Source organism: Gopherus flavomarginatus, chromosome 12 (genome assembly GCF_025201925.1).
Source record: "Gopherus flavomarginatus isolate rGopFla2 chromosome 12, rGopFla2.mat.asm, whole genome shotgun sequence".
Classification (NCBI taxonomy): domain Eukaryota; kingdom Metazoa; phylum Chordata; order Testudines; family Testudinidae; genus Gopherus; species Gopherus flavomarginatus.
This window is the reverse complement of record NC_066628.1, coordinates 2,801,247-2,932,507: the sequence shown is the minus strand read 5'-3', so window position 1 is coordinate 2,932,507 and position 131,261 is coordinate 2,801,247. Positions and strand designations below refer to the sequence as shown.

Genomic DNA, 131,261 nt, shown 5'->3' with positions numbered 1-131,261 from the left:
ACCACACCTGACAGTCTTTCCTCACCACTGGCTGTGGTGCGGCCCCTACTGGCCACATCTGGAGGTGCAGGGAGGAGGCCCAAGGTCCTGGCAGGTCAATAACAAACCTGTCCTGTCGCAGCGGAGCGGGAGCTGCGGGAGGTAACGCGGAGCCTGCAGGGAGCACTGGAGCAGAAGGAGGAGGCGGAGCGGGAGCGGCGGCAGCAGCAGGGGCAGCTGGAGGGGACGCAGCAGGAGCTGCGGGAGAGCCTGGAGGAGGCCGAGGGGCTGAGACGGGAACTGGCTGGGCTGCGGCATGAATATGAGAGAGGTACGGGGTGGGGAGGGCTGGGGGGGGTGCTTCAGGCAGCGGGATGGGGGTCAGCTCGAGGTGCTATGCTGAGGGGAGAGGATCAGCGGGGGGTGCCATGCTAGGAGAAGCGGGGCAGAGGTGGAGGGGTGCCATATGCAGGGTGGGGGGCTCCATGCTGCGGGAAGTGGGGCAAAGGTCGGAGGGGTGCCATACTGCAGGGCGGGGGTGCCATGCTGTGGGCAGTGGGGCAGGGGTCAGCGTGGGGGCCATGCTGCAGGGGTGTGAGGGGCATGAGGCTGCAGGGAGCGGAGCAGGGGCTTGGAGGGAGGCTGCAGGGAGCGGAGCAGGGGCTTGGAGGGAGGCTGCAGGGCGGGGGCTCAGTGGGGGGCTGAAGGCATTAGAGTGGGGGCTCAGTGGGAGGCACCAGGGAGCAGGGCGGGGGCTTGGCAGGGGGTGCCGAGCTGCAGCGAGTGGGGCGGAGAGCAGCAGGGGATGCTATGCAGAGCGGGGCGGGGGCTCGGTGGGGGGCTGCAGGGATTGGAGTGGGGGTTCGGTGAGGGGTGCCGGGGAGCAGGACAGGGACTTTGCAGGGGGTGCTGAGCTGCAGCGAGTGGGGCGGAGAGCAGCAGGGGATGCTATGCGGAGCGGGGCGGGGGCTCGGTGGGGGGTTGCAGGGATTGGAGTGGGGGCTCAATGGGGGGCACCAGGGAGCAAGGCGGGGGCTTGGCAGGGAGTGCCGAGCTGCAGAGAGTGGGGCGGAGAGCAGCAGGGGATGCTGTGCGGAGCGGGGCGGGGGCTCGGTGGGGGCACCAGGGAGCGGGCTGGGGGCTCTGCAGGAGGTGCTGGGCTGCAGGGAGCAGCAGGGGATGCCATGCGGAGTGGGGCAGGGGCTTGGTTGGGGGCACTGGGCTGTGGGGAGCTGGCTGGGGGGGTGAGCAGCAGGGGGTATCGGGGAGCAGGGCTGGGGGTGGCGAGGGTCAGCGGGGGCACCAGGGGCTTGGTGGGGGACACTGGGCTGTGGGGAGCCGGCCTGGGGGCACCAGGGATCGGGGCGCAGCAGGGGGCGCTCTCCCCTGGCAGTCAGTGCTAACCCCCCTCTGCCCCCCAGCCCTCCAGGAGAAGGTGACGGAGGTGGAGACGCAGCTGCGTCGGGATCTCTCGGCGCTGGAGCAGAGGCTCAGCGAGGCCCGAAGGGAGCACACGAAGGCCGGTGAGAGATGCCTCCCCCAGCCCTCCCAGCTAGCCGAGCCCCAGGCCCCCCCGCCCTGCAGCCCCTTCACCCGCCGTCTCCCCGCAGTGGTGGCCCTGCGCCAGGCCGAGCGCCAGGCGGCCCGGGACAGAGCCAGGAGCCAGGAGCTGGCGCTGCTGCAGGAGGAAGCCAAGCGGGAGGAGACGGGCCGGCTGGGGGCGCGGCTCCAGGCGCTGGAGAGAGACAAGAACCTGCTGATGGTAGGTGCTGGGTTGGGGGGTGCTGCTGCCGGAGTCCCCCAGTGCCTGTCCGCAGCCCCTGTGTCCCAGGCCTGGGCTCCCGCGGGAGCCGCATGCACCCCCCTTCCTGACCCCACCTCTCCCCCCAGGCCACACTGCGGCAGGAGGGGCTCCTGGCCCAGTACAAGCGGAACCGGCTGGCGGCCCGGCGGGACCCAGGGGAGCCAGTAGGGCCTGGCCAGCAGCCACCGCTGGGGAAAGGGGGAGCCCGGCCTCCCTCCAAAGGTACTGACCTGCTTCCAGCCCCCTCCGGGATCCCACCCAGAGGCACCCCACCCAAGTCCCTCCAGCCTGGGCTGTGGCCCACCCAGAGTTTCCCGGCTAGGATCCCCCTGCCTCCCCTGGGCTGTGGCCCCCCTGCCTCCCCTCTGCTCGGATCCCACCCAGATCACACTCCTCCTCCAGGCCATGGCCCACCCAGAGGGCCCCCACCCGAGTCCCTCCAGCCTGGGCTGTGGCCCTCCTGCCTTCCCCTCCCCCCTTCCAGGATCCCCACCCAGGCGGGGCTATGGCCCCCCGACCCTCACCTGCTACGATCTCCCCCATGCTGGTCTCCCCGCAGAGACCCTGGCCGCGGTGCTGGACGACCTGCAGAGCCTCAGCACGGCCCTCCTGCGAGAGGAGGAGGAGGAGGAGACGCCGCCAGGGGAGGAAGGCAGCGCCAAGGATGAGGAGGGGCCGTCCTGATGGAGGGCTGGGGGAGCTGCTCCCCGTCTGGTGGCTGGTTTTCATGGATGTGGAATAAAGATCATTTGAATTAAACACGAACACGTTCCTGTAGCTGTCTTCTGGCTCCTTTCCACCCCCGCTCTAACCATTAGACCCCAGTCCCCTCCTAGAGCTGGGGAGAGAACCCCAGAGGCCTGGCTCCTGTCCTCCCTGCTCTAACCACTAGACTCCACTTCCCTCCTAGATCCACATACCTTGTTTGCGGCAAGGTGTATGTGGGGAAATCCTGTGGATTTTGTGTGCGCACACACACACACGCGCACCCCCATTAGCAGGTGCTGTTAATTACCCACGTTTCTTAATGATTGGCCCCCTGCTGTTGCCTTGACCCCTTGCGCCCCCCAGCGGTTGGGACACACCCCAGCTCCTGCCCCCACCCATGCTGCTCAGCAGGGGCAGGGCCGATGTTAGGCCAGGTCCCCCCACATGTCACAGGCTGGTCTCACCATGAAGAAAGGTGGGGCTGCCCCACCCCCCAAGTTAGTCACTGGGGCTGCAGGGGGGGGTGCGGGAGAGACCTGAGCTAAGAGCTCCCTGCAGGCCGGGCCTGGGTGCTGGATCGGTGCCACGGGGCCACCGCTGCTCCCCCAGCCCAGCTGCTCCCCAATGCCCCCCCCCATTTCCTTTGCTGAGGGTCGGGTTCCTTCCCTCCCCGTTTCCTGTAACACCTTCCTCCCCCTGCAAAAAACAGGGCCTGAGCCCTGCCCCTCCCTATGCCTGAGCCCTGCCCCTCACCTGGACCCTTCCCCTCCCTGAGCCCCGCCCCTCGAGCCCCTCACTTCACCTGGACCCTGCCCTTCCCTGAGCCCGGCCCCTCCCTGAGCCCCGCCCCTCACCTGGACCCTGCCCCTCCCTGAGCCCCTCACTTCACCTGGACCCTGCCCTTCCCTGAGCCCGGCCCCTGCCTGAGCCCCGCCCCTCCTTGAGCCCCTCCCCTCACCTGGACCCTGCCCTTCCCTGAGCCCGGCCCCTCCCTGAGCCTGAGCCCTGCCCTCACCTGGACCCTTCCCCTCCCTGAGCCCCGCCCCTCGAGCCCCTCCCCTCACCTGGACCCTGCCCTTCTCTGAGCCCGGCCCCTCCCTGAGCCCCGCCCCTCCCTTTGCCTGAGCCCCGCCCCTCCTTGAGCCCCTCCCCTCACCTGGACCCTGCCCTTCTCTGAGCCCGGCCCTCACCTGGACCTCTCCCCTCCCTGTGCCTGAACCCCGCCCCTCCTTGAGCCCCTCACCTCATCTAGACCCTGCCCCTCCCTGAGCCTCGCCCCTCCCTTTGTCTGAGCCCCGCCCCTCACCTGGACCCGCCCCGCCTCTCTCTGAGCCCCGCCCCCACCTAGACCCCGCCCCTCTGTTTGCCTGAGCCCCGCCCCTCACCTGGACCCGCCCCGCCCCTCTCTGAGCCCCGCCCCCACCTAGACCCCGCCCCTCTGTTTGCCTGAGCCCCGCCCCTCACCTGGACCCCGCCCCTCCCTGAGCCCCTCACTCGACCCCTTCCCTCCCGGCTCCTCCCCTGAGCTCCGCCCCTTCTCTCCTGGCTCCTTACCCACCTGGCTCCTGCCCCGTTGCGCATGCGCGCGCGCCCCTCCCTTCTCGCCACAGTTTGAAGCGCTCGCTCTCCGGCCCCGCCCCTCTCCTGTCAACTTCGGCCAATCAGCAGTCGCCCGCCGGCCCACTCCCCACGTGATTCCGCGGCTCCGACCAATCAGGGAGCTGCCGCTCAGGTCAGAGCCAATGGGGAGCAGCGACCGCGCCCACCCGTCCCGGCTCGGCCAATCAGCGAGCGACTCCCCAGGCAGCGCGCGCCGCACGGGAGCCTGGGCAGCGGCTGTGGCTGGCGGACGCTCAGCCCCGGGCCGAGACAAGGGGAGGGGGAGACCGGGGTCCCGGAGCTACGTCACTGGTGGCACCTCATTACCAAGGAGACTGGGGGCCCGCAGCTACGTCACCAGAGGAACCCCGTTACCAAGGAGACCGGGGGCCCGCAGCTACGTCACCAGGGGGACCCTGTTACCAAGAAGACTGGGGGCCAGCAGCTACGTCACCAGAGGGACCCCGTTACCAAGGAGACCGGGGGCCCGCAGCTACGTCACCAGGGGGACCCCGTTACCAAGGAGACTGGGGGCCCGCAGCTACGTCACCAGAGGGACCTCGTTACCAAGGAGACCGGGGGCTCGCAGCTACGTCACCAGAGGGACCCCGTTACCAAGGAGACTGGGGGCTTGCAGCTACGTCACCAGGGGGACCCTGTTACCAAGGAGACCGGGGTCCTGGAGCTACGTCACCGGGGGACCTGGTTACCAGCAAGGCCTGGGTTCTAGAGCTGTGTTGCCAAGGAGGCTGAAGTTCTAGATCCTTGTTGCCAAGGCGACCAGGGATCATGCCCACCAGCCTCGCTGCCCTGGAGGCCGGGGGGCTGTAGCGCTGCGTTGCTAGGAGACCGGGGTTCTAGAGTGCCAGCACCGAGAGGAGGGGTCAGACAAGGGCTCCAGCTGCTCAGGAGCCTGGGCGCCATGCTGACCAGGGTGTGAGTTCTAGAGCAGCGTTGCCAAGAGACACGATGTTCAGGAGCCATCTCCCGTGGGGGGGCAGCTTTTCTAGAATGGCGATCGTGAGAGGTTCTTGATCCTGAGGGCAGAGGGAACAGCGAGAGACAAGTGCAGAACGAGGGTATTTCCGGAGCTCTGTCAGGAAGAGGGGGTTCTAGAGCCATAGAGCAGGGGGTCTAGAGCTGGGAAAGGACTTTGCCAGGCTCCAGAACTGCATTGCACAGGAGGGCAAAGGGGATCCAGAGCTGGGGAAGGGGGAGGGGTCCAACCCGTCCCTCTCCCTCCATCTCAGCCTCCAAGACCCCCATGCTTTGGCTCCCCTGAGCCCCCGGAGGGCGGTAGCAGGGTCCCCAGTGCACTTTAGCAGCAGCCAGGGTGAGGAGACGATGCCATGAGTTACTGTGTTGTCAGCTAGATAATGAGGGAGGTTATGGGAGGGAATTAATTCCCCCCCCCAACACACGCACAGGGCAGAAGAGGCTGGGGCAGGAGCTGGATAAATTTCCAGCCACTGCTACCATGAGTTGCTCCGGTCTCAGCCAGTAAACTGTTCAGAGAAGAATAGAACCCAGGCGTCCTGGCTCTCAGCCCTGCCCCCACCCACCCTGCTCTAACCCACTAGACTCCACTCCCTTCCCAGCGCTGGGATAGAACCCAGGAGTCCTGACTCCCAGCACCCCCTCCCCAATGCTGGGGAGAGGGAGCCGGCCATGCCGTCTGAGGCTCTGCCCTGCTTCCAGCTGCTGCGGATGGGCCCAGCCTGCCCGGGGGATGACCCGAACCGGGACCTGCACACTTTCCGGCCAGCCGGGCCACACTGCACCTACCGGCTGGGGCGCCGGGCCGAGGTCTGCGATGTCCCCCTAGTGTCGGAGTGCAACCCGGGGCTGGTGTCCCGCGTCCATGCTGAGATCCATGCTGAGAGGGACCCGCACAGCACCGCCGGGGAGTGGCGGGTCTGCCTGGTGGATTGCAGCACCCACGGTGAGGGCTCGGGGGTGCTGTGTTGGGGGGAGTGGGGCGGGAGCTCAGCAGTGAGGGCTGTGCCCTGGCAGTCAGCACTGGTTCCAATGTCTCAACACCGTTGTTCTGGATCCCCACTCAGTTAATTCCTTCTTTTGCACTTCGCATCGGAGATGATTTCCTTTTCACTTCCTGTTTAAAGACTCTCCCGGGTCGGTAGCCTCCGAGCCACACCCCAGAGGCAGCTGCATTTCAGCCCAGGCCAGTCAGCCCAGTGCAGGGTCCTTGGGTGTCCACTAAACACGCCCCACCCCAGAGGTGGCTGTGTGTCAGTGGCGACTGACAAGATCCCAGAGGATAAGTTATCTCACACACAGCCAATCCGCTCTCCCTCTCAGAGTTCTCCTGTACACACCCCGCTGTCTAAGACAGCAGTTCTGGGCTCACAGGCTACATGTGGCCCAGTTAGCACACAGCCGTGTGTGAATGGCTACCGGGCCGTGCTGGGTCCTGGCTGTCCGGCGTGGTGCATTGGGGTCACCAGCTGGCTCTGTGGGGTCTGGGGCTGCCGCGCAGCCCTACAGAGTCTGGGGTCAGTGTTGGGGCTGCCGCCCGGCCCCACACAGCAGCATCTGGGGTCTCTGCCGCTCGTCCTTGCTCTCAGGGCTCCACTCCCAGCCGCACGCTGTGGAGCAGTGTCTGGGCAGGAGGCACTGGGCATAGGGTGTGGCGGGGGGATGTTGTGGTTCTCAGCCTGTGGCCCAGGTAAAACACATTGTGGGCTGCATACGTGGACCACAATGATAAATAGATTGAGAACCACTGGTTTGAGGCATCCGTCCGTCTGTCCCTCACCCCTCATACTCCTCTGTTGGTCTGTCTATCTATCTATCCCTCCCATACACATCTACCTGTCTCTCTCCATCCGTGTACACGTCTGTCTGTTCGTCTGTCCCCATACACGTCTGTCTATCCATCCCCATACACACCTGTCCGTCTGTCTGTCCCCATACATGTCTGTCTATCCATCCCCACACACACCTTCCGTCCGTCTGTCCCCATACACATCTGTCTGTCTGTCCATCCCCATACACGTCTGTCTGTCCATCCCCACACACGTCTGTCCATCCGTCCGTCCCCACACACGTCTGTCCATCCGTCCGTCCCCAAACACATCTGTCCGTCCGTCCCCAAACACATCTGTCCGTCCGTCTGTCCCCATACACATCTGTCTGTCTGTCCATCCCCACACACGTCTGTCCATCCGTCTGTCCCCATACACATCTGTCTGTCTGTCCCCAAACACATCTGTCCGTCCGTCCCCAAACACATCTGTCCGTCTGTCCATCCCCGTACACGTCCGTCTGTCCCTGTACACGTCTGTCTGTCCGTCTGTCCCCTTACACGTCTGTCTGTCTGTCTATCCATCCCCATATACCCCCATCTCTCTAATCTTTCTCCCCCAATATCTATCATCTCTCCATCCATTTCTACCTCTATTTATTTAATTAAAATAACCCCCCCTGGGAATTCCCTGACCCAAAGCTCTGTGCATGTCCCCTCCGTGAACTCGGTGGTTCCCATGAGCAGGACTCACTCCCCCATGGCCACTAGCCCACACCCACCTGTGCCGGGTACCTCTGGCCTTCCCCTTCACCCCGCTCTCTCCTTCCCATCTCTGCCAGGCACCTACGTCAATGCAGTGCGGGTGCCCCGGGGCCAGCGCCTGGAGCTGAGCGACGGAGACCTGGTCACCTTCGGCCACCCGGACCCTGTGCCCGAGGGCTGCGCCCTGGCGCCCCCGCCTGGCGACTCGGAGTTCTGCTTCCTCTTCCAGAAGGTGCAGGTGCAGCCCCAGGATTTCGCCGCCATCACGGCCCCCAAGGCCCCCTGGCCACTCCCCTGCGGCTTCAAACCCGTGCTGCCCGGCGGCAACCATCGCATCCGGCCGCTAGCCCGGCCGGTGGGGCCCTCCTGCCCTTCCCGCCCAAAGGCCACCCTGATCCTCAGCTCCATCGGCAGCATCAGCAAGCTCAAACCGGAGCCACTGACTTTCACCCTGAGCCGGGGCCCAAGGTCAGAGCCGACCGCCCGGCCCGGGGCCTCCAGGAACCGTCGGAAGTCGGCCCACACGCTGCTCCCTGAGCTGGAGGATGAGGTGACCCGGCTGGACGAGGAGCAGTGGCCTTGTGAGCCGGACGGATACAGCTGCCAGAGCCCGCTGCGGAGGGCGCCGAAGGGGGCGGGGAGCGGCAGGGCGCAGCCGGACGAGCGACTGAAGGTCCAGGTCACGCCAAGCGGGTGAGTAGAGTCCGTTTCCCAGCATGCTCTGTGGAGGGGGCAGGATCATAGCACCTACATCTCCCCCGAAAGGGCCGGAGATTGCCCTGCTACCCTCAGCAGTCATCATCCGGCCAGTGTTACAAGTGACACTGCCTGCAGTGCTCCACCCCAGAGCTGGGCGCACGAAAGGCCCCAAACTTATAGTACAGTGTGGGGGCTCCAGCCTGGCATTGGGACCTCTGAGAGGCCAGCCTGGGTGAAGGGGGAGCCGTCGGGTTTACACTGAGGCAGCAGTTGGCTTGTAGGATCCTGTGATGACATTAGGGGCTAGTGAAGCCAGCCAGTGCCCCCTAGAGGGGCAGGCCCTGGGCCCCATTCCCTGCCACCCTGAGCTAGCCAGTCCCCTGCCTTGGGGCCGGATGGGAGCCGATGCCCCTAAAGCAGGAGGCCTGGCATCGCTCACCTCTCCCATCCCGTTGCAGGAAGCGGCGGGGGCGGCCGCGGAAGCACCCACTGCGTGACACCTGCCAGGTGTTCTCGCAGACGCTGCTGGCAGCAGAGCCCTGCGCAGCCCCGCGCTGCCGCCTGCCCCAGGACGAGACGGTGCAGTGGGTGCAGTGCGACGGCTGCGACGCCTGGTTCCATGTGGCCTGCGTGGGCTGCAGCTACAGTGCCGTCCAGGAGGCCGACTTCCGCTGCGGGGGCTGCTGCACGTAGCTGAAGGGCAGGAAGACACGGAGCACGGGGTGGCCCAGAGACTGTGCAAAATAGGCAGCGACTGGTGAAACCGTGCTAGGTGATTGTGAGCGCACAGACAGCAACTGGTGAAACCGTGCCAGGCGATTGTGAGCGCACAGACAGCGACTGGTGAAACTGTGCCAGGCAGTTCTGCATGCAGACTGACTGGTGAAACTGTGTCAGGCAATTGTGCACACACAGACAGTGACTGGTCAAACTATGCCAGGCGATTGTGCATGCAGACAGTGACTGGTGAAACCGTGCCAGGTGATTGTGCGTGCAGTGACTGGTCAAACCGTGCCAGGCGGTTGTGCGCACACAGACAGCCACTAGTGAAACCGTGCCTGACGATTGTGCACGCACAGACAGTGACTGGTCAAACTATGCCAGACGATTGTGCGTGCAGACAGTTACTGGTGCAACCATGCCAGGCGATTGTGTGCACACAGGCAGTGATTGGTGAAACCATGCCAGGCGATTTTGCACTTACAAGCAGCGACAGGTGAAACATGACACCTTAGAAGGGACTGGTGGAATTGTGGGAGACAAGCAATGACTGGTGAAATTGTGCCAGGCGATTGTGCACGCACAAACAGTGGCGGGTGAAAACATGCACACCCTCACAGCGGCTAGTGACGCCATGCCAGCCAAGTGAAGACTGGGTGAAAACAGCTGAGGAGAGGGAAGCAAGAAACGTAAGCCGGGCACATGGCTGGCAATGGAAACAAAAGATGCCCGGCTTGTGACTTGTGCAAAAGTGCAAAGACAATTGTGCAAACCAGGGAGCTGAGCACGTCCTCCCTGGGCTGGGATTTTTGTCTCCCTGCAGGGGAGCAGGGAATGGAACACGGGGCCTTTCCCCTCTGTGGGGCACTGGCTCCACAATCCAGCCTCAGCACACGTGAACTATGGGTTGTGAAAATGTGCCCAGCGGGTGAGTGCCAATAGAGCGCTGATGCGTGAGCCACGCTTCACGCTGACCGTGCTGGGATATCACTCCCAACTGGGCTGGACATTTGCCCGGTGCCTCATCAGAGCATTCAGCAGTCGTGTGCAGCACGAACATTGAAGCAGACAATTCGCAGAGATTACACGCGGCCCTCGTGACAAAACAAGACAGCTGTGCAGCCTTGCATGAGGAGATGACCTGGCTGTTTCCACACCCACGGGGACTCCAGGAGGGCATCCAAGACACACACACCCCGTGCAATTGAATCGTCTGCCAGTCTTTACACTCCATTCCCTTCCTTCTTTCCGTAGCAGCTGCTTCTCCATGCGCCTGGATTTCCCCGTGCGAATAATCCCAATCAGCATGGCCTCCCATGGAGCCGCTTTCCCGCTCCCTTCTTCCTTCCAGGGGAGGGGAGACGGAAAAGAAGGGAGTGAAAAGGCACCGGAAAGGCCAGAAGCACTGGAGTTTTCAGCCTGTTCCTAAAACGGGGTTCTTCTTCCTACTCCTAAACCGGACCTTTCCCGCCCACGACGCTGGTGAATGCCCCCCCGGCCCAGCCACGGGCAGAGACACGGATCCACCTCTCCCCTGGGTTATTTTTTCCTTCTTTCGCTCTGGTACCAAAAAAAGGGGTTTCTAACCAATCACCTGTTCATTTTTCTCCACCCTTCCACTCTACCTGCGCCCATTGCAGTCTAACCTGCACCGCTGGACCAACCCCCGGCGAATGGTTTGTGTGTAACTGCCGCCCACTCTGAATTTGCTGCAGCACAGGGTGTGCCTAGCTCCCGCCTCAGCTACTGCGCGCCTGCTGGCGGGAGGCTGGTATTGCAAGCCTGGGAATTGACTCCCGGGGGCAGGAGACGCTGAGGGACACCCCCAGGGGGGAACTGTGGCTCAGGGGGCAGGGAGTTGGGAGACCAAGACCCCCTCACAGGATTTATTCTGTCATCTGTAGTTCGGTCCCATTCCCTGCTGGCCACAGCGGTCGCTTCCCCAGATCGGGTCCTACACAACCAAACCGAAGCTGTAGGCAGCTCTCTGCCCGGCCCAGGTTCAGGTGGGGAGGGGAGTGGTGCCTAGTGGTTAGAGCAAGGGGGCTGGGAGCCAGGACTCCTGGGTTCTATCCCAGCTCAGGGAGGGGAGTGGGTCCTAGTGGTTATAGCAAGGGGGCTGGGAGCCAGGACTCCTGGGTTCTATCCCAGCTCAGGGAGGGGAGTGGGGCCTAGTGGTTAGAGCAAGGCGGCTGGGAGCCAGGACTCCTGGGTTCTCTCTCTTGCTGCCCCCATGACCTGAGCGTCAGTCTTTTCCTGTTACACCTGCCCCAGTGAGAAGAGGCAGTGTCAGGGCTGCAGCGCTGGCCCAGGGCAGGGGGTTTCCTGGCTGGGAAGAGATGGAGAGGTAGCCGTGGCCTGGGCGGGGGGTGTTAAATCCTGCCCAGCCAGGCCCCTCCTTGAGCCAGCAACCGGAGTCCTGAGTCATGTCTTAGCTTCCCTGCTGGAGCTTGGAGCCGCACACTGCCTCTCACTCCATGCAGCAAGGTGTGGTGCAGTCACACTGCGAGCTCTGCCTCAGAAACTAGAGGGGGCGCTGTCCCTGGCTCCGAGTGCTGGACCTGTGCGCATCTGGGCTGCAAGGATCGGGGCGGGGACTCAGCAGGGGACGCTGGGCTGCAGGGAACGGGACTGGAGGGGGCACTGGGCTGCAGGGAGCAGGGTGGGGACCCAGTAGGGGGTGTTGTGCTGCAGGGAATGCCAGGACGGGGTGCTGGGCTGCAGGGTGGGGGGCTCAGCAGAGGGCACTGGGCTGCAGGGAGCGGGGTGGGGGCCCAGAACGGGGTGCAGTGCTGCAGGAAACAGTGCGGGGGGGCTCATCAGGGGCTGCTGGGCTGCAGGGAGCAGGGCAGGAGAGGGCACTGGGCTGCAGGGAGCGGGGTGGGGGCCAGTAGGGGGTGCTGTGCTGCAGGAAACAGTGCGGGGGGCTCAACTGGGGGGAACTGGGCTGCAGGGAATGGGGTGGGGGGGTGCTGGGCTGCAGGGAACGGGACAGGAGAGGATGCTGGGCTGCACGGAGCAGGCTGGGGACCCAGTAGCGGACACTGGGCTGCAGGGAACCGGGCAGGAGGGGGCGCTGGGCTGCGGGGTGGGGGGCTCAGCAGCGGGTACTGGGCTGCAGGAAGGACGGGAAGGGGGTGCTGTTCCCCATGTTACAAAGCCAGACATGGACACCACACGCCGTTTGGGTAACGAGTCATTTAATAAGGCACCAAGAGGCAGGCTCGAGCGCACAGCAGCTTCCCGGCAAGACATGGCCCAGGATTCTCGCTCCCCCCAGTGAAACCCAAATCACTTTCCCCACATCAGATTCAGCAGCAAAAAAAAGAGAGAGAGAAAAGCTCGGAGGGGAAGCAGGTGGCAGGGATGCAGCCAGAGGAGTCAGGACCCTCTCGCCTCCTGCTGGAGAAAAAGAGTCTTACACTATTTACACCATTCCCTAAAAGAGAGCTACAAAGTCTAGAGGAATGTGGCTGATCTAGAATCCACCCCTGAGGTTCCTGGGACGGGAGATGGGGGGCTGTGGGGTCCCAGGGGGTTTGTTGTGGAGCAGCTGGACCCTGAGGATCCTGGAGGGGGTTGTGTGGTTCTGGAATCACGGTGGTTCTAAACTCCTCCTGTCCTGGGTCTGGAGTCACTGCGGGTCTAGACGTGACACGTGTTGGTTCTGGAACCACCATGGTTTGGTACCATGACGTCTTTGGCAAAGGGAGCAAGGTTCTAGACTTACCATACTTGTTCTAGAGTCAAAGAGCTGCTGTGGCTCTGGACCGTCCCCCCTGCAACCCGAGGTTCCTGAAGGGGAGATAAGGTTTGGACACCCCTGCTCTAGACTTTCCATGGGTGGAGGCCTCTGAAGTGGGTGACTGGGCTTTGGAGCCAGAGCGGTTAGTCTAGATCAGCAGTTCTCAAACTGTGGATTGGGTTCAGGCTTTGGCTCCCCCACCCGGGCACTGGGAATCAGGTGGACTCAGGCTTCGGTTCCCCCCTCTTGGGGTCATGTAGTAATTTTTATTGTCAGAAAGGGGTCACCGTGCAATGAAGTTTGAGAAGCCCTGGTCTAGATCGCATATACATAGGTTCACAGGAGATCACCAGGGTGGAGTCCTAGTTTCACCAGGATGTTCTAGAGCCCCACCACACTGAAGGGCTACACTGGAGGTTCTAGATCAACACCCACAACATGGGTGGCCTGATTCGAAAGCATTCATGGTTGTACTGGACCCCTCCCACCTTGAAGGGCCGATGTTCTGGATTTCAGACCTGCATCCCAAGATACCTGAAAGGAGCTGACAGGACTCAAGCCACCAGAGCTTTCTTCGCTATTTCTAGACCTATAAAGATATTATAGGACTGTTGAGATACCTAGAACACCATCAGTTCCAGATTGTCCACTGAGAGGTGGTAGCTGTTCTAGACCTCCGGTGGCTGGGACAGGGTGGGTTCTAGAGCACATTGAGAACATCCCACTTCTAGAGCCAGCCTGGTTGAGGGTGTTTGTGGTCCAGAGCCTCTAGAGCCAAGATGGGGCACTGGCTCAAGAACACTTGCTATCTAGACAGGGCTGATCTAGAACCGTTCCTTCCCCCGCATTGGGTCATTTCATGCAGAGGCCTTTCAGACTGGGGGGGAGGGGGGAGATTTGCCTGTAAATAAAAACTTACCCACAATCCCTTGCCTTAAAATTAAAAATGAGGGGAGGGGTGGTGCAAATCATCCCCCTCCTGGGAAATTTACCCACAATCCTTTGCCATAAAGCTAAGGTGGGGGGGGTTCCAGTTAAAATTCCCCGCCCTTCCATAGGCCTGTCAGTGTCTGCCCCCCGCCAGGACCGCCTGCCCCACCCCCACCCCCCAGTCATTCAGGTGGAGTGCATAGGGTGGCCCATGAGGGGGGGGCCTGGGGGAGTGGGGTCGAAGGGCTCCCCCCCGTGGTGGAACTGGGGCATGTAGAGGGTGGCGAAGGCAGCAGCGTTGTAGCCCTGGGGGGGCGGGGAGTGGTGCCCCATGGGGGGCCCTGGCAGCTGGGCGGGGGGAGCAAAGGGCAGGGCCCCCCCCTCACAGTCGTCGCGGACAGAGCAGCCCCCACTGCGCTTTCCCTTCTGCCGGCGGTTGCAGAACCAGACGCGGACCACCTGGGGGGTGGGGGAGACGGAGGGGTGTCAGCCCCATGGGACGGCCTGCCCCCGTGCCCGGCCCCCCAGCCCTCCTGTGCCCCTGCCCCACAGCTCCCCCATGCGACGTACCTTCCCCAGCCCCTAACCCGCAGCCCTCCATGCACAGCCCCCGTGCCCTGCCCCCCAGCCCTCCTGTGTCCCCACCCCACAGCTCCCCCATGCGACGTACCCTCCCCAGCCCCTAACCCGCAGCCCTCCATGCACAGCCCCCGTGCCCGGCCCCCCAGCCCTCCTGTGCCCCCGCCCCACAGCTCCCCCATGCGACGTACCCTCCCCAGCCCCTAACCCGCAGCCCTCCATGCACAGCCCCCGTGCCCTGCCCCCCAGCCCTCCTGTGTCCCCACCCCACAGCTCCCCCATGCGACGTACCCTCCCCAGCCCCTAACCCGCAGCCCTCCATGCACAGCCCCCGTGCCCTGCCCCCCAGCCCTCCTGTGTCCCCGCCCCACAGCTCCCCCATGCGACGTACCCTCCCCAGCCCCTAACCTGCAGCCCTCCATGCACAGCCCCCGTGCCCTGCCCCCCAGCCCTCCGGTGCCCCCACCCCACAGCTCCCCCATGCAACATACCCTCCCCAGCCCCTAACCTGCAGCCCTCCATGCACAGCCCCTGTGCCCTGCCCCCCAGCCCTCCTGTGCCCCCGCCCCACAGCTCCCCCATGCGCTGCTCCCCAGCCCCTAACCTGCAGCCCTCCATGCACAGCCCCCGTGCCCTGCCCCCCAGCCCTCCTGTGTCCCTGCCCCACAGCTCCCCTATGTGACGTACCCTCCCCAGCCCCTAACCCGCAGCCCTCCATGCACAGCCCCCGTGCCCTGCCCCCCAGCCCTCCTGTGCCCCTGCCCCACACCGCTCCCCCATGTGACGTACCCTCCCCAGCCCCTAACCCGCAGCCCTCCATGCACAGCCCCCCACAGCTCCATGTGCCGCACCCTCCCCTCCCCAGCCCCCTAACCCACAGCCCTCCATGCACAGCCCCCCACACCTCTTCCCCACAGCTCCATGTGCCACACCCTCCCCTCCCTAGCCCCCTAGCCTGCAGCCCTCCATGCACAGCCCCCCACACCCCTTCCCCACAGCTCCATGTGCCGCACCCTCCCTTCCCCAGCCCCCTAACCCACAGCCCTCCATGCACACAGCCGCCCACGTCTCTCCCCCCACAGCTCCCCCATGTGTCACACCCTCCCGGCCTCAGCCCCCTAACCTGCAGCCGTCCATGCACACAGCCCCCTATTTCCCTTCCCCCACAGCTTTCCCATGTGCCACACCCTCCCCTCCCCAGCCCCCTAACCTGCAGCCCTCCATGCACACAGCCCCCCACAACTCCGTGTGCCGCACCCTCCCCTCCTCAGCCCCTAACCTGCAGCCCTCCATGCACACAGCCCCCCACAGCTCCATGTGCCGCACCCTCCCCTCCCCAGCCCCCTAACCCACAGCCCTCCATGCACACAGCCCCCCATGCCCCCTCTCCACGCACACATGCCCCCTGCGCCCCTCCCCACCCACCGGGCCCGGACTCACGTCCTTGTCGAGGCGCAGGTCGTGGGCGATGTGGGCGATTTCCTGCAGGCTGGGCTTCGGGCAGCGCAGGAAGTAGCTCTCCAGGGAGCCCCGCGCCGCTGTCTCGATGCTGGTTCGCTTCCGCTTGCGGGCCTGGAGCAGGGCGCTCTCCATGCTGCACATCTGGGGGACAGGCGGGGCCCCCCCCGCAGTGTCACTGCACTGCCCCGACTCACCCCGTCCCCCCGCAGTGCCCCTAAATCCCCCCATCCCTCCGCAGTCACTGCACCGCCCCGACTCACCCCGTCCCCCGCAGAGTCACTGCACTGCCCCGACTCACCCCGTCCCCCCGCAGAGTCACCGCAGCGCCTCGACTCACCCCGTCCCCCTGCAGTGCCCCCAAATCCCCCCATCCCTCCGCAGAGTCACTGCACCGCCCCGACTCACCCCGTCCCCCCGCAGTCACCTCAGCCTCCCAACTCACCCCATTCCCCCATCCCCCCCACAGAGTCACCCCAGAAGGCCACTGCCCCCTTGACATGTCAACCCCCACACTCACCCCAGCCCCCCGCCTGCCCCTGGCTCCCCCATTCCCCCCACAGTGCCCTCAGCATCCCACCCAGCCCTAGTCCCTCCCACAGTCAAGCCAGTGCCCCCAATTTCCCTTCCAAGTCACACCAGCAGCCCCCCAGCAGGCCGTTGCCCCCCTACACACACACCAACCCACTCACTCACCCCAGCCACCCCAGAGCAGGCCATCATTGCCCCCTAGTCACCCCAACCTCCCCCCCAAACACACAGCAGACTGTCGCCTGCCCCACTTCCCAACCACCCTTTGGGCCCAGCCCCCCCGATCTCACCCAAATCCCACCCACCCCTCTCCCCATGGGGCCCCCCACCCACCTCCTGCAGGTTGGCGTTGCCGTCGGCCTCGTCCAGCCAGCGCTGCAGCAGCGGTTTCAGTTTGCACATGTTCTTGAAGCTGAGCTGCAGGGCCTCGAAGCGGCAGATGGTCGTCTGGCTGAACATCTTCCCTGCAGGGCGTGAGGGGGGGTCAGGGCCCAGGGCGGGGGGCAGCCCCCCCAGCCATCTCACTGTAGCTGGGAGCCCCTGCCCTAGAACGGACCCCGGCATCCGGCCCCCTTTGAAAATGGGCCCAGGTGTGCAGGGACATTCCCCACCCCGTGAAGGGACCCCGGCATCCGGGCCCCTCCTCCACCCCCCCTTGGAAATGGGCCTACGTGTCCAGGGACACCCCCCTGCCCTGTGAACAGAGCCTGGCCTATGGACCCCTCCCCCACACCCCTTTGGAAATGAACCCAGGTGTCCTGGGACACCCTCACCTCTCAGAAGGAACCCTGGAGTCCCGTGAGCCTCCCCACCCCCACCTCGGGAGAAACAGCCCCTTGGCAGCCCCCCAGCCCGTCCAGGAAAGGACCCCGGCGTCCGGGTGCCCCCTCAGTGACACCCACCGTACAGCACGCCCAGGGCCAGCCCCACGTCGGCCTGCGTGAACCCCAACGTGATCCGTTTGTGCTTCAGCTCCTTGGCAAACTGCTCCATCTGCTCGGTGCTCGGGGTCTCCTGGAGGAGGGGACAGGGCCTATCAGTGGGGAGGGGCAGGGAGAGAACCCAGGAGTCCTGGCTCCCAGCCCTGCCCCTGCTCTAACCACTAGACACCACTCCCCTCCCAGAGCTGGAGGCAGACTGCAGGGCTGGGCTAGCAGGGGGCTGCAGGTCTGGAGTGAGGGGCACCAGCAGAGCTGGGGTGGGGGAGTTTCTAGCCTGCAGCCGGGATCATCGTCTGGCAGGAATCTGGCCGCCCCAGTCCCGGGGCTGAGGACACAGATGGAGCCCAGGTAACAACTGCCCCGGCTGAGCGGACTGAATCTTTGTGAAGAGATTGTCCATTCCTGACACACCCAGAGCCCTCCCCACCTAGCCGGGGAGAGAACCCAGGCGTCCTGGCTCCCAGCCCCTCTCTCTAACCCACCAGCCCCCACTCCCCTCCCAGAGCCGGGGAGAGAACCCAGGAGTCCTGGCTCCCAGTCCCCCACAGCTCTAACCACTAGACCCCCACTCCCCTCCCAGAGCCGGGGAGAGAACCCAGGAGTCCTGGCTCCCAGTCCCCCACAGCTCTAACCACTAGACCCCCACGCCCCTCCCAGAGCCAGGGAGAGAAGACAGGAGTCCTGGCTCCCACTCCCCTCCCAGAGCCGGGGAGAGAACCCAGGAGTCCTGGCTCCTGCCCCTGTGTTTGGAGACCTGGGGTGCTGCATGGAGGATCTTTTCCCATCACCCAGGCAATGGCCCCATCACTCAGGAATGAAAACAACCCCACACCTGTCTGACCAGCTCCTCCTGCACTGCAGCCACCTCTGGGGAACAGCGGCTGGGTGACACCCATCCGCTTTTGAGACAAGAAGGGAAGCTGTGTCTTGGCTCCCATCCCCCCTGCTCTAACCACTAACCCCCACTCCCTTCCCAGAGCCAGGGAGGGAACCCAGGAGTCCTGGCTCCCAGCCCCCCTGCTCTAACCACCAGCCCCCACTACTCTCCCAGAGCCAGGGAGAGAACCCAGGAGTCCTGGCTCCCAACCCCCTTGGGCTGGGGAGTGGGGCCAGGCCAGTGTGCTCAAGGGGGAATTCACAGCTGATTGTAAATCAGGGAGTAGTCCCAATTAGAGTGCAGGAACATATCTTCCTTTGGGGCAGCTGCACACAGGGCCCAGCCTGAAGCGGGGTGGGGCTGGGAGCCAGGACTCCTGGGTTCTCTTCCCAGCTCTGGAAGGGGAGTGGGGGCTAGTGGTTAGAGGAAGGGGGCCTGGGAGCCAGGACTTTACTTCACTTCCTGTCCCAAACTCTGCCCAGCTGAGATGTGGCGGGATCTGCTGGGATCTCTCTAGCACCACAGGGTGCATCCAGCAGAGATCCTGAGGGACCCGGTCTGTAGTTTGGGGTATCTGCTGGGATCTCGGGAGATCCACCCCCAGGATCTCGCCCAGCCCCAGAGCCCGTCCATACCTCGTCCCCACTTTCGGCCTCCTCTGCCTTGACCTCGCCGGGGGCCGCCGGCGCTCCGGGGCTGCCCCCACTGCCATCACTCTGGGGGCTGCTGGCCCCGCTGCCCTCGCCCCCCTCGCCCGCGGGGCCGGGGGGTGGTGGGGGCAAGGCGGCCAGGGGGCGAGCAGCAGCCTGGGGCAGGAAGCAGCCCCCCCAGGCCTGGGCCGGGTGCCCATACATGGGGCCCTGTTGGCCGCACTCCCGCTCCGGCTTGACATCAGGCTTCAGGCCTTCATAGGCCGCAGCGGGCTGGGCAGGGCCGTAGGGGGGCGCCCAGCCCTCCCCGCCCATGGGGAAGGGGCACCAGGCACGGAGCAGGGCCTGGTGCCCGGCGGGGTCCCCCGGCTGCGTCTCTAGGAGCCCCCCCTGCGGCCCGTAGTCCAGCCGGTAGCCATAGCCCTGCCCGGGGGCCGCCCCATTGTAGGCCTCAGGTAGGAAGCTGCCGGGCCCCTCGTGGGGCGCCCCGTTGGCTGGGCCTGGCGGGACGGCGTCCAGATGCAGGCCCTGCCCCACCAAGGGGTACGGGCGCCCCAGTTCCTGCCCCACGTGGCCAGCCATGGCAATGGGCCAGGGGATGCCCGGAGACGGCCACCTCGAGAGCACGGCTCGGTCCACGGGCACCAGGCCAAGGGGGCAGCGGGACCCAGGTGTCTGGGGTGAAGCTCTGCCAGTGGTGGGACCCAGGCGTCCGGGATGAATCTCAGCCAGCAAGGGACACAGGCTTCCGGGGGTGCAGCTAAGCTGGGGGTGGCACCCAGGCGTCCAGTGGGTGCAGCTAAGCCAGCAGTGGGACCCAGGCGTCCGGTGGGTGCAGCTAAGCCAGCGGTGGGACCCAGGCGTCCGGGGGTGCAGCTAAGCCAGCAGTGGGACCCAGGCGTCTAGGGGATGCAGCTAAGCCGGCGGTGGGACCCAGGCGTCCAGTGGGTACAGCTAAGCCAGCGGTGGGACCCAGGCATCCAGGGGTGCAGCTAAGCCAGCGGTGGGACCCAGGCGTCCGGGGGTGCAGCTAAGCCAGCGGTGGGACCCAGGCATCTGGGGATGCAGCTAAGCCAGCGGTGGGACCCAGGAGTCCGGTGGGTGCAGCTAAGCCAGCAGTGGGACCCAGGCGTCCAGGGGTGCAGCTAAGCCAGCAGTGGGACCCAGGCGTCTAGGGGATGCAGCTAAGCCGGCGGTGGGACCCAGGAGTCCGGTGGGTGCAGCTAAGCCAGCAGTGGGACCCAGGCGTCCGGGGGTATGCAGCTAAGCCGGCGGTGGGACCTAGGCGTCCGGGGGTGCAGCTAAGCCGGCGGTGGGACCCAGGCGTTCAGGCGTGAAGCTCAGCTGGTGAAGTACCCAGGCGTCCGGGGGTGCAGCTCAGCTGGTGAGGGACCCAGGTGTCCGGGAGAATTTGGCACCTACCTCCTGCGCTGTCCTGGCCAAGGTTAAGTCGGAGAAGCTGGTAAGAACCCAGGCGACCGGGAGCTTCTGGTCCCTAAATCTCTGCCAAGGCGAAGTGCAAGAGGAACCCAGGCGTCCGGGGAAAGTTCGGGGCTGGAAGCTCAGAGGACCCAGGCGTCCGGGACAACGGGGCTGCCACTCCTCGGTCCCCCTGGGCAAGCAGTGAAACCCAAGGGGGGTGGAGGAAACCCAGGCGTCCGGGAGAACGTGGCCCCCACTGCTCTGACCTCCTAGTTGTCCGATGGGCCCAAGGGGGGCTGGAGGGAACCCAGGCGTCCGGGAGAACCTGGCCCCCACTGATCTGACCTCCTAGTTGTCCGGTGGGCCCAAGGGGGGCTGGAGGGACCCCAGGCGTCCAGGAGAAGCTGGACCCCAGCCAGCAGGAGCTCCTGCCTCTGCGCCAGTGCTGCCCCCCCCCTGCCCCGTTAACCCCTCCCTGGCCGGGCCACACCCCAGTCATTGGCTGCCCCCCTCCCTCCCCCGCTTCAGCTCCAAGGAGCCAGCCCCTCCCACCCGGATCAAAGCCAGGGGCTCTGCCAAGGCCGCCCCCCCTCCGCTAAGTGCCCCATCGCCGCTCAATGGGTCCCACTTAGCTCCAGACAATGGCCCCGGGGCCTGCCGGAGGGCGCTGAGAGTAGGAGGCAGGACTCCTGGGTTCCCTCCCCAGCTCTGGGAGGGGAGCGGGGGCTAGTGGTTAGAGCAGGGGGGAAGCTGGGAGCCAGGACTCCTGGGTTCTCTCCCTGGCTCTGGGATGGGGGAGTTGAGATTAGTGGTTAGAGCAGGGGGAGCTGGGAGCCAGGACTCCTGGGTTCTCTCCCTGGCTCTGGGATGGGGGAGTTGAGATTAGTGGTTAGAGCAGGGGGAGCTGGGAGCCAGGACTCCTGGGCTCTGGTTGATGTCGGGGGGGGGGGGCGGTTACAGGTAGGATGAGTGAAGTGGGGCGCAAAAGGGTGAAATCACTGACTTGACCTTCAAAGACAGCACAGAAAGTGAATGGCAGAACCCAGGCGTCCTGGCTCCCAGCCCCCCTCAGCCAGGCCCATCGGCCCCACTCCCCGGCCCATCACTGGACTTTGGGGGCGGGCGGTTCACGGCCAAGAGCTGGGGGAGGAAGCCCGGGGGGTGAGCAGGCAGCGAAGGCAGCCAGGAAGCCAGCCCCCCGGGGGAGCCATCAAGGTCCGGCCTGCCCCATTGATGTGAGAGCCGGACGCTTAGCAAGAGAATGGCTTTGATACATTGTGTGGGGCGGGGGGGGGGGCACCACGAGGGCGGGGGAGGGGTTGGGTTTATCTCCCCTTGGTTTCGGTCGGGTTTTGATCACTCTGCAGCCTGTGATGGGCGTGAGGCGGGGCGGGGGACCTAGGAGCCAAGACTCCTGGGTTCTCTCCCCGGCTCTGGGAGGGGAGTGGTGCCTAGTGGTTAGAGCAGGGGGGCTGGGAGCCAGGACTCCTGAGTTCTCTCCCCAGCTCTGAGAGGGGAGTAGGGGCTGGTAGATTAGAGCAGTGGGGGCTGAGAGCCAGGACTCCTGGGTTCTCTCCCCGGCTCTGGGAGGGGAGTGGGAGCTGGTGTGTTAGAGCTGGGGGTGCTGGGAGCCAGGATTCCTGGGTTCTCCCTGGCTCGGGGAGAGCAGTGGGGGCTGGTGGGTTACGGCTGGGAGCCAGGACTCCTGGGTTCTCTGCCAGGCTCTGGGAGGGCTGTGCTGTCTAGTGGTTACAGCAGAGGGGGTTGGGAGGCAGGACTCCTAGGCTCTCCCGGCTGGGAGGGGCAGGGTTTGGCCCCCCAGCACTTAGCAGGCCGTTGGGGGGTGAATGCCCTTCCAGGGCGCTATTGTGGCCGGGATGGCCAGTGACACACTCAGCTATTCAGGTATCAATGGCCTAGCTGACCTGGGAGCGGCTCATTGTGTATCGGTGGATGGGCTGTTAAACCTGGGGGCTGCGGGTCGGGAGTGAGGGGCACCGGCGGAGCGGGGGAGGGCAGGGCTGGGCTGGCAGGGGCTGCGGGTCAGGAGTGAGGGGCACTGCAAAGTTAGTGGGATCTGGTAGAGACTTGAGGGTGAAAACTCAGGGAGAATTTGGGGTCCCATGTCTGGGGGGCAGGTCCAGCTGGGGGGTATTTACAGCATTCAAAGATAATTTGGGGAGCAAATGCCCAATATTTGGGGGTGATTCCTTGGGGGCACTGGGTGGGGGCAGGGTTCACTGAAGCGTCCTGGGGTCCAGTTGGATTGAGGGGGGCTGCTGAGTATGGGGGTCCTGTCTAGCAGGGGTGCCCTGGCTGTGATTCAGGGTGGCAGATATTTCGGGGGGACGGTGATAGATGAGCTGCCGAAGAGAATTTGGTGTTTGCGGGGGCCCTGGTGAAGGACACGGGGGTTCCCCAAATCTCAGGGTCACATGACCAGCCAAGGGGGGTGGGAATGGAGGGTTATGGGGTGTAGGTTCCGTGTCTCCTATCCTGCCCCAGTCAACTGCCCCATGGCCCAGCCCTTTGTCCTGCAGCCCTGGAGATGGGACCACAGCCCCACGGCTGCATCACCCCAAGCAGGGACAGCACCCCTCCCCCGACACATTCCCCCCTGCCCCCCCTGATCAGAGCCAGCACCCCCTGGAGGGGCCAGGCCCCTTGTCCCAGACTCGCAGATGCCTTCGTCTCTTTTGCTTTTCGCTTTTATTCCAAGTTGGAGGGGTGAATAAATAGGACTTAGGGTGGGAAACTGGAGGGGGAGCAGTATGGGGGGGCAGCTGGGCAGGCGCAGGACAGGGGGCATCTCTCTCTGAACTCCCAGAAGCCTGGTAAAACCAGTGTATGGACCAGACTGGATTTCTGTCAGTGCCCCTTGCTGGGGAGCTCAGACCTGCCCCGTGTCCGGACGAGCCGGCAGCCACATGACTGACACGGCTGTGACACGTGTGTAAGCCCGACGCCCAGGGGCATCACAGATGAGGGAACCTGGCTGCCAGCACACGTATGACACCACAGGGCCGCTGAGCACACGGCCAGGATCTTCCAAATCTCTCTTGCTTGGCCTTAGAGGGAAGGAGAGTGTATTGGGGAGGGGCGGTTCCTGGTCCGTATCCCCCTATATCGGCCTCCTCGTCAAACTCCTGTGGGGTGGGTAGGGGAGCTTGGTGTCACCTCAAAATGGGTCCCCCTAAGTCCCTGTCCCCTCTTAGTCTATGACTGGGTATCGCCCTGGGGTGTCACATCAATACATGTCCCCCTCCTCCCAGCAGGACACCACCCCTGGTTTCTTCCCTGTTTAGGTTCCCCCAGTCAATATACCCCTTATAGAGGCCGTCCTGGCTGTCTCCTGGTGTCACCTCAATACAGCCCTGATCTCAGGGTACCCTCCAGCCCCCTCCTTGGCCTGCTGGGAGTAGGCTGTTTCGGGTTGGAGGGGCCCATGGTGTCTGACCCAAAGAGCTCCCCCCCCACACACACTGTTTAGTTTCAGTCAGTATCCTTCTATATGGGCCCCCTGGTCAATTTTCTCTTGGTGTCACCCCAAATCCAATTCCCCCAACTCCTGAACCCACTGAGACCCTCCTATGGTTCCTACCTTGTGTAGTTCTCCCCAGTCAATACCCGCCCCCCTGGACCAGCCCCATAGCACAGCCCCTACCCCCTGAAAGGAACCATGCTCTGGATCGATGGGTCTGCAGGGAAGGTAGAGAGCAGGGGAGCGAGGGAGAGTCCTGAGGGGGGGTCCCCAAATCAGTGATGACCTTTCACCTTTAACCTCCCCCCACCCCGAGTCGTTCTGGGGAGGGGGGGCAAGTTCTTGGGGAAGATGCTGCCAAAATCTGAGTAGATCCACCTGCCCCCCCATGTCTCCACCAGGGGACGCCGTGCTGCTCCAGGGGAGGGGGGCTGAATGGCGGGGGGGGCAGGGTTAGGGGGGGCAGCGCTGCCGGGCGGACGCCGTGTTGAAGAGCGGGTTGTGGATTTCCATCTCCCCACTCTGGGAATGGGGAAAGGGGGGGGGGGAGAAAGAGAGAAAGGGAGACGTTAGTGAGGGCACTGTGCGAGGGGAAGAGCGCAGCGACCCAGACACATCCCCACAGCCCAGCGCCCCCTGCTGCCCCCACCCTGCTCCCCACAGCTCAGCACCCCCTGCTGCCCCCGACCCCACTCCCCACAGCCCAGTGCCCCCTGCTGCCCCCGACCCTGCTCCCTGCAGCCCAGCACCCCCTGCTGCCCCCCACCCCACTCCCCACAGCCCAGCACCCCCTGCTGCCCCCCACCCCACTCCCTACAGCCCAGTGCCCCTTGCTACACCCCACCCTGCTCCCCGCAGCCCAGCACCCCTGCTGCCCCCCACCCCACTCCCCACAGCCCAGCACCCCCTGCTTCCCCTCACCCCACTCCCCACAGCCCAGCACCCCCTGCTTCCCCTCACCCCACTCCTTACAGCCCAGTGCCCCTTGCTGCCCCCCCGGCTCCCTCCAGCTCGGTGCCTCCTGCTCCCCGCTGCTCCCCACAGCCCAGCACCCCCTGCTTCCCCTCACCCCACTCCCCACAGCCCAGCACCCCCTGCTGCCCCCCACCCTGCTCCCTGCAGCCCAGTGCCCCTTGCTACACCCCACCCTGCTCCCTGCAGCCCAGCACCCCCTGCTGCCCCCCCGGCTCCCGCCAGCCCGGCGCCTCCTGCTCCCCGCTGCTCCCCACAGCCCAGCACCTCCTGTTGCCCCCCTGCCCCCGCCAGCCCGGCGCCCCCTACCGGTGCCAGCCCGGGACATTCGTACACAGTAAAATCTCTGCTCTCAGTCTCCGACTCCGTCGACAGCTGCTGGACGGGCTTTGGGGGGTTCCTGGGGGGGACAGACCCAGACTCGGGGTGAGGACCCTCACGAGCCAGGGCCGCGGCCGCGGCCGGGGTCTAACCTGGGGGATCGGGGCGGGGGATCTGGGGGCTGAGGCGGCTCTCAGATAGAGGAGGAGATCCAAGGGACCCAGGTATCCGGGGGGTGGGGGGGCACCTAGACCCGAGCACCAACGTCCCATGGGCCTGGCTAGATGGTGGGTGATCTCCAGTCCTCCAGGGAGGTGTGGAAAACTGGGGGTAGGGGGACGGGAGTAACTGTCCCTGAGACACCCCCAAAGTGGGGGGAAGGTAGAGGGGGCAGCTCATGGGGCAGGGGGCTGAAGGACTGGGGTGTGTGTGAGATTCTGGGGTGCAACATTTCCGGGTTGGATTGTGGGGGGAAGGTCGGAGGGGACAGAATGGGGTGGAGGGGCAGAGGTCAGGGGTGACTTGGATGGGTTTGGGTTTTGGGGCAGGGGTGGATTGGGGGGAAGTGGGGGATGGGAAGGGGAAGATTCAAGGGTGAGTCTGGAGTTGGGGGGGTTGGTTTGAGGTCATGATTTGGGGGGTGCATTCAGGGTGGCGGCAGATTTTGGGGGATCGGAGGCTTGGAGGTGGGGTGAGCGGCCATGGGTTGGGGAAGGGAAGGAGTGGATTCTGGGGGGCAGATTCGGGGGGCCCACCCTAAGCCCCTCCCCCTCCCCACCCATAGCCAATGGGGTGAACGGGGGTGGGGAATGGAGGGGAACTCACTCCTCATTGGTCAGGATCTTTTTCTGGCGCTGGTACTGGTGCACCTGGCAGGACTGGGCCAGCCGGGCGTCCATGTACTGGGGGGACAGACAGACAGATGGGGGGAGATGGTCATTGGTCAGGTGAAACTGCCATCCCGGACACCTGGGTCCCATTCCCTGTCCTGGTCTCTGACCCCCTGGGGTGAGCACCCTGCAGTGCCGTCCCGTCCGCCTGGGTCCCATTCCCTGTCCTGATCTCCGACCCCCTGGGGTGAGCACCCTGCAGTGCCGTCCCGGACACCTGGGTCCAATTCCCCATCCTGATCTGTGACCCACTGGGGTGAGCGTGGGGGGGGGGGTCTCACCATTCCAGGCTGGTGGTATCGATAATGATTCCCCCGATACGCCGTATATGCCAACTTCTGGGCCAGACGCACCTCCCGCTGCAACCTGGGGGCAACCAGAGCGGTGGGTGGGGCAGTCCAGGGCTGGGCTGGCAGGGGCTGCAAGTTGGGAGTGAGGGGCACCGGCAGAGCTGAGGGGCTGGGCTGGGCTACCAGGTGCTGTGGGTCAGGAGTGAGGGGCACCAGCAGGGCTGGAGGGGGCAGAGCTGGAGGGCAGGGGCTGCGGGTCAGGAGTGAGGGGCACCGGCAGGGCTGGGCTGGCAGGGGCTGCGGGTCGAGAGTGAGGGGCACCAGCAGGGCAGGGGGGCAGAGCTGGGGGGCAGGGACTGTGGGTTGGGAATGAGGGGCACCGGAAGGGCGGGGGGGCAGAGCTGGGGGGCAGGGGCTGTGGGTTGGGAATGAGGGGCACCAGCAGGGTGGGGGGGGCAGAGCTGGGGGGCAGGGGGCTGCAGTGGGGGGCAGTTCCTACCTGTACCAGCAGAGGGCAGCCACCAGCAGCCCTGAGACCCCGGTCACGGAGCACATCAGCACCACCACTGGGGGGGGGAGAGAAACATTAACCCTGTGAGCACTGGGCCCCCCCAGCCCCCTCAACGCCTCCCTGCCTCCCAGGTGCTCCGTCCCTCCCCCATTCCCAACACTCCCCCCCCCCCGCGTTACTTACACACAGACACGGCCTCATTGAGCCGGGAAGTCGGGGGACCCGAGTTCAGATCTTCCTCCAGCCAGGGGGGGCTGGAGCCTGGCGTCAGGGGGGAGGGGGGAGTGGTGGGGGGAGGGGGAGATATAGGGTGGGTCTCGGTGACCGAAGGAACCTGGGGGTCAATCCTCATGGAACCAGCTGCAAAGATAGAGTTGTTAGAGCTCCCCTTTGCTGATCCCCTCCTGCCCCCCACAGCCCAGCGCCCCCTGCTGCCCCCTGCCCTGCTCCCCACAGCCCAGCGGCCCCTGCTGACCCCCTGTCCTGCTCCCCAGTGCCCCCTGCTGCCCCCCTCCCTGCTCCCAGCAGCACAGTGCCCCCTGCTGACCCCATCCTGCCCCCCACAGCCCAGCGCCCCCTGCTGACCCCCTGTCCTGCCCCCCACAGCCCAGCGCCCCCTGCTGCCCCTGCCCTGCCCCCCACAGCCCAGCACTCCCTGCTGACCCCCTGTCCTGCTCCCCAGTGCCCCCTGCTGCCCCCCTGCTCCCAGCAGCACAGCGCCCCCTGCTGACCTCATCCTGCCCCCCACAGCCCAGCGTCCCCTGCTGCCCCCTGCCCCCCACAGCCCAGTGCCCCCTGTCCTGCCCCCCACAGCCCAGCACCCCCTGCTGACCCCCTGTCCTGTGCCCCAGTGCCCCCTGCTGACCCCATCCTGCCCCCCACAGCCCAGCACCCCCTGCTGCCCCTTGTTCTGCCCCCCAGTGCCCCCTGCTGCCCCCCTACTCCCAGCCCCCCCTCCTGACCCCGTCCTGCCCCCACAGCCCAGCGCCCCCTGCTGGCCCCGTCCTGCCCCGCAGTGCCCCCTGCTGCCCCCCTACTCCCAGCCCCTCATCCTGCCTCCACAGCCCAGTGCCCCCTGCTGGCCCCATCCTGCCCCCCAGCACTCCCTGCCGACCCCCACCCAGCGCCCCACAGCCCAGAGCCCACTGTTCCCTTCAGTCTCTACCATGCTCAGGGGTCTTGGTCCCAGGGGTCCTGGATCCCTTCTGTTTGTTGGCCACCAGGGAGCGGATGAGGGTGGCCAGGTCGCTGGGTCCAGCGTCCGAATTGGCTCCGTTGCCTGAGGCAGAAACGCAGGGAGATGGGCCGGTGCCCCTCCCTCCCGACCTGCAGCCCGTGCCAGCCCAGCTCTGCCCCCCTCCAGCTCTGCCAGTGCCCCTCAGTCCTGACCTGCAGCCCCTGCCCCCCCAGCCCTGCCGGTGCCCCTCAGTCCCGACCCGCAGCCCCTGCCAGCCCAGCCCTGCCCCCCCAGCTCTGCCAGTGCCCCTCACTCCCGACCCGCAGCCCCTGCTAGCCCTGCCCTGCCCCCCCAGCTCTGCCGGTGCCCCTCACTCCCGACCTGCAGCCCGTGTCAGCCCAGCTCTGCCCCCCTCCAGCTCTGCCGGTGCCCCTCACTCCTGACCCATAGCCCCTGCCAGCCCAGCCCTGCCCCCCAGCTCTGCCGGTGCCCCTCACTCCCGACCCGCAGCCCCTGCCAGCCCAGCCCTGCCTCCAGCTCTGCCGGTGCCCCTCACTCCCGACGTGCAGCCCCTGCCAGCCCAGCCCCTGCCCCCCAGCTCTGCCTGTGCCCCTCACCATTCTTGTGCGGTGTCTCGAGGACACAGTCCCCACCGGGGTCCTCATGGTAGGGGCAGATGCAGGGACCACAGGTCCGGAGCCCTCCGGGGCCGCAGCCCTTACGCCGCTGTAGGAGACAGTTCAGCCGGATCCGCGGTGGGCAAATCGCAGCCGGGCCTGCGGGGAGAGAACCAGAGCGACCCCCACTGTAACCACTGGTCCCCACTCCCCTCCCAGAGGGGAGAGAACCCAGGAGTCCTGCCTCCCAGCGCCCTGCTCTAACCACTAGACCCACTCCCCTCCCAGATGTTTCAACATCTGTCCCTGCTTCTTAAAATCATAATCCCCTGACAGCCGGAGCACAAAAGATCAGAGGAGAAAATCTTTGATTAAATAGGAAGAGAGATGGAAATTTGCTCCTGTTCTCCCGATCTGCAGCCCCGCCCCCAGCACTGCCCCCCCGCCAGCTCTGCCGGTGCCCCTCACTCCCGACCTGCAGCCCCTGCCAGTCCGGCCCTGCAACCCCCAGCTCTGCCGGTGCCCCTCACTCCCGACCTGCAGCCCCTGCCAGTCCGGCCCTGCCCCCATGCTCTGCCGGTGCCCCTCACTCCCGACCCGCAGCCTTGTGAACCAGGGAGTAGAACCCAGGCGTCCTGGCTCCCAGCCCCTCCTACTCTGCTCCACACACCCCTGATGCCCCTCCGCCTCCCTGTCCCCCCCTCACCTGCCGCCCCCCTGGCCCTCGGGGCCAGCCCCAGCCCCAGCCCCAGCAGAGCTGCCAGAGCCGCCAGCCAGCGCAGGGTCCGCATCGCTCCGAGCTGGGGGGGGTCCCCGCCTCTGGATCCGCCCTCCCGGCTGGGGGGGGGGGGGAGCGTGAGGGGGAGGGGCTGGCTGAATTTATGAATGAACCAGGGATGGAGACAGACGCGGGAGGGAGGGGAGAGACCGACCCACAAGTCGCCTTCACTTCCTGTCCCATTCCCGCCCCCCCCCCCCGGCGGGGTGTTCTGTGCGGCTGGTACCCGCTTGTCCCGCCCCAGAGGCGGCTGCATCTCAGTGCGAGGCGAAGGCTCCTAGTCTGTGCCCCGGGTCCGGCTCTGGGACCCCCTGGGACTCCCGGCGGGGAGATCGGTGACACCCCCACTCCCACCTGGTATCCAAGGAGACGCACCTGCCTGCTGTGGTATATGCAGCAAACAGCTTCCCATACACCCCCCCCCCCGAAGAGATGGAACCCAGGAGTCCTGGCTCCCGCCCCCCCTGCTCTAACCACTAGACTTCCCTCCCCTCCCAGCCCCCTCTCACACCCACCAGCTGTCACCATGGCAACCAGCTCCCTGCACTGATGGACCTGGGATGAGGTTGATGCCGCAGTGGGTTGTCATGGTGACAGGATGGAGCTGTGGGGGGGGGAAATCCCTGGCTCCCCCTCTTAGTTATGGGAGGAGGGGAAAAGGCTTCATTATCTCCCCCCCAGAAGCTGAGACCCCCCCCCCAAGCTCCCCACACAGGATAGGGGAACCCCAGCCCTGGTGACTGGCCAGACCCCAGGTGTGTGAGGGAGCCCCCCCACCACCGCTAGCCCCTCTCTGCCCCATGGGCAGCCCAGGGGAGGGACACAGGGGGCCTGGACAGCCCTCCATGGGGCACCCTTTGCAACATGAGCTGGCTGGGGGTGATAGCAGGGGGCTGGAGCGAGGGGTTCCCCTCTGCAGGGGGGGCACAGTGCCGACATCTCCTGGGCCTGTTGGCTACCGGAGGCTGGCACAGCCCTTGGGCCAACGCAAAGGCCTGTTTTCACCAAGACAGGGACCCACAGGGAGAGCTTGGCTGGAGAAAGATTCCTCTGGCACCACACCGAATAGCCCAGCACTCGGAGGGGAGTGGGGGCTAGTGGTTAGAGCAGGGGCAGCTGGGAACCAGGACTCCTGGGTTCTCTCCCCAGTGCAGATACAAACACAGACCCAAGGACGCTGTTAGCTCAATGCATGATTTATTTACACACCGGTCGGCTTTGGCTTGCCAGGCAAAGGAATCCAGCGACAGCTGCCTCTTCCTGGCACGCAGCCCCTGCCGGCCCCACAGTTCGCTCTGCTGAGAGGTGGAAAGCTCAGCCGACAACGCGCTGGGGCTGGGAATCCCCTGTCTGCACAGCGCACACTGGGCCTGGCTGGTGCCCGCGGGGGCTGTAGGGGCACAGAGGCAGCTGGGTTTAGGGTGGCATCGGTTTCTTCTTTGGCTGGGCAAAGCTTTGGGCAAGAAATCTGCACCGTTTGCCTGGGTTCGTTCTAACCTTAGAAGCAGCAGCAACGTCGCCCGAGGTGCGCTGAAGGAAGACCCAGCTCTGGGGTTTTAACTGAGACCATTTTCCTCCTCAGCCACACGTGTGAGTCGAACCGCGATTCACTTCTGAACACAGTTCCTGTTAGCTAGAACTACCTGCAATGTTCCCAGCACATCTCTGGAAGGACGGGCAGCGTCAGACTTTCAACACAGAGCGGTTTTCTCCAAACTGGGATCCAGGCATTGGAGGAGAATATGGATTTTTTTTTAAATATTGTCTTATTATGGGGTTAGTGCTGGACTGTTGAAATATCCGCAAAGTTAACGCCATCTCTGGGGGAAGACACAGTGAGCTTGACCAATGAGGAGTTCTCCTGGCACCTTAGAGACTAACAAATTTATTTGGACATAAGCTTTCGTGGGCTAAAACTAACTTCATCAGCTGGGGATTCTTAGCACCATGTGTTTTCTGTAACTGTTACTTGAGATTTGAGTCTAAGAAGTATGATTTTTTTTTACAGCTTTTCTTATGAGTGGGTTTTTATTGAACCCCCAAAACAGCAGCACTATTCTTTCACTCTGTTATTTTGCCCAGAAGGAGCCAGACATTTTGGCAAGAGGCATTTTCCCCCAACAGCTGAAGATTTGGGTCAAATAGGGAGGTTTCGATTCTAATGGTCTTTTTACCTTTAAAAAGAGGACAGTGTCATGGCATATCTCATCCTCCCAGCTGAAACCAGGACCGTTTCGCTTTTCACCCTGAGCGTCTGCCTCCAAAATCATCTCCGAGGGTCTGAGTTTGATGATCGATTTGATTTTTTTCAATATCTGTATTATCAAGCAGCCGTCCTTTTCTGTCTCCTCTTCTGTTTAGTGCTAAGCAGCACACCGAGCTCCTGTACGCTGCTTTTCGTCGGCAGAAAACGATCAGGAACGTGCTGGGAGGAGTCAGAGGCTTTTGAGTTTTAACATAGACTGGATTTCTCCCAACTGGTATCCAGACATTTGAGCTGAAATGCCAGTAATGAACAAACTAACCGCTCTGTCTCCTTGGCAGGCTGTGGGGGGGAGGTGTCTCTTCATCCGTGATCCCCCACTGTCCATAAGGCCAGCCAGCCAGACCTGATTTCTAGCCTAAAACTACCACCCAGTCCCCTACCATTCATTAATAATTAAAAGCAAAAGAAAAACGCTTGTGGGTAGCAAAGAAGGGGTCACAAGGGGGCGCGGCCCCCACAGGCTCTTTCTTTCCTTCCACAGACAGGTCTGACCAGGAATCCGAGCCCCCCGACAAGCGGGAGTGGCCAGGCCAAAGCCAGCTTCACGGGAGGGGATGGGGGGCTCTGGCAGATGGCAGAGCTCCGGGATGGGCTCCCCTCAGGACCCCGCATTACGCCTGTCGCCCAGTAAGGATGTTGTCTCGTCGGCACTCCTGCGAGATTCTGCAATGAAAACACAGACGGGGGGAGTCTTCAACCAGTGAACCCACTGAGCTGCTGGTAAGGGGGTGGGGACTAGGAGTTAGAGCAGAGGACGCTGAAAGGGAGGACTCCTGGGTTATCTCCAGGCTCAGGGAGGGGTGTGGGGTCTAGAGGTTAGAGTGGGGGTGGCTGGGAGCCAGGACTCCTGGGTTCTCTCCTGGCTCAGGGAGGGGTGTGGAGTCTAGAGGTTAGACTGGGGGTGGCTGGGAGCCAGGACTCCTGGGTTCTCTCCTGGCTCAGGGAGGAGTGTGGAGTCTAGAGGTTAGAGTGGGGGTGGCTGGGAGCCAGGACTCCTGGGTTCTCTCCAGGCTCAGGGAGGGGTGTGGGGTCTAGAGGTAAGAGTGGGGGTGGCTGGGAGCCAGGACTCCTGGGCTCTCTCCAGGCTCAGGGAGGGGTGTCTAGTGGTTAGATCAGGCTGAACATTCCCTTCTACCTCTAACAGCAGCAGCCACACCCCATGGCCATCTCCTCCAAATACCTTTGTGCCTCAGTTCACCTCCCTCATGACCAGCACTGGGGTGGATGATTCTCCAGAGCTGCTGGGCCTGACTAGCTTCATTCCAACCCTGAAGTGGCCCAATCAGCAGATTGGCCAATGGCCGGCTAATTGGTGTCACCAGCCTCTGCCCAAGTTTGCAGCTGGTCCAGCTGGTTACAGGGGAACAGCCACTGTTCCGTCTGGACAAACACTGCCCGAGCTGGATCCTGAGCCGGTGTCAGTCTGGAGCAACGCCACTGCCCTCCAGGGAGTCAGGGCGGGATTCTGAGCTAAGGGTAAGCTGTTCACCTGGCCTCAGTGGGAGCGAAATAGCAATTCAAAGGGAAACTGAGGCACGGAGAGGAGAATCAGCGACAGAACCAGGGGTGGCTCCAGACCCCAGCATGCCAAGCGCGTGCCTGGGGCGTCATGCCGCGGGGGGCGCTCTGCTGGTCACCGGGAGGGCGGCAGGCAGGCAGCCTTCGGCCACATGCCTGCGGAGGGTCCACTGGTCTTGCGGCTTCAGTGGAGCCGCGGCACCAGCGGACCCTCTGCAGACACGCCTGTGGGAAGTCCACCGGAGCCGTGGGAGCGGTGAACGGCAGAGCGCCCCCCGCAGCATGCCGCCGTGGTTGGGGCGGCGAAATGTCTGGAGCTGCCCCTGGATAGAACCCAGGAGTCCTGACTTCCAGCCCCCCCCCCGCAGCTGTAACCGCGGGGCCCCCGCCTCTCCCAGAGCCGAGGACGGAACCCAGGAGTCCTGGCTCCCAGTATCCCTGCTCCTCTGCAGATGGGAACGGTCTATGTCCGGGGAAGATTAGCAGCGCAGTTCTTATTGCACCCTGTAGGGGGCAGTGCAAAGTGCAGGCGTCGCTGCAGAGATGGAAATTTAAACCTAAGCCCAATAATATTCTGTCCAGCCCCGTACACGGGATCGGGCTCTGGATCTAGCCCTCGTCCCCCCGGATCCATAGCTGTGTGTCTGCTCCATTCCCCTCCATCCATCCATCCATCCTCCCCCCAGATCCATACGTGTGTCTGCCCCATACCCCTCCCCTCCATCCATCCTCCCCCCAGATCCATACGTGTGTCTGCCCCATACCCCCGTCCATCCATCCATCCTCCACCCAGATCCATACGTGTGTCTGCCCCATACCCCTCCCCTCCATCCATCCTCCCCCCAGATCCATACGTGTGTCTGCCCCATACCCCTCCCCTCCATCCATCCTCCCCCCAGATCCATACGTGTGTCTGCCCCATAGCCCTCCCCTCCATCCATCCTGCCCCCTGGATCCATATCTGTGTGTCTGCCCCCTCCCCACGTCCCTCCATCCTCCCCCCAGATCCATACCCCCATCTGCCCCACACCGCCGTCCCTCCATCCATCTGTTCTGCCCCCTGGATCCATATCTGTGTGTCTGCCCCCTCCCCACGTCCCTCCATCCTCCCCCCAGATCCATACCCCCATCTGCCCCATACCGCCGTCCCTCCATCCATCTGTCCTGCTGCCTGGATCCATATCTGTGTGTCTGCCCCCCGCCCCCATGTCCCTACATCTTCCCCCTGGATCCATATCTGCATGTCTGCCCCATCCCCCACAGTCCCTCCATCCTGCCCCCGGATCCATATCTGTGTGTCTGCTCCATTCCCCCCCATCCATCCATCCATCCTCCCCCCAGATCCATACATGTGTCTGCCCCATACCCCTCCCCTCCATCCATCCTCCCCCCAGATCCATACGTGTGTCTGCCCCATACCCCCGTCCATCCATCCTGCCCCCTGGATCCATATCTGTGTGTCTGCCCCCCCCCACATCCCTACATCCTCCCCCCGGATCCATATCTGCATGTCTGCCCCATCCCCCCCGTCTCTCCATCCTCCCCCCAGATCCATACGTGTGTCTGCCCCATCCCCCCATCCCTCCATCCTCCCCCTGGATCCATATCTGTGTGTCTGCCCCCCATGTCCCTCCATCCTCCCCCTGGATCCATATCTGTGTGTCTGCCCCCCATGTCCCTCCATCCTCCCCCCGGATCTATATCTGTGTGTCTGCTCCATTCCCCACCCCATCCATCCATCCATCCTCCCCCCAGATCCATATGTCTGCCCCATACCCCTCCCCTCCATCCATCCTCCCCCCAGATCCATACGTGTGTCTGCCCCATACCCCCGTCCCTTCATCCTGCCCCCTGGATCCATATCTGTGTGTCTGCGCCCCCCTACGTCCCTCCATCCTCCCCCCCAGATCCATACGTGTGTCTGCCCCATACCCTCGTCCATCCATCCTGCCCCCTGGATCCATATCTGTGTGTCTGCCCCCCCCCACGTCCCTACATCCTCCCTCCGGATCCATATCTGCATGTCTGCCCCATCCCTCCCAGTCCCTCCATCCTGCCCCCGGATCCATACTGTGTGTCTGCCCCATTCCCTCCCGTCTCTCCATCCTCCCCCCAGATCCATACGTGTGTCTGCCCCATACCCCCGTCCATCCATCCTGCCCCCTGGATCCATATCTGTGTGTCTGCCCCCCCCCACATCCCTCCATCCTCCCCCCAGATCCATACCCCCATCTGCCCCATACCGCTGTCCCTCCATCCATCTGTCCTGCCCCCTGGATCCATATCTGCGTGTCTGCCCCCTCCACGTCGCTACATCCTCCCCCCGGATCCATAGCTGCGTGTCTGCTCCATACCCTCCCCATCCCTCCATCCTCCCCCCAGATCCATATCTGCTTGTCTTCCCCCGCCCCCGGTCCCTCCATCCTGCCCCCGGATCCATACTGTGTGTCTTCCCCCCCCCCACATCCATCCATCCTCCCTCCAGATCCATAGCTGATGTCTGCCCCATTCCCTCCGTCCCTCCATCCTCCCCCCGGATCCATATCTGTGTGTCTGCCTCCACCACGTCCATCCATCCTCCCCCCAGATCCATATCTGTGTGTCTGCCCCCACCATGTCCATCCATCCTCCCCCCAGATCCATATCTGTGTGTCTGCCCACCCATCCCTCCATCCTCCCCCGGAATCCATAGCTGCATGTCTGCCCCATTCCCCCCCATCCCTCCATCCTCCCCCCAGATCCATACGTGTGTCTGCCCCATCCCCCCCCCCTGCCATCCATGGATCCATAGCTGCGTGTCTGCTCCATTCCCCGCCTCCCATCCCCGGATCCATAGCTGTGTGTCTGCTCCATTTGCCCCCCACCCGGATCCATAGGTGTGTCTGCCCCTGTTCCCCACACCGAGGATACCCACCCATCCCTCCCGAGTGCCCCGCCCACCCCCCCCCGTACCTCTCTTCCTCCTGCACAGCCGTTTGAGGACGTGCCACGCCCATTGCAGCAGGAGGCAGAAGCACTTGCACTGGTTGCACATCGTGGGCTCGCCTGCGCCTGGCGGAAAGGGGGGAACGCCAGGGCCAGTGGTCAGGCAGTGCCGGGGCCAGAGTCCCTCCTGCCTGCCTCGCCAATCCCCTGCCGGGCTGGTCTGCTCACTGCCCCCGGGCTCAGACCTCTCGTGCCCCCTCCTGCGCTTGGCTGCCCGGCTCGCCTGGGATGGGGGGTCCCGGCTCTGAGCCAGGATCCCGGCGTGACCCCCCTGCACGCTGTCCGGGGAGGGTCCCCTCACATGGAGATCCGCTCCCACCCCCGGCCGTGCCATTTCCCCAGGGTCCGTGCTGCTGGCAGCTCCTCCCGCTCACCCGTCACCTCGATAATTAACCGCCCCACCCGCCCGCCTCCGCAGCGGCCTGGCAATCAGATCCCTGTGCTAACCTGCCAGGCGCCTCCTGCCTAGACCCCCGTCGTCCTGAATCAACGGCCAATCTGGTTTGGGTCCGCGCCGTGAGAAAAACAGCACCGGCAGCAGCGGGCTGGCTCCAGATTCATGCCAGGGCCGGCCCGGACTCCCCTGACCTCAGCGGGGTCGCTCAGGATTTAAACGGGGTCGCTGGAACCAGGACCCAGCAGCAGCCGCCCTCCGGGCCCCAGGGTCAGCAGGAGATCTCTGACCAATCTCCATTCCCAGAATCCAAGGGACCCCCTTGATCAGGTCAATTGACAACCTCTCTAACCAGGATTCCCTGAATTAATTCCCAATTCAACTAGAACAGATCCTTCCGACCAAACTCCTGGTCTCGCTCGAAACAGCCCGGGGCGGAGCCTCTGCCTCGACCCTCGGTAAAGTGCGCCCGAGGTTCAGTCCTCTCCCTGGTACAAAGTCACATCTCGCTTCCCGTCTGAATTTGGCTGGCGCCGGCGTCCAGCCGTCGGATCGGAAAACTCTCTGGCCTCGAACTTCTGTTCCCCCTTCCAGCCATCCCTAGAGGGGCTCCTGTCTCCCCATAACCCCTCTGTGGAGATAGGCGGACCGAGCTCCTGGAGTTGGGGTTTCCAGCTCTTTCATCATTTTTGTGGCCCTTCTTTGAGCCCTCGGCAACTGACTGACACCCTCCCCCAGAACTGGATCCCAGCCGTGGCTGCACCGGGGCCGAATCCAGAGGGCAAATCCCAGCTCCAGAGACCTGTTTACATGGCCCAGGATGGCATCGGTGCTTTCTCTGCCCCCAAATCTTTGCCAGAGCCCGTTTCCCAGGAGGGAGCCCCCCGGGCCCACACACAAGAGCCACTGGGCCATGGGCTGGTGTGCGTGTCCCCTCTGTTCCCCGCCAGAGAGATCCTTACCGGTCTCTGGCGTCGTCCCGCTCCAGGTGCCTCTCCCTCATCCTCTGGGAATGGCCCTGGGTTTATATACCCGCCGCCCCACCCTGAATGCCCAGACCGGCTGGATCACAGCGGGGCGAAGTCACAGGGTGGGGAGAAGTTGGGGTGTTTTCACAACCGAGCAGCCGGTAGGGTTGGTAGCCTGCCAGGATGTCACTGAATCCAGCATCCTCCACCTCAGTCCTCGCCAGGGATGATTCTTTCCGGGGGGATAAGGTGGGGGGTGAGATTTGGGGGAGGTGGAATTGGGGCACAGCAGATCTGAACCCCCCCGGCTCCCTTTATGGGATCTGGGGGGGCTGCCCTTCTGAGGGGGGGTCTGATTCCCCATCCCTGCCCCCCTTAAGTGAGCTGGGATTTGAGGAGACCCTTGTCACTCTAGGGGGGTGTCTGACCCTCTCTCTCTGCCACCTGGCATGAGCTAGGATCTGGGGGGCCCTGCCCCATGGGGGTGTCTCCACCCCCGACGTGGGAGCCAGGATCTTGGGGGACCTGCCCCTATGGGGGTGTCTCCACCCCGACATGGGAGCCAGGATCTTGGGGGACCTGCCCCTATGGGGGTGTCACCACCCCCGACATGGGAGCCAGGATCTGGGGGACCCTGCCCCTACGGGAGTGTCTCCACTTTTGCCCCCCGAGTGAGTGGGGATCTGGGGTGGGAGCGTGAAGCGAAAGCAGATTGACATAAAGGAAAGCTCAGTGGTGACACGTGGAGGTGCCCGGCAACCCTGGTGGGAGGGGGGTGGGAGGGCCGGGCCAGCGCGTGGGGCAGCCCCCCAGCCCTTCCCTTTGATGGATCTGCCGGACCTTTGGTCGTGCTGTGAGATGTTTGAAGCCTGAAGGGGAAGCGATCTAGGGTCCCAAACCCTGACAGTTTTCCCATCCAGTGGTTACAGGATCTTTAAACTCAGGAGTGAGGATTGGTGAGTCTCTTTCTCCATCATGCCCTACAATATAGCCCACCCCAGCCTGTGTCTAGCCCCCCTCCCCATTCAGCTATTAGCCCCTTACAAGCCATCATCACCCTGAGGTGTCACCAAAGCGTTTGAGTAGAAGCGTTCATTTTTACCAGGTTTTCTTCCTCATTTTTTAAATTAGCCATAAAAATAGTAATACAAAAATCATTGTCCCTGTCACCCGTGGGGGTTTTTTACTAGAAGGAACCAGACACTTTAGAAAAGAACATTTTTCTCCTTGCGTTTAGCCAAGCATTTGAGTATAATAAGTATTATTTACAGTTTTTCTGCCTATTAGCTATTTTTACCTTCGAAATAGCAGGCACAGTCATTCTTCTTTTCACCTGTTGTTTAATTCAGTGGCTTTCAACCTGTGCTCTGTAGACCCTTGGGGGTCTGCAAAATATGTCCAAGGGGTCCGCAAAAGGTTGTTGTTACCATAGAACAGCTGTTTTCAATCTGTGATCCACGGACTCCCAGGGGTCCACAGAAAAGGGGTCCACGGTTCCATTCAAAATGTTGTAGGGGTCCACAAATGACAAAAGATTGAAACCCACTGGGTTAGTTAAAGAAGGTTTTAGAACGAAGCATTTTTCTCCTACCTGTCAGCCAAGCATTTGAGCTCAACACATGTTAATGTTGACGCAGCTTTTCTGAAATAGTGGATTTATTTTTTACCTGAGAAGTAGCAGCAACATTCAGTTGTCTCTTTGCCTGTTTTTGAGTTAAAGGTTTTAGCAACGAGTGTTTTTCTCCGTGCTATTAGCCAAGCACTGGAGTATAACACATTAATTTTTAGAAAGATTTTCTTACTACTGGATTTTTTGAACCTTAGAAATAGCAGTTTTCGGTCTTCCCTTCACCTGTCTTTTGGTTACAGGTTTCAGAGAAGAGCCCTCTGCTCCAAACTCTTGGACAGGTATTGGAGTATAATAGGGGACGGGGCCAAGTGAAGATTTCACAATTCCCGCCGGGGCTGGTAGATCCAGTCTTGGCTGGCACAAGTGTGGGCGTCTGGCTTCAGCTTCCCCAGGAGCAATATTGCTCAAGGGATCTAAAGTGATGCTGGAATTTCCTCCCCACCTTCCCATCCAGCTCTTCATCAGCCGCTCTCCTGTAATGAGAAACCTGGCTCCGAATGCCCTCCTCACCTTCTCTAACCACCAGGCCCCACTCCCCGAGCTGGGGAGAGAACCCAGGAGTCCTGGCTCCCAGCCCTCCTCCCCTGCCCAAACCCCTATTGATCATGGCCCCCACTGAGTGAGGTGCTGCACATTCAGGGGTATGGGGACACACTGACACCAGCCCCTTCTGGGAGGATTAGACCCATTTATCCCCATCCATGCCCACTATCTCAAAGGGCCAGTTGTCCATTTCCCTTCCCCCCCAGTTCCCTTCAGGAGGTGGGATCCGCCAGTGGGAGAGGTTGAGGGGCGCTGGGCTGGGCCGGGCCAGTCTCAGGCTCCTTGTGGCGTGATGTGGGGTCCCTCTGGCCCAAACGGTGACCCCACGTGGGGCTGTAGACAGGCAGGTGTCATTGGGGGGATGATGTGCCAAGGCCAGTCTGGGCCCCACATTGGGGGCAGGTCAAACCAATCCTCAGAGGGACAGGCCCCGGCGCTGTTCTGGGGCTCGCGGTGGCCCCGGGAGGCTGGTGGAGGTGGGGGGAGCCGCATGCTGAGCAGGGGGGGCAGGAGCTGGGGGGATGAGAGTGAAACCGGCGGGGACCCCTGTAAGAGCCAGCCTGGGTATTGGGGAGCGGCCCCTTTAAGAAGAGGAGTAACAGGGAGCGGCCCCTTTAAGAGCTGGAGTAACAGAGAGCGGCCCCTTTAAGAGCGTCCTCTCCCCTCCTCCTTCACTTCCGCGTTCGGCCCAAGTCCTGGGTCAAGTGACGAGGGAGCGCCCCCCCCTCCCCCCTGGAGTTCGCGCCGGAACGAAGCCGACTCCAGTGCGCCTGCGCGGCCCGGACCGATCGCTGCTGCCGGGCTCAGGCTGCCTCACGCGGCTCGTGCCGCCGGGATGGTGAGTGCGTGACGTCACTGCCGCGCGGGAACCCCCCCGCCGCGGGGGAGGGGAGCAGGGGGATATGCGGGGGGAGCAGGGGGATATGTGGGGGGAGCAGGGGGATATGCGGGGTGCGGGTCTGGGGGAGCTGGGGGATATGCGGGGTGCGGGTCGGGGGGAGCAGGGGGATATGCGGGGGGAGCAGGGGGATATGCGGGGTGCGGGTCTGGGGGAGCTGGGGGATATGCGGGGTGCGGGTCTGGGGGAGCAGGGGGATATGCGGGGTGCGGGTCTGGGGGAGCAGGGGGATATGCGGGGTGCGGGTCTGGGGGAGCAGGGGGATATGCAGGGTGCGGGTCGGGGGGAGCAGGGGGATATGCGGGGGGAGCAGGGGGATATGCGGGGTGCGGGTCTGGGGGAGCTGGGGGATATGCGGGGTGCGGGTCGGGGGGAGCAGGGGGATATGCGGGGGGAGCAGGGGGATATGCGGGGTGCGGGTCCGGGGGAGCAGGGGGATATGCGGGGGGCGGGTCTGGGGGAGCAGGGGGATATGCGGGGGGAGCAGGGGGATATGCGGGGGGCGGGTCTGGGGGAGCAGGGGGATATGCGGGGGGAGCAGGGGGATATGCGGGGGGCGGGTCTGGGGGAGCAGGGGGATATGCGGGGGGAGCAGGGGGATATGCGGGGGGCGGGTCTGGGGGAGCAGGGGGATATACGGGGGGAGCAGGGGGATATGCAGGGTGCGGGTCTGGGGGAGCAGGGGGATATGCGGGGGGCAGGTCTGGGGGAGCAGGGGGATATGCGGGGGGAGCAGGGGGATATGCGGGGGGCAGGTCTGGGGGAGCAGGGGGATATGCGGGGGGAGCAGGGGGATATGCGGGGTGCGGGTCTGGGGGAGCAGGGGGATATGCGGGGGGAGCAGGGGGATATGCGGGGTGCGGGTCTGGGGGAGCAGGGGGATATGCGGGGGGAGCAGGGGGATATGCGGGTTGCGGGTCTGGGGGAGCAGGGGGATATGCGGGGGGAGCAGGGGGATATGCAGGGTGGGGGTCTGGGGGAGCAGGGGGATATGCGGGGGGAGCAGGGGGATATGCGGGGTGCGGGTCTGGGGGAGCAGGGGGATATGCGGGGTGCGGGTCTGGGGGAGCAGGGGGATATACGGGGGGAGCAGGGGGATATGCAGGGTGCGGGTCTGGGGGAGCAGGGGGATATGCGGGGGGCAGGTCTGGGGGAGCAGGGGGATATGCGGGGGGAGCAGGGGGATATGCGGGGTGCGGGTCTGGGGGAGCAGGGGGATATGCGGGGGGAGCAGGGGGATATGCGGGGTGCGGGTCTGGGGGAGCAGGGGGATATGCGGGGGGAGCAGGGGGATATGCAGGGTGCGGGTCTGGGGGAGCAGGGGGATATGCGGGGTCAGCAGGGGGATATGCAGGGTGCGGGTCTGGGGGAGCAGGGGGATATGCGGGGTGCGGGTCTGGGGGAGCAGGGGGATATGCAGGAGGCGGGTCTGGGGGAGCAGGGGGATATGTGGGGGGAGCAGGGGGATATGCAGGGTGCGGGTCTGGGGGAGCAGGGGGATATGCGGGGGAGCAGGGGGATATGCAGGGTGCGGGTCTGGGGGAGCAGGGGAATATGCGGGGGGAGCAGGGGGATATGCAGGGTGCGGGTCTGGGGGAGCAGGCGGATATGTGGGGGGAGCAGGGGGATATGCAGGGTGCGGGTCTGGGGGAGCAGGGGGATATGCGGGGGGAGCAGGGGGATATGCGGGGTGCGGGTCGGGGGGAGCAGGGGGATATGCGGGGGGAGCAGGGGGATATGCGGGGTGCGGGTCTGGGGGAGCAGGGGGATATGCGCGGTGCGGGTCTGGGGGAGCAGGGGGATATGCGGGGGGAGCAGGGGGATATGCCGGGTGCGGGTCTGGGGGAGCAGGGGGATATGTGGGGGGAGCAGGGGGATATGCAGGGTGCGGGTCTGGGGGAGCAGGGGGATATGCGGGGTTCAGCAGGGGGATATGCGGGGTGCGGGTCTGGGGGAGCAGGGGGATATGCAGGGTGCGGGTCTGGGGGAGCAGGGGGGATATGCAGGGTGCGGGTCTGGGGGAGCAGGCGGATATGTGAGGGGAGCAGGGGGATATGCAGGGTGCGGGTCTGGGGGAGCAGGGGGATATGCGGGGTGCGGGTCTGGGGGAGCAGGGGGATATGCGGGGGGAGCAGGGGGATATGCAGGGTGCGGGTCTGGGGGACCAGGGGGATATGTGGGGGGAGCAGGGGGATATGCAGGGTGCGGGTCTGGGGGAGCAGGGGGATATGCGGGGGAGCAGGGGGATATGCGGGGTGCGGGTCTGGGGGAGCAGGGGGATATGCGGGGTGCGGGTCTGGGGGAGCAGGGGGATATGCAGGAGGCGGGTCTGGGGAGCAGGGGGATATGTGGGGGGAGCAGGGGGATATGCAGGGTGCGGGTCTGGGGGAGCAGGGGGATATGCGGGGGGAGCAGGGGGATATGCAGGGTGCGGGTCTGGGGGAGCAGGGGGAGCAGGGGGATATGCAGGGTGCGGGTCTGGGGGAGCAGGCGGATATGTGGGGGGAGCAGGGGGATATGCAGGGTGCGGGTCTGGGGGAGCAGGGGGATATGCGGGGGGAGCAGGGGGATATGCGGGGTGTGGGTCGGGGGGAGCAGGGGGATATGCGGGGGGAGCAGGGGGATATGCGGGGTGCGGGTCTGGGGGAGCAGGGGGATATGCGGGGTGCGGGTCTGGGGGAGCAGGGGGATATGCGGGGGGAGCAGGGGGATATGCAGGGTGCGGGTCTGGGGGAGCAGGGGGATATGTGGGGGGAGCAGGGGGATATGCGGGGTGCGGGTCTGGGGGAGCAGGGGGATATGCGGGGTTCAGCAGGGGGATATGCGGGGTGCGGGTCTGGGGGAGCAGCGGGATATGCAGGGTGCGGGTCTGGGGGAGCAGGGGGATATGCAGGGTGCGGGTCTGGGGGAGCAGGCGGATAGGTGAGGGGAGCAGGGGGATATGCAGGGTGCGGGTCTGGGGGAGCAGGGGGATATGCGGGGTGCGGGTCTGGGGGAGCAGGGGGATATGCGGGGGGAGCAGGGGGATATGCAGGGTGCGGGTCTGGGGGACCAGGGGGATATGTGGGGGGAGCAGGGGGATATGCAGGGTGCGGGTCTGGGGGAGCAGGGGGATATGCAGGGTGCGGGTCTGGGGGAGCAGGCGGATATGTGGGGGGAGCAGGGGGATATGCAGGGTGCGGGTCTGGGGGAGCAGGGGGATATGCGGGGGGAGCAGGGGGATATGCAGGGTGTAGGTGTGGGGAGCAGGGGGATATGCTGGGGGAGCAGGGGGATATGCAGGGTGCGGGTCTGGGGGAGCAGGGGGATATGCAGGGTGTGGGTCTGGGGGAGCAGGGGGATATGCGGGGGGAGCAGGGGGATATGCAGGGTGTGGGTCTGGGGGAGCAGGGGGATATGCGGGGTGCGGGTCTGGGGAGCAGGGGGATATGCGGGGGGAGCAGGGGGATATGCGGGGTGCGGGTCTGGGGGAGCAGGGGGATATGCAGGGTGTGGGTCTGGGGGAGCAGGGGGATATGCGGGGGGAGCAGGGGGATATGCAGGGTGTGGGTCTGGGGGAGCAGGGGGATATGCGGGGGGAGCAGGGGGATATGCAGGGTGCGGGTCTGGGGGAGCAGGGGGATATGCGGGGTGCGGGTCTGGGGAGCAGGGGGATATGCGGGGGGAGCAGGGGGATATGCAGGGTGCGGGTCTGGGGGAGCAGGGGGATATGCGGGGGGAGCAGGGGGATATGCAGGGTGCAGGTCTGGGGGAGCAGGGGGATATGCGGGGGGAGCAGGGGGATATGCGGGGTGCGGGTCTGGGGGAGCAGGGGGATATGCGGGGTGCGGGTCTGGGGGAGCAGGGGGATATGCGGGGGGAGCAGGGGGATATGCAGGGTGCGGGTCTGGGGGAGCAGGGGGATATGCGGGCGGAGCAGGGGGATATGCGGGGTGCGGGTCTGGGGGAGCAGGGGGATATGCAGGGTGCGGGTCTGGGGAGCAGGGGGATATGCGGGGGGAGCAGGGGGATATGCAGGGTGCGGGTCTGGGGGAGCAGGGGGATATGCAGGGTGCGGGTCTGGGGGAGCAGGGGGATATGCGGGGGGAGCAGGGGGATATGCGGGGTGCGGGTCTGGGGAGCAGGGGGATATGCAGGGGGAGCAGGGGGATATGCGGGGTGCGGGTCAGGGGGAGCAGGGGGATATGCAGGGTGCGGGTCTGGGGGAGCAGGGGGATATGCAGGGTGCGGGTCTGGGGAGCAGGGGGATATGCGGGGGGAGCAGGGGGATATGCAGGGTGCGGGTCTGGGGGAGCAGGGGGATATGCGGGGGGAGCAGGGGGATATGCAGGGTGCGGGTCTGGGGGAGCAGGGAGATATGTGGGGGGAGCAGGGGAATATGCAGGGTGCAGGTCTGGGGGAGCAGGGAGATATGCGGGGGGAGCAGGGGGATATGCAGGGTGCAGGTCTGGGGGAGCAGGGGATATGCGGGGGGAGCAGGGGGATATGCGGGGTGCGGGTCGGGGGGAGCAGGGGGATATGCGGGGGGAGCAGGGGGATATGCGGGGTGCGGGTCTGGGGGAGCAGGGGGATATGCAGGGTGCGGGTCTGGGGGAGCAGGGGGATATGCGGGGTTCAGCAGGGGGATATGCGGGGGGAGCAGGGGGATATGCGGGGTGCGGGTCTGGGGGAGCAGGGGGATATGCGGGGGGAGCAGGGGGATATGCGGGGTGCGGGTCTGGGGGAGCAGGGGGATATGTGGGGTGCGGGTCGGGGGGAGCAGGGGGATATGCAGGGTGCATGTCTGGGGGAGCAGGGGATATGCGGGGGGAGCAGGGGGATATGCAGGGTGCGGGTCGGGGGGGCAGGGGGATATGCGGGGGGAGCAGGGGGATATGCGGGGTGCGGGTCTGGGGGAGCAGGGGGATATGCAGGGTGCGGGTCTGGGGGAGCAGGGGGATATGCGGGGTTCAGCAGGGGGATATGCGGGGGGAGCAGGGGGATATGCGGGGTGCGGGTCTGGGGGAGCAGGGGGATATGCGGGGGGAGCAGGGGGATATGCGGGGTGCGGGTCTGGGGGAGCAGGGGGATATGCAGGGTGCAGGTCTGGGGGAGCAGAGGGATATGCGGGGTGCGGGTCTGGGGGAGCAGGGGGATATGCGGGGGGAGCAGGGGAATATGCAGGGTGCGGGTCTGGGGGAGCAGGGGGATATGCGGGGGGAGCAGGGGGATATGCAGGGTGCGGGTCTGGGGGAGCAGGGGGATATGCAGGGTGCGGGTCTGGGGGAGCAGGGGGATATGCGGGGGGAGCAGGGGGATATGCGGGGGGAGCAGGGGGATATGCAGGGTGCGGGTCTGGGGGAGCAGGGGGATATGCGGGGGGAGCAGGGGGATATGCAGGGTGCGGGTCTGGGGGAGCAGGGGGATATGCAGGGTGCGGGTCTGGGGGAGCAGGGGGATATGCGGGGGGAGCAGGGGGATATGCAGGGTGCGGGTCTGGGGGAGCAGGGGGATATGCGGGGGGAGCAGGGGGATATGCGGGGTGCGGGTCTGGGGGAGCAGGGGGATATGCGGGGGGAGCAGGGGGATATGCGGGGTGCGGGTCTGGGGAGCAGGGGGATATGCGGGGGGAGCAGGGGGATATGCGGGGTGCGGGTCTGGGGAGCAGGGGGATATGCGGGGGGAGCAGGGGGATATGCGGGGTGCGGGTCTGGGGGAGCAGGGGGATATGTGGGGGGAGCAGGGGGATATGCGGGGTGCGGGTCTGGGGAGCAGGGGGATATGCGGGGGGAGCAGGGGGATATGCGGGGGGAGCAGGGGGATATGCGGGGTGCGGGTCTGGGGGAGCAGGGGGATATGCGGGGGGAGCAGGGGGATATGCAGGGTGCGGGTCTGGGGGAGCAGGGGGAGCTGGGGGATGAGCAGGGGGATACGCAAGGTGGGGGGTTGGGGGATATGTGGGGGAGTTGGGGGAGGGCTGGGGGAGCTGGGGGATATGCAGTGAGTCCCTGGGGGGATGCCCCAGCCCTGCCAGCAGGATAGGCCCCATCGCTTGGCATGGAGGGGCCCTGGGGTGGTGACATGCACCAAACCCCCCACCCCCTCGGCCTGATGGCCGGCGCCAGGGCTTGGGGGGCACTGGCCTGGTGGAGGGTGAACGCTGAGTGGGAGGAGGATGGGGTTGGGGTGGTTGGGGGTCTGCAGGGAGGTGATAGTGGGGTGCCTTAGACCAAGGGGGCAGTCGGGGGTGGGGAGCTGTGATGTCTCTGTCTCTACATGGGGGTCTCACCTCCCCCCCCCAACCCCTTCTCTCGCCAGCTTTTCTATTCGTTCTTCAAATCCCTGGTGGGGAAGGATGTGGTGGTGGAGTTAAAAAATGATCTGAGGTGAGTCCTGGTGCACAGGGGGGTCCCCTATGGCCTGCCAGCCCCCCTGCTCTAACCACTAGTCCCCATTCCCCTCCCAGAGCCGGGGAGGGAACCCAGGAGTCCGGGCTCCCAAAGCCCCTGCTCTAACTCACCAAACCCCACTCCCTTCCCAGAGCTGGGGTTGAACCCAGGAGTCCTGGCTTTCAGTCCCCTTCCCCCCCCCCTGCTGTAACCCCCGCACCCCGTTCCCCTGTGGTAACACCCCTCCCTCTCTGTTGCAGTATCTGTGGGACCCTCCATTCTGTGGATCAGGTAAGAAATTTCCGTGTTATTTTCAGAGCCTGTCCGCCCCCCCCCCCCCCCCAGTGGGCCTGGCCCAAGAGATTCCTCCATCTTGAGGCCAAATCAGAGCTGGTGCCCCCTGTGCCCACCCATCCCAACCCCCCGACAGCCCTGTCCCCTGTCCTGGGGCCGGATCGGAGCTGGCGCCCCCATGGACTCCCCTCTTCCCCCAAGCCAGCCAGTCCACGCGCTGGGGCCAGATCGGAGCTGATGCCCGTACAGGGGAAAGGCCCAGTGCCCCATTCCCCGCCGCACCCCCACTTTCCTGGCAAAGCGATGCAGACGGTATCCCCTTGGGGGGCCCCCCCGGGGGCCCCCCCCACCCCCCGTCTGGGTGTTAACTGTCCGTGTGTCTGTCCGTCCTGCCAGTACCTGAACATCAAGCTGACCGATATCAGCGTGACGGATCCGGAGAAGTACCCCCACATGGTAAGGGGCTGGCCTCCCTCTGGGGTGGGGTGGAGGGGGCCCTGCTGGCGGGGTGTTGGGGGAGTGTGGTGGGCAGTGGGAGGTTGTCCGGGGAGTGGGGGGGTCAGATGTGCTGATGGCATTTCTCACAGGGCGGGTCTGGCGTCTTCACCCAGCCTGCAGGGGGCGGGGTCACAGACACAGGGGGCGGGGGCTGATCTTCCCAGCCTGCAGGGGGGAGACACGGATTCCCCCCTCTGCCATCAGGGGGCAGGGACACATGGGGGGGGAACCTCTGAGACCCCCCTGCCAGCAGGGGCTGCGGACACATGGGGGGGTGGGCTCTGAGACCCCCTTGCCATCAGGGGGCAGGGACACATGGGGGGGGAACCTCTGAGACCCCCCTGCCAGCAGGGGCTGCGGACACACAGGGGGGCCGATTCCCCCCTGCCGGCAGGGGGTGCTCCCCCTAACCCCGCGCTCTCCCCCCAGCTGTCGGTGAAGAACTGCTTTATCCGTGGCTCCGTGGTGCGCTACGTGCAGCTGCCGGCGGACGAGGTGGACACGCAGCTGCTGCAGGACGCCGCGCGCAAGGAGGCGCTGCAGCAGAAGCAGTGACCCCCCCCCCCCCCCCGCTGCAGGGGGTACAGGGCAGAAATCGGCCCCACCTGGCTGCTTCCCGCTAGCCCCCCTGTTCGGCAGCTCCTGCCACGACACCGATGCTCCTGGACGCCTGGGTCCGTGGCTGCTCCCCCTCCTGGCTGGGAGCAGGAGCTGAGCCGCTGTCCAGGAGCCCGGACACCTGGGTCCACTCTGCTCCCTCCACGCTCTGGGAGTAGGAGCCGAGCCCCTATCCAGGAGCCCGGATGCCTGGGTTCTTCCTTTTCACCCTGCCCTCCCAGGCCCCGGAGGCCTGAGTGTCTCTCTGCAAGCCCAGGCCTCCAGACTCCTGGGTTTGTCTCCACTTGTGTTCGGGAGGAAACAGGAAAAGCAGAGGGGAACCCAGGCATCCGGGGCCCTGCATGGGGACTCAGCTTCTACTCAAGAGAATTGGGTGGGGGCTGTGCCCTTTTTAGGGGCCTGGACACCTGGGTTCAACTCCCCTGCCCCCCAATATCCCCAGATCTAGGACAACTGAGTTCTGTGTGCTCCCTGAGCTGCTTTTCTCTTCTGGGATGAATATCAGGGTGGTCCTAGGTTTGTCGTGTCCTCCCCCCCTTGGGGGAAAAGATTATGGGGGTCCCCTTAGTTCTGGTTTGAATCTCCCCAGCCCCCTCTTTCATCTCCAGGGCCATGGCCAGTTAAGCCTCATTTTTATTTTTAAACTCTTAATTTCTCCATGTTCTTTAAGGGGGGGTGTTTAGTCCCCCCCCCATCTTTGGAGGGGCAGGGACTGCGCTCCTGGGGTGCTGTTAACTCCAGCTGGCAAAATCCTGGAAGAGTTGTGGGGCGTTTGAATTTCCCCGGGGGAGACTGGGGTTTTTTTAGGGTTCAGGCCGAGGGGGATGAAGGTTTTTTGTATGTTTGATTTGTGGCTTGAAGTCTTGGGTGGAATAAAAGATTTTGGAGCCTGGTTACAAACTTTTGTTGTTGTTTATGGTAGGGTCTACCGTCTGCTCCAGCCCAGCATCCTCTCTTGGCCCAGATGCCCAGGTTCATCTCCGTGCCTCCCCCCATTCCCCCCATTATAGATGCTGAGCTGCCGTGCAGGCTCCTGGACATTTGGGCTCCCATGTAGGGCCCTGGCTGCCTGGGTTGATCCATGTTCTACATGTGGGGAAACTGAGGCACAGAGAGAGGTGACTTCCTCGCTCTCAAAAGCAATCCAGGCCAGAGCAGGGCTGAGAACCCAGGGGTCCGGGCCTTCAGCTATGACCCAGTCTTCTCTCATCTGCTCCCTCGATGCTGGTGGTGTGTTCAGGGCCTCCACAGCGGATGGGTTGAGCAGGAGGAGCGGCTGCTTCTCACTTTTGCACACAAGGGTGCCTGTCCCTTTACGTAATATTGCATCATCAAACACTTACTATGACATCACCCTGGGGAAAGTACTGCCCCTTTCACCTTAGGTCATTGTCCAACGGGATTCTTGCACTTTAAATGCTACTCAGGCTCTGCCCTTTTTGTCAGGATGACCTCATCTGTCACAGAATTTTCTGCCCTTGCAAGCCCAGGAGCCTCTGCCCACTGAGCTTACTGCATCATCAGGCTCCACCCTTTTCACATGCCCTGTCCTAAGGGATCTTGCCCTTTAAGAAATATTACATCATGAGGGGACTCCATGTGCCTCCTTTAAAAAAAAAAATGATGTCATCAGATAAGGCTCCACCCCTTCCACCACACTGCCTTCAGCAGGCTCAAAGCTCTGCCCATTGGTGATGTCATCAGGCCTGGCCCTCTTTAAGAGTAGCTATGACCTCACTGGCCAGACTGTGACCTGTGGCTTGATGATGTCATAGTGGCTCCTGAAGCCCCGCCCACCCGAAGAGTATTGTGTAATCCCCTTCATGAGGTGAGGTCACTGCTGTGGGTGCTGCCCCTTTAATGGTCCTGAGGCTGGGGATTGGCTGCTTCACCCCTCAACTGGCTGCTAATTGGTTGGCATGAGATGAGTGGGGACACGGTGCCAGCCAATGGGAAGGCAGGGTGACTGCAGTCATGCTTCTACAGAGAGCAGTAGGGTTTAGTGGATGGGGGTGGGAGCTGGACTCCTGGGGGGAGTAAGGTCCAATGGTTAGAGCCGGGGGGGCTAGGGGCCAGGACTCCAGGGTTCCCTCCCTGGCTCTAGGAGGGGAGTGGGGTTTGCTGGTTAGAGCTGTGGGGGCTAGGGGCCAGGACTCTTGGGTTCCCTCCTTGGCTCCTCCCTCCCTATTTAAATGATCACCCTTTAGCCCCCCCACCCCAATCCCATAAGCACTCCCTGAATCCCCATCCCTGCCTGCAGCCTGGGCACCCAGGGGTTAACATTCCCCCCCCCACACACAGACCCGCCGCCGCAAATACTCTGCAAACATCCGGCAAACGCTTTGCACCAGCAGGGCTTATCCCTCCCCCTCCCCAGAGCCCCCCAAGCAGCAGCCCCCAACACCCCCCACTCACTCAGAGGGACACCCCCCCACACCTCCCTCCTGCCCCATTCCCCATTTGCAAACTGTTTGCAGACCCCTGGGGGCTGATTGCAGCTGGTGCCACCGCTGGGGGGGAAGGGAGAGGAAAGGGGGGACCCCACCCCTTTCTGCCCCCCCCTTCCCAGCAGCCTTTGCAGCTGGCTGCAAGCAGAGGAGACAGGAGCAGCATTTGCAGGCAAAAGGAGAAACCCAGGTACCTTCCTGCTGCAGCAGGGGGGCGCTGAGGGGGCCATGACAGGACCCTGAGGGGCCCTTGGCCTGTGGGGGCCCCACCCCAATATTTAGCATTAATGCAACAGGCCCCATAGCTGGACTGCAGGGGGCAAGGAGTCGGAGTCGGTAGGGGGCGCTCTCCCCCGGCAGTCAGGGCTGGCCCCCGTGCCCCAGTGAGATGCTAGGGGGAGCAGAGCTGGGGGCGCCATGCTGCAGGGAGCAGGGCTGTGTGGGGTGCGAGGGAAGGGGGAATGAGGTGAGGGCTTGGCAGGGGACACTGGGGAGGGGGGTTCGCAAGGTGAGGGAGGGCACTGGGCAGGGGATGCTGGGGCAGAGGTGGGGGGCTGGGCAAGAGGCACCGGAGCAGGGGGTGTGGTGGGGTCACCCCATTTCTCCCCTGGGGGTGCTGGGATGGGGGGCTGGGTAGGGGGTGTGGGGGGCCAGGCAGGGGGCACAGGGGGCTCACCCCATCTCTACCCAGGGCGGGGGGCCGTTCAGGAGGCCTGGGGGGCCAGGCAGAGGGTGTAGGGGGCTCACCCAATCTCTCCCCTGGGGGTGCTGGGATGGGGGGCCAGGTAGGGGATGTGGGGGGCCGGGCAGGGGGCTCACCCCATCTCTCCCCAGGGGGCGCCGGGGCAGGGGGCCGTTTGGGAGGCTTGGGGGGCCAGGCAGAGGGTGCGGGGGGCTCACCCCATCTCTCCCCAGGGGGTGCCAGGGCGGGGGGTTCAGGAGGCTTGGGGGGCCAGGCAGAGGGTGCGGGGGGCTCACCCCATCTCTCCCCAGGGGGTGCCAGGGTGGGGGGTTCAGGAGGCTTGGGGGGCCAGGCAGAGGGTGCGGGGGGCTCACCCCATCTCTCCCCAGGGGGTGCCAGGGCGGGGGGTTCAGGAGGCTTGGGGGGCCAGGTAGAGGGTGTGGGGGGCTCACCCCGTCTCTCCCCAAGGCGCTCTCCATGTCGGCGCACCTGGCCCTGGTGGACTGGCTGGACGAAGGCTTCTCCAGCATCATCGAGCTGGGGGCGGTGAGCGAGCCGCGCCGGGACCCCACCCACTACCGGCCGGGCCAAGAGGTGGAGGCCCGGTGCCCCCTCTTCAAGGGGCTGAACCGCGCCCGCATCCTGGCCCTCAGCGGTGAGCGAGCGCCCCCCTGCTCCGGACACACCCCCTCCACCCCTGCCCCCACTGCTCCGTCCGTCCCTCCCTCCCCCCCACTTCTCTGTCCGTCCCTCCCACCTCTCCCTCCCTCCATCAGTCCCCCCACACCCTGTCCATCCCCCCACCTCTCCGTCCGTCCCCCCCACACCTCTCCCTCCCTCCATCCGTCCCCCCACACCCTGTCCATCCCCCCACTTCTCCGTCCGTCCCCCCCACCTCTCCCTCCCTCCATCTGTCCCCCCACTCCCTGTCCATCCCCCCACTTCTCCGTCCGTCCCCCCACCTCTCCCTCCCTCCATCTGTCCCCCCACACCCTGTCCATCCCCACACCTCTCCGTCCGTCCCCCCCACACCTCTCCCTCCCTCCATCCGTCCCCCCCACCCTGTCCATCCCCCCACCTCTCCGTCTGTCCCTCCCTCCCCCCACTTCTCCATCCGTCCCCCCCACCTCTCCTTCCCTCCATCTGTCCCTCCCTACCCTGTCCATCCCCCCCACTTCTCCGTCCGTCCCCCCCACCTCTCTCTCCCTCCATCTGTCCCCCCACACCCTGTCCATCCCCCCCACTTCTTTGTCCGTTCCCCCCCACACCTCTCCCTCCCTCCATCTGTCCCCTCACACCCTGTCCATCCCCCCCACTTCTCCATCCATCCCCCCACCTCTCCCTCCCTCCATCTGTCCCCCCACATCCTGTCCATCCCCCCGCTTCTCCGTCCGTCCCCCCCACACCTCTCCCTCCCTCCATCCGTCCCCCCCCACCCTGTCCATCCCCCCACTTCTCCATCCGTCCCCCCCCACCTCTCCCTCCCTCCGTCCGTCCTTCCCCACCCTGTCCATCCCCCCTACTTCTCCGTCCGTCCCCCCCACACCTCTCCCTCCCTCCATCTGTCCCCCCCACCCTGTCCATCCCCCCGACTTCTCTGTCTGTCTCCCCCACACCTCTCCCTCCGTCCATCCCCCTCACTTCTCCGTCTGTCTCCCCCACACCTCTTCCTCCCTCCATCTGTCCCCCCCCACCCTGTCCATCCCCCTCACTTCTCCGTCTGTCTCCCCCACACCTCTTCCTCCCTCCATCTGTCCCCCCACACCCTGTCCATCCCCCCACACCTCTCCGTCTGTCCCTCCCTCCCTCCATCCGTCCCCCTCACACCTCTCCCTCCGTCCATCCCCACACCCTGTTCATCCCCCCCACTTCTCTATCCGTCCCCCCCACACCTCTCCCTCCCTCCATCTGTCCCCCCACACCCTGTCCATCTCCCCCACCTCTCTGTCTGTCCCTCCCTCCGTCCTTCCCCCCACATCTCTCCATCTGTCCCTCCCTCCCTCCGTCCTTCCCCCCCCCATCTGTCCCTCCCTCCCTCCATCTGTCCCCACCCCACTACTCTGTCCCTCCCTCCCTCCGTCCATCCCCCCACACCTTGTCCCCCCTGCACTCCCTGTCCGTACCCTCACACTTCTCCGTCCATCCCCCTGCACCTCCTGTCCATCCCCCCACACCTCTCTGTCCGTCCCTCCCTTGGTCCCCCCTGCACCCCTGTGTCGTACCCCCCACACATCTCCATCCATCCCTCCCTCCACACCTCTCTGTCTGTCCCTCCGTCCCTCCCCCCCAGTACCCGCCGTCTGTCCCTCCATCCTTTCTTCTCTCCCCACAGGAGACAGGCAGGAGCTGAAGTGGATCCAGATCCAGGTCCAGGCCGGGGACTGTCCCAGGAGGAGCTGGGGGGCTGGGATGCTGCGGGGCCCCCCCCACCGCTGGGTGGCGACATGGAGACAAGACAGAGTGCCCCCCAAGAGAAGGAAACACAGCACAGGTGGGTGTTGCCCCCCGTGCCAGACACCGGGGGTCCCATACTCCAGCATCCTAGGGGTGAGCGCGGCACTGCTGTCCCGAACGCCTGGGTCCCATACCCCATCCCGGTCTCCAGCCCCCAAGGGTGAGCGCTGCGCTGCTGTCCCGGATGCCTGGGTCCCCTTCCCCTAGAGACCAAGAAGTCTCATTCAGTGAATGTTTCTTGTCTCATTCCAGGAGGCAACGCCAATGACGTCACCACCTCGGTGCTCGACCCTGAAGGGACCCAAGTGTCTGAGGAAGAGGGCTGGGCGACCCCCCAGAGCACCTCATCTTCGGAAACCTGGCAATCCTCCTCCCCCGACCGCCCCCACGTGGACAGCTCTGGCTGCGGGGTTCCCTGCTCCCCTGGCCCTGCGGACACAGGCGTCCGGGCGGGGCTCACCGAGCCCTGCACCAGGCCTGAGTGTGAGAGGATGCGGCAGGAGCTGGAGGCGCTGAGGGACCGATACGCCAAGGTGGAGGCTCAGAACGCCGTGCTGGCCCAGAAACTCGGTGAGCCCGGACGCCTGGGACGAGGGTGGGATCTTGTGGGTCAGAGCAGGGGGGCGGATTAGGAGCCGGGATGCCTGGGTCCTCGGGTGGGATCTTGTGGGTCAGAGCAGGGGGGTGGGCTGGGAGCCAGGATGCCTGGGTCCTCGGGTGGGATCTTGTGGGTCAGAGCAGGGGGGAGTGCTGGGAGCCTGGATGCCTGGGTCCTCTGGGACGAGGGTGGGATCTTGTGGGTCAGAGCAGGGGGTGGGCTGGGACCCCAGATGCCTGGGTCCTCGGGTGGGATCTTGTGGGTCAGAGCAGGGGGGTGAGCTGGGAGCCAGGATGCCTGGGTCCTCGGGTGGGATCTTGTGGGTCAGAGCAGGGGGTGGGCTGGGACCCCGGATGCCTGGGTCCTCTGGGACGAGGGTGGGATCTTGTGGGTCAGAGCAGGGGGACGGGATTGGGAGCCCGGACGCCTGGGTTCTCAGGAAATAGCGTGGGAGCAAGTGGGTCCTCTGGGACGAGGATGGGATCTTGTGGGTTCTTGTGGGTCAGAGCAGGGGGTGGGCTGGGACCCCGGATGCCTGGGTCCTCTGGGACAAGTGTGGGATCTTGTGGGTCAGAACAGGGGGACGGGGTTGGTAGCCCGGACGCCTGGGTCCTCAGGGACGAGGGTGGGATCTTGTGGGTCAGAGCAGGGGGACGGGGTTGGGAGCCCGGACGCCTGGGTCCTCAGGGACGAGGGTGGGATCTTGTGGGTCAGAACAGGGGGACGGGGTTGATAGCCTGGACGCCTGGGTCCTCAGGGACGAGGGTGGGATCTTGTGGGTCAGAGCACGGGGCTGGGCTGGGACCCCGGATGCCTGGGTCCTCTGGGACGAGGGTGGGATCTTGTGGGTCAGAGCACGGGGCTGGGCTGGGAGCCTGGATGCCTGGGTCCTCTGGGACGAGGGTGGGATCTTGTGGGTCAGAGCAGGGGGACGGGGTTGGGAGCCCGGACGCCTGGGTTCTCAGGAAGTAGCGTGGGAGCAAGTGGTCACTCCTGTCTCCGTTCCCTGCAGGGGGCGATGTGGAGCCGCCCGGGGAGACAGAGAGTGAGTCCGTGCGGCCGGAGCCTGGGCTCTTTGAGGACCCTGCAGTACCTCGGAAATATGGGGTGAGCTGGGGGACGGGGAGTGGGTCGGGGGATATTGGGGGGGCAGGGGTCCCTATTATAACAGTGTCTCCTCCCCCTCCTCCTTCCATTCCCACTCCTGGCCCCTGCCTGCTCCCCCTACTGCCCCTCCTCTCCCCACGCCCCCTACTGCCCCCACCCCACTTTCCTCTGTGCCCCCCTCCCTGCCCCCCAGATGCAGGAGCTGGTGCCAGGAGGGGGCGTGTTCCTCTACCCCGCCCAGCTGGCCCTGGCCCGCTCCAGCGCCCGCAGCCAGACGGCCCTGGCCCGGCTGCTGCTCGACGTCTTCTTCTCCCGCCAGGAGCAGGCACGGAGCAACCTGTCCGGGGAGAACGGGCTGCGCCGCCTCAGCCCCCCCGTCGTCAGCGCCATCGTGGGTGAGTCCGGGGCGGTCAGGCAATGGTATGGCCCTGGGAGGCGGGGACAGGCAATAGTATGGACTGGGAGGGGCAATGATGATACAGCCCGGGGAGGGGGCAGGCAGTATTGCAGACTGGGCAGGGTAATGATGCTATGGTCCGAGGGGGCGGGGACAGGTAGTAGTATGGACTGGGAGGGGCAATGATGGTACAGCCCGGGGGGGGCAGGCAGTATTGCAGACTGTGCAGGGTAATGATGATATGGCCCAGGGATCAGGGTCAGGCAATGGTATGGCCCCAGTGGGTGGGGTCAGGCAATAGTATGGACTGGGAGGGGCAATGATGATACAGCCCGGCGGGGGGGAGGCAGTATTGCAGACTGGGCAGGGTAATGATGCTATGGTCCGAAGGGGCGGGGACAGGTAGTAGTATGGACTGGGAGGGGCAGTGATGGTACAGCCCGGGGGGGGCAGGCAGTATTGCAGACTGGGCAGGGTAATGATGATATGGCCCAGGGATCAGGGTCAGGCAATGGTATGGCCCCAGTGGGTGGGGTCAGGCAATAGTATGGCATGAGGGAGGCAATGATGGAGTGGCCTAGGGCAGGATGATGGTATGGCCCAGCAGTGTGTGTCAGGCAATGGTATGGCCTGGGTGGGGGAGGTCGCAGTGATGGTATGGCTCAGATTGGGCTAGGCAGTGATACCACCCAGAGGGTTAATGATGGCACGGCCCAGGGGTGCAAGGTGATGGTACAGCCTGGGAGCGTTAATGGTGGTATGGCCTGGGGGGGGTGAGGAAATGGTGCAGCCCAGAAGGGGAAGGCAATAATTTGGCCCGGTGAGGGGTTATAATAGACTGGTCCATCATAAGGGTATGCCGTGGGGGGGATCCTGCTGCCATTCACCCCTCTTTTCTCTCCCCCCCCGCAGCCTATGCTGTGGGTCAGTCCCAGTTCCAGCCTAGCAGTGCTGCCGTCATCAAGAACTCGCTGCGCAACAAGCTGGGCTGCCTGAGAGCCCCGTCCCGCCAGCAGGGGACCACCAGGGGGCGCCCTGCAGCCTGAGAGCCCCATCCCACCAAGAGGGGTCGCCCTACGGCCTGAGAGCCCCGTCCCGCCAGCAGGGGACCACCAGGGGGCGCCCTGCAGCCCGAGAGCCCCGTCCCACCAACAGCGGGCGCCCTGCAGCCTGAGAGCCCCGTCCCGCCAGCAGGGGGCCACCAGGGGGCGCCCTGCAGCCTGAGAGCCCCGTCCCGCCAGCAGGGGGCCACCAGGGAGCACCCTGCGGCCTGAGAGTCCTATCCTGCCAGCAGGGGGCCACCGGGGGGTGCCCCATGGTCTGACAGCCCATCCTGTGAGCAGGGGGCCAGCAGGGGGTGTCCTGTAGACTGAAAGCCCCATCCTGCCACGAAGGGGTGCCCTGCAGCTGAGAGCCCTGTCCCACCAGCAGGGGCCCAGCAGGGGACACCCCACAGCCTGAGAGCCCATCCCCCTAGCAGGGGGGCAGCAGGGGAACCCCGTGGCCTGAGGGCCCATCCCTCCAGCAGGGGGGCAGCAGGGGAACCCCGTGGCCTGAGGGCCACGGCCTGACACCCCCTCCCTCATCCCCCCAGCAGGGGAACCCCGTGGCCTGAGAGCCCGTCCCTCCAGCAGGGGGGCAGCAGGGGAACCCCATGGCCTTAGAGCCCATCCCTCCAGCAGGGGGACAGCAGGGGAACCCCGTGGCCTGAGGGCCCATCCCTCCAGCAGGGGGCAGCAGGGGAACCCCGTGGCCTGAGGGCCACGGCCTGACACGCCCTCCCACATCCCCCCAGCAGGGGAACCCCGTGGCCTGAGAGCCTGTCCCTCCAGCAGGGGGGCAGCAGGGGAACCCCGTGGCCTGAGGGCCCATCCCTCCAGCAGGGGGGCAGCAGGGGAACCCCGTGGCCTGAGGGCCCATCCCTCCAGCAGGGGGCAGCAGGGGAACCCCGTGGCCTGAGGGCCCATCCCTCCAGCAGGGGGGCAGCAGGGGAACCCCGTGGCCTGAGGGCCACGGCCTGACACCCCCTCCCGCATCCCCCCAGCAGGGGAACCCCGTGGCCTGAGAGCCTGTCCCACCAGCAGGGAGGCCGCAGGGGATGCCCCACAGCCTGAGAGCCCATCCCCCCAGCAGGGGGACAGCAGGGTACCCTGTGGGCTCGCCAGCAGGGGGCCATGCCACAGCCTGACCCCCGCCGCCCGGCATCCCCCCAGCAGGGGAGCCCCGAAAGCTGTGAATGGGGAGTGGTTCTGATCTTGTTTTCTAGTCACCAGGCTCAATACAGAAGGTTTTTTGGCCCCTCTGAGTCCCCGGCTCTTTATCTGTGGGAGGGACGCAGGACGCCTGGGTCCTCTTCTGCTCTGGGAGGGGAGTGGGGGCTGGTGGGTTTCCAGCGCCCTCTGAGGTTCAATAGAAATTTCCCTCCCCATGCTGGGCTGGATCTCCTGCCCCAGCCCCCATTTCTCCTCCCCACCCCACTGGTCACCCCCAATCCCTGCCCTGTAGCGCCAGGCACGATACACTGAGCTGAAGTGACTCACTCCCGCCACCAGGGGAGGCTCCCCAGCGCTGTCCCTCTCTATGGCCTTTTCCTGCTGTAGGGAGCGTGAGTCGGCCGCTCTCTCCACCGGCACATAGCGCTCTATGGTTCGTCAATTGCCAGTCGAGAGGCCGAGGACCCCGGCTGGGGCTGGCTCGGCAGGTGCCTGACCAGAAATAGCTCGCCCCTCGGCTGAGCTAGTGCGGCGTGGGGCTGGGGGCGTCCCCGGGGTCTCGGGCTGACCTGCGCAGCGCGGGCCGGGGGCCGGGGGGCAGCTGGCGCGGGGGTCGCTGGGATCAGGCGGCGCCGCGGGCAGCCCGGGGCGGGTCCTGCAGGCGGGATCAGCCAAAGGCGGAGACACGTGGGGCCGGGAGCAGCTGCCGGGAGCTCAGGTACCGGGGGGCTGGAGTGTCCGCCCCATAGAACCCCGCCCCCCAGCACCGACACCCCCTGCCCCATAGATCTCCCAGCCCCCCACCTGCCTGTCCTAATCCCCACAGCCCCCCCACTACCTCCTGCCCCACAGCCTGACACCCCCTGCCCCATAGATCTCCCAGCCCCGCACCTCCCTGTCCTAATCCCCACAGCCCCCTACACTACCTCCTGTCCCACAGCCTGACGCCCCTGCCCCATAGATCTCCCAGCCCCGCACCTCCCTGTCCTAATCCCCACAGCCCCCTACACTACCTCCTGCCCCACAGCCTGACACCCCTGCCCCATAGATCTCCCAGCCCCCCACCTCCCTGTCCTAATCCCCACAGCCCCCCACTACCTCCTGCCCCACAGCCTGACACCCCCTGCCCCATAGATCTCCCAGCCCCGCACCTCCCTGTCCTAATCCCCACAGCCCCCTACACTACCTCCTGCTCCACAGCCTGACACCCCTGCCCCATAGATCTCCCAGCCCCCCACCTCCCTGTCCTAATCCCCACAGCCCCCCACTACCTCCTGCCCCACAGTCTGACACCCCTGCCCCATAGATCTCCCAGCCCCCCACCTGCCTGTCCTAATCCCCACAGTCCCCCCACTACCTCCTGCCCCACAGCCGACCAGCCCTGACACCCCCTGCCCCATAGATCTCCCAGCCCCGCACCTCCCTGTCCTAATCCCCACAGTCCCCTACACTACCTCCTGCCCCACAGCCTGACACCCCTGCCCCATAGATCTCCCAGCCCCCCACCTGCCTGTCCTAATCCCCACAGCCCCCTACACTACCTCCTGCCCCACAGCCTGACGCCCCTGCCCCATAGATCCCCCAGCCCCCCCACCTCCCTGTCCTAATCTCCACAGCCCCCTACACTACCTCCTGCCCCACAGCCTGACACCCCCTGCCCCATAGATCTGCCAGCTCCCCACCTCCCTGTCCTAATCCCCACAGCCCCCTACACTACCTCCTGCCCCACAGCCTGACACCCCTGCCCCATAGATCTCCCAGCCCCCCACCTCCCTGTCCTAATCCCCACAGCCCCCCCACTACCTCCTGCCCCACAGCCGACCAGCCCTGACACCCCCTGCCCCATAGATCTGCCAGCCCCGCACCTCCCTGTCCTAATCCCCACAGCCCCCCCACTACCTCCTGCCCCACAGCCGATCAGCCCTGACACCCCCTGCCCCGTAGATCTGCCAGCCCTGCATCTCCCTGTCCTAATCCCCACAGCCTCCTACACTATCTCCTGCCCCACAGCCCCCCCCACTACCTCCTGCCCCACAGCTGACCAGCACCGACACCCCCTGCCCCACAGATCTCCCAGCCCCCCACCTCCGTGTCCTAATCCCCACAGTCCCCACACTACCTTCTGCCCCACAGCCGACCAGCCCTGACATCCCCTGCCCCACAGATCTCCCAGCCCCCCACCTCCCTGTCCTAGCCCTCCCGCCCCAAACACACCCTGCACCTCCCCTACCCCACATCTGCTCTGTCCTCGCCCCCGCCACACAGCACCCAGCCCGGACACCTCCCAGCCCCCCACCTCCCTGGCCTAACACCCCTTCCCTCCCCAGCCCCTCCTGTCTCCCCAAATGATCCCCTTAGTTGCACCTTCCCGTCCCCAGTTCATACCCCCGTCTACCTCCCTCTGAGCTGCCTGTGGTCCATCCTGTGGTTGGGGGGTGGTGATGGGGCTGGGTACCTAGGGCCATTGGCTGGGGCGGGGGGGGGGGGGGTTTGCTTGGATCGCCTCCCCCCCCCGTGACAGCTCCCTTGGCCCTGCCCCGCCCCAGGGGGAGGATTCTCGGAGGCGGGTCCAGGCGCTGGGATTGCATCAGCCCAGCCGGTGTCAGGGCCAAGCACCGGGGCCAGGTTGGAGCCAGTGCCCCCTAGAGGGGACAGGCCCCTGCCCCATTCCCTGCCCCCCTGAGCCAGCCAGTCCCTGCCCTGGGGCCGGGTGGGAGCTGGCGCCCCCTAGAGGGGACAGGCCCCTGCCCCATTCCCCGCCCCCTGAGCCAGCCAGTCCCCGCCCTGGGGCCGGATGGGAGCCGGCGCCCCCTAGAGGGGACAGGCCCCTGCCCCATTCCCTGCCCCCTGAGCCAGCCAGTCCCCGCCCTGGGGCCGGATGGGAGCCGGCGCCCCCCAGAGGGGACAGGCCCCTGCCCCATTCCCCGCCCCCTGAGCCAGCCAGTCCCCGCCCTGGGGCCGGGTGGGAGCTGGCGCCCCCCAAAGGGGACAGGCCCCTGCCCCATTCCCTGCCCCCCTGAGCCAGCCAGTCCCCGCCCTGGGGCCGGGTGGGAGCCAGCGCCCCCTAGAGGGGACAGGCCCCTGCCCCATTCCCCGCCCCCTGAGCCAGCCAGTCCCTCCCCTGGGGCCGGGTGGGAGCCGGCGCCCCCTAGAGGGGACAGGCCCCTGCCCCATTCCCTGCCCCCCTGAGCCAGCCAGTCCCCGCCCTGGGGCCGGATGGGAGCTGGTGCCCCCCAGAGGGGACAGGCCCCTGCCCCATTCCCCCCCCCCCCCGAGCCAGCCAGTCCCCGCCCTGGGGCCGGATGGGAGCTGGTGCCCCCCAGAGGGGACAGGACCCTGCCCCATTCCGTGCCCCCCTGAGCCAGCCAGTCCCTGCCCTGGGGCCGGGTGGGAGCCGGCGCCCCCTAGAGGGGACAGGCCCCTGCCTCACTCCCTGCCCTCCTGAGCCAGCCAGGCCCTGCCCTGGGGCCGGATGGGAGCTGGCGCCCCCCAAAGGGGACAGGCCCCTGCCCCATTCCCTGCCCCCCTGAGCCAGCCAGTCCCCGCCCTGGGGTTGGATGGGAGCTGGTTCCCCCCAAAGGGGACAAGTCCCTGCCCCCCTGAGCCAGTCAGTCCCCACCCTGGGGCCGGGTGGGAGCTGGCACCCCCCAAAGGGGACAGGACCCTGCCCCATTCCCCGCCCCCCTGAGCCAGCCAGTCCCTGCCCTGGGGCAGATGGAAACTGGTGCCCCCTGCAGGGGAAAGGCCTCTTGGCTCACCAACTCTGTCTCTCCGTCCCCAGGTCTGTCTTCAGGGTGCTCAGCCCTCGCCATGCCCACCCTGTACCTCTCCCCGCACCCGGAAAATTTCCAGAACCACCGGGTGCTGATCGCAGCCCACTATGCCCCCACGCTGCCCGAGGTGGTGGAGCTGCCCGAGCAGGGGCTTCCCCTGCAGCCCCCTGCCTCGTGCCCCCTGCCCAAGCTGCCGGCATTGGAGAGCCGGCCGGGGGTCTGGGTCTCGGGCCCGGCCGCCGTGGCTCATCTCCTGTGCCCGGAGCGGCTGAGGGGGCAGGGGCCAGCGGGGTGCGCGCTGGTGCAGCAGTGGGTGAGCTACGCTGAAGGGGAGATTGCCCCTGCCGCATGCGCAGCCGCCTTCTCCGCCCTGGGTCTGGTGGAGCAGAGCAAGCAGGTGAGATCGCCCGGACTCCTGGGTTCTCAGCGAGGGGAGCGGGGTCTAGTTATTAGAGGGTGAGGGGAGAACTAGGACTCCTGGGTTCTCCGGGAGGGGAGCGGGGTCTAGTGGTTGGGGGGATGGGCAGAGCCCAGACTCCTGAGTTCTCAGGGAGGGGAGTGTTGTCTAGTGGTTACAGCGAGGGGGGGAGAAGCCAGGACTCCTGGGTCCTGCGTCTGTTGCATTACCCTGGCGTGTGTCTCTCTGCCTTCTCAGGTGGTGGAGCGGGCGGTGGCTGAGCTGCACCAGGCGCTGGCCGTGCTGGACGGGCACCTGAAGCTGCGCACGTACCTGGCGGCTGAGGCTGTGACGCTGGCGGACGTGACCGTGGCCTGTGCCTTGCTGCTGCCTTACAAATACGTGGGTGCCCCAGCTCCCCTGTGGCCCCGCCCTCCACGACCCATTCTCCCAGCTGCTGGGTGGAGGTGGGGGGTGCACTGGGGGAAAAATAGGAAATGTGGCGGGGGGGGACTGAGAAGGCAAGATACCCCCACCCTCTCCCCCACACACTGGGGAGCAGGTGGGGTTTCCATTAGGACATCGTGGGGGTGGGGGGGACTTGGCACAGTCTGTGTGTGGGACTGGAAGGTCAGTTTTGGTTGGGAACTCATCTTGTGTCCACCCCACCACCTTTATTGTCAATAGTAGTGTCTCCCTTCTCCAATTTCAATAGTGGTATCTTCTCCCCCCTCAATTCCAATGATGGTATTGCCTGATATTCCCCTCCCCTCCTGAGTCTGAGTTATGGTATCTTCTCCCCGCTCAATTCCAATAATGGTTTTTCCTGATATTGCCCCCTTCTCCAATAATGGTATCTTCTCTCTCCCCTTTTCTAAGGATTTCTTTTCACTCCTCCACCCCGGAATAATATTGGTATCTCCTAATTTTCTTCTCCCTATCCCCTGTTTCAATAATGGTATCTCCCATGTCCCCCATACCAATAATGGTTCCCCCCTCCCCCAATCTCTCGTGGTCTTTCCCCAGGTGCTGGATCCCCCGAGCCGGGCTGTTTACCCCAACGTCACGCGCTGGTTCCTGACTTGTGTCAACCAGCCCCAGTTTCAGGCCGTGCTGGGGCCGGTGAAGCTGTGTGAGCAGGCGCGTGGGGGTGATGCCCCCAAACCGAAGACGCAGGGTAAGTGACCCCCAACACCCGCCCAGAGCACCCCCTTTCAAGCCTCCTTCACCTGCAATGCCCCTGCTGCGTTGGCTTCGCAGTGGCCTGCGGAACTCCCTGCTACTGGATATTACAGGGGATACTGGGCTGGATTGACCCAGGGCTCAGATTCATGGTGGTGGGGGCGAGATACCAGCCTGGATGGGCCTATGGGTCTGATTGGGGGTAGGACTGGGATGGGGGTACCGGCTTGGATAAGCCCATTGATCTGATCTGGGGGCTGGGCCCACTGATGTGATCTGGGGGAATTGGGGGGATACCTGGCTGGCTTGACCCACAGGTGAGGTTCATGGTGGTAGCCATGGGATACTGTGCTAGATAGGCTCATGGGTCCAGTCTAGCCTGATTTTTCTCCCACACCCCAGAGCCTGTGGTGCCTGCAGAGATGGGACCAGCAGCAGGGTCAGCTCCTGGCTCTGGGGAGGCCCCGATCAAGAGCGCCTCTCAGCTGAAGAAAGAGGCGAAGAAGAAAGAGAAGCTGGAGAAATTCCAGCAGAAGAAGGAGAAAAGCCAACAGCAGCAGGGGGAGGTGAGGGAAATCCGGCCAGCTCTAGGATGGGGTGGCTGAGGAACAGCTGCCTGGAATGCTGCCTGAGGATGGCCTGTGCTGAGATGCAGCCAACTCTGGGGTGGGGCGGCTGGGAAACAGCTGCGTGGAACACCTGAGGATGGCCTGCCCGTTCCTGAGATGCAGCCAGCTCTGGGGCAGGTGGCTGGGGAACAGCTGCGTGGAATGTTGCCTGGGGATGGCCTGTCCGGTGCTGAGATGCAGCCAGCTCTGGGGCAGGGTGGCTGGGGAACAGCTGTGTGGAACACTGCCTGGGGATGGCCTGCCCGGTGCTGAGATGCAGCCAGCTCTGGGGTGGGGCAGCTGGGGAACAGCAGTGTGGAACGCCGCACAAGAGTTTGGAAGGGGACAGGGGACCCTATAGCTGTTTTGAAATTACAGGCTGTGTTTTAGCGAGGGCTCAATCGAGTCAGCCAAGTTGGGGCCTGGCCAGGACGCCGGGGTTCCCACCCCAAATCTTCGGGGGAGAAGTACAAGGGTTCTGCAGTGAACATGCTGGCGCCTCCTGCTGCCCCCCACCTCGCTCCCTGCAGCACAGCGCCCCCCGTGGCGAAGGGCAGCATTACACGTCCTTTCTCTTTTCTTCTCTCCTTTCCGTGGGAGCCAGAAGAAAGCAAAAGCTGAGAAGAAGGAGAAGAAAGATCCCGGGGTTCTGACCTACGACACCCCCACGCGCCCGGGGGAGAAGAAAGGTACTGGGGGGGGGAGGCATTTGGGCTGCGATTTGGGGGGGCTGCTCAGCACCAGGGGCCCCCCCACAGCAAAAGGGAGGTTGCTGCTGGTCTCAGCTGGTGGGGTTGAGGGATGCTGCCAGCAGTGGGAGGCGGAGCCAGCAGTGGAGGCGGAGCTCCCCTCTGCCCCGCCCCAATTGGTGTCGTAGGGGTGTGGCTTGGTGGCAGTTGGGGATTGGCTGATGGCTGCTGGTTAGGTAGAGGTTGGGATCTGGTTGGTTGCTGGTGAGTGACTGGTTGGAAGCGACTGACGTCTGGTCACTGGCGATTGGTTGTCAATAGTGGGTAGGTGGTTGGGTGTGATGGCTGGTGATTGGCTAAAGCAGCCGGCTATGGCCAACTGATTGGTTGGTGGTCATGGAGAGTTGATTGGCTATGGTGGCTGGTTTCTGGTCACTGGTTGGTTAGGGCTGGGTGATGGGCGGGTGATGGTGGCGGGTGCGGGGTGACTGGCCGAGCAGCTGATCGGTCAAAAATTCCCTTTTGGGTTCAGACGTGGAGGGGGTGCCGGATGGGGGGTTTCGCGCGGTTTTCAGAACCAGGCTCCGGCTCTGGGCTGGGGAGATGGCTCCTTCGCCCGGGGGCCTCACGGGGCCCAGCCGGCTCGTCGGCGAGCGAATGGCTTGGAGATCTTGGTTGTTCGGCCTGATTCAAGGTGGGGGTGTGGTAGATGGTTTGGGGGAGTTGTTGGGTGGATTGATAGTGTTGATGGATGGATAGCTGGGTTGCTGGGGGGGTTCGCTGGTTCGGGGCGTGGGTGGGTTGTTTGGGGGGCAGGTGGGTTGTTGAGGGGCTGGTTGGTTTTTGGGTGGTTGGGATGGATTGGGGGGTGCTTGGTTTGCAGGGGGGTTATTGGGTGGATGGATGGTTGTGTTGTTGGAGGCATGGGTTGTTGAGGATGGCCAAACAGACGAACAGCCGGACTGACAGCTCATGCTGAACATCTCGGGCTCTGGAGCCGGGCTGCCTGGCGACGGCGGCTGACCGATGACTGGCTGGTTAACGGTGAGAGACGTTGGCCTATTCGTCTCCAATCACTGCTCTGATGTGCATGGGGGGGTGCGGATCAGGACCCTGGGGGATTCCTGCTCAGGCCTCTTTCTCCTTCCCCTGCAGACGTGACTGGCCCCATGCCCGACGCCTACAGCCCGCAGTACGTGGAGGCAGCCTGGTACCCGTGGTGGGAAAGCCAGGGCTTCTTCAAACCTGAGTACGGGGTGAGCGGGGGCTGGGCAGGGGCCCGAGGCTGGAATTGAGTGGCCCTCAGATAACAGGAATTGCCCCTGTGTGTGGGAGCAGAAGGGGGGATAAGACACCCAGGGCAGGGCTCGTCCCCTCCAGCAGGGGGCGCTGACCCAGGTTTGGGGCTATTTTGGGTGCCGCCGAACCGAAACCAGCCTTGGCCTCCCAAATCTCAGCCTCGTGTGCTCTCACGGACTCACCCTCTGGGGGCAGTGCGGGAGTTCTGACACACAGTCTGACTCTCCCCCTGCTTCCCCCAGCGGCAGCGCGTCTCGGAGCCGAACCCCAAAGGGCTCTTCATGATGTGCATCCCACCCCCCAACGTCACCGGCTCGCTGCACCTGGGCCACGCGCTCACCAACGCCATCCAGGACGCCCTGACCCGCTGGTGAGACGCCCCCCATGCCCACCCCACAGCCCCCAGGGCTCCCCGCAGCCCTGCTGGTGCCCCTCACTCCCGACCCGCAGCCCCCAGGGCTCCCTGCAGCCCTGCTGGTGCCCCTCACTCCCGACCCGCAGCCCCCAGGGCTCCCCGCAGCCCTGCTGGTGCCCCTCACCCTGGCTATGACATCCCGGCAGGCACCGGATGCGCGGCGAGACGACGCTGTGGAACCCGGGCTGTGACCACGCCGGCATCGCCACGCAGGTGGTGGTGGAAAAGAAGCTGTGGCGGGAGCGGGGGCAGACGCGGCACGACCTGGGCCGGGAGGCGTTCGTCCGCGAGGTCTGGAAATGGAAGAACGAGTGAGTGCCGGGATTGAGGTGTCCCCACCCCAGAGCACAGCCCCCTATCGCTGCCTCGGCTGCCAGGGGAGAGCCCCCTGCAGCACAGCACCCTCTAGCGCCGCCCTGATTCTCCTCCGTCTCCCCACAGGAAGGGCGACAGGATCTACCATCAGCTCAGGAAGCTCGGATCGTCCATGGACTGGGATAGAGCCTGCTTCACGATGGATCCGGTACGCTCTGCCGTGCGCCGTGGGGCCTGTCCTCTCTAGGGGGCGCCGGCTCCCATCCGGCCCCAGGGTGGGGACTGGCTGGCTCGGGGGGTGGGGAATGGGGCAGGGACCTGTCCCCTCTAGGGGGCGCCGGCTCCCATCTGGCCCCAGAGGTGGGTCCATGCAGCTCCTATCACCCCGCTCGCCTTTCCCCAGTTCTGCCGTGTGCAGTGGCGTGCCCCCACACCCCCAATGTAGGGAACATCCCATGATTCCCATCCCTGGGGCAGTCAGAGGTCACACTGGGGCGATGTGGGTCAGAGCCGGCCCCGTGGGAACTTGCTTCACACGTAGGAGAATCTCCCTCCCTGGGTGGCAGTGCGGGGTGCAAGACACGGGGATGTGTGGTCCGACGTCTCTCCGGCAGGGATCTCACCTCTCCTCTTGCTCCTCCGCAGAAACTGTCCTACGCTGTGCAGGAAGCCTTCATCCGGCTGCACGAGGAGGGGGTAATTTACCGCAGCAAACGCCTGGTCAACTGGTCCTGCACCCTGCACTCTGCCATCTCCGACATTGAGGTGTGTGTGAGGGGATCTGGGTGGTCCAGCTAGAGGGGCTTGCGGGAGGGTCGGTGACGTCTCGGCTTCCCCTCTCTCAGGTGGATAAGAAGGAGCTGTCCGGCCGGACCCTCCTGCCCGTCCCCGGGTACAAGGACAAGGTGGAATTTGGGGTGCTGGTGTCATTCGCCTACAAGCTCGAGGACTCAGGTAGGGCCAGGGAGGGGGATGGGGCAGGGAACAGGACATGGGGCCTTTTCCCTCCGATCTGGCCCCAGGGTGGGGACTGCCTGGCTTAGGGGGGCAGGGAAAGGAGCACAGGGCCTGTCCCCTGTAGGGAGCGCCGGTTTTGATCCTGGGCAGGGAATGGGGCACGGGTCCTGTCCCCCGTAGGGGGCGCCGGTTCTGATCCTGGGCAGAGGTGGACAGGGAATGGGGCACGGGGCCTGTCTCCTGTAGTGGGCACCAGTTCTGATCCAGGTCGGGGAGGGGCAGGGAATGGGGCATGGGGCCTGTCCCCTGTAGGGGGCACTGGTTCTGATCCGGTGGGGCAGGGAATGGGGCCTGTCCCCTGTAGAGGGCACCGGTTCTGATCCGGTGGGGCAGGGAATGGGGCCTGTCCCCTGTAGAGGGCGCCGGTTCTGATCCGGGGTGGGGGTGGGGCTTACTTGGGGGGAGTCTCACCATTTGACACTCTCCCCACAGACGAGGAGGTTGTCGTGGCGACGACGCGGGTGGAGACCATGCTGGGGGACACGGCCGTGGCGGTGCATCCGCAGGACCCCCGCTACCAGGTACCTGCCGTGGGTGGGGAGCGTGTGAGTTGGGGAGGGAGGGGGTTGCTGAGTGACCCCGGGGTTGTCTGGTTTTGGGGTCCCCCAAGTGACCCCCTCGTCTGCTCCCCGTTCCAGCATCTCCATGGGAAGCACGTCCTGCACCCCTTCACCGGGCGGCGCATGCCCATCGTCTGCGACGACTTCGTGGACATGGGCTTCGGGACTGGTACGTGGGGGCGGGGCCTAGGGCAGAGGCGGGGCCTAAGAGGGAAAAGGGAGGAGAGGAGGGGCCTAATGGAGTGGGGGCGGGACCTGACAAAGGAGCCAATGGGACCAGGATCTAGTGAATGGGGGCGGGGCCTAGGGAGGTGTGATGTGAAACACAGGAGGGGCCCAGCCAAGGGAAGTGAAGGGGGGTGGAGTGACTTGGGGTGGGGCCCAGAATCATGGGAAGGGCTATGGGGCATGGAGTGAATACAGGGCCAGGGGCAGGTCCCAGGGTTGTGGGTGGGGTCTTGGTGAGGTCAGTGCCTGGGGAGTGGAGTGAGGCTGGGGGTGAAAGGGGAGGGGCCCCCAGGCTGCAGTGAATCACGAGGCATGTCTGACACCTGCTCCCCCCACCGCCCCCAGGTGCAGTGAAGATCACCCCGGCCCACGACCACAACGACTATGAGGTGGGGCAGCGCCACGGCCTGGACTACGTCACCATCATCGACGACAGCGGGTGCCTCATCAATGTACCTCCCCCCTTCCTGGTATGGGAGGGACCAGCGGGCTGGGGGGTGGATACTGTGCTGGATGGGTCCAGGGTTTGGACCGGTGGTGTCAGCAGTGGGGCATCAAACTGGGGCTGGGGAATTCTTAGGTCTGATCTAGAGCAGGAGATACTAGACTGGATGGGCCCCGGTGTGGGGTCTGATCTGTGGTGGCAGTAGTGGGATACTGGGTTGGGTGGTCCCCAGGGCTCTGATCCGTGATGGGAGTAGTGGGATACTCTGTTGGGCAGGCCCCAGGGCTCTGATCTGTGGTGGCAGTAGTGGGATACTTGATTGGGCGGGCCCCAGGGCTCTGATCCGTGGTGGCAGAGGTGGGATAATATGAGGCTGAACAGGCCCTGGTGTGCAGTCTGATCTGTGGTGGGAGAAGTGGGATACCAGGCTGGATGGGCCCCAGGGATCTGACCCTCCTTGCTTCCCCCAATGCAGGGTATGAAGCGGTTCGAGGCCCGGGGGGCTGTGCTGGAGGCCCTGAAGCAGAAGGGACTGTTCAAGGAAGTGAAGGACAACCCCATGGTAGTGCCGGTGTGCAGGTGAGGGGGACTCTTTGATGGGGCGGAGGGATATCCTCATAGGGGGGCAGGGGTTAGAGCAGCGCTCGCTAAGGGAGGCGGAGGGGTATCTGTGAAGAGGGGGCTGATTGGCCAGTGGGGGACTTTTGAGGGGTGGGCTGTTGGTGTAGGGGGCCATGCTTGAATGCGGAGGGGGACGGGGTGTGGCAGGATACAGGGAGTCGGGGTGCAAGGGGCGGAGGGATATCTGTGCATCAGGAAGGATGTGGGGGGCTGGATATCTGAAGGAGAGGTGAGGGCGGCTCTCGGTGGCGGAGGGATACGTGTGCAGAAAGAAGGGGGTGGATGCCGGGGAGGGGGAACTCTTTGTGAGGGGGCGGAGGGATATCAGCACTTGGGCAGCAGGGGGGACTCTGGGGGGCATGGAAGGATATCAGTGTGATGGGCGGAGGGATATCAGCACGTGGACGACAGTTTGGGGGGCACGGAGGGATATCGTGGAGGGGTCACTTGCACAAGTGAAGGGCATCGGGTCACAAGTGAAGGCCCCTGAGTGTGGGGGGCTCCTGAGGGATACTGGGGGGAGGGATGGCTCAGTGGTTTGAGCATTGGCCCACTAAACCCAGGGTCAAGAGTTCAATCCTTGAGGGGGCTACTTAGGAATTTGGGGCAAAATCAGTCCTTGGTCCTGCTAGCGAAGGCAGGGGGCTGGACTCGATGGCCTTTCAAGGTCCCTTCCAGTTCTAGTTCAAATAAAAATAAAAGCTATGGGGGGCACCGGACGGCTGCCCCATGAGGGGAGCGATAGGGCTGGCGGAAGGACACAGGGACTATTTGTCACCCCCCAGCCGCTCAAAGGACGTGGTGGAGCCACTGCTGAAGCCGCAGTGGTACGTGCGCTGCGAGGGGCTGGCCCGGGGGGCGGCTGACGCCGTGCGCCGTGGGGACCTGCGCATCCTGCCCCCCTTCCACTGCAAGACCTGGTTCCAGTGGATGGACAACATCAGGTGAGGCCCCGGAGGCGCTCCCTCCGCTGCAGCCACGATAATAGGGCTTTTATCCACCTGCTTCACACACCTCTCCGCATTGGCGCAGCTGGAACCTGCTGCCTGCCTCCCTTCCCCCCTGCAGGCCCTGCCTCCCTGGCTGTGGTACAGCAGAGGTAGTAGATCTTTTATCCACCCTGCCCTGCCACAAGGAGGCAGTAATATCCCAGGTGACATCTGAGGCATTTTCTCCCCCAGGGACTGGTGCATCTCCCGGCAGCTGTGGTGGGGCCACCGCGTCCCGGCCTATTTTGTCACCGTGGACGACCCCTCGGTGCCCCCAGGAGAGGTGAGGGGGGGACAGAAACCCCAGGAAGTATTTGGGGACGGGAACAAATCTATGTCAGTGCCCACCCCAAAACCATGAGTGTGGGGCAGTATTGTGGGGGCAGCAGGAGGAAACAAACTGACACAAGGGAATTCAGCTTTGATTCATGTTAACCTGTGGAACTCACTGCAACATGATTATGTAATGGAGGAAACCGAGCCAGATAGAGCCCTGGATCTGAGCCAGGAGGGGCAGGATACCGGGGTCTATGGGCCCAGGAGTCTGAGCCAGGAGGGGTAGGACGCTGGGGTCGGTGGGCCCAGGGGTCTGAGCCAGGAGGGTGGGACGCCGGGGTCGATGGGCCCTGGGTCTGACGTCTGGTAACTCCCTTCCCAGGACATGGACGGCCAATACTGGGTGAGCGGGCGAAGCGAAGAGGAGGCCAAGGACAAAGCGGCCAAGGCCTTTGGGGTGACCCCGGACAAGATCTCGCTGCGGCAAGGTATGGCGGGGGGGTCCTGGGGCTGCAGGTCGGGTGTGGGGGGCGCTGCTTTTACAACAGCGCCCCCTGCCGGTCGCCTGGCGCGTGCCATGGGCTCCTGTACTAACGTCCATCCGTCTCTCCATCGCTCTTGTTCTCAGACGACGACGTCCTGGACACCTGGTTCTCCTCTGGCCTCTTCCCATTCTCCATCTTCGGCTGGCCCAACGCCGTGAGTCTGCGACGCAGGGAGGGGACCCAGGCATCCGGGACAGGGGTGCTGGGTGCTCACCCCGGGAGGGGCGGGGGGAAATGGGACCCAGGCATCCAGGTCAGCAGCACAGGGCACCACACCTAGCTGTGGGGGTTGGTGGAGACCGGGCTGGAGAACGGGACCCAGGCATCCAGGGCGCTCATCCCCCTGGAGGGATGGGAGATGGGAAGGCAGCACAGGGGCTCACCCCAGTGGGGCTGGGGCTGGGGCTGGGGAATGGGACCCAGGTGTCCGGCTCGGTCGCGTCACCATCTGTCTGTCCCGGCAGAGTGAAGACCTGAAGGTTTTCTACCCGGGGACCCTGCTGGAGACGGGCCATGACATCCTCTTCTTCTGGGTGGCACGCATGGTCATGCTGGGGCTGAAGCTGACGGGCAAGCTGCCCTTCCATGAGGTCAGAGTGGGGCACGGCGCCCCCCCCGCCATTACGGAGCCCCCCCAACCCCACCCAGGGGCTTCGGGGTGACCCTGACACACACACCCCCCACTTGGCTGTGTTTCAGGTTTACCTTCATGCCGTCGTCCGCGACGCCCATGGCAGGAAAATGAGCAAGTCATTAGGCAACGTCATCGACCCGCTGGATGTGATCAGCGGTATCACGCTGGAGGTAACCGCTGGGGGGGGACGTCTGGCCCCCCTAACCCATCCTCCCAGATGTAACCGAACCCCTTGCCCTGCCATGTAGCCCAATAGCCGCCTGGATCGGCAGGGGGCTTCCCGTCTGTGCCTACAGCGGGGTTAGCTGGAAGCTGTCCATCAGTAGGTTTCAGAGTGAACAACCCGTGGTGATTCCTGGGGTGGTGCGCGGCTCTCCAGGCAACGCTCAGGCTCTCAGCAGCCTGGGCCCATGTCCCCGGTTGGCGCCGTCCTTAGCTGTACCCATTCTCCCTCTGCAGGGTTTGCATGCGCAGCTCCTGGAGAGCAACCTGGAGCCGGCCGAGGTGGAGCGAGCCAGGCAGGGCCAGGTGAGGGGCTTGGGGGGAAAGTGGGGACCCCGTGGGGCTGAATGTGGGGGGCAGTGATGGGGGGACAATGGCGTTGGCTGGGACTTGATCCCCTCTTTCCATCCTCACAGAAAAGTGATTACCCTGCTGGGATCCCGGAATGCGGCACGGACGCCCTGCGCTTCGCCCTCTGCGCGTACACCTCCCAGGGTGAGTTCCCGGCTTCCCCTGAGAGCCCTGCCGTGGGGCCAGAGAGGGACCCCTTGGCTGGGCCGGCCCCCCTGCTCCCAGCCCTGGCTGCCCCCGCAGGTCCCCAGCCCCTCGGCTGATCTGGGCTAAGTTTGCCCCCAGCCAGCCCCTTCTGTACCACTCCAGGACCCTTTGGCACCCCTGGGGGAGCCGTGCAACCTACACAGGGAGACTGAGGCACTTCTGTGTGCCATAAACACAACAGAAAATTCCCTCTTGGTCTCTGGCTCCGTCTCTCTGTCTGAGGGCACCGGTGTCTCTCCCTGCAGCACCGTCCTGCCCCTTTCGTTCTCCAGCTTGCGGCCTGGCTCTGCCCCATGTCGATGGCTGGGGGTCGGCCACCCATTGCCGTGGGTCAGTTTCAGATCGCCATATAGTGGCCTATTTGCACCACCCCAGAGATGTGAACCCCGCCAGGCCCTGCCTTGCCCTGGCTTCTTAGCTCTTCCCATGCTGAGCCCCAGGGAAACTGAGGCAAACGTCGGCCTCATGAAAACACGACTCAAATTCCCACTTCGTTCCCCCCCACCCCCCTTGCCTCGCCCGCCAGGCCGTGACATCAACCTGGACGTGAACCGCATCCTGGGCTACCGCCATTTCTGCAACAAGCTCTGGAACGCCACCAAATTCGCCGTCCGCAGCCTGGGGGCCGAGTTCCAGCCCCCGCCCGGACCGGAGGTGAGAGGGACCCGCGGCCCAGTGCCCCGTTATGTCCCCGCCTGGGGCCCCCTGCTGAGCCCCTGCCCCGTGGCCCAGGGCCCCCTGCTGAGTCTGCGGCCCGGCACCCCCTCTTGTCCCCCACCTGGTGCCCCCTGCCGAGGCCCCACAGCCCAGCACCCCTTCTTGTCCCCCGCCCTGCGCCCCCTGCCGAGGCCCCACAGCCTAGCACCTCCTGTTGTCCCCCGCCCTGCGCCCCCTGCCGAGGCCCCACAGCCCGGCGCCCCCCACTGCCTGCAGCACCAGCCCTCCCCGCTCAGCAGCGTCTCGTCCCGGCTGTAGCCCAGCGGCGCCGAGAGCCTGATCGATCGCTGGATCCTGAGCCGGCTCAGCCTGGCCGTGGAGCTGAGCGACGCCGGGTTCCGGGCCTACGACTTCCCGGGCATCACCACGGCCATCTACAGCTTCTGGCTCTACGAGCTCTGCGACGTCTACCTGGTAAGGGGGGCCCTCGGGTGGGGCTGGCTCCTGGGCACAGGGCTGGCTGGGGGTGTGGGGCAGGGGAGATGGGGCATGGGCCTTCCCCCCCCTCCAGGGACACCGGCGCATGGCTGGCTGGGGGGAGGGGCAGGGAATGGGGCATGGGGCTCCCCCCCCAGGGACGCTGGCTCGTGGCTGGCTGGGGGGAGGGGCAGGGAATGGGGCATGGGCCTTCCCCCCTTCCAGGGACACTGGCTCGTGGCTGGCTGGGGGGAGGGGCAGGGAATGGGGCATGGGGCTCCCCCCCCAGGGACACTGGCTCGTGGCTGGCTGGGGGGAGGGGCAGGGAATGGGGCATGGGGCTTCCCCCCCCAGGGACGCCGGCTCGTGGCTGGCTGGGGGGAGGGGCAGGGAATGGGGCATGGGGCTCCCCCCCCAGGGACGCCGGCTCGTGGCTGGCTGGGGGGAGGGGCAGGGAATGGGGCATGGGGCTCCCCCCCCAGGGACGCCGGCTCGTGGCTGGCTGGGGGGAGGGGCAGGGAATGGGGCATGGGGCTCCCCCCCCCAGGGACGCCGGCTCGTGGCTGGCTGGGGAGAGGGGCAGGGAATGGGGCATGGGGCTCCCCCCCCCAGGGACACAGGCTCGTGGCTGGCTGGGGGGAGGGGCAGGGAATGGGGCATGGGGCTTCCCCCCCCAGGGACACCGGCTCGTGGCTGGCTGAGGGGGGGGTTCCCCCCAGGGACGCCAGGTCCCAGCCCCAGGGCAGGGACTGGGGAGGCTCTAGGAGACGGGGCCTGTCCCCCCCCAGGGGGCGCTGGCGCTGACCTGCCCCCTCCCCCCAGGAGTGCCTGAAGCCCGTGTTCGCCGAGGGGGAGGCGGCTGCCGTGGCGGCCGCCCGCTGCACCCTCTACACCTGCCTGGACGCCGGCCTGCGGCTCCTCTCCCCCTTCATGCCCTTCGTCAGCGAGGAGCTTTTCCAGCGCCTGCCCCGCCGCGCCCCCCAGGCGCCCCCCAGCATCTGCGTCACCCCTTACCCCAGCCCCGAGCAGGTAACCGGCCGGGCGGGAGTGAGGGGCACCGGCGGGGCGAGGGGGGGACACCCAGGGGCGGCCGAGCAGGAGTGAGGGGCACCCATGGGGCATGGGGGGGGACACCCAGGGGCGGCCGGGCGGGAGTGAGGGGCGGGGACCCAGGGGCTGCTGATCACAAGGGCTGTGGGGCGGGGGTGGGGTGGGGCTGGGCTAGCAGGGGCTGCGGGTCGGGAGTGAGGGTCACCGTGGGGCGGCAGGGACACTGGGGCTGCAGGGCGGGAGTGAGGGGCACCGTTAACCCTCTCCTCTCTTCTCCTCTCCGCTCCAGTTCTGCTGGCGGGACGGGGGGCTGGAGGGCTCGGTCGAGTTCTCGCTGGGCATTGTCCGTGCCGTGCGCTCCCTGCGGGCCGACTACAGCCTCACCCGGACCAGAGCAGACTGTGGGTATCCGCCTGGGGGGGGATCTGCCCCCCCAAACCCCGTGACCTCTGACCTCTCTCCCAGCACCTCCTGACCTTTCTCTTGTCGCCCCCCTCCCCTCTCCAGGTTTCCTGCAGTGCCTGGACTCGGGCGCGGCCGACGCCGCCAGCCGCTGCTCTGCCTACATCCGCAGCCTCTCCTCCTCCGGCCTGGTGCGGGTGCTGGGCCCGGGCGAGGCGCCCCCCGCTGGCTGCGCCGTGGCCGTCGCCTCCGACAAGTGCACCGTCCACCTGCTGCTCAAGGTGAGAGGAGCCGGGACCTGGGACCCAGGCGTCCGGGCCGGCAGCACAGGGCTCTCACCCCTAGGGGGCTGGAGACTGGGCTGGGGATTGGACCCAGGTGTCCGGGGGAGAGGGGGTTCTCCCCTAGACGGCTGAAGCCAGCAGGCAGGACCCAGGCATCCGGGTGGCCCTGCGGGGGACTCTTCCCATTGATCAGGGTCCAGGACGGCCCTGCAGGGGGGCTCTCCCCACAGAACCGCAGCCAGCAAGCAGGGTCCGCGACGGCCCTGTGAGGGGCTCTCCCCAGCGAGCGGGACCCCGGCGTCCGGGTGGCCCTGTGAGGGGCTCTCCCCAGCAAGCGGGACCCCGGCGTCCGGGTGGCCCTGTGGGGGGCTCTCCCCAGTGAGTGGGACCCCGGGTGGCCCTGCGGGGGGCTCTCCCCAGCGAGCGGGACCCCGGCGTCCGGGTGGCCCTGTGGGGGGCTCTCCCCAGTGAGTGGGACCCCGGGTGGCCCTGCGGGGGCCTCTCCCCAGCGAGCGGGACCCCGGCGTCCGGGCGGCTGACGGGCAGGGCTCTGCACCCCCCAGGGTCTGATCGACGCGGAGAAGGAGATCGCCAAGCTGGCTGGGAAGCAGGGCGAGCTGCAGAAGCAGATTGAGCGGCTGCGGGAGCGGATGGAGACCCCCGATTATGGCACCAAGGTGCCCCCCAAGGTCCAGGAGTCCGACGCTGCCAAGGTACCCAGCTGTCCCCCCAGCAGGGGGCTCCCACCCTCATGCCTCAGGGCAGCCCCCCTGCTGGGGTCAGGAAGGGCCATTCCTTCTCGGGGCTTTAGGGGGCGCTGCGAGTGGGGGGCTGTTCTGGGGGGCTAGGGAGGAGATGCTGTGCAGGGGGACAAGGGGGTGCTGCGATGTGGGGGGCCAGGCAGGGGTTGTTGGGGGGACTCGGGAGCAGGGGATCCTGTGTTATGGGGGGGCTGGGCAGGGAAGCTGGGGAAGGCACTGTGCTGGAGGGGGCCCGGCCGCATGTCCCCCCCTCACCCCCGGCCGCGTGTCCCCCGCAGCTGCAGCAGAGCCGGACCGAGCTGCAGAAGGTGACGGAGGCGATGGAGACTTTCCAGAGGATGATCTGAGACGGACGGACCCCGCAGCCCCTCCCCCCCGCTGGGGGGCTGCCCCACGGCCGGCTTAATCCCCAACCCCACTGCTCTCTGATTTCCCCCTGCCCGCTCTATTTTTTTTGGAGATATTAAACTATTTTGCCGATTTAGAAAAGCCCAGGTCTTCCTTGGGGTGTTTGGGGGTGGGGGCTGCGCCGTGAGGGGTGCCGAGGCAGGATTGGGGGTGGGGCTTTCCCCAGGGGGGTGCTCCACCGCCACTAGCAGCAGGTGGGCTTTTATCCTCCCTTGATGTGGGGCACCGTGTCTGACTTGCCCTTCACCCCCCTCCAGCACCGGGGCATTCGGACCCCAAAGGGGGCAGGGGGCGGGGGAGAGTGTCCTGGTGGGGAGGATGTGGGGTTTAGGGGGAAAGAGGCAAGACTCCAGCCAGCCCCCCTGGCCCCTAGCTGTGGGGCTGGGCTGGCTGGGTCGCTGGTGCACCCTGCAGGCCACTTTCCCTCGTCCCGTCTCTGCCAGGCTGGGGTGACTCAGCGCTGGGCCTGGGGCCAGGGACCTGCTCGGCTGTCGGCTCAGCCGCAGTGCAGGTGGGGGGAGGGCATGGGACCCAGGCGTCCGGGATGGTAACGCAGCACTTTCGTCCCTAGGAGGGCAGGGAGTGGGGCCCAGGAATCCGGGGGAGGGGTCTGGTGGGGGGTGGCTGGGAGCCAGGACTCCTGGGTTCTCTGGCTCTGGGAGGGGAGTGGGGTATGGTGGGATACATCAGCGAGGAGGGGGGCTGGGAGCCCTGACTGCTCGATTCTATTCCTGGCTCTGCCTCAGTTTCCCCAGTAGGATTTTCCTCCCCTGGTAGCCCCCCTGTCCTATCAGAGGGAGGCGCCCCAGGCCCCCCCTCCCTCTCTCCTGCCCTCAGGCTGTCGCTCCAGCCGGAGCTGGGAGGTGCGTAGGGGGCTGGGTGTGTGTAGGGGGGGGGACCGCCCACGGGGAGTCAGAAGGGGGGGAAGGAGACGAGGAGGACGGAGCCAGCCAGGTACAGAGAGCCCCGCGTTTGGGGGGTTAAAGGGTGCTGGGGCATGTGGGGGGGTGATATCCCAGGGGAGGCAGGGGGTGGGTTGGGGGATCCCTGAGGGAGGGGTCAGTTCTGGGGTCTATCCCCCCTGGCTGAGCCAGTAGTTGGGGGGCCAAGCTGAGACCCACGTGGCTGAGTAGTTATAGGGAGTAAGTGGTGCTGGGCTCTGGGATTTTGGGGGGGAAGCTTGAGGGAGGGAACCCAGGCGTCCGGGGGGCAGGCGTTTGGGGGTGGTTGTGTTCTCTAGGGAGTTGGGGGTGGGGATCTGCTAGCAGCTGGATGTGGTGTCTCGGGGGGGATGTATCCCGGCTGGGCGGGATTGTGTGGTGGGGAGAGGGTCTGGCAGTTATGTGTGGGAGGTGGCGAGTGGTGTCTATAGGTGGGGTGTGGGTTGTTAGTGACACTAGGGGGTGTGTGTGTTGTGTAATGTGCATGTCTCCAGAGGATTGAGTGTGTTGTGTGTCTCTAGGAAATGTGTTGTGAGGGGTGGTGTGTGTATGTGTGGGGGTGTCTCTCTGGCAGGTGTTGAGGGGTGGTGTGGGGTGTGTCTAGTTGGTGTGCACAGGTGTTGTGTGTTTGTGGGAGGTGATGGTGCATGTTACGTGTGTGTGCAAATGTATGATGTGTGTGTTGCGGGTGTTTGTGTGTCTCTGGGCGGTGTTGGGGTCTGGCTGTGCGGGGGAGGGGTTGTGTTAAGGTCTCCAGGGTTGTGCGGTGGGGTGCGTTGTGTCTCGGATGCAGGGGGGAACTGCTGGTTGTGTGTGGGGGGCGTCTGGGGGGATTTGGGGGGTCTCTGCTGTCTGGGACCCCCAAGGAGGCTGGATCCCACATGCCCCCCCACCACCTGGGAACCCCTAACTCACCCCCTGCCCCCAAACGTGTCCTGCTGAGGGCAGATCCCAGTTTGTCAGCTGGGCCCCCCACCTCTGTGGGTCCTGGCTGTGGGGGCCATAGTGGGGGTTGGGGGGGAGGGCATTGCCTGAGAAGCCACTGCTCCCTGGGAGAGAAGCGAGGACCCAGGAGTCCGGGCCGTTACTTCCCCGGGACCCCGCCCCCGTTCCCCACCCTACTGCTCTGCAGAGATAACGCATGGGGAAGGGGGGGGCAGCTGCACCCAGGGAGACAGCGGGGAGCTGGGCAGGGGGGCTCTGGGGAGCAGGGTGCGGGCAGCAGGGGGTGCTGGGCTGTGGGAAGCAGGGTGGGGGGCAGCGGGGGGGCGCTGGGGAGCAGGGAGCGGGGTGGGGGCAGCAGGGGGTGCTGGGCTGTGGGAAGCAGGGTGGGGGGCAGCAGGGGGAGCTGGGCGGGGGGGCGCTGGGGAGCAGGGAGCGGGGTGGGGGCAGCAGGGGGTGCTGGGCTGTGGGAAGCAGGGTGGGGGGCAGCAGAGGGAGCTGGGTGGGGGGGCGCTGGGGAGCAGGGAGCGGGGTGGGGGCAGCAGGGGGTGCTGGGCTGTGGGAAGCAGGGTGGGGGGCAGCAGGGGGAGCTGGGAGGGGGGCGCTGGGGAGCAGGGAGCGGGGTGGGGGCAGCAGGGGGCGCTGGGCTGTGGGAAGCAGGGTGGGGGGCAGCAGGGGGAGCTAGGTGGGGGGTCGCTGGGGAGCAGGGAGCAGGGTGGGGGCAGCAGGGGACGCTGCAGGACCCAATGCTCCAGGGCGGCACTAGGGGGTGCTGGGCTGTGGGAAGCAGGGTGGGGGGCAGCAGAGGGAGCTGGGTGGGGGGGCGCTGGGGAGCAGGGAGCGGGGGGGGGGCAGCAGGGGGTGCTGGGCTGTGGGAAGCAGGGTGGGGGCAGCAGGGGGAGCTAGGTGGGGGGTCGCTGGGGAGCAGGGAGCAGGGTGGGCAGCAGGGGGCGCTGCAGGACCCAATGCCCCAGGGCGGCAGTAGGGGGCCCTGGGTTGCAGGGAGCAGGGTGGGGGGCAGCAGGGGGAGCTGGGCTGTAGGGGGCGGGGTGAGGAGTTTCTAGGGGGCGCTAGGCTGTGGGAAGCAGGGTGGGGGGCAGCAGGGGGAGCTGGGTTGCAGGGAGTAGGGTGGGGGGCAGCAGGGGGCGCTGGGCTGCAGGAAGCAGGGTGGGGGAGGTCACTAGGGAGTAGGGAGCGGGGTGGGGGCAGCAGAGGGTGCTGCAGGACCCAAAGCCCCAGGGCAGCACTAGGGGGTGCTGAGCTGTAGGGGGCAGCAGGTGGTGCTGGGCTGTAGAGAGCAGGGTGGGCAGCAGGGGGCGCTGCAGGACCCAAAGCCCCAGGGCGGCACTAGGGGGCGCTGGGTTGCAGGGAGCAGGGTGGGGGCAGCAGGGGGTGCTGGGCTGTAGGGAGCGGGGTGGGGAGTTTCTAGGGGGCGCTAGGCTGTGGGAAGCAGGGTGGGGGGCAGCAGGGGGTGCTGGGTTGCAGGGAGCAGGGTGGGGGGCACTGCAGGACCCATTGCCCCAGAGCGGCACTAGGGGGCGCTGCCCTGCCTGGAGCAGCTGCCCCTATTTTAACCCTTTGCTCCCTGCAGCTCCATGTCCCCGCTATGGCGCGTTCCGCGGCCCGGCCGTGGGGTCCCCTGTGGGCCCTGCCCCTGCTGCTCCTGGCGCCCCACGGGGCCCTCGGCTTCTTCCCCAACTTCTGGTCCCGGGCCATGGCCCTGGCCTGGGGCTCCACCACCCACCAGGACCTGACGGAGGACGCGCTGCTCAACGCCACCCTGGAGCTCTTCCGGGACCTGCCGCCCCCCCACGGCCGGCGCCCTGCCTGGGAGCAGTTCCAGGTGAGCCTGGGCCGGGGGCAGCCGGCGCCCCCTAGAGGGGCCAGGCCCCTGCCCCAGTCCCTGCCCTGGGGCCAGGTGGGAGCCGGCGCCCCCTAGAGGGGACAGGCCCCTGCCCCAGTCCCTGCCCCCCTGAGCCAGCCAGTCCCTGCCCTGGGGCCGGGTGGGAGCCAGCGCCCCCTAGAGGGGACAGGCCCCTGCCCCAGTCCCTGCCCCCGTGAGCCAGCCAGTCCCTGCCCTGGGGCCAGGTGGGACCTGATGCCCCCTAGAGGGGCCAGGCCCCTGCCCCAGTCCCTGCCCCCCTGAGCCAGCCAGTCCCTGCCCTGGGGCCGGGTGGGAGCTGGTGCCCCCTAGAGGGGACAGGCCCCTGCCCCAGTCCCTGCCCCCCTGAGCCAGCCAGTCCCTGCCGTGGGGCCGGGGGGAGCCAGCGCTCCCTAGAGGGGAGAGGTCCCAGACCCCATTCCCTGCCTCCCTGACCCAGCCAGTCTCTGCCCTGGGGCCAGGTGGGACCTGATGCCCCCTAGAGGGGACAGGCCCCTGCCCCAGTCCCTGCCCCCCTGAGCCAGCCAGTCCCTGCCCTGGGGCCGGGTGGGAGCCAGCGCCCCCTAGAGGGGAGAGATCCCAGGCCCCATTCCCTGTTCCCCTGAGCCAGCCAGTGCCCCCAGGGAAGGCGCCGGCGTCTCACGGCCGCTCTCTCCCCCCCAGGGCCGGCCCCTGCTGGCGGACGAGGTGTTTGCGGCGTATTACGGCCCCGGGGCGTCGGCCCGGCGGTTCCGCGCGGCGCTGGTGGAGGTGGCCAACGCCAACGCGGCCCTGGACTTCCTGCCAGCGGCGCGGGACGACCCGGTGCTGCACTTCGACGGCGAGCTGCTGCGGCCGGCCGGCGCCTCCCTCCTGCGAGCCCGGCGCGAGGTGCTGCAGGCCCTGGGCGCCGAGCTGTACCCCCTCGCCCGCCAGCGCCTCGGCCAGCTGCTCCACTCCCTGCAGGTCCGCCCCGGCCGCCGGGGTCCCTCCGCCCCCTTGTCCAGCCCCGTCTGTCCGCCCGGCGCTGCTCAGCTCCAGCCCTCTGGTTACCCAGCGTCTGTCCGTCCATCTCTGCCCCCGTTTGTCCATCTGTCCGTCTGTCTCTTCCCCCGTCCATCCATTCATCCACCTCTGTCCCCATCCATCCCTCTGTCCATTCATTCATCCACCTCTCTCCTTATCCATCCGTCTGTCTGTCTCTTCCCCCGTCCGTCCATCCATCCGTTCATCCACCTCTGCCCCCATCCATCTGTCTGTCCATCCGTCTGTCCATTCATTCATCCACCTCTCTCCCCATCCATCCGTCCGTCCATCCATCTCTTCCATCCGTCCATCCATCCATCCACCTCTGCCCCGATCCATCCCTCTGTCCAATTCTGCTCCCATTTGTCCATCCATCTCTGCCCCCGTCTGTCCGTCCATCCATCCATCCCTCTGTCCATCCATCTGTCCGTCTCTTCCCTCGTCCATCCATTCATTCATCCACCTCTGTCCCATCCATCCGTCTGTCCATCTCTGCTCCCATCTGTCGGTACATCCACCCATGCCCCCATCCATGCCACCTGTCCATGCTGTCTGTCCATCCTTCTCTGCCCCATCCATCTGTGCATCTGTCCATGCTACTGCTTCATCTCTGCCTCCGTCTGTCCATCCATCCATCTATCCATTCATCCATCCCTCTGTCCATCCATTCATCCACCTCTGCCCCCATCCATCCCTCTGTCCATCTGTCTATGCTACCCCTTCATCTTTGCCTCCGTCTGTTCATCCGTCCATCCATCTCTTCCCCATCTGTCCATCCATCTCTGCCCTGTTCATCCATCTGTCCATGCTACCCATCTACCTCTGCCCGTCTGTCCATCCATCCATCTCTGTGTCCATCCACCCATCCATCTCTGCCCCGTTCATCTATCTGTCCATCCACCCATCCACCTCTGCCCGTCTGTCCATCCATCCATCTCTGTGTCCATCCACCCATCCATCTCTGCCCCGTCCATCTATCTGTCCATGCTACTCATCCACCTCTGCCCCGTCTGTCCGTCCGTCCGTCCATCTGTGTCCATCCACCCATCCACCTCTGCCCCTCACTGCCCCATCCATCCGTGTCCATCTGTCCATCCATCCCTGCCCCATCCATCCATCTGTCCATGCTACTCATTCACCTTTGCCCCTGTCCGTCCATCCATCTGTGTCCATCCACCTCTGCCCCTCACTGCCCCATCCATCCGTGTCCATCCACCCATCCATCTCTGCCCCCTTCTGTCCATCCCTCCATCCCAGCTCTGTCCATCCACCCATCTCCTCCCATCTCTCTCCCGGCTGCTGCCCCCCTTCCCTTCCGCCCAGCGTGGGGCAGGGGCAGCCTGCGGTGGGGGGTGGGGTGGGGTGGGTGCTCTCACGCTCGACGGCCCTTGGGGTGACCCTGAAGCCCAGGAGAGGGTGGCCGGGGGTGCTCCATGGTCCGTCCATTTATTTCTCTCTCTCCCATCTCCCCCCTGCTCCCCCCCCATCTGTCTCCCCTCCCGGCAGGATTTCTACAGCCACAGTAACTGGGTTGAACTGGGTCACCGCAGGATCCACCCGGACCTGCTCCAACCCGGCCGTGAGCTGGGCTCCATCGCTGGAGGTACCAGCCCCACCCTGGCTGTCTGCCCAGCCTGAGATCGGGGTCCCCCTTGCGCCGGGTGCTGCCCAGACCCCCCAACCGAGATTGGGGCCCCATTGTGCCAGGTGCTGCCCAGCTTCCCCACACACTGAGATCAGGGCACTGTCACAATGGGCACTGCCCTGGGCACTGCCCAGACCCCCCCGCCTGAGATCGGGGCCCCGTCGCGCCGGGTGCTGCACTCCTAAGAAATTCCTGGTCCTCCTCCTTTCTCCTGGGGAAACTGAGGCATGGAGCAGCCACGTGCCCGGGGGAGGGGAGGTTCTGGGACAGCGCTGGGGACAGAACCCAGGTGTCCGGCTGGACCTACCTTCGGACTCCCCCTTTCCCGGTCTCTCCCGCAGCCGATGTCCGGACCTGCTGCTCCTGCACCGGCTGGACGTGCGAGGGGAACCTCCTGGGCTCACTCCGGGAGCGTGGGCTGCTCACCAGCGGGTATTTTGGCTCCGAGCCGGAGAAACCGCCTGGTATGGCTCAGTGGGGCCGGGTTTGGGGGTGCCCGTTCTCCCCTGGGTAGGGGAGACACCCCCCAATACCTCCCTCCTGCACAGCCCCCAATTTCCCACAGCCTGGGGGTCTGCAGCATTGACCAGCACCCCAACATTTTGCAGTGCAGAGGGAACAAAGGGGGGCTGTGACCCCCCCCAGGGGGAGGGCTTATGTGGGGGTGATGTGGAAACACCAGTCTTGGGGTGCATGTCTGGTGTCTGCCAAAGCATAAGGGAGGGGCCCCCAAGATTTTAAGGGGTGATACCAATGTCGGGGGAGCTATGAAGCTTGCTGATTTGGGGTTCCTGGTTAGGTTGGGAGGGGCAGAGGGCAAGACCCCAATAATTTACGGGGATGCTGCTTATTTCTGCTGCAAGCAATGAACACTCAATACTGAGGGCGAATGGGTTTGGGGGGCAAAGACGGTGACCCCGATAATGTGTGGGTTACCTTTCAGGGAGCTCAGGGTTGCTCTGGATGATTCGGGGGTGAAGGGGCGGCTGGCTATGGTTTGGGGAGGCAGAGGTGACTCCAGTAATTGGAGGGTACCTTTGCAAGGGGAGCAGGGTTGGGGTTGATGATATTGGGATCATGGGGCATCAGCAAAGGGTGACCCCAAAAATCAGGCAGGACAATGTGGGGGGAGATTTTAATGGGGAGGGGTTTGGGGGGTCCTGGGGGCGATTTAGGGGAGCAGGGAGGCTAATTGAACCCTTTCTCCTCTGTACCCCCCCAGGGAAATGCAGCCATGGGGGGCAGTTCGACAGCAGCCGCCTGCGGGACCCCCAAGGGGGGATAAACAAGGACAGTTCGTCCCCCCTCTTCTCCCCCCACCACTATCTCCATGGCCCGGCGGCCAGCCTGGCCCTCGAGGCCTCGGCCCAGTTCCTGCGCGACCTGCGGCGGGACCTGGCCCATGACAAGCGATTCATGAGGTGAGAGCCCCCCACTGCGAGCCCTCCCCCCCACCCCGCTCGGGCCCCCTCCCCACACCACCGGACTGCCCTGTCCCCCCCACCCGGCTCATGGGGTGATGTCCACCTGCTCAGGCCTGGCCCCCCACACCTGTATCGGCCCCATCCCTGGATCCGGGGTGTCCCCCCACTTGGCCCTGGCTCCCATACCCAGATCCTGGGGTGACGTCCCCCCACTTGGACCAGGCCCCCACAGCCAGATCCCCCCCCCAGCCCTTACACCTGGATCCAGGGTCACATCCCCCTGCTTGGCCCCATCCCTCGTGATGTCTCCCCCTCCCCGCCACGTTCCCTCCCGCCGGTGTCCGAGCGTCTGTCTGTGTCCCCCGGCCCCGCAGGCTGCTGGACGTCAGCCCCGCCGTGGGGCTCAGCTTCGTGCTGGACACCACGGGCAGCATGGGCGAGGAGATCGGGGCTGCCCGGCTCCAGGCCCGCGACATCCTCACCCGCCGGCTGGGGGGGCCCGAGGAGCCCGACTTCTACCTGCTCGTCCCCTTCCACGACCCCGGTGCGTTCGGGGGTCCCTGGGCCCTGGGGGCGATGGGTCCCCAGAGTCGGTGGGAGGGGGTGGGGCGTTGGGGGTCTGTGGGGTGTGACAGGTTCCCCCTGGGGTCCCACTGAGCCCGCCTGATCCACCAGCCCGGGATCCCTTGGCACCGCAGACTCGCTTCCGGTCTCACCCTTTCACCAGCACACGACCCGCCCGGCTGCGGCTGCCCCAGACGCTGGGATCGGCTCCGCACGGGCAGGCGCAGCGAAGGAGCCGCCCGGTGCACGGCCCCCTCGGGAGGGCGACCCCCAAACGTTACCGTCTCGTCCTGCCCAGCGCAAGCTCGCGAAATCCGCCCCCTCCTTCCATGGGAAGGGGAAGGCCCCAGCTTTGTGCCCGGGGCAGGATTCCCACCCCCGGGCTCTAGACCAAACGCACCAAGTTTATTAACTCCAGACGAGAGATTTCCCGTGACTGCGGCGTAGCGAACGGATCAGAGCAACACGCAAACAAAGTTTAATGCGCTAAAGCCGCTGGTTGTAAGCAGCAAGTTCCCCCCCTAAATGCCGTCCCAGGCAGCTGGCAGAGGTTTTTGGGGCCAGCTGCCCCCGCCTGCAGCTTAACCCCCGAGTTGTTCCTGTCACAGGCCAGACACCCCCCAGCCTGGGCTCAGCCCGTCCCCCCCAAGTCCAGGCTCTTTGCTCTCAGCTGCATCGGCAGCAAGTTATATGGGCCTGGCTCCACCAAACGCATGGGCCTGGCTCCACCAGTGTCTGGGCTTCGGGGGGCCCTGTGTTTTGGGGGGACGCCTGGGGGTCAGCAGTGGGGCCAGCAACAAGGGAACAACCGGCCTCACCCCATCCCGCCGGCTCCCAGCGTCACTCGGGGGCGGAAGCCGGAAAGAGGTGGGATGGGGGCTTGGGGGCAGGGGTGGAGTGTGGGTCCATCCCAGGCTGAGTCCAGGCTAGTGGGTGTTCCCCAAGTGTAGACACGTCTGTAACAGACACACGTCATGGGCTGTGGGGTTCAGAGGGAGAATTGGGGGGCTGGGTGAGGCCACTCAGAGGATTCGGGGGTGGGGCCCAGCGGGATTTAGGGCAACTGCTCTTTGACTCCCACCCTTCCCCGAGCCTGGCCCCCCTGCCTCAGTTTCCCCCTTCAGGCTTCGGGCCCGTGCACAAGACGAGCGACGCTGACGAGTTCCTGAGGATCCTGAATTCGATCAGCCCCCTGGCCGGGGGCGACGAGCCTGAGATGTGTTTGTCGGCGCTGCAGGTACCGGAGCCGGGTCCTGTCCCTGGCAGCCCCCCGCCATTTCTCACCCCCCGCAATCTTGCCCCCCATGACCCTCCCACTTCTCAGCCTCCCAATCCCTGCCCCGCAGCCCCCAATCCTGCTTCCCCTGCAGCCTCCTCACTTCTCATCACTCCCAATCCTGCTCCCCCTGCCTGCCCCCATAACCCCCCCACTTAGCCACCCAATCCCTGCTCCTCAGCCCTGCAATCCTGCTCCCACTGCCCCCCACAGCCTTCCCACTTCTCATCCCCCCAATCCTGCTCCCCAACCCCCCACTTCTCAGCCCCCCAATCCCTGCCCCTCAGCCCCCAATCCTGCTCCCCCGATTCCCCCAAACCCCCAGTTTTTACCTCCCGTTCCCTTCCCCTCTCCCCGATTCTACTCCCCCTCTCCCCACAAACCCCCATTTCTGATCTCCCGCTCCCCCCCAACTCTGGTCCCCCCAGCCCACAGCCCCCCCATCTGTCCCCCCGCCCAACAGCTCTCTGTCCCCCCAGCTGGCCCTGCTGCACTCGCCCCCCATGTCCGAGATCTTCGTCTTCACGGATGCCTCGGCGAAGGACGCCCACCTCCGGACCAGCGTGGAGGCCCTGATCCAGGAGCGCAAGTGCAAGGTGGGCAGCCCCTGGCGGGTGAGAGACCCTCCCAAAACAAACGGATGCCCAAGAGACCCTACACTAACAACCTGGCAGAGCAAAGCAAAACGACGTCAGGACTTCGGGGAGGCCCTGCGATAACAAACCGCCCAAACCGAGAGAAGTGAGAAATCGAAGGAAGGAGAGCACTTTTGGTAGGCCCTACAATAACACACCAAGAGGAAACCAAAACAAAAAGAGCATTGGGTTAGGCCTGGATATATAACACAAACCGTCCCACTAAGGATTAAATAACAAACCCCAACCACCCCAGCGCTTTGAATAGGCCCTGCAATAACAAACCACCCCACTGACGATTAAATAACAAACGCCAACCACCCCAGCGCTTTGAGTAGGCCCTACAATAACAAACCACCCACTAACGATTAAATAACAAACCCCAACCACCCCGGCGCTTTGAATAGGCCCTAGGAAAGCCACAGTCTCGCAGCTTCCTGGGGAGTCTCACCTCCTCTTGCTTCCTCACCAGGTGACTTTCCTGATCACGGAGGACCCCTCCAGGACGCGGGTGAGGCGGGAGGTGCTGGCCGCTGACCGCTTTGACCTGTACGTGGGCCTGGCCCGCAGCTCCGGGGGCCAGGTCATCTTCACTGACAACGACAACATCCGGCAGGTGGCGGGCGTCATTGGAGAGACCACTGCTTCCTCGGTATGGAGAGGGGACCCAGGCGTCTGGGACAGCAGCACAGAGTTGTCCCCCGGGGGGGCGGAGACAGGGATGGGGAATGGGACCCAGGTGTCCGGGACAGCAGCTCATGTCCCTCGCCTCTTGGAGGGGGATGGAGAGGAGGGACCTCGGCGTCCGGGACAGTGCTGACCCTGCTGTGTTTTGGGGGTGGGGGGCCTGTTTTTCCAGGTGACCCTGTTCCAGTACCAGAAGGGGGGCAGCTCAGGCCCTGGGGGGCTGGGCCGGAGGGGGCGGAAGAAACGCGCCGCCTGGGAGAGTCACCACTTCTGGGTCGACAGCCGGGTGGACGGGGCCGTCGTGACCGTCCAGGGGGACGTAGGCACCTTCCAGCTCCGTGACCCCACCGGTGAGTCCAGGGGGAGACGCCCCACCCGATCGGGGGGAGGGATCTGCGTGTCCCGGCCTCTCCCCATCTACCCCTTCGCCCCACAGGGACCTCCCAGACCTCGGATGCCACCAGCGGCCCCCTGGGCACCAGCCGGCGATTTGGGACTTTCCACCGGCTCGAGCTCTCGCCCCGGCCGCCCGTCGGCCTCTGGACCCTGGAGGTGCAGGCGCAGGGCAACTATTCGGTGCACGTGCGAGGTGAGGAAAGGGTTAAACGTGGGAGGGAATGGGGTATGGGGCCTGCTCCCTCTGGGGGGGCGCCGGCTCCCACCCGGCCCCAGGGCAGGGACTGGCTGGCTCGGGGGGGCAGGGAATGGGGCAGGGGCCTGTCCCCTAATGGGGTCCCCCCGTTGTGTTACCAGGCAACAGCTTGCTGGATTTCCTGTATTACTTCGCTGTCCCGGCCAAGGGGCCCCACCCAGGACTTTTCAAGCTGGACAGTCGCCCCGTGAGAGGTAAGAGCGGGGGGGAGGGGCTTAGCAGGGGGCTCTCCCCTCCCCATCAGGGCTGGCCCCATGGCCCCAGTGCTAGGGGGCTGTGTATGGGGAGCCCCAGTGTGCTGGCCAGATTCCAGCCTGGGGTCACTCTGCTTTCACTCAGCTGTGAATCTCCCGTCACTTCCTCTCCCAAGTTGTTGTGGGGCTGTTCCCCCAGCTGCCCCGCCCTAGAACTGGCTGCATCTCCGTGCTGGGCGAGCCGGTCCCATGTGGCGTTGTGTGGCTGTTCCCCAGCCACCCACCCCAGAGCTGGCTGTGTCTCCGCGCCGGGCAAGCTGGTCCCATGTGGTGTTATGTGCGGCTGTTCCCCAGCTCCCTCGCCCCAGAGCTGGCTGCATCTCCGCGCTGGGCGAGCCCTCCCCATGTGGCGTTATGTGCGGCTGTTCCCCAGCCGCCCTGCCCCAGAGCTGGCTGCATCTCCATGCCAGGCGAGCCCTCCCCATGTGGCGTTATGTGTGGCTGTTCTCCCAGCTGCCCCGCCCCAGAAGCGGCCGCATCCGAGCCCAAGGGCTTTGGGCTCTGCCGCGGTCGGGGATCGTCTCGATGGGGGCTTGGACTCGGTTCTGGTTCTGACCTGACAGGGCTGCCGCTGTCGCTGGTCCTGGCCGTGACGGGGCTGACCCAGCCGGGTAGGGGCTCGGTCCGGATGGAGGCAGTGCTGCTGGTGGACCCCGTCACGGGCCGGCGACTGGGCGAGGAGCTGCAGCTCCAGGAAGTGGCCAAGGGGACAGGGCTTTATGCCACAGCCCTGCCCCCGGCCCTGCCCCGGGGGGGCTTTGTGCTGATCCTGCGAGGGTCCGACAGCCGGGGCGGGCGCGTGGAGCGACCAGCCCCCCAGATCACCTCGGCCGTGGGGTTCCTGCTACAGGTCGGTGCTGCTGGGCCCAGGGTGGCGCTAGGGGACCTGGGCTGCAGGGAGGGGGCGAGGGGCTCTGGGGGGTGCTGTGGTGCAGGTAGTGGGGCAGGAGGCTGAGTGGGGGGGTGCAATGGTGCAGGGGGGGCAGGGGGCTGAGTGGGGGGTGCTGTGGTGCAGGGAGAGGACCGGGGGGTGCAGTGGGGGGCTCTGTGCTTCAGAGAGGGAGTCTGGGGGACTCTGAAGTGGGGTGGTGTACTGCAAGCAGGGGGTGAGGGCTCCGTGCTGCAGGGAGGGGGTGGGGAGGCTATGGGAGTCGCCATGCGGCAGGGAGGGGGCCCAGTGGGGGTCGGCGTGTGGCAGGGAAGGGGTGAGGGCTTCATGCTGCAGGGAGGGGGTGGGGAGGCTATGGGGGTCGCCATGCGGCAGGGAGGGGGCCCAGTGGGGGTCGGCATGTGGCAGGGAAGGGGTGAGGGCTTCATGCTGCAGGGAGGGGGGTGGGGAGGCTATGGGGGTCGCCATGCGGCAGGGAGGGGGCCCAGTGGGGGTCAGCGTGCGCTGACCCCCCCACCCCAGAGCTAGCTCTCCCCGGTTCTCCCCCCAGCTGAGCAGCACCGGGCCCCTGTTCCCGGGGCAGACGGGCGCCATCTCCTGGTGGGTCTGGAACCCCAAGGAGCCCCAGGAGCTGGGCCTGGCCGTGAGCAGCGACCCCAGCTACCCCGTCAGCACCTCCAGCCCACGGTAACACCCCGGGGCCCCATCTGTCTGTCTGTCTGTGCTCGGCTCCCCAGGCTGGCCGCCCATCTGTCCGTCCATCCGTCAGCTCCCAGGGTCAGTCTATCCTGCCTATCCCCCTGGCTCCCTGGGTTGGTCTGTCCGTCCGTCTGACCATCCATCCCCTGGCTCCCTGGCTCAGTCTGTCCGTCCGACCATCCATCCCCTGGCTCGGTCTGTCCGTCCGTCCAACCATCCATCCATCCCGTGGCTCCCTGGCTCGGTCTGTCCGTCGGCCTGTGCATTGCCTCCCAGGGTCGGTCTGTCCATCCATCCATCGGCTCCCTGGGTTGATCGGTCTGTCCGTCGGTCAGTCCACTGGCTACCAGGGTTGCTCTGTCCACCCATCCGTCCCTTGGCTCCCAGGGTTGCTCTGTCCGTCAGTCTGTCCATTTGCTCCCATGGTTGGTGTGTCCGTCCATCCATCCCTTAGCTCCCAGGCTGTCTGTCCATCTGTCCATTGGCTCCCTGGATCAGTCCGTCCATCCATCCTTTGGCTCCTGGGGTTGGTCTCTCTGCCCGTCCCTCCTTGCCCCAGAGCATCCATCTGTCCCTCTTCGGCTCCCAGCTTGCATCCATCTGTCCCTTGCCCGTCCCCGCCCGCCCCCGCCGGTGCTGACCCCGCCTCTCGTGCAGGCTGCAGCTGGGCAGGAACCAGACGGCGACGGGCGTCATCTCGCTGCGGGTGCCCGGCAGTGCCCCCCCCGGTTCGGCCGTCACCGTCACCCTCCGTGCCGACCCCCTTTCTCCAGCCGGGGACGCCAACTTCGCCTTCATCCAGCTCCTGGTGCTGCACTGGCCGTCGGTGAGTCCGGGGGGGCGTGCGCAGCCGCAGCCAGCCGATGGCACCAGGGCGCTCGCTCTGCAATGGCTCTTGGCTGTTCAGCAAAAAAGCAGGGAAATGAAACGTCCTGCAGCAAAACTTCCTGAGCTGCTGAAACTAAAATGCAACGGCCCAAACTTTGTGAGTCTCTGAGAAAACTCTGTGACGGGCTGGATCACAGAAACCCCCTTGGGGCTGCTAACTGATGTGCCCAGACTACCTCTGCCCCTGCTTTCCCTGCCAGCTCGGGGCCCCCAGCACCCCCTCCTGCTGAGCCAGACACGCCCGTCTGCTCCAACACAGACTCAGGGTCTGAATTACCTGCCCCAAAGCTGCAGGTTTACCTGAAAGCAGCTGACAGAAGTGTGCTTGTCTCTAACACTCAGATGCCCAACTCCCAGTGGGGTCTAAGCCCAAATCAATCCGTTTTACCCTGGATAAAGCTTATGCAGGGTAAACTCATCACTATAACACTGATAGAGAGAGATGCACAGCTGTTCCCCCCCCCCCCCCCGGTATTAACACACACTCTGGGTTAGTTAATAAGTAAAAAGTGATTTGATTAAATACAGAAAGGAGGATTTAAGTGGTTGCAAGTAGTAACAGGCAGAACAAAGTGAATTACCAAGCGAAATAAAATAAAACGCGCCAGTCTAAGCTTACTGCAGTAATAAACTGAATACTATCACAGACCAGGCACATTCCTAGTCTGGGCACAATCCTTCCCCTGCTCCAGCCCTTGTTCCAGCTCAGGTGGTAGCTCAGGGATTCCTCATGATGGCTCCTTCTCTTCCACCCATTTATAGATCTTGGGCACAAGGCGGGAATCCTTTGTCCCTCTGGGTCAGAGCCGTGACAAGGAATTTTTGCAGCCGAGGGAAGGGCCGGCTCCAGGCTCTTCGGCAGCGGGTCCCTGAGTCCCTGTCGGAGGGAAGGCTCTGCCGCCGAAGAATGAATGAAGTAGCGGCGGCAATTCGGCGGCAGGTCCTTCCCTCCAAAAGGGATTCAGGGACCCGCCGAAGCGCCACCGATCACGGTGGAGGCTGCATCGCTCCGTTTTGCGTGCCCGAGACAGGTGCCTCATTCACCTGGCCCTTGTTACGAGGCTGCCCTGGGTTCCCACCCCTCCTCAATGGAAAAGCGCCCATTTAAAGATGGATTCCAGTTCAGGTGACATGATCACATGTCACAGCAGGACTTCATTGCCCACCTGTCAGCACACACGTCTGCGGGAAAACTTCCAGGTGAAACACACCCATCTGCAGCCAATTGTCCCAGCTCCTGGGAGCCATCAAGATTTCAAACCACCATTAACGGCCCACACTTTGCACAAGTACAATAGGCCCTCAGAGTTAATATTTCATGTTTCTAGTTTCAGATACAAGAGTGGTACATTTATACAAATAGGATGACCACACTCAGGAGATTATAAGCTTTGTAATGATACCTTCCAAGAGACCTTTTGCATGAAGCATGTTTTAGTTACATCATATTCCCACTCCTCAGCACACTTCCTAAAATCATACAGAGTGCAACGTCACACACTCCCAGAGAAATCAAATGCCAGAAAGCTTTGTGAGTCATTGAAAAAAACAGGGACCGAGAAGGTGGCCAGAGCGTTGTCAGTCAGCCGTAGAAAACCAGGACAATTAATTCCCTAGACTCTGTGAATCATTAGCATAAAACTGGAGAAATGAAATAACGATCCCCAAGATTTTGGGGTAAGATAAGAAATGTAAAGGCACCCCCAAATCGTGACTCGTGAGTATAAAATTAGGGAAAGTCAATGCCATAAATGTTGTGATCTGCCCATGTAAAACTAAGGAAATGAAATGTTAAAAAAACAACGTCGTGAGTTTTCACTATAAACTGAGGGAAGCGAAATGCCAAAGCGTAATTGACCTAAAACTAGGGAAATGAAATAGTCAACGACGACGTGAGTTGTCAGGGTAAAACAAGGGCTGTTAAAGGCCATTAAATGTCATTGAGCGTTAACGGAAATTAAATAGCGAAGAAACGTGGTGATTTGTTAATATCAAACGAGGGCAAATAACAACCCAAACACTTTGTGAAGCGTTTCTATAAAACTGGGGAAGCGACACACAAAGAAACGGAGTGAGCTCCCGATACGATGGGGGAAATTCAATACCCAGGAAGCTTTATGAATTGTTAAGAAAAAAACAAAGGAAATGAAACACCCCTAAACGCGGTGAGTTGTTAACGTGTAAAAATCTCTGTGTGCCCCCCTAGCCGGTGGGCTCATGTCCCAGCGCTGGCCTGTTCGCCCACCCTGTCGGTTTTTTCCTGCAGGTGCCGAATCGCGCCTCTCCTCCCTGCAACGTCACCTCGGTGGCTGGCACCTGCGGCCCGCCAGGGTCCCCCTGCCGCGAGCGCCGCTGGACGGCCAGGCTGCGGATCTGGGACGGGGATGGCATCCGGTCGGTGCAGGCGGGGGGCACGGCGGTGCCCCACTGGGCTGATGGCCAGGCTGCGACCGCCACCTACTCCTCTGACTGCTGCACCCGGCAGGCGGAGCTTCTGGTGACCAACCGGCTGGGGGAGGAGTATCGGTGCCCGGTGGCAGCGCCTCCTGCTGGCGCCGCGGGGGACCTGGCCCTCACCCCCTGGTGGGGAATGGCAGCGTTGGCCGTTCAGGTGGCCTTTTATGTCGGGCTGGGGCACTGATGCTACAGGGCGCCCCCTAGTGTGTGTGTGTGGGTGCAGCTAAGGTACAGCATCCAGTCCTGGCTATGGCCCCCCTAGTGGAGACAGGTGGCACTGCACCCGGCTGGGACGCTCTTCCTGTAGGGTGCCCCCTAGTGGAGACAAGTGGTACCGCATCAGGCCGGGACGCTCTTCCTATAGGGTGCCCTCTAGTGGAGACAAGTGGTACCGCACCAGGCTGGGACGCTCTTCCTGTAGGGTACCCTCTAGTGGAGACAAGTGGTACCGCACCAGGCTGGGATGCTCTTAAATTAATGGAGATATCCTGTCTCCTAGAACTGGGGGTGGAGGGGGGTCATACCGTGACACTCCCAGGTCGGGAATCCGGGAGGGGTTGTTTGAGATGCTTTTCTGAGCTGACACCAGATATACGAATAATTTCCAGCAAAAAATAATATATTTCCCCCCAACTTTGTGGGATGAATGTTACACCCCTGACTCCATTTCCCAGCACCATCGCCCAGTGTGAGTCATGGCGAGAGCTCCTGGAGGTCAGGGCTTCTCAGTCACAGCGGTGGGATTCAAACTCAGAACCTCCTGGGTGCCCCTCTGCTGAATGTTCTCCTAGGCCGCAGAGCACAGAATGGCCAGGCTGCCTTGTGTTAATGCACAAGGCTGCGTGTCTGGACTCCTGGAGTCAATTCCTGCCTCTGCTGGGCAAGTCCCTTTCCTGGTCTGTGCCTCAGTTTCCCCTTGGTCTGTCTAGTCTGTAAGCACTTCCAGGCTGAAACTATCCAGTGTCTGTATGCAGACCTAGTGCAACAGGGGCCCTGATCTTAGTCAGGAGGGGTATGTGCAGCGCCTGGCGCCCTGATCTTAGTTGGGGAGGGCGGGGTTTGGAATGCTTGGCATGACAGGGCTGTGATCTCTATTCTGCCTTTCGAAGCTGCCCACGATCATCCCGACCCAAGATGCTTTTTAAATCTCATCTTCTAATGGTTGGAAGAGTTGTGGCGGATTTGTATATTTTGGCTAATTATTTTCAATAAGTGAATTATTTTTGGATTATATTTATTTCCAGTGATTCTGGTATTTCTGGGTGATGATTTTAAATTGGGTTTATTGTTTGGGTGTCTGCGCTTTTTTTTTTTTGGTTAGTTTTGTTTTTGTTTTTTGTTTGGTTAAAGATAATACCACTTTTTTTTTTTAAATTAAACTGCTGTTAATAAAGGAAATTGATAATGCCGCAGAAGAGGTGAATTCCAGTCCTGATTGAGGACATGGGGCCTGTCCCCTCTAGGGGGCGCCGGCTCCCACCTGGCCCCAGGGCAGGCACTGGCTGGCTCATGGGGGTGGGGAATGGGGCAGGGGCCTGGCCCCTCTAGGGGGCACTGCCTCTCATCCGGCCCCAGTCCAAGGGACTGGCTGGTTCAGCAAGGCAGGGAGTGGGACAATGAATGAAGAAGTGAAGCCTGAATTCTGTCCTTTCCTTTTGACCAAGTTTATTATATTAATTGCAGTCAAGCTATTTACAGCGATTAGAATAAATACCTTGGAGTTCCCCCCCCCACCTCCATCGTCTGAAGTGGGGGAGGATGGGTAAAGCTCACGCTATGTGTTGTCAAAGGTAGGTGGTGGAAGGAGAATCCCCATCAGCTTTAAGCACTAGAGGGCTAATGACACATGTGCAGGTCTGAATCCAGCCACTAGAGGGCACTTAGACATAGACAATGTGTCACACCCCACAAAGGGGTCAGGGAGGGAACCCTGAAAATGCACACAAGTAAAAGTGTGGGTTGAGGGGGTGGGGGTGGGGGAAGTAGAGGGGTATGCAGGGCGGGATGGGGACCCCATAGATCTATAGCTAAGGGTCACGCTGGTGCTGGTGCAAAGCACTGTGGGTATTCCCCATTGAAAGCCTCTTTGGACAGTCAGTTATTAGCCCTCTAGTTACCCATAATCCAGGAAGTGATGTCAGTGGGAGGCTCCCAGATGACAGGAAGCCAGGAGTGTGACATCATGGAGTGGTTGTGTCAGACTGTGTGTGTGTGTGTCCACAAGAAAGGCCGTGACCTCAGAGGGTGGGGCAGGGTTGGACTTGACTATGAAACAACCACATGGCTTGGAGGAAGAAGGGACGGGAAGTGAAGAAGTCAGTGACATCATCAGAAAAAGCGAGGAGTAGGAAGTGACGCCTAAAGGCTCTGAAGAGGAAGTGATGTCAGCAGAGTCTGAAGATGACATCATAGACCAATGACAGGACAGAGGAAATGACATAATAGGACAGGAGGAAGAAGTGAGCTAGTTCCTTCCAGGTCCAGCAGGAAATGACTGCACTGGGGGCGTGGGGTAGAAGGAAGTGACCTCACTGGCCTTGGGTGAATGACAGGAAGTGACATCATTGCCCCAGGAGAAAATTACATCTTTGCTCTCAGAAGGAAGTGACCTCGTCTGGTAGGTCGACGGGAGGAAGTGACCTCGTCCGTCAGATGAAGGTCGAGTCCTTGTGGCTGGGCAGCCGGTAGCCCCGGCTCTCCTGGAGTTGCCTGCACAGAGCCGCCTTCTCCTGCTCCAGCTGGGCGATGCGGTCGCTCTTCTCCGACACCTCCTGCCGCCGAGAGGACAGCGGTCACGCTTGGGCGGCCATATTGGCCTCCCCCCACCCCCCTGGAGGGGAAAGGGGGAAGCGCGGACTCCTCAGGAAGCCAGTGGGTGGCGCTAACCTCCCGGCCTCCTTGAGCCCCCTGGATGCGCCGGGGCAGGGAAGACGTCTCAGACGGCCATTTTGTTGCGCTGCCCATCGCTTATCCCTCGCTTCTCGGGCGGCCATCTTGGGCCTTCACCCAATCTATCAAGGAAGACCATTGTGGTGGCCATTGGGTGGCACTGCCTCTTCCCCAGGCGGCCATCTTGGGGCAATACCTCCTTGCCTCACCTTCTAGCTACCTGGCAATGAAGACTTGTGAGGTGGCCATCTCGAACCCACTGCCGAAGCATGGCAGCGAAGAGCTCTCCACTCGTTGTCCTACGCCCCCGCCCAACCTCACCGCTAGGCACCCTGGGCCGCCATCTTGAATCCGGGCCTCAAACCCAACCATGCCACAAGATCGTTGGCCATCTTGAATCTCACCCCTTTCCACTCTAGGAATAGAGCGATCAGGTGGCCATCTTGTTATGCGACTTCTGAGCCAACCGAGCCACAGGGCAGAGACCCACACAGAACTGGCCATCTTGCCCAATTGCTGCACCCTGCAGAGGCGGGGTGGACTTTGCAGAGTCAGTCATTTTGAACCCTTCTCTGCTGCCATTTTCCGAGTCCTGAATTCCCCCTCCTGGGCCCATGACCACCACCGTACCTTGATGAGCAGGCGGTTCTGCTCCTTCAGCACGTTCACGGCTTGCTGCTGGAATTCCTGCTGCTTCCCCGTTTGGAGGAGGGGGGCCCCAAACGGGCTGGAGGGGAAGCAGGGGGGAGGGTCAGCCTGGATGGGGGGGAAGAACAGATCAGTCGAGTCCCTTTTCATATTAGCCAAGAGAGTGCATAGCTCCCCATTTTCCCCCCACCCCCGCTCTGCCGGTGCCCCTCACTCCCGACCCGCAGCCCCTGCTAGCCCATCCCTGCCCCCCCCAGCTCTGCCGGTGCCCCTCACTCCCGACCCGCAGCCCCCTGCTAGCCCATCCCTCCCCCCCCCAGCCCTGCCGGTGCCCCTCACTCCCGACCCACAGCCCCCTGCTAGCCCAGCCCTACCCCCCCTAGCTCTGCCAGTGCCCCTCACTCCCAACCCACAGCCCCTGCTAGCCCATCCCTGCCCCCTCCAGCCCTGCCGGTGCCCCTCACTCCCGACCCACAGCCCCCTGCTAGCCCAGCCCTACCCCCCCAGCTCTGCCGGTGCCCCTCACTCCCGACCCACAGCCCCTGCTAGCCCATCCCTGCCCCCCCAGCTCTGCCGGTACCCCTCACTCCCGACCCACAGCCCCTGCTAGCCCATCCCTGCCCCCCCCAACCCTGCCGGTGCCCCTCACTCCCGACCCGCAGCCCCTGCTAGCCTAGCTCTGCCCCCCCAGCTCTGCCGGTGCCCCTCACTCCCGACCCGCAGCCCCCTGCTAGCCTAGCTCTGCCCCCCCAGCTCTGCCAGTGCCCCTCACTCCCGACCCGCAGCCCCCTGCTAGCCTAGCCCTGCCCCCCCCAGCTCTGCCGGTGCCCCTCACTCCCGACCCGCAGCCCCCTGCTAGCCTAGCTCTGCCCCCCCAGCTCTGCCAGTGCCCCTCACTCCCGACCCGCAGCCCCCTGCTAGCCCAGCCCTGCCCCCCCAGCTCTGCCGGTGCCCCTCACTCCCGACCCGCAGCCCCCTGCTAGCCCAGCCCTGCCCCCCCAGCTCTGCCGGTGCCCCTCACTCCCGACCCACAGCCCCTGCTAGCCCATCCCTGCCCCCCCAGCTCTGCCGGTGCCCCTCACTCCCGACCCACAGCCCCCTGCTAGCCTAGCCCTGCCCCCCCTGCTCTGCCAGTGCCCCTCACTCCCGACCTGCAGCCCCTGCTAGCCCATCCCTGCCCCCCCCAGCTCTGCCGGTGCCCCTCACTCCCGACCCGCAGCCCCTGCTAGCCCATCCCTGCCCCCCCCAGCTCTGCCGGTGCCCCTCACTCCCGACCCACAGCCCCTGCTAGCCCAGCCCTGCCCCCCCCAGCTCTGCCGGTGCCCCTCACTCCCGACCCGCAGCCCCTGCTAGCCCATCCCTGCCCCCCCCAGCTCTGCCGGTGCCCCTCACTCCCGACCCGCAGCCCCTGCTAGCCCAGCCCTGCCCCCTCCAACTCTGCCAGTGCCCCTCATTCCCGACCCGCAGCCCCTGCTAGCCCAGCCCTGCCCCCCCCCAGCTCTGCCAGTGCCCCTCACTCCCGACCCGCAGCCCCTGCTAACCCATCCCTGCCCCCCCATCCCTGCCGGTGCCCCTCACTCCCGACCCGCAGCCCTTGCTAGCCCATCCCTGCCCCCCCCAGCTCTGCCGGTGCCCCTCACTCCCGACCTGCAGCCCCCTGCTAGCCCCCGCCCCCCGCTGACCTTTCCAGGGCGGGCCAGTAGGTTTCGCAGCCCGAGATTCACCTCCTGGATCTTGGCCAGCAGGAGGCAGCTCTGATTGGGGCACGAATCCGGGAAATAATTCTAGGGGGAGGGGAGAAGAAATAGTCAATAGGGAAAATTTCTGCAACGAGCATGCAGGTCCCCTGCCGGACGCCTGGGTCCCCTGCCGGATGCCTGGGTCCCCTGTACCCACCCTGGGCAGCTTGGGCATCCCATATCACAGTTCACCCCCCTGTCATGGGAAAGTGGAATGATCCATTTCACTCCCCCCAACACTAAACAATGGAATGATCCATCCACACTAAATAGTTATGGAATGATCCAATATCCTCCATCCAGTAGTAACAATGGACTGTTCCTCCCCTTTATTCCCCTAATAATAAGAATGGAATGACCCATCGTCTCCTCCCCATAATACCGTGGATCCGTCTGTCCCACAGCAATTACAATGGATCAGTCTATTTCCCCTTCATGAGACAGTGACAATGGACCAGTCCACTCCCCCTCCACATAACAATGGACCAGTCCATTCACCCCTAATGATAACAGTGGACTGATCCACCCCACCTACTTTTTATAACAGAACAACCCACCTCAATTAGGGTTGCCAACTTTCTAGTCACACACAACTGAACACCCAAGCCCCTCCCCTTCCCAAAACCCTGCCCCCTCCTATTCCCCCTCCCTCATTGGCTCGCTTTCCCCCACCCTCACTCACTTTCACTGGGCTGGGCAGGGGGTGGGGGTGCAGACTCTGGAGTCAGGGTGGAGATGAGGGGCTTGGGGTGCAGGAGGGGCTCCAGGTGGGAGGGTGGCACCGAGGGATTTGGAGTGTGGGAGGGGGCTGCGGGTTGTGGTGCCATAGTGGTTGAGAGGTTCAGGATGTGGGAGGGGGCTCAGGGCATGGGCTTGTCTCGGGCGGCTCCTGGTCCGTGGGACAATGAGGTGGGGGGGGGGATAAGGCAGGCTCCCTGCCTGTCCTGGCCCCTCTGACCACGCTGCGCGCACCCCGGAAGCAGCCAGCAGGTCCGGCTCCTAGGTAGTGGGGCCAGGAGACTCCACGCGCCAGTCTCACTTGCAGGCACCGCCCCCACAGCTCCCATTGGCCGTGGTTCCCAGGCAATGGGAATGCATAGCCGGTGCTCAGGGCAGGGGCAGCGCGTGGAGCCCCATGGCTCCCCTGCCTAGGAGCCGAACCTGCTGGCTGCTTCTGGGGTGCAGCGCGGTGCCAGGACAGGTAGGGATTAGTTTGCTAGGCCCACAGCACCCCCAACCGGACTTTTAACGGCCCAATGGGCGGTGCTGACCGGAGCCCCAGGGTCCCTTTTCGACCAGGCGTTCCAGTCGAAAACCGGACACCTGGTAACCCTCACTCCTCTGTACAGTAATAATGAAATAATCTCTTCTCTCCACACCCCCATTAAACACAGTGGACTGCTCCATCTCCCTATTATAAATAATGGACCAAACCACTCCCTTCACACTTTACACAATGGACTGAGCTCTGCTCCCACAGTCCCCCACAGTAACAACAGCCTGCTCCATTACCACCCTATTCATACCAATGGCCCAATCTATTCCCCCCATAATCCAAATGGACTGATCCTTCCACCTCCCCATGTTAACAATGGACTGATCCATTCCCATTCTGATCACGATGGTTTGATCCACCCCAAAGATTGATCCATCCCTATCTCCTAATTAATACTAACAGATCAATCCAGTCCCCCTCACAATAATAATGGATTGATCCGTCCCTCCTTCCAATAAAAATGGTTTGATCCATATTCCCCAGGCTAATGGCTTTATCCACCCCCATTAAAAACAATGGACTGATCTATTGCCCACCCCAAACATGACCCCCCATTGTGAGAATGGACTGATCTGACCCCTCCCATCCCCCCCCAAAGACAATGCCCTGACCCATTCCCCCCGCGCATTAAGGTGGCGATGGTACGTACCGGCTCCGCCCCCGCCTGCTCCTGCCCGCGCTGGGCCTCCAGCAGGTGGCGCCGGTACCAGCCCCGCAGGCGCTCGGCCAGTTCCAGCCCCTGCAGCAGCGCGTCCCGCTCCCGCTCCCGCGCCCGCCTGCGCTGCAGCTGGGGGGAGACAGGGGTCAGCGAGGGGCGGGGAGCCGGACGCCTGGGTTCTCCCCCCGGCTCGGGGAGGGGAGTGGGGTCTAGTGGTTAGAGCAGGGTGGGGCGGGGAGCCCGGACACCTGGGTTCTCCCCCCGGCTGGGGGCGGGGAGCCCGGACGCCTGGGTTCTCCCCCCGGCTGGGGACGGGGAGCCAGGACGCCTGGGTTCTCCCCCCGGCTCGGGGAGGGGAGTGAGGTCTAGTGGTTAGAGCAGGGTGGGGCGGGGAGCCCGGACGCCTGGGTTCTCCCCCCGGCTGGGGGCGCGGAGCCCGGACGCCTGGGTTCTTCCCCCGGCTGGAGGCGGGGAGCCGGGATGCCTGGGTTCTCTTCCCCGGCTCTGGAAGGGGAGCCCGGACGCCTGGGTTCTCCCCTCGGCTCGGGGAGGGGAGTGGGGGCTGGTGGTTAGGGCAAGGGAGGCTGGGAGCCAGGACTCCTGGTTCTCTCCCTGGGGAGGGGAGTGGGGTCTAGTGGTTAGGGCAGGGAGCGTTAGGACCCAGGACTCCTGGGTTCTCCCCCAGGTCTGGAAAGGCAGTGGGGTCTAGTGGTTAGAGTGGGAGGTGAGGGGCTGGGAGCCAGGACTCCTGGGTTCTCTCCCCACCTCTGGGAGGGCAGTGGGGGCTGGTGGTTAGAGCAGGGTGCCCCGGACTCCTGGGTTCCCGAGGGCGAGGCTGTCACTCACCCCCAGGAAGAAGTGCTCCGCCTCCCAGCTGCCCAGCCCGGTGCCCAGGGGCAGGATGAGGATGGTGTAGCCGCGCTGAACGGCCCCGGGGGGCAGCAGCAGCGATAGCAGGGGGCAGCGCCGCATGGCAGGGTGGGGGGGCTGGCGGGGCGCCCCCGCCCTCATCCCAGCCCCTGCGCCGTGTCCTTCCCCTTCTGCGCTGCCCTCTTCACACCTCCTCTCTGCCCCTCCGGCGGCTCCCGCTCGGCAGCCCAGCCCGGTGCTGACTGAGGGGCCTGGCCCGGGGAGCCCAGTTGTGGGGGGGGACCCTGTCCCCGGCTAAGCCACCTGGCCGCTGAGCGCAGCATTTCCCGCGGCGCCGAGACAATGGCCCCTAAGCCCCAGCTTCCGCCCGGCTGGGCCAGGCAGGGGGACAGAGATGGGGATGGAAAGAAACTGCCCCCTCCAGCCCTAGAGGGGACAGGCCCCTGCCCCATTCTCTGCCCCCCTGAGCCTGGGGCCAAATGGGAGCCGGCTCTCCCTAGAGGGGACAGGCCTGGTGCCCCATTTCCTCCCATCCTCTAGGACTTCAGTAATTATTTCTGTTCCTCACCAGTAGAGAACACCTGGGGGGCTGCAGGTCGGGAGTGAGGGGCACCGGCAGAGCTGGGGGGAGCCCGGGGGCTGTGAGTCTGGAGTAGGTGGCACCGGGGTGGACCCACGGGGCTGTGGGTCAGGAGCGGGGGGGGGGCTGGGCCCAGGGGACTGCGGATCAGGAGTGCGGGGAATGGGGCTGGGCTGGCGGGTGCCTGGGGGGCTGCAGGTCGGGAGTAGGGGGGGGCCAGGTGGGGCTGGGCCCAGGGGACTGCGGGTCAGGAGTGCGGGGAATGGGGCTGGGCTGGGGGGCACCTCGGGGGCTGCGGGTCGGGAGTGGGGGGCGCCGGGCCGGGCGAGGGGACTCACCGCCCCATAGTCGATGCCGTGGGTGATCGTGTGGCGTCGCGGCTCCTTCTGGACGCGGAGGCTCCGGGGCCGCCCGGCCTGGCCCAGGGAGCTGTTGATGCTGCGGGATCGGGTCACACCCCTCGGCTCCCCCTCACCTGGGGTGAAAGGGTGGGGGTGAGCCCCAGCCTGGCCACGGGGCCAGTCCCCTCTAGGGGCGCCAGCTCCCCCCCCCCGGCCCCGGGGCAGGGACTGGCTGGCTCAGGGGAGCAGGGAATGGGGCAGGGGCCTGTCCCCTCTAGGGGGCACCAGCTCCCATTGGCCCCAGGGCAGGGACTGGCTGGCTCAGGGGGGCAGGGAATGGGGCACGGACCTGTCCCCTCTAGGGGGCACCAGCTCCCCCCGGCCCCAGGGCAGGGACTGGCTGGCTTGTGGGGGGCAGGGAATGGGGAAGGGACCTGTCCCCTCTGGGGGCCTTTGTCCTCTTGTCCCGTCCTCGCTGCTGTAATTAAACCACTAATTAATTACAGGGCTCATTGATTGCCCGGCTGGGCCTGTACTGATCCATCAATCCTCGTATTGGAGACACGGACACAGTCCTCATCAATGTAATTAACTGGCCCCGTGCGTCCCACGCTGGTGCCCCTCACTCCCGACCCGCAGCCCCTGCTAGCCCAGCCCTGCTCCCCACCCAGCTCTGCCGGTGCCCCTCACTCCCGACCTGCAGCCCCTGCTAGCCCAGCCCTGCCCCCTCCAGCTCTGCTGGTGCCCCTCACTCCCGACCCGCAGCCCCTGCTAGCCCAGCCCTGCTCCCCACCCAGCTCTGCCGGTGCCCCTCACTCCCGACCCGCAGCCCCTGCTAGCCCAGCCCTGGGCTCCCCCCATCCTCCTCTCTTGTGTCTCAGCCCCTTGGCTTGGCCTTGCCGTGCATGGTAGAGGAGGGGGGCGATTTAAGGGGCGAGGGAGAGTTTGGGGGGGACTGAGGGGGATGGGAGGCTCTAGGGTTGGCTGAGGAGCTGAGGGGTCCATGGGGCTGGGTTCCCATGGAGACAGAGGGAGGGACAGAGCCGGGGCTTCTCTCCCAGCCCGGCCGACTCAGCAGGAACAGGGCAGCTGGGGCCTGGTGCCAGGAGCGACCCCCCCACCCCCCCCACGAGCACAGCTGTGCTGCCCGATGCCCAACCGCACGTAGGCAGCACCGCCGGTGCCCCTCACTCCCGACCCGCAGCCCCTGGGCTCCCCCCTGCTCTGCCGGTGCCCCTCACTCCCGACCCGCAGCCCCTGGGATCCCCCCTGCTCCGCTGGTGCCCCTCACTCCCGACTCGCAGCCCCTGGGCTCCCCCCTGCTCTGCCGGTGCCCCTCACTCCCGACCCGCAGCCCCTGGGCTCCCCTCACTCCACCGGTGCCCCTCACTCCCGACCCGCAGCCCCTGGGCTCCCCCCTGCTCCATTGGTGCTCCTCACTCCCGACCCGCAGCCCCCAGGCTCCCCCCTGCTCTGCCGGTGCCCCTCACTCCCGACCCGCAGCCCCGGGCTGTTTGAGGTTCCCCTCCCTGTCACTGTTAGACCAAAGATTTTCTGGGCTCTGTCACTCATGCCCAAGGGCCCCAGGCTGGAGACCCCACCCCTGGCATTGAGATGCAGCCACTTCTGGGGCAGGGCAGCTGGTTATACAGGGACCCCTCTCCCGGGGTGGAGATGCAGCCACCTCTGGGGCAGGGTGGTTGGTTATATGGGGAGTCCTCCCCCGGGGTGGAGAAGCAGCCACCTGCGGGGAAGCTGCTTGTACTCTCTGGTGGGAGTTTCGTGGGCCAAGGGCGGCGATCCGGGAAGGGAGGCGTCCTCAGCAGCTGGGGCTGGCGCTCGGCCGGCCGGTGGGTCGGATTAGACGCCTTAATCTGCGGCTTAACCCGAAGGAAAACTCCCAGGTGCCAGGCCGGGGGCAAGACGCTGGGAGCAGCGCCCGTGGGAGCTGGGGGCAGCATCGGGCCCCTCTCGTAGCTGAACTGAATGGTTCACCCCTCCCCCGCCATGGGGCCGGCTCCCCAGGGCTCTGGCTGGCCGTGGGGCCGGGGCGGACCCAGCTCTAAGAGGATTGGGGCTCTCCATGGCCGGGCAGACAGGATCAGCCCTGCTAAGCCCCCGGGCGTATGCTGCCAGGCTGACTCCCCGCTTCCTGAGAGACCGGGGGGGCAGGCCCCACAGCATCATGGCTGCCCTCCATTCCCCTACAGATCCTGTACCCACCCCCACCCCCGAGAGCTGCCATTGCCCCTCCCCCTGCGCTAACCCACCAGCCCCCACTCCCCTTCCAGAGCCAGGGAGAGAACCCAGGAGTCCTGGCTCCCAGCCCCCCTGCCCTAATCCACCAGCCCCCACTCCCCTCCCAGAGCTGGGAGAGAACCTGGGAGTCCTGGCTCCCAGCCCCTCTGCTCTAACCACTAGCCCCCACCTCCCTCCCAGAGCCAGGGAGAGAACCCAGGAGTCCTGGCTCCCAGCCCCCCTGTTCTAACCCACCAGCCCCCACCCCACTTCTGGAGTTCGGGAGAGAAGCCAGGAGTCCGGGCCCCCCGCCATGCCCCCTCACTCACGCGTCTGGCCCCCGCTCGGCCTCTCCTGCGCCGAGTTGTGTCCGGTCTCAGCCAGCTCCGGGCCAGGCCCCTGCTCCCCCTCCTGGTCCTGGAGCAGCGCGATTCTCAGCCCGGCCACCAGGCGGGGGAAGCTCAGAAACCCCCCGCTGGGCCCCGCCACCTGCTGCAGGGCGGGCAGCACCCCCGGGGGCAGGTGCTCATGCTGCGCCCCCCCCGGGGGGCTCAGGCCCGGGCCCCCCCGGCCCCAGCGGCTCTCGATCTCCGACAGGTGCACGGCCCCGTGCCGCTGCTCGTCCAAGATCTCGAAGAGGGTCCGCAGGCTGCGGAGGAAGGACCGGGGCAGCCGTGGGGCCAGGCCCAGGGCAGGGTCCTCGGGGGCAGCAGGAGGAAGGGAGGCGACCAGGGAGGTCATGGGTCAGACCAGGGTGCGGGGCTGGGAGCCAGGACGCCTGGGTTCTCCGGGAGGCGAGTGGGATCTGGTGGGTTAGAGGAGGAGGAGCTTGGAGTCAGGACTCCTGGGTTCTCCGGGAGGTGAGTGGGATCTGGTGGGTTAGAGCAAGGGGGCTGGGAGTCAGGACTCCTGGGTTCTCCGGGAGGGGAGTGCGGCCTGGTGGGTTAGAGCAAGGGGGCTGGGAGTCAGGACTCCTGGGTTCTCCGGGAGGGGAGTGCGGCCTGGTGGGTTAGAGCAAGGGGGCTGGGAGTCAGGACTCCTGGGTTCTCTGGGAGGGGAGTGCGGCCCGGTGGGTTAGAGCAGGGGGGGCTGGGAGCCAGGACGCCTGGGTTCTCTCCGTGGCGGTGGCTTCGTCTGTCTGTCCGTCCCTCGCCTGCCCATCTCGGAGTCAGAGCAGCTGGGGGGAGAGGCGGGGGGTGATCCCAGCTGAGAGCCGGTCATGTGACTCACCAGCCTGTCCTCTTAATCCTCCAGGCCAGTTGATTAGCGGCTCCAGCTAATGAACCTTTCTCACTCTGGGATCTGGGCCGGGGGCCAACTCCTGGGTGGGAGGAGACCCAAAGAACCCAGCCCCTGCCCCCATCAGCTTCCCTCCCTTTAGCCCCCTCGTCTGCTCCCCAGGTCTGGGCACCCTTTGTTATTGTAGGGTCTCCTGTATCAAAACGGGGGTGGGACAGGTTTGTTATGGTCGGGTCTCCGGGGAGAGCTGGGCAGGGCTGGTTTGTTATGGTCGGGTCTCCTGTCAGCGCTGCGGGGTGGGTGGGTTGTTATTGTAGGGTCTCCAGTGAGCGCTGGGCAGGGCTGGTTTGTTGTGGTTGGGTCTCCTGTCAGCGCTGGGCAGGGCTGGTTTGTTATTGTAGGGTCTCTCTGGTTTGTTGGAGCCGGGTTTGCGGAAATGCTGCTTGTTGCAGGACCTACTGTAAAGTCAGCTCAGCCCAAGCCAGGGACTTGTGGCCCCTGTACCCCCCCCGTGGAGCGAGGGGCCCTCAGCCTGGCCCCCCCCGGCCTTCTGCCCCTCCTCCACACACTGTCCCCCGCCCCCCAGCACCCCCCCGCTGTCCCCCTCCCCCCGATCGGAGCATCCACCCCCAGCTCCTGCGGGAGCCCCCTGGAGAAGGGGGCTGGGTGGAGTGGGGGGGTTAGTGGTTGGGAGGGCGGGGGAGGGAGGTTGAGTGGCACAAGTCTGAAACCTTGTGGCCAGTAGCAGCGCTGCACCATGCAGACGGCAAGGCCCCCCCAGCTCTGCCGGTGCCCCTCACTCCCAACCTGCAGCCCCTGCTAGCCCAGCCCTGCCCCCCCCACCAGCTCTGCCGGTGCCCCTCACTCCTGACCTGCAGCCCCCCGCTAGCCCAGCCCTGCCCCCACAGCTCTGCCGGTGCCCCTCACTCCTGACCTGCAGCCCCCCGCTAGCCCAGCCCTGCCCCCCTCCCCCAGCTCTGCCGGTGCCCCTCACTCCCGACCTGCAGCCCCCCACTAGCCCAGCCCTGTCCCCCCACCAGCCCTGCCGGTGCCCCTCACTCCTGACCCACAGACCCTGCTAGCCCAGCCCTGCCCCCTCACCAGCTCTGCCGGTGCCCCTCACTCCCGACCTGCAGCCCTTCGCTAGCCCAGCCCTGTCCCCCCCCAGCTCTGCCGGTGCCCCTCACTCCCGACCTGCAGCCCCCCTCTAGCCCAGCCCTGCCACCCTCCCCCAGCTCTGCCAGTGCCCCTCACTCCTGACCTGCAGCCCCTGCTAGCCCAGCCCTGGGCAGGCCCCCCCACCCCTGCTGCCACCAGATCACTGATTTTTTTCTGCCACTTTCCTCCTTTGTCCTGAGGCCCGAGGCCGGTTCCTGGAGCTCTGAGTCCCAGATGCCATGAGTGGCAGCTGCTGTGTTGGCTGGGCCCACGTCCCCCCCGCCCCGGTGCCCAGGGGAGATGAACAGACGGTCCCTGGGCCTGGAGCCGACAGCTGCTCCTGCCAACCCGCCAGAGCCAGGAAACTTGATCTGGAGGCGCCAGCCCTGGGGACCAGAGAGAGAAACAGCCGGACATCGAATGGCCAGAGTCCCCCTGGGCTGGCAGGGGCTGTGGGTCAGGAGTGAGGGGCACCGGCAGAGCTGGTCTGGGAGGGGGCTGCGGGTCGGGAGTGAGGGGCACCGGCAGAGTTGGTCTCGGAGGGGGCTGCGGGTCGGGAGTGAGGGGCACCGGCAGAGCTGGTCTGGGAGGGGGCTGCGGGTCGGGAGTGAGGGGCACCGGCAGAGCTGGTCTGGGAGGGAGCTGTGGGTCGGGAGTGAGGGGCACCGGCAGAGCTGGTCTGGGAGGAGGCTACGGGTCGCGAGTGAGGGGCACCGGCAGAGCTGGTCTGGGAGGGGGCTGCGGGTCGGGAGTGAGGGGCACCGGCAGAGCTGGTCTGGGAGGGGGCTGCGGGTCGGGAGTGAGGGTCACTGGTAGAGCTGGTCTGGGAGGGGGCTGCGGGTCGGGAGTGAGGGGCACCGGCAGAGCTGGTCTGGGAGGGGGCTGCGGGTCGGGAGTGAGGGGCACCGGCAGAGCTGGTCTGGGAGGGGGCTGCGGGTCGGGAGTGAGGGGCACCGGCAGAGCTGGTTTGGGAGGGGGCTGCGGGTCGGGAGTGAGGGGCACCGGCAGAGCTGGTCTGGGAGGGGGCTGCGGGTTGGGAGTGAGGGTCACTGGTAGAGCTGGTCTGGGAGGGGGCTGCGGGTCGGGAGTGAGGGGCACTGGCAGAGTTGTTCTGGGAGGGGGCTGCGGGTCGGGAGTGAGGGTCACTGGTAGAGCTGGTCTGGGAGGGGGCTGCGGGTCGGGAGTGAGGGGCACCGGCAGAGTTGTTCTGGGAGGGGGCTGCGGGTCGGGAGTGAGGGGCACCGGCAGAGCTGTGTTGCTTACAGGTGCAGTTGATGATCTGTTGCCCTCTCCTGGCCAGGCCATGAACTGCAGCCACACAACCCCCCCCCCCCACATCATGTTATAGCTCAGGGGTGGCCAGACAGTAGCTCACGGAGCCCCCAAGGCCCCTCCTCTTTCTCCACCTAGCAGACCAGGCAGGGGGGAGCTTGGGGCTTCCGCCCCAGGGGCGGTGAGAGATCGGGGCAGAAGCCCAGGTCCTGGCAGGCTGTCACGGAGCGTGGGGGAGTCCGGCCCTGCACCCCTCTTCCTGGGACCCACAGTGACTCTCGGCCAGCCAGTAAAACAGAAGGTTTATTGGACAACAGGAACACAGGTTACAGCAGAGCTTGCAGGCACAGTCAGGACCCCTCCATCGAGTCCTTCTGGAGTTTCAGGGTGCCTGGGTCCAGCATAGGATCCCCTGATTTCCCCTCACCCAGCCCAAAACCGAAACTGACCAGCCCCTCCTCCAGCCAGCTGATTCCTTTGTCCAGCTTCCCAGGCCAAGGTGCTAACCCCCTCCCCCCACCTGGCCCAGGTTACAGGCTTAGGTCCTGTCCCTCACCTAAAGACATCCCCAGCTCTCCCATCCCCTGCTCCATCACACAGGCTCTACCCCACGGGGCAGTTTGTGGGCATCTCGTGGCCCTCGAACGTCTGAGGATTCTTGTTCATGGCTCGCTGGGCCCCTACGTTTGGCCGCCCCATCACTGACCCCAAGATGCAGCCACCTCTGGGGTGAGGGCTGGTTATACAGGGACCCCTCAGGGGTGGGGCGTGGCGGCTGGTTACCTAGGGACTCTCGCCCGGCACGGAGACGCAGCCCCTCTAGGGTGTGGGGGGAGCTGATGACATGGGGACCCCTCACCCGTGCAAGGTGCGGCCCCCCTAGGGTGTGGGGGGGCTGACACGGGGACCCTTCACCCGTGCAAGGTGCGGCCCCTCTGGGGTGGGGCGCGGCGGCTGGTTACCTAGGGACTCTCGCCCGGCACGGAGACGCAGCCCCTCTAGGGTGTGGGGGGAGCTGATGACATGGGGACCCCTCACCCGTGCAAGGTGTGGCCCCCCTAGGGTGTGGGGGGGCTGACACGGGGACCCCTCACCCATGCAAGGTGCGGCCCCCTAGGGTGTGGGGGAGCTGACACGGGGACCCCTCACCCGTGCAAGGTGCAGCCCCTCTGGGGTGGGACGCGGTGGCTGGTTACCCAGGGACCCTGGTGCTGTCCTGGAGCTGCAGGCTGAGTCCCAGGGCAGGGGAAGCTGCTGCTGGTTAATGGGTAACCCAGGCCGAGCCGCAGTCCAGGGGATCCCTTGGGTCTGCTGGGGAGGGATATGAGCTACCAGGGGTTAAATCAGCCCCCCGTGGGCAGGAACCCGGCTGGGCCCCTCAGGGAGCAGCTCAGGGTCCCGAGGCGTCCCCCAGCCCCCCAGATCCGGGCTCCGGGCCCCGGCCTCCAGCAGGGGTCACAGGCCCCCGGGCAGCTGCCAAGCTCAATATTGACAGAGCAGGCATGGCATGAGCGGAGGGGGCGGGGCAGCTGGGGGGTGATGCTGGAGTGGAGGGGGGCAGGGGACGCATGGAGGGGGCCGAGGATTAGCCAGATGGGGGGGATGGATAGAGGTCGGGGGGGGGGGTCGGGAGAGCACAGGATGCACAGATACATATGGGGGAGGGGGGAGGGGCAGCAGGCCGGCTCTGGTCCCTATGGGACTGGCCAGGCCTGAGACACCCCAAGCACTGGTGGGGGGGGGGGAGTGGGGGAAGCTTTGTGATCAGCCTCCCCCTGACCCTGGTAAACAACAGAGCTGGAGGGAGGGGAACATGGGACCCAGCTCTGCCGGTGCCCCTCACTCCCGACCTGCAGCCCCTGCCAGCCCAGCCCTGCCCCCCCCCCCAGCTCTGCCAGTGCCCCTCACTCCCGACCTGCAGCCCCTGCCAGCCCAGCCCTGCCCCCCCCCAGCTCTGCCAGTGCCCCTCACTCCCGACCTGCAGCCCCTGCCAGCCCAGCCCTGCCCCCCCCCAGCTCTGCCAGTGCCCCTCACTCCCGACCTGCAGCCCCTGCCAGCCCAGCCCTGCCCCCTCCCAGCTCTGCCGGTGCCCCTCACTCCCGACCCGCAGCCCCTGCTAGCCCAGCCCTGTCCCCCCCCAGCTCTGCCGGTGCCCCTCACTCCCGACCCGCAGCCCCTGCCAACCCAACCCTGCCCCCTGCAGCTCTGCTGGTGCCCCTCACTCCCGACCCGCAGCCCCCTGGGGGGTGTCAGTTATCAGTGGGGGGTGATTTTACATCCGTGCCCGCCCCCCTCCAGTTTTCCGGCCCCCGGGTCTGTGAGCCGTTGAAATGACTGACACCGGATTTCCGTGGCCTCTCGCCAGGGGCTGCTCATTCATGGCTCAGGACAGCGCTTTATTGTGTCGCTTCAAGTCTCCGCCCTGCCACGGCCACGGGGGCCTTTCCTCCCTGTACCCGCCCCCCTGCTCGACCCAGAGCCGGGGAGAACCCAGGAGTCCTGGCTCCCAGCGCCCCTGCTCTAACCACCAGCCCCTACTGCCCTCCCAGAGCCGGGGAGAACCCAGGAGTCCTGGCTCCCAGCCCCCAGCTCTAACCACCAGCCCCCACTCCCCTCCCAGAGCCGGGGAGAACCCAGGAGTCCTGGCTCCCAGCGCCCCTGCTCTAACCACCAGCCCCCACTCCCCTCCCAGAGCCGAGGAGAACCCAGGAGTCCGGGCTCCCAGCCCCCCCCCCACACACTAACCACTAGACCCCACTCCCCTCCCAAAGCTGGGAGAGAACCCAGGAGTCCTGAGCCGTGGGGGCCGCTCTGTCTGTCTGCCGCTGCCCCCAAAGGACTCGAGTCTTTCACTGGTACCATCTGTCTGTCCCGGACAGGGGGAGAGGGCGGGAGGTGGGGGAAAGTGAGGAGCAGAGGGCGCCGGGGAAGGAGGGGGCCAGGGGGCAGAGGGAGGGAGGGGGCGGGGCTGGCAGGAGAGAGAGGTAGCCCCCCCCAGCCTGCCCCCTCCCCTCCCCTCCCCTCCCCTCCCGGTGACTCACTCTCTTCCTGGGTGGGGCTGGCAGGGCGGACCCGCCACTCCGGATCGGCTCCGTGTTGCGCCGAGAGTTGCTCGCAGGACTCCGAAGTGGGGCGATTCGCGCCCCACGACCCGGCCCCGGCTTTTCCCGCCCCGTGGGGGAGCCTTGAAACGCGCCCGAGCCGCGGAGCCGGGGGGATTTGTCCGTTTCTAACCCCCCGCCCCGGAGCCAGCCCCGGGCCATGGCCGAGGAGCAGACGCAGGTGGAGCTGTTTGTGAAGGTAAGGGGGGGGGGACGCCCCAAACTCCGGAGCCGCTCCGCAGTGATCCCCCTTCCCCCTTCCCGGGGGGCCAGAGAGTGAGTGCCCAGGAAGGAGGAGAGAGACCCCCCCAATCCCACTTCACTCCCCGCCCTCTGAATCCCTCCCCAGGAGCTGGTTATCTGGGGGGGAGGGTGGCCAACTTCCCTCCTCCTTCCCCCTGAAGTGGGGGGGGGGCTCTGACTCCTTCCTGCCCCCACTGCCCCCTTCCTTTCTTCTTCCTCTTGCACACCCTTCCCGCCCCCCTTTTCACTCCCCCCCTCCTTTCACCCCTCCTGTCTCCCTCGCTCCAGGGTGCTTCCCTCTTCACACCCCTCCCCTCCTTTTCACACCCCTTTGCCCCCTTCTGTCTTTTTCACACCCCCTTTCCCGCCCCTTGCCTGGCTCCGGTTCACTTCCCGCCCCCACTTCCTCCCTTCCTCTGCCTCCTTCCCTTTTCTGCCTTCCTCCTCCAGCTCTGCCTCGCTCCCCTTTTCCCTCCCCGGCCTCTGGGTGGGTCCCGCCTTCCTGCGCCCCCTCCCCCGGCTCTTTCTCGGGGTCACTCGGAGACTCACGTCGGCCCCATTTGGGGAAGTGTCTTCAACGGATTCTGGCTCCGAAATGCCACAGCCCCAGCCGGCCACGCCCGGGTGGGCCATGGGACAAGGTGTGTTGGGCCGGGACCCCGGGACCCCACAACCACACACGGGGTCTGACCCGTACCCTATAGATCACTAGGTGCACTTCTTGGGGGCGGAACTCTTTTTGGGGTGCGTGTGTGCGAAAACTGCAGCTTGGGGGACCCCGACGTGTCCCCCGAATTCGGGGCTGCTCAGACGAGCTTTGTGGCTTAGAAAAATTTGAAGCTTTTCGATTCATTTAGTTTTTTGGTGGGGAGAAATTAACTTTGCGGCCTGCATCCTTCCTCTCCTCCGACGCTGAAAGGGTTGAAAATGAAACTGCTTTGTCAGCCGGGCGTTGGACCAGAAAGAAGCTTTGTCTGACCCCAGCCCCAATTAATCCCCCCCCAAACCACCTTTTCAAAATGACCAAGGAACTGAGCAATCTGTCGCGGCCGCCCCAGCTCTGGCCTGATCCCGCTCTGAGATCTGCGTGTAAGACGTTTCCAAGCGTGGCTGGGATGTCACGGGCTCGGCAGAAGACACTCGTGCAGGAGCGGCCCAGGTGGGAAAGTCAGACTGATAGAGGCTAAAGTTAGCACCGGATGCAAATACACACGGCCTCTTTGCATGGCTTTCATTCGCTCGGCGGCGGGTGTGTTTTGTTTCTCTCCGGCCTGGCCTACGCCCAAATCGAAAACCACCGAGGGTCAGGAGCCCTGAGCTCGCTGCTCTCCGTTGACGTCCACCGTTTATTCAGCACCTGGACTCCTGCGCTTTAATATTCAGCCCCCGGAAGGGCTGCAAAATTCCTAGATTTGAGGCTCCGTTGTGATCCAGCATCTGTTTGAAGCAGACCTGGCACTTTCTTGCGTTGACTGCTGGCCCAGCCTGGGCAGATCTTTGCATCTTGAATTAAAACCAGAGACTCTACCACATCCTTTAGCAAGTTGTCCGAGTGGTTAATTCCTCTCCCAGTTAAAAAAATTTACACCTTCTTCCCCCTCTGACTTTGTCCAGTTTCAACTTCCAGTCGTTCGCCCTTGCTAGATCTGAATTCCCACGGCACAGCACGTGATCCCTGGTTTTACAGCGGTTTCGCCTCCCTCAGATACAAACTGCTTTGAGACGCTTTTAACCTGATTTGAAATCGCCCACGCCCAGCCGAGCCGGGTTGGTGCTGGCTTCCCCAGCCCACAAATATCTTAGAGCTTTGCATGGAGAGAGAAAAGTGGCCATTTCCACCAGACGTGACTGAAAACCCCCAAACGTTTGGTCGGTTTGGGTCAATCAAAATGTTGAATTCCTGTTTTCAAACTTTTAAAAAAACTGTTTCGGTCTGATTAGTTTAAGTGTCCCAATAAAAAGCTGGTTTGAATCGTAAAACCGGAGTTGTTTGGTTTTGTTTCGAAAATGTAGCCACAACTTTTGTCTGTGGGTTTTTTTTGAGTCTGCGATTTGTCAAAACCAATCCTGTTTTGCCGACGTTTTCAACAAAGTGACACTTTTTAATGCAAAAAGAGCTGTTGAAAAATCACGACGAGCTGTAGGGTTAATGAAAGCACTTAAGTCCTGGATTAATCTTCCCCTGAGTGCAGCGTTACTCGTGCCTGGCTTGGCCCAACGACTGTATGGGGTGCGGGAGAATTTTCTCCATGAAACATTTTTCACTGTGGGGGGAACACCCAGTTTCCCAGCACCAAAATTCCTTTGTGAAAGTGTCAATTTCAATGAACGTTTCTGTTCCGGGGTGAAAAAATCAGGAGGGAAAAGTTTGGCGAACGTTGACTCATCCTGTTTTTTGCCATTCTTGGAATGAAAATCTTCGGCTTTCGCTTGGAAAGGACTTTTGGGTTGGAAGGTTGAGTTTTAAAAAGATCCAGACCGAAAAGAAACACTTTGAAATGAACCAAATGTTTTGATTCACCAGAAGCGAGTTTTTTGGTCAGATTTCCGGGTGGCGTAAAATGTTGAGATTTTGGCTTTTCGTGCCAATTCGGGAATGAAAAATGTTCAAACTCTCAAATTCGCGCATGATTTGAAAGCTGTTTCGGGTTTAGTCTGAGGCTTCAGGTTGAAACGGCGCAACTGATCAGCGGCTAATCCGCCCGCTCTGGGGTTCTTGGGAGTTAATTTGTCCTGTGGGCAGTCTCACTGCAGCTCGACTATGCTACCTCGAATGCAGCCAACTCGAATTAATTGGCCATGTGGCCGAAAGACTCAACTCTGTCACGTAAGGTGACATGAAACCACCACCAGGCCGCCCAACACATCCCCGGAGCACCTGCATCTGTTCAAACACTGAAGCGAGTTTCCCATGTAAACAAGGCCGGTGGTGAGAAAGTGGCCTGAGCTAAACCGAAATAAAGCCGCTCGGAAGCCAGTGTGCCTGGAGTGGGGTTTGCAACACCCGAAACTGGGCCAATGTTTGAACCGAGATGGGGAAAAACCAGTGATTCGGCAGGAACCATTTTTTTTTGCCAGCAGTTTGAAACATTTGATCTGGGGAAAAGTTCATTGCAGGAAAACTTATCAACTGGTCTGAAGATCCCCCTTGGACAATCGAACTGGGGCTGCTTCTGTTTACACAGCCGGGGGGGTCTGTCCAGTTCCTCTTCTGTTTTGCTCTCCTTCCCTCCTTCTCTGCCTGCCTTTCGTTCTCTCGCTCGCTGGCTGGTTTAACTGGGCTGTGCTTGGGGATGGGCTTGGTTAAACTGTCTGCCTCTCTCACGGCTCTGTCCCACTCCTCCTTTCTCTCCCTCCCTAGTAGGAGGCCCCCGCCCCTTAAATCTCACCCCCGGGAGATCTTAATCCAAACTTTATACGAGCTTTGTACGCCCCAGCAGCTGAGTAACGCAGCCACGGCCTTTCCTTCTGCTCCGTCTCCTCCTTTGACTGTCTTTCTTGCGGTGTCTACTCTGTTCCCCTCTTTCTATCTTTTTCTTCCTCTTTCCTGTGTGTATGTCTGGATCAGGGTGGGGCAGGGATACAAAACAGGACTCTTGGGTTCTCTCCCAGGGGAGAGGAAGGGAGGAGCTAGTGATTAGAGCAGGGGGGCTGCGAGCCAGGACTCCTGGGTTCACTCCCTTGCTCTGGGAGGGGAGTGGGGGCTGGTGGTTAGAGCAGGGGGGCTGGGAGCCAGGACTCCTGGGTTCTCTCCCTGGCTCTGGGAGGGGAGTGAGGGCTAGTGGTTAGAGAAGGAGGTGCTCAGAGCCCGGACTCCTGGGTTCTATCCTCAGCTGTGCATGGTCCCTCCTGTGTCTGGTTTTCCTTCCTAGCTACCCCCGCTTGTCTCCTGTTGTTTTCCCCTGGAGCAGGTTCCTGGACCAGATTTTCTTTGTCTGTTTAAAATCCAAACAGGGCTGAGGGCTGGTTTCCGTGGGCTGGGCTCACCCACTCCCTGGGGTGCGGCGCCTGGAACTTCAGAGTGGCTGCAAATTAGTGTAACTTTAGTTACAGCAGAACAGGACTCCGGTGTGGGAGGGGAGTGAGGTCAGCTGGGTTAGAGGGGGGACTGGGAGAGCCAGGACTCCTGGGTTCTGTCCCTGGCACTGGGAGGGGCGTGGGGGCTGGTGGGTTAGATCAGCAGGGTGGGGAGCCAGGACTCCTGGGTTTTCTCACCAGTCCTAGGAGGGAGGACCCTGGGAAAGTCACGCGATCTCTTGTGCCTCAGTTTCTCCATCTGTTGAATGGGGATCCTGATTTCTCTCTGGTTTCTCTAGGTAGAGAGTAAATTCGTCAGGACAGGGCCTGCCTCTCTCCTTACGTGTCTGTGCAGCACCTGGTGCGGGTCCCTGATTCTAGAAAGGCCCCGGAGGAGCCCTCTGCCCTGCCCCCTGCTAACCCCCCACCCGGCTCCCCGCAGCCCAGCACCCTCTGCCAACCTCCCCCCCACCCGGCTCCCCACAGCCCGGCGCCCCCTGCCAGACCCCCCTCCCTGCTCCCCGCAGCCCGGCGCCCTCTGCTGACCCCCACCCGGCTCCCCGCAGCCCGGCACCCCCTGCTGACGCCCCTCCCTGCTCCCCGCAGCCTGGCGCCCCCTGCTCAGCCCCCGCCCTGTAGCCCGGCGCCCCCTGCTGACCCCCCCCCTGCTCCCCGCAGCCCGGCACCCTCTGCTGACGCCCACCCGGCTCCCCGCAGCCCGGCACCCTCTGCTGACCCCCACCCGGCTCCCCGCAGCCCGGAACCCCCTGCTGACCCCCCGCCCTGCTCCCCGCAGCCCGGCGCCCCCGGCTGACCCCCCGCCCTGCTCCCCGCAGCCCGGCGCCCCCGGCTGACCCCCCGCCCTGCTCCCCGCAGCCCGGCGCCCCCGGCTGACCCCCCTCCCTGCTCCCCGCAGCCCGGCGCCCTCTGCTGACCCCCACCCGGCTCCCCGCAGCCCGGCACCCCCTGCTGACGCCCCTCCCTGCTCCCCGCAGCCTAGCACCCCCTGCTGATCCCTGCCCTGTTCCCTGCAGCCCGGTGCCCCCTGCTGACCCTCCTCCCTGCTCCCCGCAGCCCAGCACCCTCTGCCAACTCCCCCCTCCGCCCGGCTCCCCGCAGCCCGGCGCCCCCTGCTGACCCCCCGCCCGGCTCCCCGCAGCCCGGCGCCCCCTGCTGACCCCCCGCCCTGCTCCCCGCAGCCCGGTGCCCCCTGCTGACCCCCCGCCCTGCTCCCCGCAGCCCGGTGCCCCCTGCTGACCCCCCGCCCTGCTCCCCGCAGCCCGGTGCCCCCTGCTGACCCCCCGCCCTGCTCCCCGCAGCCCGGTGCCCCCTGCTGACCCCCCGCCCTGCTCCCTGCAGCCCGGTGCCCCCTGCTGACCGCCCACCGTGCTCCCCGCAGCCCGGCATCCCCTGCTGATCCCCCTCCCTGCTCCCTGCAGCCCGGCGCCCCCTGCTGACCGTCCACCCTGCTCCCCGCAGCCCGGCGCCCCCTGCTGATCCCGCTCCCTGCAGCCCGGTGCCCCCTGCTGACCCCCCGCAGCAGATCCATGACGGGGGGCGGGGGGACACGACTGAAGTTAGAGGAAGGAACCATTTAACCCAAGGGGGTGGAGGAATGTGACTGAAATAACCTGCTGGGGTGACATCACTGCAGGGAAGGGGGTGAGCGGGCCACAACCACTGCGCAGTAAAGAACCTGCCTCGGGTTGACGCAACGTTTCCCAGCTCCGCCTGGCCAGATTGTACCTGAGAAGGGCGAGTCTCCCTATAAAACCCTCCTGGAGTCCCTGGGGCTGGAATGTCCCTCCAGGGCTGATGTAAGGATGGGGGTGGGGGGTGGCGTTACACGGAAAGGGGGGCTGGTTTTAAAGGGACAGGCCCTGCATTTCCTTTTCTCAGACAGTGTCGGGCAGGGATGGGGCCCGCTGGCCCAGGAGGAGGGGGGACAGATAGGAAGTGGGAATGGGGGTGCCGGGCGTTATCTCAGGGATCTGGTTGTTTGAGGACTGGGTGAAGGTGGATGCTGGGGGCTTGGACCCACAGGGGAGAGCAGGGAGGGGATAATCAAAGGGGAATCACTGCAGCACTTCACGGTACAGGGCATATGATACACACCCAGGTCTACTGGTGCCCCTCACTCCCAACCCACTGCCCCTGATAGCCCAGCCCTAGTCTCTCCCCAACTCCAGGGCTGCCAGCGCCCCTCACTCCTGAGCCGTTGCGCCGATATCCCAGGCCTGCCCCCCCAGCTCTGCCAGTGCCCCTCACTCCTCACCCCGTGCTACTCCCTGCCCAGCATTAACATTTTTCCCAAAGCCACCGACTGCCTCCCCCTCCCTGGCTCAAAGTAAATCCATAAACCCAGCCTGAGTCGGATCCCATCCCCCGCTGCTCCCCCCCCCCCCCCCAGCCAGCTGGGCCCCTGCTCTGGGGCTGGGTCAGAGCTGGAGGCCCCAAAGATGAGGAAGGCCCCATGTCCCATCCCTCATCCAGAGACAGGTAGTCAATCAAAAAATAGAACCCAGGAGTCCTGGCTCCCAGCCCCCCCTGCTCTAACCACTAGACCCCATTCTCCTCCCAGAGCCAGGGAGAGAACCAATGAGTCCTGGCTCCCAGCCCCCTCTGCTCTGACCACCAGACCCTACTCCCCTACCAGAGCCAGGGAGAGAACCCAGGCGTCCGGGTTTGCCGGCTATAGCAGGGAGGGGCGGGTGCGTCTCTGTAATAACCATCACTGGACAGAGTGTATTGTTCTCCATGGCAACCCAGCAGGCCTGACACCTTGTGTGTGGGTGTGACCTGTTTGTACAGCAACCGGCTGTGGGTGTGGCCCAGTCGAGAGGGGTGGGGCCTTGTGTCACTGTAGCCACCCTTTGCAGGGGTAGTTGTGTGTGTCAGGTTGTGTTTCCAAAGGCACCGGTTGTGAGTGCTGGTAGAAAGAGCGGGTGTGAAGCAGCTGCCCAGCAATGGGCTCTGCCTGTCACCTGGCGGAGGGGGCTGGTTGCCGGGCATCTCCCTGGCAACTCACTGGGGGCCTGGCGGCTGTTGGCAACAGGCAGCAGGATCTGGCTCAGGAGCCGGGATCCTGTTTCCAGGGCCGTGCCCTGTGACCCCTGCGTTGGGGGGGGCAGGGTGTCCTGTGACCCCCTGAACTGGAGGGGGCAGGAGGGGTTAAACCCCCAGCCAACTCTCTCCCCAACAGCCAGAGATCTGTGCCCCTCCTCCTGCCCTGAACCTCACACTCCTACCAGCCCCCAACACCCCCACCAGCCCCCAACACCCCCTCCTGTCCCAGAGACCCCTGCCTCCTGTCCCCCATAGACATCTCCTCCTCTTTGCCCCTACCCCATCCCCTCGTGCCCCAGACAATCCTTCCTGCCCCCACCCCTGCCCCCCATAGACACCACCTCCTCTCTGCACCCACCCCATCCCCATCTACCCTGAGACATCGCTGCCTCCCTGCCCCGCTGCAGACTCCAGCTCACCCCACAGGTCCTTCCCTTTCCTGCTGCTACCCCTGCCCCCAGCTCCCCCCCCCCCATCAGCCCCCAAGGCACTGTCAGGAGAGGACCTGTCAGTCAGCGCCTCCTCCCCCCCATGGGGTGCACCTCCTCCCATATCCCTGGAGATCCAGTCCCTGCCCCGCCCCCATGGCACCGAGCAGGAGGGGGTGAGCGGAGGAGCACAGCCCCTGGGGGAGCTGAGGGGGCTATGGGGACTTGAAAAGGGGAACCCGCTGCAGGGTCCCTATGGGGCAGGTTTAGATCGCCACCTGGTGGCCAAGGCGGGTATGGCAGCCACACCTCCCAATAGAGTCTGTCTAGCAAGGGGGCGCCACCTGGTGGCCAAGGCTGGTATGGCAGCCACACCCCCATGGGTCTGTCTAGCAAGGGGGCGCCACCTGGTGGCCAAGGCGGGTATGGCAGCAGGACATCTATCAGGCGTTATAGCTGGTGCCGCCCCCTGGTGGTGGCTGCCGGTATTGCAGCCTAGATAACACGAGGTGGGCGGGGCAGCCCCGCCCCATTGTGGGGTGGCAGCTCCAGGGCAGGACAGGGGTGGGCAAGTGGAAGCTCTGGGGATGATCCTGCTCCTCTCCGGGCCCGGGGGAGGTGGGGCCGGGCACTGGGTTGATGCTGAGACCCCTCTGCTCTGTGCCAGGCCGGCAGCGATGGGGCCAAGATCGGGAACTGCCCCTTCTCCCAGCGGCTGTTCATGGTTCTGTGGCTCAAAGGCGTCACCTTCAATGTCACCACGGTGGACACGAAACGGTGAGTGAGACGTGGCCGGTGCCCTCACTTCCGACCTGCAGCCCCTGCCAGCCGAGCTCCCCCAGCTCTGTCGGTGCCCCTCACTCCTGACCCACAGCCCCCTGCCCTGCCTACCCTGCCAGTTCCCCTCACTCCCGACCCGCAGCCCCTGCCAGCCCAGCTCCCCCAGCTCTGCCGCTGCCCCTCACTCCCAACCCGCAGCCCCTGCCAGCCCAGCTCCCCCAGCTCTGCCGCTGCCCCTCACTCCCGACCCGCAGCCCCTGCCAGCCCAGCTCCCCCAGCTCTGCCGCTGCCCCTCACTCCCGACCCGCAGCCCCTGCCAGCCCAGCTCCCCCAGCTCTGCCGCTGCCCCTCACTCCTGACCCGCAGACCCTGCCAGCCCAGCTCCCCCAGCTCTGCCGCTGCCCCTCACTCTCAACCCACAGACCCTGCTAGCTGAGTCCCCCCGAGCTCTGTCGGTGCCCCTCACTCCTGACCCACAGCCCCCTGCCCTGCCCACCCTGCCAGTTCCCCTCACTCCCGACCCGCAGCCCCTGCCAGCCCAGCTCCCCCAGCTCTGCCGCTGCCCCTCACTCCCAACCCGCAGCCCCTGCCAGCCCAGCTCCCCCAGCTCTGCCGCTGCCCCTCACTCCCGACCCGCAGCCCCTGCCAGCCCAGCTCCCCCAGCTCTGCCGCTGCCCCTCACTCCCAACCCGCAGCCCCTGCCAGCCCAGCTCCCCCAGCTCCGCCGCTGCCCCTCACTCCCGACCCGCAGCCCCTGCTAGCTGAGTCTCCCCAAGCTCTGTCGGTGCCCCTCACTCTCGACCCACAGCCCCCTGCCCCGCCCACCCTGCCGGTGCCCCTCACTCCTGACCCACAGCCCCTGCCCTCCCAGCTCTGCCGGTGCCCCTCACTCCTGACCCACAGCCCCCTGGCCACCCAGCCGGTGCCCCTCACTCCCCACCTGCAGCCCCCGCCTCTCATTGCAGGAGGACTGAGACGGTTCAGAAGCTTTGCCCGGGCGGGCAGCTCCCCTTCCTGATGTACGGGACCGAGGTCCGGACCGACACTAACAAGATCGAGGAGTTCTTGGAGGAGGTGCTGTGTCCCCCCAAGTACGTGCCAAGGAGCTGGGCCGGGGTGGCAGGGAGCGTGTGCGGGGGAAGGGCCGGACGGGACTCCTGTCATGTGGCAGGGTGTTCCGCTGGCCACTGGGGAAGGAACGATCCCCGTGCCTGGTGGGTTGCTCCGCCCACCGCGTCGCTGAAATGGGGGATCTGAGAACTTCGGAGAGGGGCTTTCCGGGGTGGGGGAGGGGTGTGTTTCCTGTTTTTTGGAGGGTGGGGGAGCTGGATCTTCTGAGTGTGGAGGTCACTAGGGAGGGGTATCGGGGCAGGTTTTGGAGGCTGGAGGGGAGGTGTGAGGGGACTGGAGTGTGTGAGGAGGGGGTGTCTGGGGGGTGGATGACAAAGGAGGGGGGATCCCACATGCCTGCGTCTCTCATTGCCCCCCCCAGGTACCCCAGGTTGGCCGCCCGTAACCCCGAGTCCAACACCGCCGGGCTCGACATCTTCGCCAAGTTCTCCGCCTACATCAAGAACTCGAACCCGGCGCAGGACCTCGGTGAGTGGGGCGGGGGAGGGGTGAAGGGGAAACCCCCTCGGGGAGGGGGAGGGGAAACCCCTCACTTCTCATTGGCTGCCCCAGGTCGCTCTCTGTCTTGCCATTGGCTGCTTCCTGGGCAAACCTTCACCCTCCCCCATCTCCTGCTTGTTCTCCTTGGTTGCCTGTCTGATTCCACTTTGTTCCCATTGGCCGCCTCCCCCCCATTGCCATTGGCTGGCTCTCTGCCACTACTTATCTGTCTCTTGTTCTCATTGGCTCTTTGTCTTGGCTGCCTCTTGTCATTGGTTGGCCCCTCTGTGTCTGTTCCCCTCAGTCTCATTGGCCACCCCACATCACCCCCTGCTTCTCATTGGCTCCCTCTCTTGGCGGCATCTGTCTCCTCTCAGTTCTGATTGGACATGTCCCCTTGCCCGCTCCTCTCTCCTTGGTTCTGGTTGGTTCCAGCTCTGTCCTCTCATTGGCTGCCCCTGTGTTCCTTCCTCATTCTAATTGGCTCCTTCTCTCTGTTAGTACAATCCCTCTGTCGCCTGTCATTGGATCGCTCCTTGGTCTTCCCTTGGGTCTCATTGGCTACCGCTGTCTGCCATTGGATCGCCCTGATCTTGCTTTGATTTTCATTGGCTGCCTCCATTACCCTCTCTTCTGATTGGTTCCCCCTCATCTGCACTAGATTCTCATTGGCTACATCCTTGGCCTTCCTGGGTTACCTTTTCCTCTGACTGGCTGCCTTTGACCTCGCCTTGACGCTCATTGGCTGGCTCCCAGCTTCCCTGGATTTTGATTGGTTGCCTCTCTGCTCCTGTGAGCTTCTCCCCTTTTTGATTGGCTGCCACATATCTCCTTATTGATTCTCATTGGCTTCCCCCCCTTTACCCTCTTGTGACTGGCTGGATGTCACACCCTGGATTCCCATTGGCTGCCCTTCTGACTGCCCCCTCTCATGACCGCCTCTTCTGATTGGCTGTCCTCCATCTCTGCTCTGTTTTAATTGGCCACCTCTCTTTTTCTATCCCGCTTCCTTCATCCTCTCTTCTGATTGGCTGCCCTCCATCTCCCCCGGATTCCCATTGGCGGCCTTTCTGTCTGCCCCATTCCGATAACGTTCCCTTCTGATTGGCTGCCCTCCATCTGCTTGTGCGTCTCATTGGCTGCCTGTCCCCCCGCCCCCAGTGCTGGAGAAGGGGCTGCTGAAGGCGCTGACGGTGCTGAACAGTTACCTGATGGCGCCGCTGCCGGACGAGCTGGACGAGACGAGCGCCGAGGACGAGAGCCGCTCGAGCCGCAAGTTCCTGGACGGGGACGAGCTGACGCTGGCCGACTGCAACCTGCTGCCCAAGCTGCACATCGTCCAGGTGGGGGCGCCGCTCCCAGCCACGGCCAGCAGGGGGCGCCGCTCCCAGCCACGGCCAGCAGGGGGCAGCAGGGGGCGCCGCTCCCAGCCATGGCCAGCCACGGCCGGCAGGGGGCGCCGCTCCCAGCCACGGCCAGCAGGGGGCAGCAGGGGGCGCCGCTCCCAGCCACGGCCAGCAGGGGGCAGCAGGGGGCGCCGCTCCCAGCCACGGCCGGCAGGGGGCAGCAGGGGGCGTGGGGTCAGCCACCAGGGGGCGCCGCTCCCAGCCACGGCCAGCCGGGGCCACCAGGGGGCGCCGCTCCCAGCCACGGCCAGCAGGGGGCGCCGCTCCCAGCCACGGCCAGCAGGGGGCGCCGCTCCCAGCCACGGCCGGCAGGGGGCGCGGGGTCAGCCAGCAGGGGGCGCCGCTCCCAGCCACGGCCAGCAGGGGGCAGCAGGGGGCGCGGGGCTGGGGCCGGCCACCAGGGGGCGCCGCTCCCAGCCACGGCCAGCAGGGGCCAGCAGGGGGCGCCGCTCCCAGCCACGGCCAGCAGGGGGCAGCACGGGGTGCGGGGCTGGGGCCGGCCACCAGGGGGCGCCGCTCCCAGCCACGGCCAGCAGGGGGCAGCAGGGGGCGCGGGGCCGGGGCCAGCCACCAGGGGGCGCCTCTCCCAGCCACGGCCAGCAGGGGTCGCCGCTCCCAACCATGGCCAGTGGGGGGCAGCAGGGGGCGCGGGGCCGGGGTCGGCCAGCAGGCGGCGCCGCTCCCAGCCACGGCCAGAGGGGGGCAGCAGGGGGCGTGGGGCTGGGGCCAGCCAGCAGGGGGCGCCGCTCCCAGCCACGGCCAACAGGGGGCACGGGGCCAGCCACCAGGGGACGCTGCTTCCAGCCACGGCTGGCGGGGGGCAGCAGGGGGCACGGCGCTGCGGGGTGTGGGCAGCAGGGGGCGCGGTGCTGCCGGGTGGGGGGCAGTAGGGGGCGCTGTCCTGTGGGATGGGGGTGCGGCGCTGCGGGGTGTGGGCAGCAGGGGGCGCAGTGCTGCGGGGTGGGGGGCAGTAGGGGGTGCTGTGCTGTGGGATAGGGGCGCGGCTCTGCGGGGTAGGGGGCAGCAGGGGGTGCAGCGATGCAGGGTGGCGGGCACTGCTGCGGGGCAGGGGCACCAGGGGGCGCGGCGCTGCAGGGTGGAGGGGAGAAGGGGGCACAGCACTGCGGGGTGGGGGGCAGAAGGGGGTGCGGTGCTGCAGAGTGGAGGGCAGAAGGGGGCGCTGAGCAGGGTGGGGGCAGCAGGGGGTGCTGTGCATAGGCAGGCAGGACTGGGCCCCGTGTGGCACTAGGGGGTGCAGCACTGCGGGGTAGGGGGCAGCAGGGGTTGCAGCACTGTGGGGAGGGGGCAGCAGGGGGCGCTGTGCTGTGGGGCGGGGGCAGCAGGGGGCGCTGTGCGTAGGCAAGCAGGACTGGGCCCCGTGTGGCACTAGGGGGTGCGGCACTGCGGCCTGGGGGGGCAGCAGGAGGTGCTGTGCTGTGGGGCAGGGGGCAGCAGGGGTTGCAGCACTGTGGGGAGGGGGCAGCAGGGGGCGCTGTGCTGCGGGGCGGGGGCAGCAGGGGGCGCTGTGCTGTAGGGCGGGGGGCGCTGTGCTGCGGGGCGGGGGCAGCAGGGGGCGCTGTGCTGTAGGGCGGGGGGCGCTGTGCTGCGGGGCGGGGGCAGCAGGGGGCGCTGTGCTGTAGGGCGGGGGGCGCTGTGCTGCGGGGCGGGGGAGGCGGGGGGCGCTGTGCTGTAGGGCGGGGGGCGCTGTGCTGCGGGGCGGGGGCAGCAGGGGGCGCTGTGCGCAGGCAAGCAGGACTGGGCCCCGTGTGGCAGTAGGGGGTGCGGCACTGCGGGCTGGGGGGGCAGCAGGGGGTGCTGTGCTGTGGGGCAGGAGGCAGCAGGGGTTGCAGCACTGCAGGGTGGGGGGCAGCAGGGGGCGCTGTGCTGTAGGGCGAGGGGCGCTGTGCTGCGGGGCGGGGGCAGCAGGGGGCGCTGTGCTGTATGGCGGGGGGCGCTGTGCTGCGGGGCGGGGGCAGCAGGGGGCGCTCTCCTCTGGCCCCAGGGCCATGCTCGGTAGCTCGGGATCCTGCAGCCGGGCTGTCTCTGGGGCTGTTTTTCAGGCTCCGCGTCGTGCCCGGGACAGCGTTTCACTCTCTCCCTGGCTCTGTCGCTCTCGGGGGCTCCGGCTCCCGGCTGAGAATCTGGGAGCAGCCGGTGAGCGCGGGACGGGTGGGTCTGGCTTGGTGCTTTCTCGATCTTTTACTAACCTCTGTATCTGTGGGGCCGGCTGTGGGTTTAGCTACAGGATCTAGGTGCAGGACTGTGGTTTATCTATAGTTCTGTGGGTCAGGCCATGGGTCAGGCTGTGTGTGGGGCCATGGATCCAGCTATAGGGTCGTGGGTTGGGCCATGGGTGGGGACGTGGATCTAGCTGTGGGGCCGTGGGTCAGGCTGTGGGTTTAGCTATAGGGCCGTGGGTCAGGCTGTGGAGTTGTAGGGCCGTGGGTCAGGCCGTGGCTCCGTCAATCCCCAGCGCTACGTGGGCCCTGGCCTGGCCTGGCCTGGCCTGGCCTGACCCCCATTCCCCCACCCCCCAGGTGGTGTGTAAGAAGTATCGGGGATTCACCATCCCAGAGGCGCTGGAGGGGATCCACCGGTACCTGCGAAACGCCTACGCCCGCGAGGAGTTCGCCAGCACCTGCCCCGATGCCGAGGAGATCGAACTGGCCTATGAGACGGTGGCCAAGGCCCTGAAATAGCCCGGGGGGCCGGGGGGGCCTCACCCCAGCATGGGGGCTGCAGAGCCCGGAGGAGGGGGGGGCTGATTTCGAGGGGTCTGTACTTGGCCCAGAGGGGGGCAGGGGATTCGCGCTGAAATGTTAAACCTGTTAAATAAACCTTTAAAACTCCCCTCGTTGAAGTCATGAGAGTCGGGGGGAGGGGAGGGGACCCAGGTGTCCGGGATGGCAGCAAGGGGCTATCATCCCTAGGGGGCTGGAGAGGGGGATGGAGAATAGGACTCAGGTGTCTGAGATGGCAGCGCAAGACCAATAATGGGACCCAGGCGTCCGGGACGGCAGCGTGGGGCGCTCACCCCTAGGGAGCTGGAGACCGAGAATGGGACCCAGGTGTCTGGGACGGCAGCGTGGGGCGCTCACCCCTAGGGAGCTGGAGACCGAGAATGGGACCCAGGCGTCCGGGACGGCAGCGTGGGACGCTCACCCCTAGGGAGCTGGGGACCGAGAATGGGACCCAGGCGTCCGGGATGGCAGTGTGGGGCGCTCACCCCTAGGGAGCTGGAGACCGAGAATGGGACCCAGGCGTCCGGGACGGCAGCGTGGGGACGCTCACCCCTAGGGAGCTGGAGACCGAGAATGGGACCCAGGCGTCCGGGACGGCAGCGCGGGGCGCTCACCCCTAGGGAGCTGGGGACCGAGAATGGGACCCAGGCGTCCGGGATGGCAGTGTGGGGCGCTCACCCCTAGGGAGCTGGAGACCGAGAATGGGACCCAGGCGTCCGGGACGGCAGCGTGGGGACGCTCACCCCTAGGGAGCTGGAGACCGAGAATGGGACCCAGGCGTCCGGGACAGCAGCGCGGGGCGCTCACCCCTAGGGAGCTGGGGACCGAGAATGGGACCCAGGCGTCCGGGACGGCAGCGCGGGGCGCTCACCCCTAGGGAGCTGGAGACCGAGAATGGGACCCAGGCGTCCGGGACGGCAGCGTGGGGCGCTCACCCCTAGGGAGCTGGAGACTGAGAATGGGACCCAGGCATCCGGGACGGCAGCGTGGGGTGCTCACCCCTAGGGAGCTGGACACAGAGAATGGGACCCAGGCGTCCGGGACGGCAGCGTGGGGCGCTCACTCCTAAGGAGCTGGAGACCGAGAATGGGACCCAGGTGTCCGGGACGGCAGCGTGGGGCGCTCACCCCTAGGGAGCTGGACACAGAGAATGGGACCCAGGCGTCCGGGACGGCAGCGTGGGGCACTCACCCCTAGGGAGCTGGACACAGAGAATGGGACCCAGGCGTCCGGGACGGCAGCGTGGGGCGCTCACCCCTAGGGAGCTGGACACAGAGAATGGGACCCAGGTGTCCGGGACGGCAGCGTGGGGCGCTCACCCCTAGGGAGCTGGAGACTGAGAATGGGACCCAGGCGTCCGGGACGGCAGCGTGGGGCGCTCACCCCTAGGGAGCTGGAGACTGAGAATGGGACCCAGGTGTCCGGGATGGCAGCGTGGGGCGCTCACCCCTAGGGGCCCTGCTTCCCTCCCAGCGCCTGCGTGGTGGGGAGAGACCAGGACTGGTGCTGGGGGTAGGAAGCTTGGAGCGGTTGGGGGGGGGTAGTATTTGGGAGCGGGAGGGTTCAGAACTTCTGATTGGTTGGCAGTGGTCAGATGGCTAGAGGTAGCCGGACACTTCGACGCCCCACCTGGCTAGCACTAGGAGGTGGGGCAGAGCCACCGGTGGGGCCTTGAAACCACCACCAACTTCATCCCACTTCCCCCACCAACTCCAATACTCTGTAACCCCTCCCCCAGTTTCACCCCGCCCCCTTTCCTCCAATCAGTCACCCCCCAGGGGGCGGCTTTTAACTCTTTATTTCCCAAGCACAGTTCGAGGGGGGGAGGGCACAGATCTTCAGAGGGAGGAGTCAGTCTTGGAGGGGGCATGTTGGGGCTTTCGAGGGGGAAGAGGAGGGGTCCTAGGTGCTGTGGGGTGGGTTGAGAGGAGGCTCTCAATGGGTTTTGGAGTGGGGCAGAGCCTCAGTGGTGGGGCTGAGAAGGAGCTGGGATGGTGGGGGGGAGGAGGGCGGGACGTGGAGAGAAGGTCTCAAAGCTGCTGGAGGATGGGAGGTCCCAGGGCAGGGTGGGGGGCTCTGACAGCTGGGTTCAGGGGCTGAGGCCCCAGGCAGTGGGGGGGTCTCAGAGCAGCAGGGCGGGGGGCAGGATGATCCCCAGTGCCCCCCAGGCCGGGCGGGCACCTCCGTTGCAGAGGTTGCTGGAGCAGCAGGCCGTGGAGTAGGTGAAATTGGCCCCCAGCAGCCAGCGCATCCCCCAAACCCCACAGAGCTTGGCCTCCCCACAGCTCTTCTCATAGTTGACCAGCTCCAGGGCACCTGGGGGGCAGGGGAGGGAGGGAGTGAGATGGAGACTGAGGGCAGCCCCCCTGCCACTTCCCAGCCCCTGCAGCCGGGGATCCCACCGCTCCCACCATCATCCAGTCCCAGTAACCCCGGCTCAGCCCCCGGGGCCTGGCTCCCTGCTGTGCTGCTGAAATCCAGCAGCAGGGAGTTCCGCAGGCACTGCTGAGTCCCCCCGCCCAATGGGGCCAGTGCTTGGCCGGCTGGACTGACCTCGGCGGCCCACGGCGATGGAGGTGAGGCAGCGCTGCAGCGAGGCGCAGGGGGTGACCAACTTCAGGCAGTCCAGGGGCGCGATGGTGGGGAACAGGCAGGTGTAGCAGCGCAAGCCGTCCCCTAGAGGGTAGGGTAGAGGGTTAGTGAACCCAGGCGTCCGGGCAGGGGACAGGGACCCAGGCGTCTGGTCCATGTGGAGTGGCTGCAATTGGCCAGAGCGGCCACCAGGGGGCAGCACAACCCACGTGAAAGGGAGCGGCCCCGAGGCACGTGACTAAAGAAACTATCAATGAGACTGGGGGGTGCCCCTCACTCCCAACCTGCAGCCCCCTGCCCCCCCCAGCTCTGCTGCTGCCCCTCACTCCTGATCCACAGCCCCTTCTAGCCCAGCCCTGTCCTCCCTCAGCTCTGCTGGTGCCCCTCACTCCCAACCTGCAGCCTCCTGCCCCCCCCAGCTCTGCTGCTGCCCCTCACTCCTGATCCACAGCCCCTTCTAGCCCAGCCCTGTCCTCCCCCAGCTCTACCAGTGCCCCTCACTCCCAATCCACAGCCCCTGCTAGCCCAGCCCTGCCCCCCCCCAGCCCTGCCGGTGCCCCTTACTCCCAACCTGCAGCCCCCTGCTGAGTTTTCCTGAGATGCCTGGAGCTGAGACCTGACCCGCTCACACCATCTCTGATCCCCCATCGCCCGGAGTCGATCCCAGGCCCCGGCTGTGCTTCCCACTCACTGGCTGGCCAAGCGAACAACCCGCCCAGCAAGGCCGAGCCCAGGGCTGCGTTCATGGCTCTGTGCGTCCGGTGTCTGGCCACCTCCTCATCCCTCCCAGCTCCGAATGCCTTCGGGTCCGAGCCCCAGGGTGGGGCAGGGGCACCCGATCGCACCCTTCCCCGCTGTCATGCTGCTAATGAGAGCCCAGCGCCCTCCAATTAATGCTGTATTTCGATTGCCAGCCCTAGGCGGGGCAGCGGGCTGGAGAAGGCCGAATGAAAGGCCGATGACGCTGCTGTCGTCCGGCCTCCTGGCTAACGTGGGGCCCAGGGCTGCCCTGGTCTGTTGCCGGGTTCTCTCCACGAGACACCCCAGCTCGATTTAATGACAGGGGGTGTTCGCCCTGATGCTGCTGGAGCGAGGATCCCGTTCTCAGGTGGGTCCTGAAAGCACAGATCCCGCCAGCCCATCACCTTCCCGGCATGGCATGAAATCAATCGCGCCTGGAGCCTCTCGCACTGAGGCCTGGACTCGCCTTCTCTAAGCCCTCAGCAATTCAGCGATGTCCCCCCGGAGCCCAGAGATGTGTTGGCCTCACCCTCTCACTTGCCAGTCCCCAGTCACTGCCACGATCCTCCTTGGACAATGTGCACTAGAGGGGACGTGACACACGCTCGCCAAGTGGGCCGGGAGAGTTTGCCACATGCGCTCAACCCTGTTCAGTATCCTGTAATTTTGGCTGCAAGTCGGGAGTGAGGGGCACCGGCAGAGCTGGGGGGAGGGGCAGGGCTGGGCTGGTAGGGGCTGTGGGTCGGGAGTGAGGGGCACCAGCAGAGCTGGGGGGTGGGGGGCAGAGGGCTGCGGGTCAAGAGTGAGGGGCACCGGCACAGCTGTGTTTGTTTTAATTCTTTTTCCTCTTCCCTCCTGATGGTCACGGGTCGGGGGTGGGGGGTGGGGGGGTCCCATCTGCTGAGCCGGAAATTAGCAGAGGAAGGCGAGTCACAGACGAGCTATTTCCCCTGGGGGCTGGCGGGAGGTGGGTGGGGGCGGGTTGAAGGAAGCGTAAAGTGGGGGAGGGACCGTTCATCCATTTATCGCCCTACAGGAAAAGGGGCCCCATGGGGATCCCCCACCCCCCTGAAACTCCTGTTCCCCTCCGGCTGCTGTAACCCATCCCCCCCAGCTCTGCCGGTGCCCCTCACTCTCGACCCGCAGCCCCCGCTAGCCCAGCCCTGGGCTCCCCTTGATGTCTAGGTCTGTGGGTGTTGCTTTCTGGCACTGCCCCCCCCCCCCAAGAGATATAGTCTGTATGTGCCCAAAGGCATGGGGGGGCCGGGGGCTCCAGGTGTGGTTTGCTCAATCATGGCCGGGGGGGGGGGATTTTTCATCCCTGCCACCCTGTGCGTGGCTGCCTGGAGCCGGGAGTGCTTCCTGCGTAACCCCTAGGGGTGAGTGTGGCCCTGCCTCGGCCGTGGGGGCAGATGGGGGGGCCCTGCCCTGGGGGGAGGGCCTCTCTGAATGAGCCCTCGCTGCAGCATAGCGCCCCCTACTGCCACCCTGGGGCATGGGCACCAGCACTGGCTGCTGGGGGAAGCCTCCTGCTGAGCCCCCCCTCCAGCTCCCTGCAGGCCAGAGCCCCCTAGCGCCACCCTGTGCACAGCCTGGGGGGCCAGAGGCTCTTGTGTCAGAACTGCTGGGCTAGCAGGGGCTGCGGGTCGGGAGTGAGGGGCACCGGCAGAACTGGGGGGTGGGGGCTGTTGGTTGGGACTGAGGGGCACTGGCAGAGCTGGGGGGGCAGGGCTGGGCTAGCAGGAGCTGCGGGTTGGCAGTGAGGGGCAATGGCAGGGCCGGGGGGGCAGGGCTGGGCTGGCAGGGGCTGCGGGTTGGCAGTGAGGGGCAATGGCAGGGCCGGGGGGCAGGGCTGGGCTGGCAGGGGCTGCGGGTTGGGAGTGAGGGGC

General features: G+C 65.0%; 9 protein-coding genes, 2 long non-coding RNA genes and 1 pseudogene across 23 annotated transcripts in view; 7 read left to right on the top strand and 5 right to left on the bottom strand.

Annotated features, from left to right (window-relative positions):
* The window catches only part of CCHCR1 (coiled-coil alpha-helical rod protein 1), an 11,375-nt gene extending 8,827 nt beyond the window's left edge, over positions 1-2,548 (top strand). For both annotated transcript variants that reach the window (XM_050920558.1, XM_050920559.1), the window contains exons 14-18: positions 122-310; positions 1,401-1,502; positions 1,590-1,741; positions 1,870-2,005; positions 2,343-2,548. In XM_050920558.1, coding sequence (XP_050776515.1) covers positions 122-310; positions 1,401-1,502; positions 1,590-1,741; positions 1,870-2,005; positions 2,343-2,467 — 704 coding nt within the window. In that variant the 3' untranslated portion in view covers positions 2,468-2,548. The remainder of the gene's footprint in view (positions 1-121; positions 311-1,400; positions 1,503-1,589; positions 1,742-1,869; positions 2,006-2,342) is intronic.
* A 2,137-nt stretch (positions 2,549-4,685) lies between these two features.
* On the top strand, positions 4,686-10,628 carry TCF19 (transcription factor 19). 5 transcript variants are annotated; one of them, XM_050920570.1, is made up of 5 exons: positions 4,686-6,032; positions 7,697-8,312; positions 8,777-9,090; positions 9,216-9,299; positions 9,464-10,628. In XM_050920570.1, the coding sequence occupies exons 1-3, from the start codon at positions 5,759-5,761 to the stop codon at positions 9,009-9,011; spliced, it is 1,125 nt and encodes a 374-aa protein (XP_050776527.1). In that variant the 5' UTR covers positions 4,686-5,758; the 3' UTR covers positions 9,012-9,090; positions 9,216-9,299; positions 9,464-10,628. The 5 variants fall into 5 exon arrangements, with proteins under 5 accessions (XP_050776527.1, XP_050776526.1, XP_050776528.1 ...); XM_050920569.1 differs by having other exon boundaries at positions 9,134-9,299; XM_050920571.1 differs by having other exon boundaries at positions 8,777-9,299; positions 9,507-10,628.
* A 2,386-nt stretch (positions 10,629-13,014) lies between these two features.
* Positions 13,015-19,331, bottom strand: POU5F1 (POU class 5 homeobox 1). The gene is made up of 5 exons (XM_050920907.1): positions 18,735-19,331; positions 17,184-17,295; positions 16,615-16,745; positions 15,733-15,894; positions 13,015-14,172 (listed from the first exon to the last, which is right to left on the bottom strand). Exons 1-5 carry the CDS (start codon positions 19,329-19,331, stop codon positions 13,900-13,902), a joined length of 1,275 nt encoding a protein of 424 aa, XP_050776864.1. The 3' UTR covers positions 13,015-13,899.
* Positions 19,332-22,861: 3,530 nt separating this feature from the next.
* LOC127032933 (neural proliferation differentiation and control protein 1-like) lies at positions 22,862-29,231 on the bottom strand (annotated as a pseudogene).
* A 17,419-nt stretch (positions 29,232-46,650) lies between these two features.
* LSM2 (LSM2 homolog, U6 small nuclear RNA and mRNA degradation associated) lies at positions 46,651-49,088 on the top strand. The gene is made up of 4 exons (XM_050920581.1): positions 46,651-46,775; positions 47,039-47,069; positions 47,469-47,528; positions 48,000-49,088. The coding sequence occupies exons 1-4, from the start codon at positions 46,666-46,668 to the stop codon at positions 48,123-48,125; spliced, it is 327 nt and encodes a 108-aa protein (XP_050776538.1). The 5' UTR covers positions 46,651-46,665; the 3' UTR covers positions 48,126-49,088.
* Positions 49,089-53,683: 4,595 nt separating this feature from the next.
* Positions 53,684-57,518, top strand: LOC127032928 (uncharacterized). Of its 3 annotated transcripts, XM_050920576.1 has the most exons (5): positions 53,684-53,808; positions 54,024-54,341; positions 55,382-55,476; positions 55,670-55,871; positions 56,786-57,518. In XM_050920576.1, exons 1-5 carry the CDS (start codon positions 53,727-53,729, stop codon positions 56,917-56,919), a joined length of 831 nt encoding a protein of 276 aa, XP_050776533.1. In that variant the 5' UTR covers positions 53,684-53,726; the 3' UTR covers positions 56,920-57,518. The 3 variants fall into 3 exon arrangements, with proteins under 3 accessions (XP_050776533.1, XP_050776534.1, XP_050776532.1); XM_050920577.1 differs by lacking the exon at positions 56,786-57,518 and having other exon boundaries at positions 55,796-56,198; XM_050920575.1 differs by lacking the exon at positions 56,786-57,518 and having other exon boundaries at positions 55,670-56,198.
* A 1,240-nt stretch (positions 57,519-58,758) lies between these two features.
* VARS1 (valyl-tRNA synthetase 1) lies at positions 58,759-76,993 on the top strand. 2 transcript variants are annotated; one of them, XM_050920553.1, is made up of 31 exons: positions 58,759-58,804; positions 61,868-62,256; positions 62,515-62,658; positions 63,283-63,433; positions 63,841-64,004; positions 64,651-64,735; positions 65,891-65,991; positions 66,277-66,404; positions 66,596-66,760; positions 66,891-66,972; positions 67,410-67,529; positions 67,610-67,718; positions 68,214-68,302; positions 68,420-68,510; positions 68,915-69,039; positions 69,490-69,593; positions 70,421-70,579; positions 70,817-70,907; positions 71,283-71,388; positions 71,529-71,599; positions 71,910-72,035; positions 72,145-72,249; positions 72,539-72,607; positions 72,718-72,796; positions 73,386-73,513; positions 73,835-73,990; positions 74,816-75,022; positions 75,333-75,444; positions 75,551-75,726; positions 76,293-76,442; positions 76,769-76,993. In XM_050920553.1, the coding sequence occupies exons 2-31, from the start codon at positions 61,897-61,899 to the stop codon at positions 76,835-76,837; spliced, it is 3,822 nt and encodes a 1,273-aa protein (XP_050776510.1). In that variant the 5' UTR covers positions 58,759-58,804; positions 61,868-61,896; the 3' UTR covers positions 76,838-76,993. The 2 variants fall into 2 exon arrangements, with proteins under 2 accessions (XP_050776510.1, XP_050776509.1); XM_050920552.1 differs by lacking the exon at positions 58,759-58,804 and having other exon boundaries at positions 61,747-62,256.
* Positions 59,388-61,574, bottom strand: LOC127032935 (uncharacterized). Its single transcript, XR_007768970.1, has 3 exons — positions 60,268-61,574; positions 59,890-60,047; positions 59,388-59,540 (listed from the first exon to the last, which is right to left on the bottom strand). It is a non-coding gene; the product is annotated as an uncharacterized LOC127032935 (long non-coding RNA).
* Positions 76,994-77,405: 412 nt separating the features above from the next.
* On the top strand, positions 77,406-95,153 carry VWA7 (von Willebrand factor A domain containing 7). 4 transcript variants are annotated; one of them, XM_050920555.1, is made up of 17 exons: positions 77,406-77,445; positions 80,373-80,624; positions 81,327-81,608; positions 83,175-83,271; positions 83,655-83,777; positions 84,536-84,734; positions 85,112-85,281; positions 86,426-86,538; positions 87,057-87,173; positions 87,685-87,864; positions 88,072-88,249; positions 88,336-88,488; positions 88,653-88,745; positions 89,369-89,655; positions 90,245-90,381; positions 91,051-91,219; positions 93,548-95,153. In XM_050920555.1, the coding sequence occupies exons 1-17, from the start codon at positions 77,443-77,445 to the stop codon at positions 93,920-93,922; spliced, it is 2,928 nt and encodes a 975-aa protein (XP_050776512.1). In that variant the 5' UTR covers positions 77,406-77,442; the 3' UTR covers positions 93,923-95,153. The 4 variants fall into 4 exon arrangements, with proteins under 4 accessions (XP_050776512.1, XP_050776513.1, XP_050776514.1 ...); XM_050920556.1 differs by lacking the exon at positions 77,406-77,445 and adding an exon at positions 77,523-77,761; XM_050920557.1 differs by lacking the exon at positions 77,406-77,445 and adding an exon at positions 77,776-77,852.
* Positions 81,615-83,166, bottom strand: LOC127032934 (uncharacterized). Of its 2 annotated transcripts, XR_007768969.1 has the most exons (5): positions 82,885-83,166; positions 82,808-82,845; positions 82,345-82,490; positions 81,879-81,930; positions 81,615-81,774 (listed from the first exon to the last, which is right to left on the bottom strand). It is a non-coding gene; the product is annotated as an uncharacterized LOC127032934 (long non-coding RNA). The 2 variants fall into 2 exon arrangements; XR_007768968.1 differs by lacking the exon at positions 81,879-81,930 and having other exon boundaries at positions 81,615-81,814; positions 82,885-83,165.
* A 1,055-nt stretch (positions 95,154-96,208) lies between the features above and the next one.
* On the bottom strand, positions 96,209-105,718 carry SAPCD1 (suppressor APC domain containing 1). Its single transcript, XM_050920906.1, has 7 exons — positions 105,303-105,718; positions 103,999-104,151; positions 101,795-101,879; positions 100,940-101,077; positions 98,958-99,059; positions 97,258-97,383; positions 96,209-96,509 (listed from the first exon to the last, which is right to left on the bottom strand). Exons 1-7 carry the CDS (start codon positions 105,716-105,718, stop codon positions 96,387-96,389), a joined length of 1,143 nt encoding a protein of 380 aa, XP_050776863.1. The 3' UTR covers positions 96,209-96,386.
* Positions 105,719-111,692: 5,974 nt separating this feature from the next.
* On the top strand, positions 111,693-126,148 carry CLIC1 (chloride intracellular channel 1). Its single transcript, XM_050920579.1, has 6 exons — positions 111,693-111,946; positions 120,169-120,278; positions 121,247-121,372; positions 121,774-121,880; positions 123,054-123,235; positions 125,836-126,148. The coding sequence occupies exons 1-6, from the start codon at positions 111,908-111,910 to the stop codon at positions 125,995-125,997; spliced, it is 726 nt and encodes a 241-aa protein (XP_050776536.1). The 5' UTR covers positions 111,693-111,907; the 3' UTR covers positions 125,998-126,148.
* Positions 126,149-131,261: the final 5,113 nt, after the last annotated feature.

What these genes read in the sequence shown, in the direction of transcription:
- TCF19 (XM_050920570.1), top strand. Translation starts at nt 5,759, where the DNA reads ATGCCGTCTGAGGCTCTGCCCTGCTTCCAGCTGCTGCGGATGGGCCCA. An exon ending in GGTGGATTGCAGCACCCACG is followed by an intron (nt 6,033 to 7,696) that starts GTGAGGGCTCGG and finishes CATCTCTGCCAG; the next exon opens with GCACCTACGTCAATGCAGTG. An exon ending in GTCCAGGTCACGCCAAGCGG is followed by an intron (nt 8,313 to 8,776) that starts GTGAGTAGAGTC and finishes ATCCCGTTGCAG; the next exon opens with GAAGCGGCGGGGGCGGCCGC.
- SAPCD1 (XM_050920906.1), bottom strand. Translation starts at nt 105,718, where the DNA reads ATGACCTCCCTGGTCGCCTCCCTTCCTCCTGCTGCCCCCGAGGACCCT. An exon ending in CGGAGCACTTCTTCCTGGGG is followed by an intron (nt 101,078 to 101,794) that starts GTGAGTGACAGC and finishes GTCTCCCCCCAG; the next exon opens with CTGCAGCGCAGGCGGGCGCG. An exon ending in AGCAGGCGGGGGCGGAGCCG is followed by an intron (nt 99,060 to 100,939) that starts GTACGTACCATC and finishes CCCTCCCCCTAG; the next exon opens with AATTATTTCCCGGATTCGTG.
- LSM2 (XM_050920581.1), top strand. Translation starts at nt 46,666, where the DNA reads ATGGGGGTCTCACCTCCCCCCCCCAACCCCTTCTCTCGCCAGCTTTTC. An exon ending in GAGTTAAAAAATGATCTGAG is followed by an intron (nt 46,776 to 47,038) that starts GTGAGTCCTGGT and finishes TCTCTGTTGCAG; the next exon opens with TATCTGTGGGACCCTCCATT. An exon ending in CGGAGAAGTACCCCCACATG is followed by an intron (nt 47,529 to 47,999) that starts GTAAGGGGCTGG and finishes CTCTCCCCCCAG; the next exon opens with CTGTCGGTGAAGAACTGCTT.
- VARS1 (XM_050920552.1), top strand. Translation starts at nt 61,801, where the DNA reads ATGGAAACTGGTGCCCCCTGCAGGGGAAAGGCCTCTTGGCTCACCAAC. An exon ending in TGGTGGAGCAGAGCAAGCAG is followed by an intron (nt 62,257 to 62,514) that starts GTGAGATCGCCC and finishes CTGCCTTCTCAG; the next exon opens with GTGGTGGAGCGGGCGGTGGC. An exon ending in GTCTGGAAATGGAAGAACGA is followed by an intron (nt 66,761 to 66,890) that starts GTGAGTGCCGGG and finishes GTCTCCCCACAG; the next exon opens with GAAGGGCGACAGGATCTACC.
- VWA7 (XM_050920554.1), top strand. Translation starts at nt 78,721, where the DNA reads ATGCCCCCCCACCACCTGGGAACCCCTAACTCACCCCCTGCCCCCAAA. An exon ending in CATGACAAGCGATTCATGAG is followed by an intron (nt 84,735 to 85,111) that starts GTGAGAGCCCCC and finishes CCGGCCCCGCAG; the next exon opens with GCTGCTGGACGTCAGCCCCG. An exon ending in CCAGCTCCGTGACCCCACCG is followed by an intron (nt 88,250 to 88,335) that starts GTGAGTCCAGGG and finishes TTCGCCCCACAG; the next exon opens with GGACCTCCCAGACCTCGGAT.
- CLIC1 (XM_050920579.1), top strand. Translation starts at nt 111,908, where the DNA reads ATGGCCGAGGAGCAGACGCAGGTGGAGCTGTTTGTGAAG. An exon ending in GAGGTGCTGTGTCCCCCCAA is followed by an intron (nt 121,373 to 121,773) that starts GTACGTGCCAAG and finishes TGCCCCCCCCAG; the next exon opens with GTACCCCAGGTTGGCCGCCC. An exon ending in GAACCCGGCGCAGGACCTCG is followed by an intron (nt 121,881 to 123,053) that starts GTGAGTGGGGCG and finishes CCCCGCCCCCAG; the next exon opens with TGCTGGAGAAGGGGCTGCTG.
- LOC127032928 (XM_050920575.1), top strand. Translation starts at nt 53,727, where the DNA reads ATGCTGCGGGGCCCCCCCCACCGCTGGGTGGCGACATGGAGACAAGAC. An exon ending in CGTGCTGGCCCAGAAACTCG is followed by an intron (nt 54,342 to 55,381) that starts GTGAGCCCGGAC and finishes CGTTCCCTGCAG; the next exon opens with GGGGCGATGTGGAGCCGCCC. An exon ending in CAGTACCTCGGAAATATGGG is followed by an intron (nt 55,477 to 55,669) that starts GTGAGCTGGGGG and finishes CCTGCCCCCCAG; the next exon opens with ATGCAGGAGCTGGTGCCAGG.
- POU5F1 (XM_050920907.1), bottom strand. Translation starts at nt 19,331, where the DNA reads ATGGCTGGCCACGTGGGGCAGGAACTGGGGCGCCCGTACCCCTTGGTG. An exon ending in GGCCCTGGGCGTGCTGTACG is followed by an intron (nt 16,746 to 17,183) that starts GTGGGTGTCACT and finishes CACGCCCTGCAG; the next exon opens with GGAAGATGTTCAGCCAGACG. An exon ending in GCAACGCCAACCTGCAGGAG is followed by an intron (nt 15,895 to 16,614) that starts GTGGGTGGGGGG and finishes CCTGTCCCCCAG; the next exon opens with ATGTGCAGCATGGAGAGCGC.